Source organism: Nycticebus coucang, chromosome 18 (assembly GCF_027406575.1).
Source record: "Nycticebus coucang isolate mNycCou1 chromosome 18, mNycCou1.pri, whole genome shotgun sequence".
NCBI lineage: Eukaryota > Metazoa > Chordata > Mammalia > Primates > Lorisidae > Nycticebus > Nycticebus coucang.
Genome location: NC_069797.1, coordinates 38,101,829 through 38,246,007, shown reverse-complemented (window position 1 = coordinate 38,246,007; position 144,179 = coordinate 38,101,829). Strand labels below are relative to the sequence as shown.

At 42.4% G+C, this 144,179-nt stretch overlaps 3 protein-coding genes and 6 pseudogenes across 3 annotated transcripts; 6 read left to right on the top strand and 3 right to left on the bottom strand.

Annotated features, from left to right (window-relative positions):
• LOC128571084 (RING1 and YY1-binding protein-like) overlaps positions 1 to 49 on the top strand; it is a 1,402-nt pseudogene extending 1,353 nt beyond the window's left edge.
• A 12,998-nt stretch (positions 50 to 13,047) lies between these two features.
• On the top strand, positions 13,048 to 23,768 carry LOC128571083 (schlafen family member 13-like). Its single transcript, XM_053570745.1, has 8 exons — positions 13,048 to 13,059; positions 13,135 to 13,355; positions 13,763 to 13,856; positions 15,801 to 15,864; positions 16,531 to 16,626; positions 20,213 to 20,300; positions 20,694 to 20,936; positions 21,134 to 23,768. The coding sequence occupies exons 1-8, from the start codon at positions 13,048 to 13,050 to the stop codon at positions 21,915 to 21,917; spliced, it is 1,602 nt and encodes a 533-aa protein (XP_053426720.1). The 3' UTR covers positions 21,918 to 23,768.
• LOC128570568 (protein SET-like) lies at positions 17,254 to 19,647 on the top strand (annotated as a pseudogene).
• Positions 23,769 to 38,116: 14,348 nt separating the features above from the next.
• Positions 38,117 to 132,850, top strand: SLFN12L (schlafen family member 12 like). The gene is made up of 10 exons (XM_053570744.1): positions 38,117 to 38,317; positions 40,505 to 40,609; positions 42,149 to 42,262; positions 53,589 to 54,309; positions 125,379 to 126,472; positions 128,134 to 128,150; positions 128,387 to 128,416; positions 129,032 to 129,059; positions 131,883 to 132,328; positions 132,767 to 132,850. Exons 4-10 carry the CDS (start codon positions 54,209 to 54,211, stop codon positions 132,848 to 132,850), a joined length of 1,800 nt encoding a protein of 599 aa, XP_053426719.1. The 5' UTR covers positions 38,117 to 38,317; positions 40,505 to 40,609; positions 42,149 to 42,262; positions 53,589 to 54,208.
• Positions 53,035 to 53,763, bottom strand: LOC128571082 (required for drug-induced death protein 1-like; annotated as a pseudogene).
• LOC128570165 (ribosome biogenesis regulatory protein homolog) lies at positions 56,102 to 57,143 on the bottom strand (annotated as a pseudogene).
• LOC128570570 (RING1 and YY1-binding protein-like) lies at positions 57,628 to 58,278 on the top strand (annotated as a pseudogene).
• LOC128570571 (schlafen family member 13-like) lies at positions 75,684 to 83,808 on the top strand. The gene is made up of 4 exons (XM_053569871.1): positions 75,684 to 76,318; positions 76,706 to 76,769; positions 79,103 to 79,268; positions 80,007 to 83,808. The coding sequence occupies exons 1-4, from the start codon at positions 76,220 to 76,222 to the stop codon at positions 80,254 to 80,256; spliced, it is 579 nt and encodes a 192-aa protein (XP_053425846.1). The 5' UTR covers positions 75,684 to 76,219; the 3' UTR covers positions 80,257 to 83,808.
• LOC128570164 (28S ribosomal protein S31, mitochondrial-like) lies at positions 114,778 to 124,043 on the bottom strand (annotated as a pseudogene).
• Positions 132,851 to 144,179: the final 11,329 nt, after the last annotated feature.

Below are 144,179 nucleotides of genomic sequence, written 5' to 3'. Positions count from 1 at the left end.
TCCATTGTTTTATATGATTTTCCTAACAATCATTTATAATTGGACATGCTCCTGAATCTACTTTTTTTTTTTTTGCAGTTTTTGGCGGGGGCTGGATTTGAACCTGCCACCTTCAGTATATGGGGCCGGTGCCCTACTCCTTGAGCCACAGGCACCGCCCCTGAATCTACTTTTTATTAAAAAAATCTTCTGTGTACAATTTTCCATGTACATTACCACTGGTTTTTTGTTTTTGTTTTGTTGGGGGGGAAGGTTTGAGGAGGGGAGGGAACTTTTATTTATTGTGTTCACAAACTCCATTCTTTCAGTGTATCCTTTCAAAGTGTAGTTCTTCCTTCCAGTTATACTATGCAGTATCAGTTTTGATGTAACTATGTATATATAAATATAAAATTATACATAAAGGGTTATTTGAAACCAAACCATGGTAACACTAGTGCTTGATACACTGTGAACTGAACACAACATTGAACAGTTACGGATCTGGGACAGTCCCTTCTATGAAAGTGCTGAAATTGGGGGGCGCCTTTGACTCAGTCGGTAGGGCACCAGCCCCATATAGCGATGATGGTGGGTTCAAACCCGGCCCCGGCCAAACTGCAACCAAAAAATAGCCGGGCGTTGTGGCGGGCGCCAGTAGTCCCAGCTAGTTGGGAGGCTGAGGCAAGAGAATCGCTTAAGCCCAGGAGTTGGAGGTTGCTGTGAGCTGTGTGAGGCCACAGCACTCTACTGAGGGCCATAAAGTGACACTCTGTCTCTACAAAAAAAAAAAAAAAAAAGAAAGTGCTGAAATTAAATCAAAATCAGTCTTATGTGAAGTATGTTTCAACCTACATGGGAACTCGACTCTCATCTGTCTAAGGACTATTGGACAATATAAAAGAATATATATTTTAAACAACATGATTTCAAATTTAAAGACTGCTCCCGATAGCCTGCACTTGCAATGGAATAACTGACAAATCACAAGTGGTCTAGTTGGGGAGGGCTTTGATCATTGAAAAGTAACTAAAAGCTCAGCAGCCATAGCTCAGTGAGTAGGGCACCAGCCACATGCACCAAGGCTGGCGGCTGCAGCCGGCCCAGGCCTACTAAGCAACAATGACAATTACGACCAAAAAATAGCCAGACATTGTGGCAGGCGCCTGTAGTCCCAGTTACTTGGGAGGCTGAGGCAAGAGAATCGATTAAGCCCAAGAGTTTGAGGTTGCTGCGAGCTGTGACACCACAGCACTCTACCCAGGGCAATAACTTGAGAATCTGTCTCAAAAAGACAATAAATATATAAATAATAAATAAATAAAATAAAAGAGGACCAGAAATACCTGGTATTTTGTGGCACAGAAAGCAGGTTAAAAACAAAAACACAAAAAGCACAGTCTTATGCTTGCAAGTTTCCATTTGTTTTGTTTTTTTTTTTTTTTTTGGCCGGGCTGGGTTTGAACCCGCCACCTTGGCATATGGGACCGGCGCTCTACCACTTTGAGCCACAGGCGCCGCCCTCCATTTGTTTTAATACCACACAATCTTTCACCCCGTGTGTGCACATGGAACTTACCTGACCTGCTCTGCTTGAGTCAGTTAAAAAAAAAAAACAGTAAATACATTTGATACCCACAAAATATTCAAAACCTTTCAGTTTCAATCTGAATATTTGAGTGTTATGCTTGAGTCAGTCAGTCAAAAAAAAAAAAGAAAAAGTAAAGCCATTTAACACCCACAAAATATTCAAAACCTTTCAGTTTCAATCTGAATATTTAAAAACATTGGCAGAAGATTCTGTGAGTTTAGTTCTACTAAGATGTTTTACCTGCCTTATGAAGACCATTCTTAGTCTACTTTTTAAAAGCTACCATGTCTTAAATTATTGAAAATTTATGGGTGGCACCTGTGGCTGAAGGAGTAGGGCGCTGGCCCCATATGTCAGTGGTGGGTTCAAACCCAGCCCCAGCCAAAAACTGCAAAAGAAAAAAAAAGAAAAAGAAAGAAAATTTATTAATTGCTGAATATATAATAACCTTTGCTTGTATGTAACCGAAAATGGTTTAAGAGCCAACATTTAGAGTATCACAATGGACCTGAACAGTTTTTAATGCTCAAGCAGTTCTGTTCTTGTGCATGACTTGTAACTTAATTTACTGTGTAAAAATAGTTACATTATTTCCTTAGCTTTGTTTGTTGGATACAAATAGAATGCTTGTTAAGTATGTCAAAACATAATCTTGTGAATTGTTTTAATGTATTATACGAGCTATATTTTTCTTTTGCCCAGAAAGACGGCTTGTATATCGCTTTTGGAAGTTTCTGTTCTGTAATGTCTTTAGAGCTGACAGTGTGTTAGGTTTTTTTTTCTTCATGCTAAAGTGTCAGTTGGTGGTTTTGTGAATTGGTCAGAAATTCTCAGGTCTTAAATGTTTTGGAGAAATTTATATTGGACACTGTTCTTTGTCTAGCAAATAAAAGATGTTACTATATTCCTGTGTAAAAAAAAGAAAAGAAAAATACCAGAGAGCTTGCCTTCACTCATGGCGCCCTCAAACTAGAGGTCATGTGAGTGCACAGAGATACAGCAGCCATCTATAAGCCAAGAGAAGAGACATCAGAATAAAACTCCCCTCGTAGCACCTTGATCTTGGACTTCTCACTTCCAGAACTGTGAGACGTGAGTTTCATTGTTTAAATCAATGTGGGGCAGCTCCTGTAGCTCAGTGGGTCGGGCGCAAGTGTGCCGGGCCACATACACCCAGGCTGGGGGTTTCAAACCCAGCCTGGGCCTAATGACAAATGCAACAACAACAACAACACAAACCCAATACTGCTGCGATCCAGAAATTCGATAAGTCAAAATCGGAGAAAACAGAAACGCAAGTAAAATAATCCACTGTTTTCCAAAGGAAGGATCAAACAGGCCAGTGAGGCCAGCACTGCCAATACCACTGTACATTCCACAAGCTTCACTTTCTTATTCTCATCCCTTTGACTGTTTAACTTTGTAAGATGCAAAGAGACTGGATCACGTTTAAGTGACTATTGCCCCTTTCACATCAAAGGAAGTATGGAGAACTATTGAGAAGGAAGGTTGGGGTTGCAAAGGTTGAGTCCGCCTCTCCCATCTGCCTGTCTGACTGGTAGGGAAGGAAAAGAGCTTGCTTGTTGGTGAAGGAAAAAGTGGGGTGGGAGGACAGTGAAATCTAGAGTAAAACCAAGCTAGCCCAAGGTGTCCTGCAGGCTGTAAAATGAAGTTTAATCGGAGTGTCATTTTTTTCATGATTTTAATTGTTGGAATGCATTTTTAATATGCAAATGAAAATATTTAAAGCCTATAAAAATTATACATGTGGCTTACATTATATTTCTGTTGGGCAGTGCTGATGTATGGATTATTAAAATAGGTCTGGTTTTTGTTAAAATTAGTCTTTTCCCTGTTACACTAGAGCAATTGTTCTCAACAGAGTGGGGGAGGGAGGTTTTGTCCTTTAAGGGACATAATATCTGGAGAGATTTCTAGTTGTCATATCTTGAGGGGAATATATTGATAGTACCTAATGTTTAGAGGCTAGGGATACTGCTAAGCATCCCACATTGTACAGGATAGTGCCCCACAGCAAAGAATTTTCCAGCCCTAAATCTCGATAATACCAAGCTGACAAACTTTGAACTACAGGAAGAATGAATGTAGTAGCTCTAGCCTCCTTATTTTGTTTTTTGGTTTTTATTTTTTTGGAGACACAGTCTCACTTTGTCATCCTCGGTAGAGTGCCATGAAGTCCTAGCTCACAGCCACCTCAAACTCCTGGGCTTAAGCAATTCTCTTGCGTCAGCTCCCCTGGTGGCTGGGACTACAGGCACCCACCACAGAACCCAGCTATTTTTAGAGACAAGGTCTCACTCTGGCTCAGGCTGGTCTCAGAACCTGTGAGCTCCGACAATCCACCCTCCTTGGCCTCCCAAGTGCTGGGATTACAGATGTGAGCCACTGTACCCACCTGGCCTCTAGCCTCCTTAAATAAGTATTTTCAGGTCAGAAGGGTAGAATTGGTTAGAGTTTTAATCTGATCAAAGTTAGGGAGTGTTTTGCTTTATGATAATTAAGGCCCAATGGACTGAGTTTTCCTATATTGCTCATGAACTGGCAAATGGAATGAAGATTCCTGGAGGATTCAATGGTTGTAATAGAGACCTCAACCTTTAGAAGTCCAAGTAGTAGAGTGGCAAGAGCTGCTTGTTTCTACTGAAGTGATAATAATATGTCAACTCAAAGAAGTATTTCCTTTGAGAAATAGCCTATCTTCAGAGGATATTAGAAAATAAAGGCATTACTGTCTCTCAAATTCTAAGGTTCCATACTGATCATTGCAGCATGCTACTAAGTGCTTACATAAATCTAATAGAAGGGGTCTGTAAGGATCCCAGGGGGATAAAAAGGAAATTAAGCCAAAATCTTTCATCTTTACACATGCTACGTCTTCAAGAAACACTGGTGGAAGAAATAATACAAACTCAGCGGTAACCCTGTAGACATGATCTGTGAAACTTGTATACATATCTTGAATGCATTAAAGAATTTAATCTTCTGAACTTTGAATCTTATCTCTTCTACTTGAAAAACACTATACATAAGAAATAAAATCTGTTTTTTTTTGAGACAGAGTTTTACTTTGTCACCTTCGGTAGAGTGCTGTAGCATCATAGCTCACAGCAACCTCAAACTCTTGGGCTCAAGTGATTCTCTTGCCTCAGCCTCCATAGTAGCTGGGACTACAGGCACCTGTCACAACACCCGGCTATTTTTGTTGTTGTTGTTTGTTTGTTTAGCAGGCCCAGCCAGATTTGAGCCCACCAGCCCCAGTGCATGTGGCCGGTGCCCTAACTACTGAACTCCCGCACAGCCCAAGAAATAAAATCTTTAGTTGAATATAAATATTACAGTGAAAATAAAATAAACACGAAAATCAATGTAAAAACTATTCCATCTCTCTCATGTAAGTCATTTCTCTCTCTAAACATTTTGAATTGAAAAATAGGAAAACTTGACATCAGAACTGCAGCGACAGTGCTGATAAAGAAGCTAGACTTTCAAATTAATGTCAGGCCAGAAATTAGTCATAACTAACGAATTTAAGAATCCTTTTATTACTAAGACTTTGAATGACTATTTAGTGGGCTCTTGCAAAAAATGCAAGAGAATCAAAATTAATGCTTGTAATTCAGGAATCCCCTCTAGTTAAAATTGTTTCATGGATTCAAGGTATACAAAATGGGTGTGTATCTTCTCCCTGATTTTCCATGGTGTGAAATAAAGATGCAAAGAAGGCATTTTCAAAACATTTGGATGGCTTTGCAATTTCCAAAATGGGTATGACACTTAGCTACTAATTCAGACTGTAAACCTTCCCTCCTACTAAGTTGGTGATAATGGAAAGGGCTACCACCACGCTGGGTTTTGATAACTTCAGAAAACCCAGCAAATTATCTGCCCTCCCGGAGTTATTCCGTTTATGCCATCAGGGTAAAATGTTAAGCCGTCCTATTTCTCTTAGAAAACATTTTGAGCCCTCACTAACTTATTGCTGAATGAGTGTCGGCCTGCGCAGAATCACTCAGGGGGCTGACGGTCTGCAGAGGGTGCAGAGAGGAGGTCTGAAGGCCGACTCGCTTTTATGCACAAAAAGGGAAGGAAACACACGCAGGTGCTGACCGCTTTCAGTCCTGGTAAGGACAGGAAACACGATTACCGGCAGAGCCAGAGAAACTAATCGCAGACTCTTTGAATCCAGCCTGGGTATGGGGCAGAACTGGGACTCCATCTTCTGCCTGGAACCTTCCAGGGAGAAGGGCGGCAAGGCGGGTTGGTGGGGGATGGCAGGGGAGAAGGGTGGATGGGAGGGAAGGCTGAAGAGGGAAGAAGTGAGGCTGGGACGAATACACAGGACTCTTCATTGTAGTAGTTTTCATTTTCTAAGGTGGGTAGTGGATACGTGGGTGGTGGCATACTTTTTAATAAATTTGATCTTTTCTTTTGAGACGGAGTCTCACTATGCTGCCTTCAGTAGAGTGCTTGGTGTCACAGCTCACAGCAACCTAAACTCTTGGGTTCAAGCGATTTTCTTGCCTCAGCCTCCCAAGTGGCTGGGACTACAGGCGCCGACCACAACACCCGCCTAATTTTTTTTAGTTTTCAGAGAGGAGGTCTAGCTCTTACTCAGGCTGATCTGGAACACTAGATCTCAAGGGATCCACCCTCCCAGGCCTCCCACAGAGCCAGGATTGAACAGAGCGATTGTGCCCTGCATGTTAGTTTTTGCAAATGAGGTTTCTGGAGCCTCCGTCCCTAACATCGCCAAGTTCAGATTCTCCCCTCTTCCCAGCAGGTGTAGGGATAATAACCTTGACCTGTTAGTGGGCTAGAAGGCCAGCATCCTTCCCTGGGACAGATCCCAGAAATGGACGTTTGGGCAGCCATCTCCGCATTCAGCCAGCGGGGCTCCCGGCCTCCCCGCCTGCGGTGAGGAGGTGTCTCCCACCCATCCCTGGCCGAGCTAAGAGAGGGGCGGGCGAGAAAGTAAGTGCGGCCGGAGTCTCAGGTCCCCTGGGCAGGGGCGTGGCCTCGGGGAATTGTCTAGGCTTCTGTTGGTGAGGCGCAGAGGGGACACCTTCAGCAGGATGACCCGTCCACCAAGCCTGTGGTCTGTTTTTCTTATAGGTTTACTTTTTTACAAATAGCTGTATTGAGCTATAACTGACTCGCACCTCACTGCACGTGCTTAACGCGTGCGATGTGACGCATGTAACACACCACAGGGAAACTCTTGAAACCATCACCACAATTAAGCCAAAGAATCTATCTAGAGCAAAATTACATGGGGCACAAGAAAAACACCTTCCAATAACCAAAATAAACAATAGTTAAAAATGAAAATTAATAAAAAATGCGTGATGAATAAAACATTAAAAAAATTGCACAAAGACAGGATCCCACCCCACATTCGATCAATCTCCCCTCTCCCCTGTGCCAGCCCTCCTCCCACCTCCCAGGAGGCCTCCCCTTTCCAGCTGGCTCCCTTCCTGTGTGCTAAGTAGGTGACTATGAATTGTTTCTGGATTCTCCTCTGTTCCTTTGCCGTGATGGTCTAATTTGCACCCCTCACATTGCTGTCATGTTAGAGTTACTGGTTCTTCAGGCTTGTGGGGCTGGCCCTACCTCATTGCCATGACAGGCCTCCAGCACAGCAAGGACTAGAAGTGAAAATGGTCAACTTACCTCATTCCAGAACTCTGGGGAGACTTTTTGGTATTTCCTGACTGAGCGTGGTTTATGAATGTTTTTATTTTGTAAATAATCTTTATTGGATGAAAGATTTTTCTTTCTGCTCCTAATTTGCTGAGAGAGCTTTTGTAAAATCATGAGTGGTGGTTGAATTTTTGTCCCGCATTAGAGCAGGAGATGCTGTGGCAGATGTCACAATGTTCAACAGGTTGGGGCGTCTGCAGGAGAGCAGAGGGAACGTGCATTACTTCTGAGCATGATTTTCAGGAGTCAAATGCTTTTAGTACATCCACTAAAATGGTCATACGCTGTTCTCTTTTTCTGTTAATGTAGTGACCAGGCTGATTGATTTTCACATGTTAATCATTCTTGGATACCTGGAGTAAGCCTCTGTCCTGATGTAATATATTTTTATATATTGCTATATCCATTTTACTTGTATTTTCTTAAGTGATTTTAAAATTTATGTTTATGGCAGAGATTGTGCTATAGTTTTCCCTTCTCTTAATATTCTTATCAGAATTTGAAATCAAGGTTAGCTAGTCTCACAAAAGAGCTAGGAAGTGTGCTCTTGTTTATTTTCCAGAAGGGTTTTTGTAAGATTGGTGTTATTTTTTGTTTGGGGTTTTAAACTGTACTTTGTTACTGTAAGATCCTCCCTCTCTCTCTCTCTCTTTTTTTTTAACTTATGAACCTTAAGCATGCAAAGGTTTTCTAAATGGAACTGCTTCCTCAGTCTGCCCGCTGTATATCAATAGCTAAATAATAAAGATCATTCAACTTGGAGTTCTCTCTTTCATAGCACGTTTTTTTTTTTTTTTTTTTAGAGGCAGGGTCTCCAATTTTTTTTTCTTTTTCTTCTTCTTTTTTTTCTTTTTTTTTTTGCAGTTTTTGGCTGGGGCTGGGTTTGAACCCACCATCTCTGGCATATGGGGCCAGCGCCCTACTCCTTTGAGCCACAGGCGCCACCTGGGTCTCCATTTTTTATAGTTCTTCTAAGCAGTGTATGTGACACACACCCCAGAGGTAGGAAGGACCTCTTTATCAATTGTGTTACTTGATTTTTACAGGGTTTTATTTTTTTGGAGACAGTATCTTGCTCAGTCTCCCAGGCTAGAGTGCGGTGGTCTCTTCATAGCTCACTGACTTCTGGACTCAAGCCTTCCTTCTGCCTCAGCCTCCAGAGTAGCTGGGACTACCATTCTCTCTTCTCTGTTGTAGACAATTTCTAAAAATAAAACTGACAAAATGCTGAGCAATGCCTTGATGAGTCCCAAAGGACCACAGATCCATAGCCTCTTATTTGGAGAATTAATCCCTGGAGTGTAAGATTTATATATTACACCAAAACCAACAGAGGTTGACTCCAGGTATCTCAAGTGCATTATACAGTATGTGAAAGTCATGCCCCCTAATCTACCCGGGGTTAGAACCCCTGCACTAAGAAAGCCTCCTCCACTCTCATTTGCCCACATCTTTGGACCACACAGTCGTATTGGCAGAGAGGGCAGAGTGTGTCCTGTTTCACCCACAGGGCAATGCTTACATTTTCCCCAGATCACATCACAATCCTCTGTTTTTTTCCAGCTTGATATCTAAGTCAGGCAACCATGGACCCTACACATGGTGCGGGTACTGTACTCTATACTTCCAGGCTTCATGTGGCCACCCCTTCAACTTCAGAGAGCACATTCCGTTGCCCTCCAGAGTTGGAGCCAGAACTCCCACTCCCAGACTGAGTGCACAGGGTGCAGGGCTCCTGGTGTGATCTTCAGTGTTGGTCATGGGGACTGCACAGAGCAGGTGGCCAGACTGGGTTAGTGTTATTTGTTCAACAGTGTTTAGGCTAAATTCTCCCAGAGACAAACATTATTAGACTAACACACACAGGTGCACACGCACACACAGACTAGGTGTTTGGGGGAGTTTTTGGAGGGGAGGGAGGGATCCCCCAACTCCCCCCAAAATGAAATTCACAAACTGTATTTCCCATGCCTCTGAGCAATTAGATATGTCTTCTTCCCAAGGACTGGCCAAGGGGATGTGATTGGAAGTTAATATATGTAATTTTTCAGCATGCCCTTAAAACAAAGAGTGTGCCTTCTCTTCTCTTTTCCTCTGGCTGAAATGTGAACAAGATGCCAGAATCTGGTACAGCCTTCTTGGAGCAGAGGACGGTGTGATAAATTGTAATACTGTGTTAAATTGCAATATCGTTCATTTAGCTTGATGTCCCCACCCATAAGTACATCATATTCTCTGCCCTGTTGGTGTCAGGCAGGGCAATGTGACTTCTTGTGATTTGTGAAATATGCGTATAAGCAGATATAAGTGTGTTAGTTCTGAGCAGAATTTTTCAGAGCCCCTGAGGGGTTCTGCCATGTTCTGTTTTCCTTCTGATATAAGATGGGCAATGAGCTGCATTCAGCTGGGTCCTGCGGTGAAAATGATGAAAAGGAGAGCCAAATTGGCTCCACAATAGACACGTAGTTTAAGCAAGAAAGGAAGGTTTGTTGCTCAAATTATAGCCAACACCTGGCCCTACTTTTACCAAAACTTTGTGCAGTCTTGGTATTAGACGTCATGTGCCAGAGTCATTTGGGATTCTCTCACGTGGTCCCTGTACCGCCTTCTACTGCCGCCTTTTTCTGAACCATTTGCAAGTAAGTAGTGGATGATATTCATTTATCTCTAAATACTTCAGTGGGTGTTTCCTCCAAATAATGACATTTACAGGAGCATCATAAAAAATCAGGGTGTTAAACCACTGATACAATAGTCTTATCCAATCTATTAGACATTATTTGAATTTTATCGATTGTCCCACAAATGAGTTTATGGCAAAAGAAAACAAACTTCTGGGCTTAGCCCCTGCAGCTCAAGTGGCTACCTAGGCATTTTTTTTTTTTTTGCCGTTTTTGACGGGGGCCAGGTTTGAACCCACCACCAGCGGTATATGGGGCCGGTGCCCTACTCCTTTGTGCCACAGGCGCCACCCCTACAGGATGCATTTTAACTTATTATAAGAAATATACATGACTTCATGGATAATGAAAGAATCTTTTTTTTTTTAAACATTTTTTTCATTTTTTATTTATTTATTTATGGATTTTGGCCAGGGCTGGGTTTGAACCTGCCACCTCTGGCATATGGGACCAGCGCCCTACCCCTTTGAGCCACAGGCGCCACCCAATAATGAAAGAATCTTAAAGCAGTGTATACCCAGGTTTTCCCACTTATTCTTTGTGGTATAATTATCACGATTTTTATTTCTACATTATAACAGCACAATACATAGTTTTATTTTAAATAAAATTTTTTTTAGGCTGGAGTGCAATGATACGGTTATAGCTCACTGCGGCCTCCAACTCTTGGCTGAAAGAATCTTCCTGTCTCAGTTTCCCAAATAGTTAAGACTATAGATGTGGACCATCCTGCTGGCTAATTTTTTAATTGTTGAGCGGGGTCTGGCTATGTTGCGCATCATGGTCTCCAGCTCCTGGACCCAAGTGTTCCTCCTGCCTTGGCCTCCCAAAGTGTTGGGATTACAGGCATTTGACACCACACTTGGCCTAAATGATCATTTAAAAATGAATTTTCCATCAAGAAAGAGCATGTTTTATACTTTTATCTGCATATTTACTATCTTTGGTGCTTTTCATTTCTTTTGTAGATTTGAGTTTCAATCTGGTATCTTTTTGCTTCAACCTAAGGTGAGCTAGCATCTTTTTTTTTTCTTTTGTAAATGAAATTTATTGGCTGTTAAAAGTCAGTACAGACATTTCAATTTGTGCATAATTCTTAACATGCAAACACAAAATCTAAAAAGCCATTGATTCTAATTACTTTTTATTTTTATTTATTTATTTATTTATTTTTGAGACAGAGTCTCAAGCTGTCGCCCTGGGTAGAGTGCTGTGGCATCACAGTTCACAGCTCACAGCAAACTCAAACTCTTCGGCTCAAGCGATTCTCTTGCTTCAGCCTCCCAAGTAGCTGGGACTACAGGAGCCGGCCACAGCGCCGGGCTATTTTTTGGTTGTAGTTGTCATTGTTGTTTGGCCGGCAAGGGCTGGATTTCAACCCGGCAGCTCTGGTGTATGTGGCTGGCACCTTAGCCGCTTGAGCTAGAGGCGCCGAGCCTGTAATTACTTTTTAAACATTTATTCCAGTGACTTTCCAGCTTAACATTCGGAGACAAAATTTCCTTAAGAGGATATTAAGTACCAGTATCTTCAAATGCTGATAAGGTATTACCTAAGTCTCACTAACTCACACTTTATTACCATATCTGCTATATACTGAAATTTTCAATCTTTCACAGCATATTAACAAAGTTATTAGGAAAACAGGACACACAACCAAAGATGTTACAGAGTGCCTGCAATTCTGACAGGGAGAGCTGTGATCAAAAGAGTGTTTTCATTAGGAAACAATTCTAGTCAAAACACCATGGGAACAGAAGTGAGTTAAAATGTTCAGACATTAAATGCAGGACTTGGACTCCATATTGCCAGTCAGTATTATTTGTATTATAGGATATAAAAACTAACTCCCCATCTATGGACTATTAAGCTGCCACCCAGGACAGTCCAAGTGTCCCAGAATTCACCATCTCACACTATTTTCTGGTTGTGCCAAAACCCAAACAACCAGCGAATGATTTCACCTCTTAGAAACAGCATTTACACTTCAAAAATGGGATAATGTGGGATTCCTTTCTTCTTAAAAGTGTTTCCAGAGTTACTAAAAACTAGCATTTCCACACAGTTGAAGAAAATATTCGTCTGATTGTACAGGACGGGAGACAAGGACCGCGGAGGAGCCGGGGTATAGCATATTAATCAGGGCTGGCTTCTTTCTCTCCTGCTTCATTGGTGGCTGGACTCTCGTCATTTTTAGTCTGTCCATTTTCTGCGGGTAAACCTTTAGCTTCTTGGTTAGCCACATGGACCGTTTTCCCTTTGTGCCCTTTGGTTGCACTTTTTTTGGTCTGCAGACTGATCCTTTGCTGCTGCCCCTTTTGGCTTAGTTACCACTTTTGCAGCAGCGGGTGTGGCCGACCACCTTGCTGATCTCCTGTCGGGCTCTTCCTTTACCTCGCCTTTGGCAGAGCAGGCCTTGGTCTTGGGCGCCTTGGGGGCGGGCAGGGCGCGTGCGCCTGCGCTGGCGGGATGGAGCGCACAGAGAACCTTCTAGAAGCCATGAGGCCTTAGGGCTGCCGCTCCTCTCCTGTAGGAGAAGCTCAAGAGAACTTCCTTTAAGGCTTATTGGAAGACAGACCTGCTGAAAAAGTCACTATTTTGCCTACTTTTAGGAGAAACTGAAACACGATGACATGGAGATTTACTGAAATGGAGAGTGGAAGTAATTTTTAAAATCAGGTTATGAAACAGTATGTACATTATGATCGCATTTTAACAAAAATAGTCACATATGTTGCCTATGTGTAGGATTTATGCGTATGTGTACCTATGTATAGGCAATGATCTGGAAAGACTTTACAAATGGGTGTGAAGAGTGCTGGGCAGTAATCTCTGAAGGGGAGTACGCAAGACGGTTTATTTTCTCACTTTCACTTCCACTGGAGCCCGAGTTGGCTGCCCCATGTTACTGGCCGTAGTCGGTGCTGCTGGCCTTTGGCAGTGCATCCTCCCTACCGGCAGTGACAGGACCGAGCCCACGCATTGTTAGCGCTCAGACAAGAAAGGGAAGTTGGCAGCTCCAAGTAGTGGGACAGAAACTTGGTGGTGTGCTTAAAGTCTGTGTCGGGTCAGGAAATGAGAAAGCAGGTTGGTTTCTGGTAACACAAGCAGCCTCACGGTGTCGACCTGAGGACCGTTCTCTGTCGCCAAATTCCACTCTAGAGAGGGAGCTGCGCAGCCCCAACCCTGGCGCCCCGGCTGGATAAACCCAGCCACAAACCGATCACAGCCCGATCCGCGTACCCGCAGAAGGTTGGACAGACAGGGGCAGGGATCTGGGACAAAAGTGGAGGCTCAAATTCTTGCCCCGGTCTCCAAGACCCACTTTCTGGGGCGGTGGGAACAGAACCCCAGGTTCTGGGCAAGTGGAGCGGGCTGGAAGCGTAACGTCGGGGTGAGAGCTCAGACAGACCCTCCCAAGGATCCGGGGAAGGTGGGACAGCAGGCGCCCGCCGGGGGAGGAGGGGACGGAGGAAGGACCCGGCCAGCTGCGCCCGGGAGCGCAGGAGGAGGACGGCCGCGTGGGCCTGGGGAAGCTCGCTCTCAGTCTGAGTGATGTTTATTCCCGCTTTTACTGTAATTTACATGGATAGATGACACGGAGGAGCGAGGAGATGGGACAAGGGCGGGAAGGAGGGAGGAGGCGAAAACAAAAAAGAATAAAATAAAGGATCCCCCACCCCCCACCCTCCTATCCGGCAAGGAACCACTGCCACGTTGAAGGAGTCCTGTTCAGTTTACCCAGGCTGAGTGGCCACTCCCCCATCAGTCTTGGGCGGTGATTGTGCAGTTGGTGTGTTGCCAACACAGTTCTGGAAGGGAGTGGGACTGGCGCTTTCCGCGGATACGCGCGGGCGACCTCCACCGGGCTGGAACTTGAAAGGGTAAGAGAGGGTCCCAGCTCCTTTTTTCGGGTCCCCAGAGTTCCCGCTTCTCCCCAGGCCTCAGCGGTCAAGTACTACCTGACTCCCCAGAGGCCGGTGACCTGGGCAGGGACAGCGGATAGCCTCTGGCGACCCGGGGCGCCATCTGTGCGTTTCTCTTCTTCCTGCGAGGCCCAGCTAGTTTGCCCCAAAAATGTCCTAAAAGGCGGACGGTGGAGCACTGGGTGGTGGGGCGTGGGGGTGGATGAAGGGCTTGCGGGTGGGCCTCGCCTGTGCACCTGCTCCTGCGAGGAGGCAGGAAGAGCCCCTGTACACCAGCCTGGGTTTCTGGTTCGGGAGAATGGGATGGCCAGCCTGGGAGGCCGGAAGGCTCATGTGCCCTTTGGATACATCCCAGGGCGCTGAAGGCCCAGGGTTCCAGAGTTTGGGAATTGTAGCATTGAGAAAAAAAGTTCTGTAGGTGATTGTGATCAACAGTTACGCTGTGACTGCAGTGCCCAACCACTGTAAATTGTCCTTAATCTATGGAGTAAAAATCAGAATTAAAATTGGCATTACACTGAGGGGAAGTTGTAATGTAGAGACAAAGAAATGAGAATTAAAATGGCTGCCTCCCAAGGAGGTCTGTAAAATGGGCGCTATGGGAAAAGTGCAAAGGGCTCTATGATGTTAGGCCCCCTAGAGGTTGCTGCTATCACAGCCCATTCAGTTTCCGTTGGGTTTCTGCTTGAGGCCAGCCAATCCCCATGGTTGAGGCATTCTATTTCCTGAAGACCAAGAAAAAGATTCAAAATATGATCTGATTGCGGGGGCCTAGTGGCTCACGCCTGTAATCCCAGCACTCTGGGAGGCCGAGGCGGGTGGATTACTTGAGCTCAGGAGTTGGAGAACAGCCTGAGCCAGAGCCAGACCACGTGTCCAAAAATGCTTCAGAGTGATGACCTGTGCCTGTAGTCCCAGCCTCTCCGGAGGCCGAAGCGAGAGAATCTCTTGAGCCTGAGAGTTTTCTTTCTTCCTTCCTTCCTTTCTTCCTTCCTTCCTTCCTTCCTTCCTTCCTTCCTTCCTTCCTTCCTTCCTTCCTTCCTTCCTTCCTTTCTTTCTTTCTTTCTTTCTTTCTTTCAGACAGAGTCTCATGTCGCCCTCCGTAGAGTGCCGTGACGTCACAGCTCACAGCAGCCTCAAACTCGGGCTTAAGTGATTCTCTTGCCTCAGCCTCCCAAGTATCTGGAAATACAGGCGCCCACCACAACACCCGGCTATTTTTGGTTGTAGTTTTCGTTGTTTGGCAGGCCCAGGCTGGGTTCGAACCTGCCAGCTCCAGGGTATGTGGCTGGCGCCGTAGCCGCTGAACTACAGATGCCGCACCGCGCCTGGGAGTTTGAGGTTGCTGCGAGCTATGTCGCCAGAGGGCGACAGAAGGAGACAAAGTGAAACTGTCTCCAAAAAAAAAAAAAAAAAAAAGTATATGTAGTCTGATTAATGGAGGAAGATCGCTACCCAGTGCAATTCCCAAATCTGACAGGTGGAGCTCTCTTAATGAAATCCTGCGTACAAACATTTCCAAATGAACAGGCTTAAATATGGTGAAATCTTGCCTTTTCCTAAGTTTCAATCCATAGAGTTTAATCCAGTTCAATGCAAAAATGATTCAAGAATATGTAAAAAAACCCCTTAATTTTCTGATAAGTCTCTGCATTATCAAAAATCCATCTTTTTATTGGAGTGGATGATAAGAGTAAGAAAGTCCTGGGATGTAAAAAGAAAAAGTTGGAGGTGACATTTTGGAAAGCATAATAGCAAGAACTACTTCCAAGTTGCCTATGGTCCACTTTTGCTGTTCCAAACCACGGGTGGAGTATAGCACCAGACTCATGGAGGTGTTTAAGGGAGAAGAGTTGTATTTTAGTCTCTGTGTGATTAAAGTGCAGCCTTTCTTCTGTGCAGTGTTCTCCTGCTTCCCAAATCGTGGGGAAGGAACGAGTCAGCATGATGACAAATACAAATGAAGGTAAGAGGGAGCGAGCTCCTCCATCCCCTCCCCGTCCTCTCTGCCTCTTCACATCTCCACGACCTTCTTCATTCTCTGTAGCATTGAGCTCCTCACACCCGCTGAAATTTGCTTTAATTCTCCATACTTGTCATATAGGCAAAGGTTTTATTGGGTGAGAAAAAGCCCAAATCAGGTATTTTGGGCTTGTTACTTCTTTTACTACAAAAGAAGAAGAAAAGGGAAAATGTGGCAATGAATTCCTTTATTACAATCCTGTACTTGGAATTTGCTAGAGTCTCACTATAAAAATGACTTCGTGCCTCACTTTAGCATGAGATCAACTCTGGGAGTCAAGAGCCAGTGTTGGGTGAGGTTTGTTTGGGTTGGGGTTTTGCCTGTGCAGGAAGATAAAACATGATGATTTGAATTTAAAAGAGAGTGTTTTACATTTCACTACAACTCCAGGTACAACCTAGTCAAACATGGAAGAAGAATCATTATCCTGAATAGAAGAACATCATTCAAGATTCCAAAGAACGGCTTTAAATGAGTCAGGGAAGGGTGAAGTGTCTGACTTTGTGGCCTGAACTGTACCCTGTTAAGTGAAATTTAGGCACAGCCTTATATGGTCTTTTCCAGATGTGAGGAGTGAAATCAGAAAGGGTCAAATGTTCTTTCTTTCAGAGTTGGCTGAGGCATTTGCATCTAGGGGGAGCCTGTTCGAGAGGAATCGGCTTTACAACGCAGTATATTCTAAGAACGGTCTGGAACATAAAGCAGGTCTGTAACAACTTTTGTTTGCAGGTACTAACTGCCAGCTTTTACATTAGCAGAAGGAGAGATGTTTTAACATATTTGCTTAAAAACAAATCTGTGAATGATTGTGTTATGCAGATTCAAATGTGTAAAGTGATAATGCCCTAACCCTCTTGGGGATGAATTTCAGGTACAATTAGAGATCATCTAGTTTAGTGGTTGCCAAATCTGAGTGATTGTCAGAAATAGCACAGGAAGGCTCAGCACCAGCACGTCAGTGGTTAGGGCACCAGCCACATACACCAGGGTTGGAGGGTCGAACCAGGCCCTGGCCTGCTAAAAACAATGACAACTGCATCAACAACAACAAAAAATAGCTGGACATTGTGGTGGACACCTGTAGTCCCAGCTGCTGGTAGGCTGAGGCAGGAGAATTGCTTAAGCCCAAGAGTTTGAGGTTTCTGCGACCTGTGATACCAAGGCACTCTACCAAGGGTGACATAGTGAGACTCTGTCTCAAAAAGAAAGAAAGAAAGAAAGACAGACAGACTGCAGGAAGTAGTTAAACATGCAGATGTCCGGGTCCCCACCAATAACTTATAAACATGTAATTTTCAGGGATGAGGCCTGGGCACATGCATTTGAGCAGGCTTCTGCAATTATTCTGATGCTTTGCTGGGCGGGAAATCACACATCTAGTACAAGTGCAGGCAAAGAAGGGGGCTCTGTGGAATAATTGACCACTTCTGGTCAGCTTTTCAGAGATTCAGGAATTATAGCTGTAAAATTATTTTATCTTTTAAAGTGTTGACTTGGTAGAATTTAAAAACACAGAGAAATCACAAGTAATTTCTTCTGAGGAGGCTGGAGAGGACGGGTCGCAGCGTCTCAGACAAAATAAGAATTCAAGACAATGGACAGTACTTGGTAACTGGACTCACCACTGCCCAAATATATTTTAGCAAAGTTTCTTCTAGAAGTCCTACTTAGAAAAGGAAACCTAGTTTTCAGAGTCTTTCTGCCGAGGTAGGAGACCTGTGGTTAGGTTCTCAGAGTTTCCCGGCAGCATGGCCCCCAAACGCCAGTGTCCGCTCCCACCTCAGAAGAAGAAACCAAGACTGCCTACTGCTCCCAGACTGCAGGACACCTCAGGCTCTCAGGGATTGCCGAAAAAGAAAGAAAAAGAACAGCAGGAAGCAATTGAACATATTGATGAAGTACAGAATGAAATAGACAGACTTAATGAACAAGCCATGAGGAGATTTTGAAAGTACAACAGAAATATAAGAAACTCCGCCAACCATTTTTCCAGAAGAGGTCAGAATTGATCGCCAAAATCCAAAATTTGGGGGTAGTAACATTTATCAACCATCCACAAGTGTCCACCCTGCTTGGGGCACTGCATTATTTGACCAGAGTGGAAGTGACAGAATTTGAAGATATTAAATCAGCTTACAGAATAGATTTTTATTTTGATGAAAACCCTTACTTTGAAAATAAAGTTCTCTCCAAAGAATTTCTTTTCTTTTCTTTTCTTTTTTTTTTTTTTTTGTAGAGAGAGTGTCTCACTTTTATGGCCCTCGGTAGAGGGCTGTGGCCTCATACAGCTCACAGCAACCTCCAACTCCTGGGCTTAAGCGATTCTCCTGCCTCAGCCTCCCGAGCAGCTGGGACTACAGGCGCCCGCCACAACGCCCAGCTATTTTTTGGTTGCAGTTTGGCTGGGGTTGGGTTTGAACCCACCACCCTCGGTATATGGGGCCGGTACCTTACCGACTGAGCCACAGGCGCCGCCCTCTCCAAAGAATTTCATCTGAATGAGAGTGGTCATCCCATCTTTAAAGTCCACTGAAATCAAATGGAAATCTGGAAAGGATCTGACGAAACGTTCCAGTCAGACACAGAATAAAGCCAGCGGGAAGAGGCAGCAGGAGGAACCAGAGACTTTCTGTACCTGGTTACTGACCATTCTGATGCAGGTGCAGGTGGATTAGCGGAGGTCGTCAAAGATGTGTTTGGCCAAACCCATTACAGTACTACTTGGTTCCTGATATGGATGATGAAGAAGGAGGAGGAGGAGAAAAAAAGGACAATGATGATGATGAAGGTTTGGGAGATATTGATGAAGAAGGGGGTGAGGATGAAGGTGAAGGAGATGAGATGATGATGAGGGGGAGGAAGGAGGAGGATGAAGGAGAAGATGACTAACAGAACACGGATGGATTCCAACCTTTTAAAAAATTTTCTCCAGTCCTTGGGAGCAAGTTGCAGTCTTCCCCACCCTCCTTGTGCTCAGTCGCCCTGTTCTTGAGGTCTCTTCTCTCTACACCATGATTCTCAACTTATTTGGGAGGGAAATACCTTCAGCAGAATACAACGGGAAAAGAATCTCTATTCATTTCTGTTCCAAATTGATTTTTATCCCTTCCTGTCTCAACAAAATCTGTATGGAAGCAACACCACCGAGCTCTGTGGGAAAAAAGAAGAACCTGCTCCCTTCGCTCTGCTGGAAGCTGGAGGGCCAGGCCCCTGTGTAGCAGTGCATAGAATTCTAGCTGTTTTCCTCCTTTCTCTGTATATTGGGCTCAGAGAGTACACTGTGCCTCTATGTGAATATGGACAGTTAGCATTTACCAACATGTATCTGTCTACTTTCTCTTGCTTGAAAAAAGAAAAAAACTTTAAAAAATGGGGTATAGAAGGTCAGCAGAGGGTGGGTTTGAGACGTTTGGGTGGGTTAAGTGGCATTTTGACTACATGGCTTCTCCTTTGGCATGTTTAATTGTGATGTTTAATGGACATCCTTGCAGTTTAAGATGACACTTTTAAAATAGATTCTCCCCTAAAGATGACTTGATCCCTGCCACTCAAATGGGAGAATCAGAACCTGTAGGATCTTATTTGGAATTGACATTCTCTATTGTAATTTTGTCCTGTTTATTTTTAAATTTTCTTTTTGTTTCACTGGAAAGGAAAGATGATGCTCAGTTTTAAACGTTAAAAGTGTACAGTTGCTTTGTTACAATAAAACTAAATGTGTACACACACGCAAAGAAAAAAAAAAGAAAGAAAAGGAAAGGAAACCTAGATTTCTAGGAGAGAGAAGAAACGGCTGGCTTCACACATCAAACATGTTAAACGTGAAATCTACAGCAGAATGTATCATATAACTGTCCTATGTATGTCTAACCATTTATCAAGGGCCTGATAATTAATATATCAGGTCTGTTTGGACCCATTTTCAACCACCTAGTTTTCTTAGTTACCTAAGTTCTCTGTAGTCATTTTCTTATCAGAAAGTTTTCTTAATATTTCACAATAAGTATCTGAGATGCAAGAATAATTAAATGCATACATGGTGTTCGCTTTCTCAGGCTCAATTAATTCCGTTGGAGTTGACACCCTCTACTCTCCAAGAGATACACAGAAGGGCAACACGATTCAGTTCACCAGACTTGTAGGGTGTGGTCTAAAGAGAAGTGCCCCAGAAGGAACTTCTTTTAAATTGCACAATTATTTGGGGGTTTTACTTTCTCCTTTAAATGTAACGTGATTCATACAAAATAATACAAATACATCCTTAAAATCTTTTCTATTTTTCCACACCCAGTGCCATCAGATCATTTGACATACACTCCCGAAGAACTCTGGCAGGAGCTGGTCTCAGAGCATGAAGGACTGGAGGAGTTAATACACAGGTAAATGCGTCCTTTCTCCCAGGGAATTTTGATCTTCTCCAGAAGCTGGGCTGTCGACCTGAACTTGCAAGAGAAGGAGGGAGTCATCTGTGATGCTCTGCTGATAGCACAGAACAGCCCTCCCATTCTCTACACCATTCTCGGGGAGCAGGAGGCAGGGGGGCAGGGCTACTGCACAGAGACAGCCAGTTGTTCAGAGGAGAAGCTGAAGAGCAGGGGGGGCTACACTGGGAAGCTGTGTGTCAGGGCCAAGGTCCTCCACCTGAGTGCTGAGAGCAACACACAGAGCTTGGGGGGTGCAGTCTGTCCGATAGGTTACCCCAGGTCTTATTCCCTTGTGGACACCCAGCAAGAGGAAGCCTTGCTGCAGGCCCTGATGATCGTCCGCTTCAGCTTCAGGTCCCTCCTGAGTAACGAGCGTGGCTGTGAGGTTTTACATCTGCTCACAGCCCAACAGTGTGAGCTACTCTCTAAAAACCTGCGGAAGAACAGAGAATTGTTTGTCCATGGCTTGCCCGGCTCAGGGAAGACAACCATGGCCATAATGATCATGGAGAAGATCAGGAATGTGTTTCACTGTGAGACAGATGAAATTCTCTATGTCTGTGAGAATGAACCTCTCAGGAACGGTATCAGGTAAGCAGTGGACCTTATGTCTCTAAGGGTCATTAATTGGGGTTTAATTTTCTCGGCCAAGTCACCTTGTTCCTTGACAACTGAGTGATAAAGTGATCTATGGCACCAGACTGTGTTCAGGTGAGTGTAGTAGAGTACTTTTCTGCTTTTTTTCTTTAGTTAGAGAAAACCTGAGTGTGTCATTTTAATTTTTACAGTAACAAAAACATCTGCAAGGCAGTAACCTTGAAAACTTTCATGGAAAATGGCTTTGAATATATCCAACACATCATCATCGATGGAGCTCAGAATTTCAGCACTGAATTTGGGAAATGGTATGAGAAGGCAAAAACCATCACTCAGAGAGCACAGCCTTGCCCAGGAGTTTTCTGGATCTTTCTGGACTACTTCCAGGGCATCTCCATCTTTAATGAGACTGGCCTCCCCCCTTTCTCAGTCCAATATCCAAGAGCAAAGCTTACCAGAATGTTCCGCTATGCAGAACCAATAGCCAACTTCTTACAACGAGAAATGCAAATAATTAGAAGTAATCCTCCACGTAACGTCCCCCCTGAATCCCTGGAGATGATTCTTGAAGCTGAGTGGGCTTGGGGTAGTCAGGGATTCTTAAAAATCGAGACAGACTTGACTTTGCAGGAAATAGTGACCTATGTGGCAGACACCTGTAAGTCCCTCTTTGATAAGCGCTGTTGTTCTGAACAGGATGTTGCTGTGCTTGTCAGCACCACATTTGAAGTGGAGTGTTACAGGTATGAGCTCCTGAGAGCAATGAGGAGGAAAAGGATTTTGCAGCTTAGTAATGCATGTGACATATCGGGCAATTTCATTGTTTTTGACAGTATGCAGCAATTCTCAGGGCTGGAAAGGAGCGTGGTTTTTGTGATCCTTTGGAAAACTTCTAATATCTTACGCAATACTCTGCTCTGTCTGGCTTCCAGGGCAAAAGAACGACTATATATTCTGTGGTGTCGTGACCGTTAGGAAGAACTCCTAACCAAAATGAGATGAGGCAGTTGCCTTGTGGACATCTGCTATTGAAAGTCTATTTGGTATTGAAACCTCTTTTTAATTCATAAATTAGCACAGATTGGAACGGTTAGGATGTAGCGATATTTGTAGAATATACAAGCGAAGTATAAGGAGGAGAACAAGGACAACAAGAAACCATATATACTACTGTATATTATTGAAGTTTACGATTTGGGGGCTTTTGTCAAGTAAATAGAAGTCTGATATAGGTGATGGGCTGGCTGGTACAGGCCAGTGGATTTTCAGTGAGTTCAAGATGGTGGAAGTAGGTTCCCCTGGAGGATCAGTGGGTTTGAGTTGGAAGAGATGAAACCAGGATCGGATTTTTAGAAGCTTAGTTGTAGTGAGAGTAGTGCGAATTATTTGCAAAGGACTTTTTGCAGACGTTAGCGGGGCCACGTTTGTCTTGGGAGATCTTTAAGTAAAGCCCACACTCCAGGTTTTAAATGTTGAGTTCTCTTTAAATTAAGGGGGTTGAGGAAAGTGGGCATATGTATATTTTCAACGAGTTTGTCAAGTGATTTCAACCATTGGCAAGGAAGTTTTAGGTGAGGGTGGGGAAATTGAGGTCAAAGGGATAGGGGAGTTTAAAAGGGCTAAGAAATAAAGGCACTTCAGGATAGAAGTAGAATCTGTAAAGATCTACAAAGAGCATAGGGAAGGTTGTTTATCCAGTATTGTCATCGTTTTAAGGAAAGCTTTATAAGTTGTCGCTTAAAAGTTGAGTGAATCTCAGGTTAGGACGTTTGACGAAAGTACCTTTAGTCGTGAGAAGTCCCCGCTCTTTTCAAATTGCTACTTAGGACTGTAGGATATGACAGGTAGACTTAAAGTTCGTGTAAATGTTCAGTCGTTGTCTTTACCTAGTAAGGCCCTAATAACGGTGATTAGCTCTATCTTTGGGGGAAGGTCTCAGATGGTACAAGACCACTCTCAATTGTATGAGTCAACGTAAGATTGGTTATTCTGTTTTTCAGTGGCTATCTTTATGTAGTTATTTTTAACGATGTATTAATTATGATCTTAAAACATTTTACTTTTATCATAATACCAATTTTAGAACTAGTTTACTTACGAAACTTACCAAAGTCACGCAAACTAAAAGTCATAGGCGGTATTTTTGTTTTCGTCTTTGAGACAGAGTCTCACTGTGTTGTCCTAAGTAGAGTGCTATGGCGTCAATGCTCAAAGCAACCTCAGTCTCGTGAGCTCAAACCATCCTTTAGCCTCAGCCTCCCAAGTAGCTGGGACTACAGGTATCTGCCACAAGGCTCCACTAGTTTTCTATTTTTAGTAGAGAATGGGGTCTTGCCCTTGCTTAGGCTGATCTCGAACTCCTGAGCTCAAGCAATGTACCTGCCACCTCAGCCTCCCAGAGAGCTAGGATTACAGGCATGAGGTACTGCCCCAGCCTTGAGTTTTTTTCCTGTTTGTGATAAAATATTTGAAGGGGGGAAGGTTGGGAGAAGGGGCAGAAAGGAGTTGAGAGGGAGAGGGAGTGATGTGGGCACAGAGGGAGGCAGGAGCGGATTTATTATTACCTAATGGGTATAATGTAGGGGTGGATGGCACATCTTCTGGGTGAAGGCTCAACTACAACTTGGACTTTATCTAAAATATCCAAACAATGTAATGTAATCATTTGTGCCCCTATAGTGATCTGAAATTGTGATTCCCTAACTCCATCCATTTTGAGCAAGTGAACCAGACTTACTCCATTTGTTAAGAGCTTGCAGCCCTCCCCCCCGCCCACCGCCTTTGTAACCAGAATAGCCCCTTGAGCAAGCAGCGACCCTACAAAAACTGAAAGGAAAACCAAGAGATGAAACGAGTCTCTACTTGCCATCTGATCTTTGATAAACCAAACAGAAGCATACAGTGGGGAAAAGAATCCCTATTCAACAAATAGAACTGGATAACCACATGTAAAAGACTGAAACTCCACCCACACCATTCACCCTTTACAAAAATTGACTCAAGATGGATAAGAGACTTATATCTAAGATACGAAATGATAAAAATCTTAGAGGAAAGTGTGGGGAAAATTGTTACAAGTAAGGAAATCAGGCACATGTGCGTGGCCCGGAGCCACAGGAATGTCTCTTGGGGCTGACACTTCCACTCTATTTGTGGTGCCACTGTCCTTTTCCCAGTCCTCTTCACCTCCTTCTGACAATTGCAACAGATTCTAACTGGTCCCTTGGTCTCCAGCTTTCCTAGCTTAATCTAGCTGTCATCCTGTCAATGAGAGAGATCCTCCTCAGGGGACTGATTTTATGAAATGTCCTGCTAATGTCCCTTCAGTGAGTCCCCACAACTTTCAAACCAAATCAATTTTCAAGCTTTCACATGGTGCACCCAATTTAGTCTTCTAACCACATCCTTTATTATACCTCGGTCTCCCAGGGTTTTCAGAGCACTCCAGCCTCACTGGCCTATTTTTTGGGTGGTGGTAATGTGCCCTCCGGATGAGTTACCTTGAATGGACGTCTCAAGGGCAGCAGCTTACCTGGCAGCTCATACTGGTGATGGGTCTTTGAGCTTCACGGGGCCAGAGCTTGATTTCCTCTTTGCACGAAGTGCAGATCGGTCTCTTGAAGGACGCTTTATGCTAACCAGGCTCACAAAGGACCAAGGCATAAATGAAGGTGCTGCTCTGTTAATTTACAGTGAGGACTGTAGTGACAGGTGGGTCAGGTGCGTTTGCTATCCATGTGTTCGATGGTAACGTAGGAAGCCATACTGTATGAGCACAGCATTGCAGTAAGGAAAGCTGGAAGTCTGATCCACATTGTAGACATCTTCAGGCTATCTTAAATTATTACAATATCTATAATATCTATAAAACAAGGTTGTGATCATTTCTAAAATGAAGATATTTCCATCATCAGGACTGGACAGGTCAGGTTTTACAAGCTAAGGCAAATGTAGGAGGCTAAGGATGGTTAATTGTTCAATATTCTCTGCCTCTGATGAATTTCTTTTTCTCTCCTAGTTTCTAAACTTTCCAGGTTGGCCACCAACCTTCCCCTCACTCCCCTTTACACATATACACGTTGCTCACGTTTAATCTGTACATAGGTGACTATACTCAACTAGGCTAGACACGCCTTACACTTTGCGGGTGGCCCGGAAAGTAGTCTGTCTGGCAGGGCCCCTTGCACATCTCTGATCTCTTTCATTATGACTTGGTGTTAATTTTATAATCCAACTCTCAGAGTTTATGGGGACTGTGGTGGCAACTTTAACACCTACGTCACTCACACATGCCCGGCTCCTGGCCTGTACCTATGCCACTTCCTCAGCCTACTGACCCTCTGCCTTTGAGATCCATTCTACTAATCAAGTTTTTGTTCAAATGCCCACCTCCTCAATGAAACTTTCACCATTCCCCTAAGTTAAGCTTAGTCTCTCCTTTTCGGGCCATTCTATAGCTTGAAAAATGTATATTGATGATAGCACCAAACTCATTCCAAACTATGCCTGAGAAGTAGTAGTTACCTGTAGATGGGGGGTTATGGTACTCTTTATGGGTAGGAAAAATGAAGTTGAGCAATTAATTCGTTTTGCAAAAGATACCAGTGCATTGTGATTCTGATATAGGAAGACGTGTGAACTCTATAAAAATAGAGTCAAAACTGGATGGAGATATAAAAAGGACAGGACAAGGAATGCTATATTTTAGTTATAAGCCTCAATACCATTTGACCTTTTAAATTATATGCATGCAGTATATGTTTTTTTATTATTATTAATGTGAAATGATAGCTGTGTCCATTAATGTGATTTTTTTTTCTTTTTGAGATAGAGTCTCAAGCTGTTGCCCTGGGTAGAGAGGACTCTGGCATCACATCTCACAGCAACCTCAACCTGTTGGGCTTAACTGATTCTCTTGCCTCAGCCTCCCAAGTAGCTGGGACCCCAGGTGCCTGCCACAATAACTGGCTATTTTTTTGTTGTTTTTAGCTGGCCCAGGCCAGGTTCAAATCCACCAGCCTTGGCGTATGTGGCTGGCACCCTACCCACTGAGCTACAGGTGCCGCCAGTATATGATTTTTTTTTAAGATTGAATTTTGCTGAATTGCCTGGGCTAGAGTGGTGTGGCTTCATCATAGCTTATTGCAACCTCAAACTTCTGGGCTCAAGCAACCCTCCTGCCTCTGCCTCCCAGAGTGCTAGGATTACAGGCAAGAGCCACTGTGTCCTGACTTAATTATTTTTTTATTTCACTCACTACAGTTAAGGTAGAAAAGTTGAGTTTCATTATGTATATATTTCATCGTGGTGAGGTCTGAGCTTTTAAGGTACCCACCACCCAAATAGTGTACATGGTACTCAATAGATGATTTTTGCAGTCAACTTTATATGCTACCTGTGGGTTCTTCTATATAACTTTTTTGTGAGGTACTGTTGTAGATTGTTTTACTGTTCTCAATACTCATCCCTCTCTGTGCTAAAATGACTATACCTTTTGTAGTTCCGAACCTTAGAGCTAGAGATACCAATATTTTCCCATCCCTCCGATGTGGGCTTGTCCGTGTGACTGGAATGTTAGTAGCTGTGATGTGCACAGAGGCCGGGCATGTGCTTTCAGCATTAGGTCTGCTCTCTCGCGTTTCTGCTATGATCACATGAAGACCATTCCCTGGATGGCCCAGCAGTCACTGAAGAAGGAGAAACATGTGAAGCCAACCTGAACTCACTTCATAGCCTGGAACCACGTTCAATGAGTCCCAGCCAGATTGGCCAAAACCCAGCTGACCTGAAATTGTATGAATGAGAAATAAATGCTTATGATTTTATGACTGAGATTTCAAGGTTGTTTGATTTGTAGCTGTAGCTAACTAATACGTTTCCTCATGTTGTAGTGTTTTTAATGGTTACACAACATCGTAGCCAGATCCTAAAAATTTCCCTGATCATTCCCATATTATTTGTGTCACTAGAATTTCACACTAATAAGCCAAGCACATACTTAGGCATACAGTCTTTTGCTTTTCTGGCATTTTTATCAGTCCCCAGAGATAGGAATACTTGTCAAAAGGGTGGCCTGGATGAAAGAACTCATTTATTCATGTAAGTTCTGGTGAGAAGTGCATAGAAAACCCCAGTCCTAGTACCTGATAACACAACAGATTTATTGATAACTAAGAGAACAAAATTGTGACATTAGGTTCTGATGACAAAAGCGAGGCATTGATATCTTATAAACAGGTGCGTCTGCAAGGAAGCGTGGGAAGTAAATCCAAGGCTCATCGCCCTAACCCAGAATCTCAGAGGAAGAATTTAACTTGGAGAATTACGGATGGGAGTGTGAACCTTGACATTATATAGGGGGAAAAAGAAACAAACCAAATACCTCTGGTCGCTTGACACTGACATAAGGTTCTAACTCGGGGGGAGGAGGGGAAGGTATCTCTTTCTATGAACACGTCTTTTTGTGAAGAGAAACTCTAACACGGAGAAACCCATTAAAGAAAAGAGGAGATGTAAAGGTAAAGTAGATCTTCTATGAAGCTGAGCTGCCTCAGTTTCCCCAAGGTTTGGGGCAGGCTGAACGTAACATTATTTTCAAGAAACTTCAATTAGAAATAGGTATAAAATTTATAACAAACATATGTTACCATTGATTGAGATCTTACTACAGCCAGCTACTATTTGCTAAATGTTTTGCATACATCATCACAACTCTGTGAAATATATTCCATTTTTCTCCATTTTGTAGATGATGAGACAGGCCAGGCCCAGTTGCTCATACCTGTAATGCCAGAGCTTTGGAAGGCTGAGTTGGGGAGAATTCCTTGGAGCCAGGAGTTTGAGAACAGCTGGGCAACATGATGAGACCCCATCTCTGCAGAAAATTTTAAAAAATTAGCCAGGTGTGGAGGTGCTAACTTACAGTCCTAACTAATTGGGAGGCTGAGGCAGGAGGATTGCTTGAACCCAGGAACGACAGTGAGCTATGATGGTACAACTGCATTCCAGCCTGGGTTACATAGTGAGAGCCTGTCTGTAAAATAAATAAATAAATAAATAAATAAATAAATAAATAAAATAATAAATTAAATAATAAAAATAGATGATAAAAGATAAAAGTGAGGCACAGAGAATTGAACTTTCTCAAAGTGACATGTCCTCTAAGGCCACGCTTGTTAAATACATTGATTAAATAGAATTCTTGATTTGGTAATCCCAAGTCTGAGAATTTATAAATACTCTGAAAATACTCTCCAGAGTATCTCACAGTATCCAGAGTAAAGAAGAATATTCCTGTTTGTTATCAGTTCTCGTCTCTAGAAAGTATTAGCCTCCACTTTAGTGCACACAGCTGGCTAGACTACACAGTTCCCTGTAGTTAGCGCTGTCAGTCCTCACCGAGCTTCGTGATGATTTTAGATAAATCTGAATTTCTTTCTTTTCTAATTTCAGATTAATTTAAGTGTATATACGATCATGTTCCACTGTTCGCTAGGGAAAGTCTAAGCTGTAGTTGAGCCCTTCACCGAGGAGGTCTACCTTGTGCCCATTAGGTGAGGGCACACAATCCTCCTTCCTCCTCCTCACTTTCCTCCTCCCTGACCCCCTTCCCAAATTTAATTGTGTTTTTCTCTCTTGTGGGCCTGTAGTTGTTCATCTGCTAGTTGCATATTAGTATTGAGTACATTGAACAGAATCTGAATGTCTTGATCAGCAAAACTCTGTATCAGACTGTGGTGATATTTCTGAGCCACGTTCCTCCCGACATGAATGGTCAGATCCCCTCTAAGACGGCTTCACTTTAGGTTCTCCCACTGCAACCTTGGGGGCATTTCTCGGTGATTTAGAATACGATGCCTCACCTTCCTTCTTTAAAATGCCTTGGAAATACATGTACAATGTCAGAGTAGATGTTACTGGTTATGAGATGAAATGGGCATTTAAAAAGTTCTGGCATCACATTCTTAGTAAAGTATCACAAGAATGGAGAAGCATTGTCAGGCCCCATCTCCTCCTGCTAGATAGTGGCAGTCTGTGGGGGCCTGGCAGACTTCCTTGCGATTCAGGCAGGTGCAAACCCCTGGAGTGTCTGTTCACTGCAGGCAACTGGGTTAGCCATCCTCAGAGATACCAGTGACTGGGTCCGACGGAGGGGCAAAGTGGGGAAGGAGACGTCAACCTTCCCAGACTGCTCTGTTTGCTGGGTGGCTCCTCCTGACTCCACGCTGCACTGGGGTGAGCTGTGTCAGAGGAGTCACCAGGCCCCTGTGATCCAGCTCCCAGAGACCTCTTGAACCCTTCCACCCGAGACAAGTGCCGATTGAGACAGTTGATTCGGACCTTTTGAACTGGGCTAATAGACTGAGGACTTTTCAGGCAGTGCCCTGGGTGTGCGATTGTAGGAAGGTTTGATTCTCCTTTTCCAACTGGGGCCAGAGGTGGGCAGGCGGGGTGACTTAATTGCTGATTTTTCCACACAGCTGAGACTTCAAGCCAGAGTAGAAGTTGCAATAGGATCGAACAGAAACCAGCTGAAAACAAGGCAGAACCACTTTGCTCCACCACACCAGACAGGGCCCCAGTTTCTCAGGCCATAACACTGTACGGGCCCTCGATAAAACCCCAGGGGAAAAACCAAAGGGAATAAACCATGGGGCGGAATCAGCGGAAAAACTCTGGTAACATGAAAACCAGAATAGATCAACCCCCCCAAGAAAAGATATGGCAGATGTGATTGAAGATCCCATTCATAAACAACTGGCTGAGATGTCAGAAGTCGAATTCAGAATTTGGTTTGCAGACAAGATTAATAAAATGGAATTGGGAATTCGAGGAGAAATTCAAAAATTGTCTCAAGAATTTAACGAATTTAAAGACAAAACCACCAAAGACTTAGACACACTGAAACAAGAACTTACAGCCCTCAAAGATATGAAAAATACAGTAGAATCCCTCAGTAACAGAATGGAGCAAGCAGAAGAAAGGATTTCTGACATTGAAGATAAAGTCTTCGAACGCTCCCAATCTCTCAAAGAGGAAGAGAAATGGAGAGCAAAAACGGATCACTTACTCAGAGAACTCTCAGATAATTCGGAAAAAAACAACATAAGGGTTATAGGAATTTCGGAGAACGATGAAGTGGCTGCCAAGGGCACAGAGGCCCTTCTACATGAAATTATGAAAGAAAATTTTCCAGACATGCCTAGAGAATCTGAAATTCAGATAGCAGACAGCTTCAGAACCCCAGCACGATTCAACCCCAATAAGCCATCTCCCAGACATATCATAATTAGCTTCACTAAAGTTAACATGAAAGAGAAGATTCTCAAAGCAGCCCGGCGAAAGAAAACTATAACGTACAAAGGTAAGAATATTAGAATAACTGCAGATCTCTCTGCTGAAACTTTTCAAGCAAGAAGAGGCTGGTCATCAACTTTTAATCTCCTAAAGCAAAAAAACTTTCAACCCAGGATCTTGTATCCAGCTAAACTGAGTTTCATCTATGATGGAGAAATTAAATACTTCAATGACATTCATATGTTGAAAAAATTTGCCATAAGTAAACCAGCTCTTCAGGATGTTCTCAGACCTATCCTCCACAATGACCAACCCAATCCTATACCACAAAAGTAAACTCACTCAGAAACTTCGGATCAAACTCCAACTTCCACACTGGCGAAAGGATTAAAAATGTCCACTGGACCTTTGAAAAACTCGATACCCAAAATTCCACCAGACTTATCAATACTCTCCATCAATGTGAATGGCTTAAACTGTCCTCTAAAGAGGCATAGGTTAGCTGACTGGATACAAAAACTCAAGCCAGATATTTGTTGCATACAAGAGTCACATCTCAACTTAAAAGACAAATACAGACTCAGGGTGAAAGGATGGTCATCCATATTTCAAGCAAATGGTAATCAGAAAAAAGCAGGTGTTGCAATTTTATTTGCAGATACAGTAGGCTTTAAACCATCAAAAGTAAGGAAGGACAAGAATGGTCACTTCATATTTGTTAAGGGTAATACTCAATATGACGAGATCTCAATTATTAATATCTATGCACCCAACCAGAATGCACCTCAATTTATAAGAGAAACTCTAACAGACATGAGTAACTTGATTTCCTCCAGCTCCATAATCGTTGGAGATTTCAACACTCCCTTGGCAGTGTTGGATCGATCCTCCAGAAAGAAGCTGAGGAAAGAAATCTTAGATTTAAACCTAACCATCCAATATTTAGATTTAGCAGACATCTACAGAACATTTCATCCCAACAAAACTGAATACACATACTTCTCATCAGCCCACGGAACTTACTCCAAAATTGATCACATTTTAGGTCACAAGTCTAACCTCAGTAAATTTAAAGCAATAGAAATTATTCCATGCATCTTCTCAGACCATCATGGAATAAAACTTGAATTGAGTAACAACAGGAATCTGCATACCCATACAAAAACATGGAAGTTAAATAACCTTATGCTGAATGATAGCTGGGACAGAGATGAGATTAAGAAAGAAATCACCAATTTTTTGGAACAAAACGACAATGAAGACACAAACTATCAGAACCTCTGGGACACTGCAAAGGCAGTTCTAAGAGGGAAATTTATAGCACTGCAAGCCTTCCTCAAGAGAACGGAAAGAGAGGAAGTTAACAACTTAATGGGACATCTCACGCAACTGGAAAAGGAAGAACATTCCAACCCCAAACCCAGTAGAAGAAAAGAAATAACCAAAATTAGAGCAGAATTAAATGAAATTGAAAACAAAAGAATAATACAACAGATCAATAAATCAAAAAGCTGGTTTGTCGAAAAGGTCAATAAAATAGATAAACCTCTGGCCAACCTAATCAGGAAAAAAAGAGTAAAATCTCTAATATCATCAATCAGAAACAACAAAGACGAAATAACCACAGACTCATCAGAAATCCAAAAAATCCTTAATGAATATTACAAGAAACTTTATTCTCAGAAATATGAAAATCTGAAGGAAATAGACCGATACTTGGAAGCACGCCACCTTCCAAGACTTAACCAGAATCAAGTGGAAATGTTGAACAGACCCATATCAAGTTCAGAAATAGCATCAACTATACAAAACCTCCCTAAAAAGAAAAGCCCGGGACCAGATGGTTTCACGTCAGAATTCTACCAAACCTTTAAAGAGGAATTAGTACCTATATTACTCAACCTGTTCCAAAATGTAGAAAAAGAAGGAAGACTACCCAACACGTTCTATGAAGCAAACATCACCCTGATCCCCAAATCAGGAAAAGACCCAACAAGAAAAGAAAATTATAGACCAATATCACTAATGAATATAGATGCAAAAATATTCAATAAGATCCTAACAAACAGAATCCAGCAACACGTCAAACAAATTATACATCATGACCAAGTTGGTTTTATCCCAGGGTCTCAAGGCTGGTTCAATATACATAAATCTATAAATGTAATTCAGCACATAAACAAATTAAAAAACAAAGACCATATGATTCTCTCAATTGATGCAGAAAAAGCTTTTGATAATATCCAGCATCCCTTCATGATCAGAACACTCAAGAAAATTGGTCTAGAAGGGACTTTTCTTAAACTGATAGAGGCTATCTACAGCAAACCCACAGCCAATATCATATTGAATGCAGTTAAATTGGAATCATTTCCACTCAGATCAGGAACCAGACAAGGCTGCCCATTGTCTCCATTGCTTTTCAACATTGTAATGGAAGTTTTAGCCACCGCAATTAGGGAAGAAAAGGCGATCAAGGGTATCCATATAGGGTCAGAAGAGATCAAACTCTCGCTCTTCGCAGATGATATGATTGTGTATCTGGAAAACACTAGGGACTCTACTACAAAACTCCTAGAAGTGATCAAGGAATACAGCAGCGTCTCAGGTTACAAAATCAACATTCATAAATCGGTAGCCTTTATATACACCAACAACAGTCAAATTGAAAAAGCAGTTAAGGACTCTATCCCATTCACAGTAGTGCCAAAGAAGATGAAATATTTGGGAATTTACCTAACAAAAGACGTGAAAGATCTCTATAAAGAGAACTATGAAACTCTAAGAAAAGAAATAGCTGAAAATGTTAACAAATGGAAAAACATACCATGCTCATGGCTAGGAAGAATCAACATTATCAAAATGTCCATACTACCCAAAGCAATATATAATTTCAACGCACTCCCTATTAAAGCTCCACTGTCATATTTTAAAGATCTTGAAAAAACATTACTTCGTTTTATACGGAATCAGAAAAAACCTCTAATAGCCAAGACATTACTCAGAAATAAAAACAAAACAGGAGGAATCACACTACCAGACCTCAGACTTTACTACAAATCGATAGTGATCAAAACAGCATGGTATTGGCACAAAAACAGAGAAGTAGATATCTGGAACAGAATAGAGAACCAAGAGATGAATCCAGCTACTTACCGCTATTTGATTTTTGACAAGCCAATTAAAAACATTCAGTGGGGAAAAGATTCCCTATTTAACAAATGGTGCTGGGTGAACTGGCTGGCAACCTGCAGAAGACTGAAATTGGACCCACACCTTTCACCATTAACTAAGATAGACTCTCATTGGATTAAAGATTTAAACTTAAGACATGAAACTATAAAAATACTAGAGGAGAATGCAGGGAAAACCCTTGAAGAAATTGGTCTGGGTGAGTATTTCATGAGGAGAACCCCCCGGGCAATTGAAGCAGCTTCAAAAATACACTACTGGGACTTGATCAAACTAAAAAGCTTCTGCACAGCTAAGAACACAGTAAGCAGAGCAAGCAGACAGCCCTCAGAATGGGAGAAGATATTTGCAGGGTATATCTCTGACAAAGGTTTAATAACCAGAATCCACAGAGAACTCAAACGCATCAGCAAGAAAGAAACAAGGGATCCCATCGCAGGCTGGGCAAGGGATTTGAAGAGAAACTTCTCTGAAGAAGACAGGCGCACGGCCTTCAGACATGTGAAAAAATGCTCATCATCTTTAATCATCAGAGAAATGCAAATCAAAACTACTTTGAGATATCATCTAACTCCAATGAGACTAGCCTATATCACAAAATCTCAAGATCAGAGATGTTGGCGTGGATGCGGAGAAAAGGGAACACTTCTGCACTGTTGGTGGGAATGCAAATTAATACATTCCTTTTGGAAAGATATATGGAGAACACTCAGAGATCTAAAAATAGATCTGCCATTCAATCCTGTAATTCCTCTGCTGGGCATATACCCAGAAGACCAAAAATCACAACATAACAAAGATATTTGTATCAGAATGTTTATTGCAGCCCAATTCATAATAGCTAAGTCATGGAAAAAGCCCAAGTGCCCATCGATCCACGAATGGATTAATAAATTGTGGTATATGTATACCATGGAATACTATGCAGCCTTAAAGAAAGATGGAGACTTTACCTCTTTCATGTTTACATGGATGGAGCTGGAACATATTCTTCTTAGTAAAGTATCCCAAGAATGGAAGAAAAAATACCCAATGTACACAGCCCTACTATGAAACTAATTTGGGACTCTCACATGAAAGCTATAACCCAGCTACAACTTAACAATAGGGGGAAGTGGGAAAGGGGGTGGGTGGGTAGAGGGAGGGGAATCCGTGGGATCACACCTGTGGTGCATATTACAGGGGTATTTGCGAAACTTGGTAAATGTAGAATGTAAATGTTTTGGCACAGTAACTGAGATAACGCCAGAAAGGCAATGTTAACCACTGTGATAAAAATGTGTCAAATGGTTTATGAAGTGAGTGTATGATGCCCCATAATCAAATCATTGTATACAGTTATGATTTAATAAAAAAAAAAAAGAATGGAGAAGCAAGAATTCAATGTACTCAATAAAGCCAGTAGATGATAAAGCCACACCCACATAAGTGAAAAACTCAAGGCTTGGTGCCTGTAGCACAGCTGTTATGGTGCCAGCCACACACACTGAGGCTGGCAGGTTCGAACACGGCCCCAGACAGCTAAACAACAATGACAACTGCAACAAAAACAGCCAGTTGTTGTGACAGGTGCCTGTAGTCCCGGTTACACAGGAGGCTAAGGCAAGAGAATTGTTTAAGCCCGAAAGTTTGAGGTTGCTGTGAGCTGTGACGCCACTGTACTCTACAGAGGGAGATATAGTGACACTCTGTCTCAAAAAAAAAAAAGAGAGAAAACTCAAGTCGATTCAAGGTTGGGGGCAGGGGAACAAGGGAGGCGGGAGAGGGGAAGAGGAAGGAGGAGGGGTGTGTTTCCACTTAATGGACACCATGTTAGGGTATATGGCGCACGTCTTGAGGGTGGGGCACAATTATAAGAGGGACTTTACCTAACAAATGCAAACATTGTAACCTAATTCTCTGTCCCCTCAATTAACCTGGAACAATAAAAAAGAAAAAGCAAACTTCCAGCAATAGTATTTTTCTTTTCGTTTCTCTTCTTCTTCTTCTTTTTATTTATTTATTTGTGAGAGAATCTCACTTGGTCACCCTCAGTAGGGTGCTCTGGCGTCACAGCTCACAGCAACCTCAAACTCTTGGGCTCAAGTGATTCTCTTGCTTCAGTCTTCCAAGTAGCTGGGATTACAAGCACCAGTGACAACATCTGTTTCTAAACATTTGTTTTAAAGACCAGTCTCTGGTCTCACTCTCACTCAGGCTGAACTCCTGCACAGCCTCCCAGAGTGCCAGGATTACAGGTGTGAATCACCAAACCCAGCTTAGCAACAGTGTTTTTCCTCTGAATCTGCCTTACTCATGAGGGGAAGCAGGAAGGGCCTAAGTTGCCTCAATGTCTTCCATTAACAGAAGGTAAACATGATTTTGACATATTATACATGGAGTCAGTTTTCAATTTCTTTCTTTCTTTCTTTCTTTATATACTGTGGAAGTGAAAAATGAGAAATTTAGATATGCCCACTATGTGCTTTGCTTATTATTGGTTACTATTTTGGAATTATTTCATCTCATTTGCAGTTAAAGTCTTTTACCCTTGCTTTAATCAGGAAAGACTGTCTTTGCCCAGTTGTATGGCTTGGAAGAGTCATGTGGTACAGAAAGGGACAGTGACAGAAGCAGGTGCCTACTTCCCAGCCAGTGAGGTATGACAAATAAATCCCATCAGTCAATGGTTAAAACATCAGAATACCTCTCCTGCCCCACTCCTGTCTCCTCTGACATACCGGAGAACTCTCCAGTTGACCACCTCCCTACATTAACTACCTGTATGTTGACCAGTTCGTTACAGACCCTTGGGAGGTCAACTTACACAGGTTATACTTGAGTCTGAGGGTCAGAATGACACTGGCCTTGAGTTCCAACTCTATTCTTAATTGGCTGGATGACCTTGGGCAAGTTACCCCTTCAAGACTCAGTTTTCTCAAATCTGTAAAGCAGAGGTAAAATCCGTATCTATGCCTTGAGATAAAGATGAGGATTGAAATAAATACTTTAAATACTATTTAAATACAATTAAATAAAGCCTGGGAGGTGGAGAGCTCTCAAATTTTGACCCTTATTAGCTCCAATTTATAGCTGAGGAAACCATGACTTAAAAAATAAATACCTTACCCAGGATCACAAAACTAGTAAGTTCTGAACCCAGGAAACAGACCCTTGTTTGTCTGACTCCAAAATCCATGTTAGCTTCTACATTCCTCTGGCTCCCTGTACATCAAAGTTAAAGGCATGAGTCTCCATGTTAAAGGTAATTCATGTGATTTGATGCTGAGATTAGAACTGGATACACAATATTTACGGTATTAACCAACTTGGATATTCTTCGCTTCTAAAATGTTAACATAGAATCAATATCATTGCTTTAATAACTTAAGATATGGGAAATGTTCAGAGAACAGCATTTTCTACCTTGAGAAATTAAAAGGCATATACCCTCCATTACAAGCTCTATATAATATTACAGAAAGCTGAGAAAATAGAGAATCACCAAAGAAAGCTCATCCCTATTCTTACCACCACCTCACACAGTTGTCTCACTTCTGCTTACTCATTTCTGGTGTAGTCCACTGGCAGATATATTTCAGCAGACTTGTAATCACAGTGCACATTCCGTTTTGTATCCTGTTTGGGGGTGATAGTTCTGATGACCCTTTCCCATTCTGCAGACTCCCATATGGTGTGTTAGCCATTTTCCACACTGCAGTCTAGACAGAGATGGTTCTCTGAGCCTTTGAGCAGGGAGCCATGTCTCAGGGCAGTAGAGCCTTTCCTGTTCCATTGGTTTCTTGATGTAGCCTGGACTCATGTGCACAGAGAGGAAGAGGATGATGGCAAGTGAAAGATGAAAACCTCTTCATCTAACTCCACAGACACAGGGGGAGTGTGGGGTGTAACCCAGAGTAACACAGTGAGGAAGGGAGCAATCTTCCTCCTTCATTTCCCTCAAGTTTCTGTGGGAAGCTGGCGTGGGCAATTGTGCCAGTTTCCAGTTGCAGAACCCAGAAGGTCTATCCAGTGGTTCTCAACTTTCCTAAAGCCTCCTAAGGCCGTGACTCTTTAATACAGTTCCTCATGTTGTGGTGACCCCCAACCATAAAATTATTTTTGTTGCTACTTCATAACTGTAATTTTGCTCCTGTTATGAATCATAATGTAAATATCTGATATGCAGGATATATTTTCATTGCTACAAAGGGGTTGTGACCCACAGGTTGAGAACTGTTGGATAAAACAGCCCCTGTTTGCTCAAAGGCACAGAACAATGGCAGAATATGCCACCACCAAACAGAACAAGGATTATTTTGAGCTAAATGCAATTGAAAATAACAGGTGGAAGAAGGGCATTCTAATCTTTTGTCTTCCTGAAAACAAGGGACAAAAATCCCATATGGATTTCTCCCTGTACCAGGAGAAAAGACATTTTCTTTGACAGGAGTCATAGTCAAGAGGATTCTGTACGAGCCCACTGTGTTAAAATAATTCTCATCTTCCTTTGCCTCACACATAATTTAATTTTTCTCTCCAGCTGCCACTCTGTGTCCAACCTACTGTATGAGCATTGGGGTTTTGCCATGTATTAAGGTGTTCATTTTCCCACAGGGGCTCCCATATATACATGGTAACATTTATACGCTTTTCTCTTGTTAATATTTCATGTGTCAATTTAATTCTCAGGCCCAGACAGAATTCTAAGAGAGTAAAGGTAAAATTTTGCCTCCTGTGCACTTTCTGACAATAAACATGGGATCCTAAAAGGCTGGGATGCCCACTCACTCAGAGCCTGTGAATGGGATCCTGGAACAGCCAAAAGAAGTGAGCGGAAGGTGGGAATTCTTGTCAAAGCCAGTTCTCCCATATCTTGGTCTGTAGTTTCCAGTAGAGAAAGTAAGGTAAGATATTTTCCTTGTCCCTTCTTTTCTGCATTCAGATTGTCAGTATAAAAATGTTTGTAAGAAAGAGTTCTTTGGAATGTGATCCATGACTTCCGTATGACCCACGGCCTCCCAGGAAGACTGCCTGTTTCCTCGTCTCTTGTCTTCTGTGTTGTTTGCTATAAGGAGGAAAATCCTAAGAAGAGATTTGTCTATCATCTTGTTTTATGTCATGAGAGCTTGGCATTGTGACCAGAGAGAATATTCTGTGGGTCTCCACCCAGCAGGGGCAGCAAATATTGGCTCAAATCAATCAGGTAGCCCGCCAGACAGGCCAGGAACCCAAGATACAAAATGACAGGCAGCATTGTCTTTGTCGAACCATGCCATCTCTGAGGGAAATTCATCTTAATAAGAGGTCCCAGTCCATAAGGGCCCTCTATTGTTTCAATTTCCATTATCTTGACAGTGCTAGAAACTCTTGCTATTGCCCACCTGACGCCTCCGATTAGTGGGTCTGTGCCTGGAGGCACCCCACATTCCTATGGGAGAGATTGATTTTACAAACATATTCTCACCACCCAGGCACCTGGGACAAGAAGGGTCTTTGCTTTCTTAGGCTGATCTGAGAATACATTTTCTGTATCTTGGAAGGGTTATACCTTTTGCACCCTTTTTGGCAGGGGTCCTCAAACTGCAGCCCACAGGCCACATGAGACGGTGTGATTATATTTGTTCCTGTTTTGTTTTTTTACTTCAAAATAAGTATGTGCAGTGTGCATAGGAATTTGTTCATAGTTTTTTTTTTTTTTTTAACCATAGTCTAGCCCTCCAACGGTCTGAAGGACAGTGAATTGGCCCCCTGCTTAAAAAGTTTGAGGACGCCTGATTTTTGGGGATAAGTCTTGGCATCCATGGTTAAGCCATGAAAGCCTTATTGGGTTCGGCGCCTGTGGTTCAAGTGACTAAGGCGCTGGCCACATACACCTGAGCTGGCACGTTTGAATCCAGCCCAGGCCCGCCAAACAACAATGACAACTGCAAGCAAAAAATAGCTGGGCGTTGTGGCGGGCGCCTATAGTCCCAGCTACTTGGGAGGCGGAGGCAAGAGAATCACTTGAACCCAGGAGTTTGACGTTGCTGTGAGCTGTGATGCCACAACACTCTACCCAGGGTGACAGCTTGAGGCTCTGCCTCAAAAAAAAAAAAAAAAGCCTTATTGGTTTTAAGTCAGAAAAAGAGTATTAGTTTTGAAACACATTAAGGTAAGCATACCTTTAAAGATTTGGACTTTTAAATCCAGTATGAGTTTTTGTTTTTTAGAAACCTTCCAGCTTAAGCAAATGTCCGGTTGTTACCTATGGAAAGATCAGATTGAAAGAAACAAATTAATAAGGCAAAGATGATAATCAACTTTTATAGACATTAGTAAATTTTATTTCTGTATTTATACCTAACTCATGGCTAAAATTTTAAATTAAAACTATAAGATCTCTGTGCTGGGCATGCTCTCTTACCTCTGGAATCCCAGCACCCTGGGAGTCCAAGGTGGCTGGATTGCTTGAAACCAGGAGTTCAAGACCAGCCTAGGCAACATAGTGAGACCCCCCCTACCAAAACCCCCTTTTTTGTTAATTTACAAAAGATCTGTGTATGTTTATGGCTATATATGTATGTTATGTATATGCGACATTTCTCTATTCCTGATGATATTGCACTGACATTTTTTTTTTTTTTGAGACTTGGTATCAGCCTAGCTTTCAGCAGCTCAAATTCGTGAGTTCAAGCAAACCTCCTGCATCAGCCTCATGATTAACCGGGACTACAGGCTCCTAGCACAACTGCCCAGCTAATTTTTCTATTTTTAGTAGAGACAGGGTCTCACTCTTGCTCAGGCTGGTCTTGAACTCCTGAGTTCAGGGGATCTTCCCTCCTCAGCCTGCCAGAGGGCTGGGATTATAGACATGAGCCACCACCCCAGCTACACCAGACCCTTGACAGTCTGATTCAGCATGCCTGGGGAAGGGCCCTAGAATCTACATTTTTAAAAAGTGTGCCAAAAGATTCTGGCAAGCAGCTAAGATTGGAAATGAACTATCCAGTACATGATATCTCTAATTTAATTTCCTCTAGCGCATCACTGCTTTTCTCATAGCTAAACATGATTGCTAAATCCACGCTATAATTATTCTTGCAATCCTTTAGGATGGGCATCCAAATGAAATGGAGGAAGAAATCAAACAAGAACTCAGGGGAATTGTGACTTGTGTGGCCTGTGTGGACAGGGGTGGGATGCAGCAGATCATAATGGTAAGTGACAGAAACTTCATCAGAATTATAGGTCAGATCAGCCAAATCAGTAACAGGGAATCCAGCAAGAATTTCAACTGGGCTCCAACTCTAACTGTTGGGATCTTAAAGAGAAATTAAGTGAGAGAAAGTCAGGGAGATGCACTGCTTAACTCCTTATCTGGATCTCCCACTGTTTCACCCCCTCCTGCTTTTATTGATTTATTTAATTTTTAAATTTCATTAATTTATTTTGAAACAGTCTCACTATGTCACCCTGAGTAGAGTGCCTTGGAGTCATAGGTCACAGTGTTGTACCCGCCACGAGTGGAATTATAGAGAAACACCAGCACACCCAATTCAAATTAATTTATTGGGCCGGCCAGTCAAGAGCAGGCTTGTGCCACAGTCTCTTGATTCCCTTGAAGTGGGATGCAAGGTTTTTATATGGCACTTCCAGCAGGGGATGGGAAGCCTTAAAGTAAGCAGAATTTTACAGAAGCTAATATCTGCAAGATTAGGGCTATGGAGAAGGGTCTTACAGAGGGTCTGAAAACTGCACACAGACAGACCAGACAGACTTCTGACAGGACTGTGGTTTCCACAAGATTTGTTTCAGTTGTCACAGGATTTTGCGCCTCTTAGCTGAATTTCCTTCCTGTTTTTGTATGGTCGCTGGTTGCTTAAGGGGCTATTTTGGTTACAAAAGGGAGGGCTGCAAGCTCTTAACAAAATGAAGTGAGTCTAGTTCACTTGCTCAAAATGGACAGAATTAGGGCATCACAACAGAAACCTCAAACTCTTGGGCTCAAGTGATCCTCTTGCCTGAGCCTCCCAAGTAGATGGAACTACAGGCGCCTGCCACAACACCTGGCTTTTTTTTTTTTTTTTTTTTTTGAGAGAGAGATTTCAGCAGCTCAAATTCATGAGTTCAAGCAATCCTCCTGCATCAGCCTCCTGAGTAACTGGGACTACAGATGTCTACCACAACTGCCCAGCTAATTTTTGTATTGTTAGTAGAGATGGGGTCTCACTCTTGCTCAGGCTTGTCTCAGACTCCTGAGCTCAAGCAATCCACCAGCCTAGGACTCCCAGAGTGCTTGGATTACAGGCAGTGAGCCAAGCAGCTGGCCTTCCCCCCTTCCTTCTTTACAAAAATATTATTTGGTAACTCAGGTGTATTGTATAAAATGACAATTCCTCCCTCCAGCTCCCTCTTTTTCCTCCCCAGTTCGACTCCCCGGAGAGTAATCCTTAATAGCAGTTTGGTGTGCATAAAAAAATATCGTATTTTGTTCTCCAAAGTATTTTAAAGTGTTTCTTCTGATAAACAGCTTCTTTGGTCTCAAGCCACAACTATCTAGCCTTTCACCCGTTTATTTTTAGTGATGAATTCCTGTTGATAAAGAGGAAATACCACACCTTCTCTCCACAAGCCAGAAAGAATAAAGGGGGAGGAAGTATTGTAATTTGCCACTATTTTTTGAAAAATCAAAAGGCGGAAACAATTTAGTTTCATTTTTAGAAGAAAAACGAAAACTGGCATTACTTTTCCCACAGAGCTCAAATTCAAAAGTCATTTCTTCAAGCAGTGGATCCTGAATAGATCAAGGCTCCTGGAGTTTTCTCCTGTTTTTCAGCATCCTGATCCTGTGGCATTGTTTAATTCCCAAGGTAAGTACAGCTTGCCTGCAGAGACCCAAGGTATGCCTGTTGAACAGAACAGATGTCTCAGAAAGAGATCACAGAACTCTGTGGTTATAGGCCGTTCCACATATACCCACTGTAGGCAAGAGAGACTGAGGTGGACGTGTTAGGGCCACACTCTTTAAAAGCGAATGAAACAGTGAGAGAGCTGGCTCTTAGAGGGACTCACCTTCTAGATGAGGCCAGGGATTCAGGATTCCAGCCCAATGGTCAGAAACCTCTAGAAAGATGTGTGGAGACTTCTCAGAGTTCTGGGTCAACAGACCTTCAGACAGGACAGACTGCCCAGGAAGGGTCTTTATCAGTTATCCAATTGGTTCATTTCTGTGAAAAGTGTTTTCTTGTTTTTCAATATGTATACAGAGTTTTGTTTTCAGGAGAAACTTAAAGCTATCCTAACTGTGAAGCTATAATCTAGTGGGATTTTTGAGGTTATTAGTGCAAGTGTTTCCAAGTTACATTTGGGGGCGGCACCTGTGGCTCAGGGAGTAGGGCTCCAGCGCCAGCCGAACTGGAAAAAAAAAAAAAGTTACATTTGGTTATTATGTTTACCAACTTTAATTTTGTTACCAACTTGTGAAAGCCCTGGGAAGTGAACTTGCTCCCTTTAAACTGACTCAGTTTAATGAGTTGCTTCCTGGAATCCTCTTGGAGATGGGGTATATGAATATAATAATATAAGAACATGAATATAAGATTATGAATAATCCAGCAGGTGGATAGAGAAAAGTTTGGCACTCCGTAATGTGAAACATAGGTATCTATTTTCCTAAGAAACCTAAAGACAGAGGCAACACCTCGACATTTTCTCTCAGCATCATTTGAAATGCTCATTTTAACAGCATCACACATATTTATTGATTACTTTGGGCAGAAATGTAAGGCGCAATCAAATTATCTGCCCGATCTGTGTGAGTAACTAAGCGCCGGAGGTGGGGAGGGTGGGGAAGAAGTGAGTCCCGAAGAGGGCATCGACTCCCTATTCCGGGACCGGGTTCCTCGCTCGGCGCGCGTGATGGTGAGTTGCGGGCGGACCAGAAGCTTGGGGTCCGCAGCGCCAGCTCTGAGGACGTGGGCCTCCCCGCTGGAGTTCCTTTGTGGATTGTTTTTGTCACAGCCCTACTCCTCTATTCTGTTCTTCCCCTTCCGCCCTTGGCCCAGGCTCCCGGCGCCCGGACGCTCCTGGCGCGCACAGAACGGACACACACGTACACGCGCACACACGCGCCCCCACCTCCGGAGCCCTGCGCTCGAGTGGTGCGTAGGGGCGGGGAGCGGCTCCTGCGACGCGGGGAGTGGCCGCCGCTAGGGCTCCGCTACGTGGGAGGAAGAGGCGGAGGAGGAGGGATGGGCGGGCGGGCGGACAGCAGGCGGGACGCCGGGAGAGGGCGCTTCAGGGCTGTGCAGGCGCGCGTGCGTGTGGCCTGCGCGGTGCGTGCAGTGTACGTGTGTGATGGGCACGCACATGGTGCATGCGAGTTGTGAGTATGTGCGTGAGGTGCACGAAGTGTGTGTGGTGTTTGAGATGTGTATGTGAAGTTTACCCACCTCCTAAGGCCGCATTTAAAGTGGGTCTCTAACTGCCCCGCCCACCCACGCTGAAGCGCACTGTCTTAGCGCTGCCTGGGCGAGTCGCTGTTTGCTTCCAGTAAACCTGACCTAAACTTCTCGGCTCCCTCCCCGTCCCATCTCTGGAAGCTGCTGCTTACCTACTCCCTGACACACACCAATGTATATTATCTCTCTGTAATTTTGTCATTTCAAGAATGTTATAGAAATAGAATCATACAGTAGGCGGCGTGTAGCTGCAACTACAGGTGCAGGCCACCACATCCAGCTAATTTTTCCATTTTTGGTAGAGATGTCTCCCCCTTGCTCAAGCTGCTCTTGAACTCTTGGCCTCAAGCAGTTCTTCTGCGTCAGCCTCCCAAAGTTCTAGGATTGCAGGCCACCGCACCTGGCCCCAAAACTTTCAATCAGGGAATTGTGCCTAGAAACCCTTGCACTAAGCAATAAACTACTAATGGTAATTATTTCTTACCAGTCAGAATAACTAATTTATAGATGGGCAGATTGTACTAAGTTCATTACTTTCCCTTTAAAAATATACCCAGAAAATCGCCCGACAGGACGGAATTCTAAACGCTCCCAGAATCTGTGCTCCTCAAATTGCAATTTTAAGACCACCAATAAACCTTGTGCTTGAGAGTCCAGATCCTGTGATTCTTAGCCATCCAGCTGTGTGTATTAATAGTTTGCTCTTTTTAATTTCTGGATGGCATTCCATAATACAGATGTACCGCAGTTTATTTCACTATTTACTCATTGTAAAAATGTTATAATTTTACATTTAAATCTGTGGTCCTGGGGCTGTACTGTAGCTCAGTGGATAGGGCGCCGGCCACATACATCCAGGCTGGCGGATTCCAACTGGCCTGGGCCAGCTGGACCACAATGACAACTGCAACAAAAAAAGTAGCGGAGGTTGTGGCAGGCCATTGTGGTCCCAGCTGTTTGGTAGGCTGAGGGTAAAGACTCGCTTGAACCCAAGAGTTTGAGGTTAGTGTGAGCCTTGACGCTAGGGCACTCTACCGAGGGCGACAGAGTGAGACTCTGTCTCAAAATAAATAAATAAATAAATGCATAAGTAAATAAATAAATCTGTGATCCATTTTCAGTTTAATTTTTGTAGAGGTGCGAGGTTTAGTTTTAGGTGGTTTTTGTTGTTGTTTCTTTCGTTTTTTCCTTATACACATCTAATTGCTCTGACACACATTCGTGAAAATACTATCCATCCTTTCCTGACTTGTTTTTGTACCTTTGTCAAAAATCAGTTGGCTGTGCATGTGTGGAGCTCTTTCTGGGTTCTTTATTCTGTTCCATTGATCCATTTCCGTGATCATCCTGTCTAGATCACTGTAGTGATCTATTAAGTCTTAACATCAAGTAGAGTGATTCCTTCCACTTTATTCTTCTTTTTAAAGAAATTGTGTTAGCTGTTTCAGTTCCTCTGCCTTTCCATTACATATTTCAGAACAATTTTGTTTATATGTATTAATGAAGACCCAAGAGAGTTTTCTCTGTTCCTTGCTGCACAGAAGGCCAATTATTGAGAAAATGAGGATTGTTAAGGAAGAAAGGAGAATTACTGTGGAGGATGTGGCAACCAGGGGGTGGGAGGAATGGAGAGGCTCAAATCTGCCTCTCTGACCTGTGGGGTCAAGGATTGTTCCGGAGGTGAAATGAATAACGCATGAAGTGAGCAACCATCACTTTATGTCTGGGGTGGAGTGTAGAGCACAGTGAGAAATAATGTTAAAAACAGCGGATAAGTCCGTTCCAGGGCTAAGATTTTGCTAGTAGAATGAGATAGGGGTTGAGTTTGGTTGTTCTTTCAGTCTTGTGCACCAGTGGGACTCAGGGAGTAGGTCGTTTAGGTGGTCCTTGGGCAGGATTTGTGATGTCTGTGATGGGGTTTTGCTTTATCTTTTCTTCCTTGGACAAATAGATGTAAGGCTTTGTAGTTACCTGGTGGCTGCAAGAAAGTTCCACAGTTTCTGGGGGAAAAAATTCAAAAGGGGCCCAGTGTTGTGCCCAGATCTCGAAATCCCTCACAAAGACCTCCAGGGAGCCGAGTCTAATGCAAAAGCAAAAGGGCCTTTTATTGCAAGTTGGAACTTGGGCTCCTGGGGACTCAGTTGCAATGGATCCAAGCCAGGAGCCCCGAGCTCTGGAGCAGGGTGTTCTTATGGTCCCGCGGAGCAGGTGGGCGTGCACAGCTTGAAACAAAGGGGACGCTTCTGGATTGGTTAGGTGGAGGTCGCTGATTGGTGAGCGGTTGTCTCATGATTTCCAGGAATTGCCTGGGGTTGTCTGGAAAGTGGAACTTACTGAGTGAAATGGCAGGAAAGCTCAACTTAACTCTTAAGATGGCGCTGGTCTGGTTCTTTCACCCATCACGGTGGCTCATGCTATAATCCTAACACTCTGGGAGTCTGAGGCAGGAGGATTGCTTGAGCTCAGGGGTTCAACACCAGTGTGAGCAAGAGTGAGATGCCTGTCTCTACTAAAAATAGGAAAAAAATAGCTGGGTGTTGAGGTACACACCTGTAGCCCCAGCTACTGGGGAAACTGAGGCAGGAGGCTCTCTTGAACGCAGGAGTCTGAGGTTGCTGTGAGCTAGGCTGACCCCATAGCACTCTAGCTTTGGCAACAGAGTGAGACTCTTTTTCAAAAATAAAACAAAACACAAAACAAAAACTCAAAAGGGAAGTTGTCAGTGCAAAGAGAAAGTTACAAAGTTCTGGTCAGCAAATGTTATTGGTCTCAGAACTTGAAACTTGAGAACTATAAAAAGTTTTTTTCCTTATGCAGCCAGTCATCTATGTACAAAGAGGCTTGCAGGGACTTGATAGGCGTTGTGTCAAAACCACATTATTAATTTGGGGAGAATTGACAGCTTTTTATCTTGAGTGTTCAAATTCATGTACACAGATGTCTCTCTATTTATTTAAGTCACCTTTGATTTCTTTTGTTAGCATTTTGGAATTTTCAACATCTGAGACTTATATGTTGTTTGTTACATTATGCCTAAGTTTTTTTTGAATGATTATAAATGATATTATAATTTTAATTTTGTTTTCCATATGTTTATTGCTACTATATAGAAACCCAATTGATCTTTGTATGTTGGTCTTGTATCTGAGACCTCATGAAACTCATTTGTTAGTTCTATGAGTTTAAAAACTGATCCCTTGAATTTTCTAGTCTTACCATTACTTTATCTGCAAATAGGGACATTTTTATTTTTACTTTAAGCTTGTCTTTTTAACATTTTATGGTATCATTTATTAGATGGAAACTGTAAGATCTTGATTCAGGAAACCTCTATTTCCATCATGCTTTATAATTTTTCTATCTTATTTAGGAACACTCTCTTTGCTGGGTCTAAAGATGTTTTGAATAAGCTCAGGTGTGCTGCCGGTGCGATTTTTTTTTTTTTTTTTTTTTGCAGTTTTTGGCCTGAGCTGGGTTTGAACCCATCACCTCTGACATATGGGGCCGGCGCCCTACTCCTTTGAGCCACAGGCACGGCCTGTGACAGTGCCATTTTTACATATGTCTTTTGCTTCCCTGTTTGTTTGTTTTTTATAGAAATTGACACTGCTATGATTTAATAATAAAAAAAAAGAAAGAAAGAAATTGACCCGTGTTTTCTTGGGTGAAATTTGGTTTTTGTTCGTTTGTGTTCGAGACACTCACTCAGTCACCTTGGGTAGAGTGCCCTGGCATCACAGCTCACAGCCACCTCAACCTCTTGGGCTTAAGCCATTCTCTTGCCTCAGCCTTCCAAGTACCTGGTACTACAGGCGCCCATCACAACACCCGGCTATTTTTTCTAGAGACAAGGTCTTGCCATGGCTCAGGCTGGTCTCTGAACTCCTAAGTGAGGCAAACCCCCTGCCTTGGCCTCCTAGACTGCTAGGATTACAGGCATGAGCCCCTGCGTCCTGGCTCAAATTTATTTTATAAAATAAATCTTATCAATATGAGGGAGATTATTGCAGAACGGTTATACTTACTAGAATCATGAAAACTCTGCTCGCTTCTGGGAGTTCTAATAATTCAGGAGACAAGTTTGTATGGTGCTTAAGCATCTTGGTTTCGATTAGGACCATTAGGGTTTAAAATGAAATACCCTTGGCTTTGAGCAAATTTCCGTACAGTAAAATTAACTCTTCTGTTGTACAGTTTTTTGAGTTTTAACATGCAAGTCAGTAGATTTTTATCATCACCACCATAACCCAATTGGTGTGAGTTTTAACACACAAGTAGATTCTTATCATCGCCACAGAACAGTTTCATCACTCTGTCCTTTGTGCAACCCCTTTGTTATCATGCCCTCTCCCTTCCCATAACTTTTGACAACCACAGATCTGTTTTTCATCGGTAAAGTGTCTTTTTTTTTTTTTTTTTTGAGACGGTGTCTCACTTTTCACCCTTGGTAGAGTGCTATGCTATGGCATCATAGCTCATAGCAATCTCAGACTCCTGGATTTAAGCGATTCTCTTGCCTCAACCTGCCAAGTGGCTGGGAATAAAGGCACCCACCACAATGCCCGGCTAGTTTTAGAGACGAGGTCTCACTCTGGCTCAGGCTGGTCTCGAACCTGTGCGCTCTGGCAATCCACCCACCTCAGCCTCCCAAGTACTGGGATTACAGATGTGAGCCACTGAACCCAGCCCAGTAAGGTGTCTTTTAAAATGGCTGTCCGATCATATCGCGCCAGTCCTTAAAACCCTTTGTTGACATCTTACCGTCGTGAGCAGTGGCCTTTTCTGTAGCCTCTCCTTTCACCACTCTCTCCTCACTGCCCATGCAACTGTCACTCTTGAGACCTTGCAACACTGAACATCTCCCTGCTGCTTTAATACACAATTTTCTTTTCCGATTTTAGGCTTTCTCATATACTATTCGCTCTGGTGATAACGCTTTAATTGTTTCATCCAACCTCTCATTCCTTTCCTGGGCTCATTTGGATCTTAGCTTGGATGGCTTTTCCTCTAGAAAGGCTTCCATATTCATACTAGGTTGAGTGTTCCCTTTAAGTGCTTCTGCTGTCAGAGTGCTTATCACTCGTTCCTGCGGTTGTATCAGAGGGTAAGCTCCGGTTGTATCGGAGGGTAAGCTCCGAGAGGCAGGGGCTTTGCCCATCCTTGATTTACACGCCATGGGCACCTAGCAGGAAACGTGAGAAATTATTTTTGACTAAATTAATGAATGCATTTGGCGTGTACTTGCAGTCTACTTCTTCATCTGCATGTTTTAGTGGTTTTGGTTGGAGAGTGAACATGGAAGAATGAAATTCATCTCTGGTGGCAGAATCATCTTACCCGGACTTGGTCATCAAAGTAGGAGAAGTGACTCTTGGAGAAGGAAACAGAAATAAGCTGCAGAAAACTCAGAAAGATCAAGGGAAGGACACAGTTCCCCAGACTGTGTGTGCCTTCTTAAACTCAGGGGGAGTGATGAAAATGACCAGGAGGATGGGCATCTGGGGAGAACTGTCTTTGAGAGAGCTTGTTTGGTCTTCAGATTTGCAGGCTTTCTTTGAGGCCAAGCAACAAGGGAGGAGTTCTTACATTTTTCTTAGTAAGTTCTGGGACAGTGACCCTTTCCCTGAAGACAGTTCTGTCAAGCCCCCCATTTGCAGCCCGAGTCCTTCCCTGTACTGTCGATCTGGCACCTCCGTGCTTGCCATGGATTCCAGAGAGGCATTCTGTTTCCTAGAGAGGAATGCAGAAATGTTGAGGAAAGACTCTTCTGGTGAAATTCTCAACAACTCAGATCCTGCTGACTTAGTTTTCCGAAAAGATCATCTCGAACATCCTGAAATTCTGCCTTTTCCTGAGTCTCAATCTGTGGAGTTTAAATACTTCATTATAAAACACACCTCAGACTACTGGGAGGCTGAGACAAGAGAATCAGTTAAGCCCAAGAGCTGGAGGTTGTTGTGAGCTGTGATGCCACGGCACCTCGGAGGGTGACAAAGTGAGACTGTCTAAAAAAAAAAAAAAAAAAAAGCTCAGAATATGTAAAACAAAAGCCACAATTCCACAGTAAATCTCTGCTTTTGCTAACACTGCAGGAGGCAATCTTTTTATTAGTGTGGATAATAAGAGAAAGTCCTGGGATGTGCAAAAGAGAAAGTTAATCACTACTCTTTGGAAAAGGTAATCAAAATCATAGATGTGTTTAAAGGAGAAGAGTTGTATGATTATCTCTGTGTGATTAAAGTAGAGCCATCCTACTGTGGAATGTTCTCAAAAGACCCCAAATCTTGGATGGTGAATGACAAGCACATCTGCGACGTGACAGCCTAGGAATGGGTCGGCAGGGCGGTAGATACAGACCCAGGTAAGAGGGAGCAAGCTCCTCCCTCCCTATCCTCTCTGCCTGTTGGGCATTTCTAGGTCCTTCTTTTATTTTTTTTTGTAGAGACAGAGTCTCACTTTATGGCCCTCGGTAGAGTGCCGTGGTATCTCACAGCTCACAGCAACCTCCAATTCCTGGGCTTAAGCGATTCTCCTGCCTCAGCCTCCTGATTAGCTGGGACTACAGGCGCCTGCCACAACGCCCAGCTATTTTTTGGTTGCAGTTCAGCCGGGGCCGGGTTTGAACCCGCCGCCCTCCGTATGTGGGGCCGGTGCCTTACCGAGTGAGCCACAGGCGCCGCCCTCTAGGTCCTTCTTAATTCTCTGTAACATTCAGCTCCTCACACCTGCTGAAATTTACCTTCTTCAATTCTTCCTAATTTCCATATAGGGGAAGGTTTTACTGAGTGAGAAAATGTGAAAATCAGGTATCTTGTGAATGGTGATTTCCCACCAAAGAAGCAGTAAAGGGAAAAATTGGAAATGGATTCCTTTATTACAATCCTCTACATGGAATTTTCTAGAACCTCATAACAATGACCTTGTTCTTCACTTTAGCATGAGATCAACTCTGAGAGTCAAGAGCCACTGTTGGTTGAGGTTTGTTTTGGTTGGGATGAGTGCAGCTGCCTGTGCAGGAAGATAAAACACAGGATTAGAATTTTGAAAGAGAGGGCTTTACGTTTCACTAAAACTCCAGGAAAGACCTAGTCAAACATGGAAGAGGAAGCATTATCCTGAATAGAAGAGCATCAGTCAAGATCCCCAACAAGAGCTTTAAATGGTGGATCTTCAGGAACCTTGACATAGAATCAAGGAAGGGTGAAGTGTCTGTTCAGTGAAATTTAGGCACAGCCTTAGATAGCCTATTCAAATGTGAGGGGTGAAATCCAAAAGGATCAAACGTTCTTTCTCTCAGAGTTAATTTCAGAGTTGGCTGAGGCATTTGCATCTCAGCTGAGTCTATCCCATAAGCCCTTACTTTACAGATAAGCATATTCTAACAATGGTCTGGAACATAAAGCAGATCTCCAACAATGTTTGATTTTCTTTTTTTGTTGCTGTTGTTGCAGTTTGGCTGGGGTCGGGTTCGAGCCCGCCACCCTCAGTTTATGGAGCCGGTGCCCTATTCACTGAGCCACGGACGCCACCCAACAATGTTTGTTTCTAGGTTCACACTGCCAGTTTCTATTTTAAGAGAAAGGGAGATGATTTAATACACTTGGTTAAAAACAAATCTGTGAGAGATCGTGTTATGCAAATTCAAGTATGTAAAGTGAAAATGCCACAAGCCTCTTGGGAATGAGTTTCAGGTACCCTAGAGAGCATCTAGCTTAGTGGTTGCAAATCTGACTGATTGTCAGAAATACTGCAGGAAGTAGTTAAACATGCAGATGTCCATGTTCCTGCCAAGAACTTACAGACATGTAGTTTTCAGGGATGAGGCCTGGGCACATGCATTTCAGCAGGATTCTCAAATTATTCCGATGCTCTGCTGGGTTGGAAATCACTACACTCATATAAGTGTAGGCAAGGGAGGGGGCACTGTGGAGTAATTGGTCACTTACGGTCAGCTTCCGAGATGCAGGAATTGTGTCTGTAAAAAGAAATAAGAATTCAAGATGATGGACAATATTTGTTAAACCTGTCTCCCCACTGCCCAAATATTTTTTTTAGCAAGGTTTTGTCCAGGAGTGCCTACTTGGCAAAGGAAACTGAGATTTCTAGAGGAGGAAAGTGGCAGGTTTAACTTCACACAGTGAACATATTAAATGTGAGATCTGTCAGTAGAACATTATATACAAATGTCCTAAGTGTGTCTCAGTAGTTGTCAAGGAACTGATAATTACTATATTGGGTCTGCCTTTGGCCCATTTCAACCAGATACTGTAGTTTTCTTACTTATCTGAGATCTTTGTAGTTATTAGCTTATCCAAAGATTTTTTGACATTCCACAGTAGGAATCTGAGATACAAGAATAATTTAATACATATATGGTTTTCTTTTTCTAAGGTCCATAAATTCCATAGACACACTCCACTGTCCATGAGATACACAGAAGGGCAACTGATTCAGTTCATCAGATTTGTAGGGTGTGGGTTAAAGAGAGGTGCACCAGACGGACTTTTCCTAAATTGGACAATTCTTTGTGAGGGGACATTATGCCCCCTTTTATTTTGGGGGGGGGTGAGAAATGACAAGCTTTATCTACTTTACACCGTCATGACACATGTCAACACGGTTATCAAAGCATCATAGCCTTCAAAGAGGTTTTCTCTCCCTTCCTTCTTCTCAAGCCTGTAATTAAACTCCTGGTGACAGAGTGGCAGAGGAGTAGGACAGGGGAGGACAAGTGGGTAAATAAACAACTCCTGGGCTGCCCTCAGAACAGAGACCCATGACCTTTCCAGGAGAATATAGCAGAGTATTTGAGGTCAACACCCTTTCTTCCCGGTGGAAATCACCACTCTGTTTCCCGCCCACACCGCTCAAATCTGTCAAGTGTCAGCACCTGCCACCTTCACCCGAAGGCTCAGGCTTTAGCGGACCAGCTCAAATCCCAAACCTAACCACGTCATCCTCTGCAGGGACTGATCATCAGATCCACATGTGTCTGAGAGTCACTAAAAGCTCAGCAGATAGGTAGGGATGACTCATTCCTAACCCTCATCCGATTCAACAAACACATTTTTTTTCTCTTCTAAGTGTCCTATGAGTTCTAGTCTGAATTGCTCCTGGGTTTGTTGTTCCCAGGGCAGAGGCTCCATTCATTCCGCTGTGCCTGCCCAAGCAGCTCCGGATCTTTAGCGCACAAAGGAAACCGCGCTGGTAGCGACTCCAAAAGGGGGCAGCAGAGGCCGCGGCGAATCCCTGCAGGCCGATGACCACCTAGCGGCGTCCTTTGGTGATGACCTTCTCGACATTCTTGCCGTACTTCTGCTTCTGCCGGGATCTCTTGGGCTTCTCGCCCGCGGCCGGCTCCTCCAGCGGCTCGTATCGCTCCAGCAGGGTGGCGAGGTGCCCTCTCCGCGCGCTCCGGGGCCCGGGGCGCAGCCCGCTCTCCGCCGCCCCCGCCGCCTCCGTCCCCCGCCGTCCGCCGGCGCCCTCGGGTCAGCGCGGGTGGCCGCTCGCCGCCTTTCTCAGGAGCCGGGCTCCATGGTCAGGATGCCGGGCCCCTAAGGCGAAGGTCTGAGCGCGGAAACGCCAACCTTTGCTCTCTGCCCGCTCCTCCGCCGGGCCGGCAGCCCCAGCCCAGACGGGGCAGAGGACCTATGCTTCCTTTCAGATGTAAGATGTGATCTATACATAATAATGCAAATACCTTTTAAAAAATCTTTTCTATTTTTTCCACATCTAGTGCCATCGGATCATTTGAGACATACCCCCGAATCCCTCTGGCAGGAGCTGGTCTCAGAGCATGAAGGACTGGAGGAGTTAATACACAGGGAAAGGCGTCCTTTCTCCCAGGGAATTTTGATCTTCTCCAGAAGCTGGGCTGTCAACCTGAACTTGCAAGAGAAGGAGGGAGTCATCTGTGATGCTCTGCTGATAGCACAGAACAGCCCCTCATTCTCTACACCATTCTCGGGGAGCAGGAGGCTGGGGGCAGGGCTACTGCACCTTCATAGCCTTTACTTTGAAGCAGAAGCTGGTGAACATGGGGGGCTACACTGGGAAGCTGTACATCATGGTGAAGGTCCTCTGCCTGCGTGCTGAGAGCAACACAGAGAGCTTGGGGGGTGCAGTCTGTCCGATAGGTTACCCCAGGTCCTATTCCCTTGTGGACACCCAGCAAGAGGAAGCCTTGCTGCAGGCCCTGGTGATCGTCCTCCTCAGCTTCAGGTCCCTCCTGAGTGACCAGCTCAGCTGTGAGGTTTTAAATCTGCTCACAGCCCAACAGTATGAGCTATTTTTCAAAAACCTGTGCAAGGACAGAGAATTGTTTGTCCATGGCTTGCCCGCTCAGGGAAGACTGTCATGACCAGGAAGATCATGGAGAAAATCAGGATTGTGTTTCACTGTGGGGAAGATGGAATTCTCTACATTTGTGAGAACCAGACTCTGAGGAGCTTTATCAGGTAAGCAGTGGACCTTATGTCTCTAAGCATTATTTAACTTGGGTTTAATTTTCTCTGCAAGTCACCTTGTTTCTTGAGATTTAAGTGGTAAAGGGGTCTATGGCAACATGTTCAGGGAGCATGATCGAGTAATTTTCTTCCTTCTTTTAGTTAAAGAAAACCTGAATGTGTCATTTTAAGTTTTACAGTAAAAAAATCATCTCTGAGGCAGTGGCCTGGAAAACTTTCATGAAAAATGACTTTAAACAGCAGTGTACGGTGGCTCCCACCTGTAATCCTAGCTCTTTAGAAGGCTAAGGGGGTGCAATGCCTGAGCTCAGGAGTTTGAGGCTAGCCTGAGCAAGAATAAGACCCCATCTCTACTAAAAATAGAAAAACAGGCTGGGTGCTGTGGCACATGCTTGTAATCCCAGCTACTCAGGTGGCTAAGGCAGGAGGATCATTTGAGTCTAAGAGTTTGAGGTTGCTGTGAGCCACAGCACTCTACCCAGGGTGACACAGTGAGACTCTGTCTCAGAAAGAAAGAAAGAAAAAGACTTTAAATATAGTCAGCATTCAACATATCATCATTGATGAAGCTCAGAATTTCTGCACTGAAGATAGGGACTGGTATATGAAGGCAAAAACCATTACTCAGAGGGTAAACATTAGTAGTCACTGAACAGATGAATTATAGGTCCAGAGAAAACCAACATTAACCTGTTTTCTATGGCTTTCAGTGGGAAATATTATTGGAGACCAAAATCTGGTTCTAAAGGTGTTTATCGGCCCTAAGGGGGAGGGAACTAGGAAAGGTATTGTTTTTAAAAATCAGTGAGTTTATTTTTGTTTTTTTCCGAGCATTTGCATTTTTATTAACCTGTTGTTATGAAATCTGAATCTTTTTGAGATATTTTTAGAGATGATTTTACTGGGCTAAAACTGGAAGATTGATGGACAGGAAAGAGACACAGGGCAACTATAAATATTTCACCCCCTAATCAAACCAGTTCAGATCAATGTGACAAATGCATCCAAAGATAATGTTTTAATTAAGGATTTTTCGAGTTTCTCTCTTTTCCCAAAACAGACTCTACCTGAAGTCAAGCTTTAAAAAAACTGGGGCTTTAACTGTTAATAAAGATCTAGGTATTTTCTGTTTTAATAAGAATTACCATTATATAATGAGGCCTAAATTTATCATTTATAGCAAATCAATGTGTTCAGTGTTGAAAATCGTCAAATCCTTTTCAAAAGACTTCAGTTGCAGTACACTTGCGATATATTTGATTTCAAAAGAAAACAATTTTTCTAATAAAAATGGTCTTGCTGAAACCATTATAATCTAATTGTGTTTTTAAAAAAGTAAACAAACAGGTATCTAGGTTAACTGACTTCCCTTAACAATTTCTACCAATAGTTAAAAAGTTAAAAGCAGCACTAGATACACACATTTATTAAGTAACTTTTAGAAATTTCTTGTCAGTCTCATTTTGAAAATGGTTGTAGTCTTTCCCTTCTCCCTTTGATAAATATACAAGTTTGTTATAAAAATAATCCAGAAGTCTATACGTCAACCTATTGTAAATCTCTGAAACATTACCAACTCTCCCTTCTCCCATATCCAAAGTTAAAAAGAAAGAAAAATGGCTGTTTAAGAATGGAACTCATTCCCAGGCTCAATCACATTATTTCCTGGCATCTTCTGCCAAAGTCCCAGTTGTGGGAAAGCCTGATTTGAGCAACACTTAAATGTTGCTCAAATCAGGTTTGAGCAACACTCAACTCTCTTGAGCAATCTGCCCCTTCAAGCTCAGTGGAGGCAGCGGCCACTTCCTCCCGCATCCTCCCACAGTTCCTGGAGCTTAACGTTCAGCATACATACAGGTTTTGCTTTATTGTTACCGGTGAAACTATTACTTGCTCCTTTTTCCTCCCTCTTGCCACCCAAGACAGGCGGCCTGGAATTCATCTTACGTCCCAAGCACCCTTTCCTCTTCCCTCCCTGGCTGGGTGGGCCCCTTGCCCCTTCCCTGCAGACCCTCCGTCCCTCTCCCCTTCCTTTTGTCCTTCTGGCTCTTTTTCCTCCTCCCTCATCCGCTTCCCGGTGGCCCTCGTCACATCCAGCCGAGGTTTTTTGCAGTTCATAAGTCGAAGCAGTTCCAGCTGGTTCTCCCTCAGCTGCAAAGTCCCCCAGAGGGGTTTCTCTTCTCCTTGGGCAGGCGCTCCTGGAGACCTTGGCCACCTGCACGGCGCCGCCCAGCTCCTCCTTACTCTGGTGTCGGGTAGGTGTGCGGGACTGGGCTGCTGCGGCTTACGCGCACGGGCCTGGTTCCGCAGCGGGTTCAGCTGGTTCTCGGCCACCTGTTGCTTCTGGGCTTGAATCCGCTTGGCGAACTGGTCCTTCAAGGGGTCGACACTGTCTGGCACTTCAATCAGCCATTCGTTGGTGTCCTTCCGGGCGCGCTGGCCGCTCACCTCGTCCCACAGCACAGTGGTCTTTCTTCGGACAGATGCCCTTGCCGCGCGCGAACTGCTGCCAGCGAATAAGTGGTCACAGCCGGGAACCGGCTTCTCCCGCGGGAGGCGCGGAGTGGGCTCAGGCAGCCGCGCCACCAGAGCCTCCTCCCTGCGCTCCCAGGGCAGCTGCCACAGCTGGTTGAGTAGAGGCTGCGTGTTGTCCGGCGCCAGGGCCCGCAGCTCGGCCTCCGGCGTGGGTCGTAGCCCGGTTGGGGGGTTCCGGTCAGAAGCCAGCAGGTTGCCTAGAAGGAGCTCAGCTCTTGCTGCAGCTTCTCTGCCTCGTCCGGCTCTGCGCCCGGAGCTCTTCCACGCTGTGACCCTCCATGGCTCCGTTTCGGTTAGCTTGCTTTGGGGCGGCCGACCAAGTTCCAAAACTGAGTTTACATCGCAATTTCCAAGCTCGGTTCTGCTTATTGTTCTATAAAACAGCTCCTGAAGGTTCAAATCATTCTTGAACTGTAATTATTTTTTGATTTTCATAGTTTGGTGGGTCATTGTTAAAGACTGAATAGGTGTGCCCCACCCCCACGTCCAAATCCCAATGTTGGAGTCCTAGCCCCCAGTGTGGGCATAGGGCTGCTGAGCAAGGAATTAAAGCCACTGGACGTCATAAGGGTGGGGTGCGGATTTGACGGGATGATGTCCCTGTAAGAAAAGATACCGGAGAGTCTGATCCGGAGACTGGCAGCGGCCAGAGTTCGAGCCCTAGAGGCCGGGCGCGAGGGAGGGAAGGGGGACGGTCCGCGACGACTCCCGGCGTTCCTCCTCTGAGCCACGGGGGTTTCAGCTGCGGGAGGGGGATACAGCCCAATCCTGACCATGGGCGACAAGAAGAGCCCGACCAGGCCAAAAAGACAAGCGGAACCTGCTGCAGATGAAGGCTTTTGGGATTGCAGGGTCTGCACCTTCAGAAACAGTGCGGCAGCCTTTAAGCGCAGCATCTGTGATGTAGGAAAGGCGCCTCCACCCGAAAACCTCGGATCAATTCTCAGCGGGTGGCCCCGCAAGTGGCACAGCAATAGGCCACTCCACCACCCACTAAAAAGGAAGAGAAAGTTGAAAAGCAAGACAAAGAGAAACCTGAGAAAGATAAGGAAATTAGCCCTAGTGTTACCAAGAAAAATACCAACAAAAAAGCAAAACCAAAGTCTGATATTCTGAAAGATCCTCGCAGCGAAGCAAACACTATCCAGTCTGCAAATGGTACAACAAAGACCAGCGAAACGAATCACAGCGCCAGGCCCCGGCTGAAAAACGTGGACAGGAGCACTGCAGGCAACGTCCCCGTCATTATCATAGACTTTAAGGAAAAGACTGGCTCCTCCTCGCCGTCCTCATCCACAGTGACCTCCAGTGCAGGGTCAGAACAGCAGAACCTGAGCAGCTGGGGGCAGAGAGCAGAGACAAGGGCTCCTCACCCTCCTCCACGCCAAGGGAGACACGTCCGCAGTAAATGACGAATCTTTCTGAAATTGCACAAGGAATTGTGAAAACTATGAATTAGGGTATAAAATTCAAATCCTCCACCTGCCCATGCTGCTTGCACCCCTGGAGAATCTTCCGTGGACATCGACCTCTTAATGATGCTGCCAGGATGATTCCTGCTTACCATGGGCATCTGGCCACCAAGGAATTTCACACCCTGACGATTACTCTTGACACTTTTATGTATTCCATTGTTTTATATGATTTTCCTAACAATCGTTTATAATTGGACATGCTCCTGAATCTACTTTTTTTTTTTTTTTGTAGTTTTTGGCCAGGGCTGGATTTGAACGCACCATCTTTGGTATTTGGGGCCACTACCCTACTCCTTGAGCCACAGGCACCGCCCCTGAATCCACTTTTTAGAAAAAAAAAATCTTCTGTGCACAATTTTCCATGTACATTACCACTGGTTTTTTGTTTTTGTTTTGTTGGGGCAGAGGTTTGAGGAGGGGAGGGAACTTTTATTTATTGTGTTCACAAACTCCATCCTTTCAGTGTATCCTTTAAAAGTTTAGTTCTTTCTTCCAGTTATACTATGCAGTATCAGTTTTGATGTAACTATGTATATATAAATATAAAATTATATATAAAGGGTTATTTGAAACCAAACCATGGTAACACTAGTGCTTGATACACTGTGAACTGAACACAACATTGAACAGTTACGGATCTGGGACAGTCCCTTCTATGAAAGTGCTGAAATTAAATTAAAATCAGTCTTATGTGAAGTATGTTCCAACCTCCATGGGAACTCGACTCTCATCTGTCTAAGGACTACTGGACAATATAAAAGAATATATTGTTTAAACAACATGATCTCAAATTTAAAGACTACTCCCGACAGCCTGCACTTGCAATGGAATAACTGACAAATCACAAGTGGTCTAGTTGGGGAGGGCTTTGATCATTCAAAAGTAACTAAAAGTTCAGCAGCCGTAGCTCAGTGAGTAGGGCACCAGCCACTAAGCAACAATGACAATTATGACCAAAAAATAGCCAGGCATTATGGCAGGCACCTGTAGTCCCAGCTACTTGGGAGGCTGAGGCAAGAGAATCGATTAAGCCCAAGAGTTTGAGGTTGCTGTGAACTGTGACACCACGGCACTCTACCCAGGGCGATACCTTTTCTTTCTCAAAAAGAAAATAAATAAATAAATAATAAATAAAATCAAAGAGGACCAGAAATACTTGGTATTTTGTGGCACAGAAAGCAGGTTAAAAACAAAAACATAAAAAGCACAGTGTTATGCTTGCAAGTTTCCATTTGTTTTAATACCACACAATCTTTCACCCCGTGTGTGCATGTGTGCGTGTGCACATGGAGCTTACCTGACTTGCTCTGCTTGAGTCAGTTAAAAAAAAAAGTAAATACATTTGATCCCCACAAAATATTCAAAACCTTTCGGTTTCAATCTGAATATTTCAGTGTTATGCTTGAGTAAGTCAGTCAAAAAAAAAAGTAAAGCCATCTGATAACCCACAAAATATTCAAAACCTTTCGGTTTCAATCTATTTGAGTATTATGCTTGAGTCAGTCAGTCAAAAAAAAAAAATAAAGCCGTTTAACACCCACAAAATATTCAAAACCTTTCAGTTTCAATCTGAATATTTAAAAATATTGGCAGAAGATTCTGTGAGTTTAGTTCTACTAAGATGTTTTACCTGCCTTATCAAGACCATTCTTAGTCTACTTTTTTAAAGCTACCATGTCTTAAATTATTGAAAATTTATGGGGGGCACCTGTGGCTGAAGGAGTAGGGCGCTGGCCCCATATGTCAGTGGCGGGTTCAAACCCAGCCCCGGCCAAAAACTGCAAAAAAAAAAAAAAAAAAATCCCAAAAAAGAAAGAAAGAAAATTTATTAACTGCTGACTATATAATAATCTTTGCCTGTATGTAGCCAAAAATGGTTTAAGAGCCAACATTTAGAGTATGACAATGGACCTGAACAGTTTTGTTTTTTTTTTTTTATTGTTGGGGATTCATTGAGGGTACAATGAGCCAGTTACACTGATTGCAATTGTTAGGTAAAGTCCCTCTTACAATCATGTCTTGCCCCCATAAAGTGTGACACACACTAAGGCCCCACCCCCCTCCCTCCATCCCTCTTTCTGCTTCCCCCCCCATAACCTTAATTGTCATTAATTGTCCTCATATCAAGATTGAGTACATAGGATTCATGCTTCTCCATTCTTGTGATGCTTTACTAAGAATAATGTTTTCCACTTCCATCCAGGTTAATACGAAGGATGTAAAGTCTCCATTTTTTTTAATGGCTGAATAGTATTCCATGGTATACATATACCACAGCTTGTTAATCCATTCCTGGGTTGGTGGGCATTTAGGCTGTTACCACATTTTGGCGATTGTAAATTGAGCTGCAATAAACAGTCTAGTACCAGTGTCCTTATGATAAAAGGATTTTTTTCCTTCTGGGTAGATGCCCAGTAATGGGATTGCAGGATCGAATGGGAGGTCTAGGTTGAGTGCTTTGAGGTTTCTCCATACTTCCTTCCAGAAAGGATGTACTAGTTTGCAGTCCCACCAGCAGTGTAAAAGTGTTCCCTTCTCTCCACATCCACGCCAACATCTGCAGTTTTGAGATTTTGTGATGTAGGCCATTCTCACTGGGGTTAGATGATATCTCAGGGATGTTTTGATTTGCATTTCTCTAATATATAGAGATGATGAACATTTTTTCATGTGTTTGTTAGCCATTCGTCTGTCGTCTTTAGAGAAAGTTCTGTTCATGTCTCTTGCCCATTGATATAAGGGATTGTTGGTTTTTTTCATGTGGATTAATTTGAGTTCTCTATAGATTCTGGTTATCAAGCTTTTGTCTGATTGAAAATATGCAAATATCCTTTCCCATTGTGTGGGTTGTCTCTTTGCTTTGGTTATTGTCTCCTTAGCTGTACAGAAGCTTTTCAGTTTAATGAAGTCCCATTTGTTTATTTTTGTTGTTGTTGCCATTGCCATGGCAGTCTTCTTCATGAAGTCTTCCCCCAGGCCAATATCTTCCAGTGTTTTTCCTATGCTTTCTTTGAGGATTTTTATTGTTTCATGCCTTAAATTTAAGTCCTTTATCCATCTTGAATCAATTTTTGTGAGTGGGGAAAGGTGTGGGTCCAGTTTCAGTCTTTTACATGTAGACATCCAGTTCTCCCAACACCATTTATTGAATAGGGAGTCTTTCCCCCAAGGTAAGTTCTTGTTTGGTTTATCGAAGATTAGGTGGTTGTAAGATGTTAGTTTCATTTCTTGCTGTTCAATTCGATTCCAAGTGTCTATGTCTCTGTTTTTGTGCCAGTACCATGCTGTCTTGACCACTATGGCTTTGTAGTACTGACTAAAATCTGGTATGCTGATGCCCCCGGCTTTATTTTTGTTATTAAGAACTGCTTTAGCTATACGGGGTTTTTGCCGGTTCCATACAAAACGCAGAATCATTTTTTCCAAATCTTGAAAGTACGATGTAGGTACTTTGATAGGAATGGCATTGAATAGGTAGATTGCTTTGGGAAGTATAGACATTTTAACAATGTTGATTCTTCCCATCCATGAGCATGGTATGTTCTTCCATTTGTTAATATCCTCTGCTATTTCTTTTCTGAGGAGTTCATAGTTTTCTTTATAGAGGTCCTTCACCTCCTTCGTTAGGTATATTCCTAGGTATTTCATTTTCTTTGAAACTATGGTGAAGGGAGTTGTGTCCTTAATTAGCTTCTCATCTTGACTGTTATTGGTGTATACAAAGGCTACTGACTTGTGGACATTGATTTTATATCCTGAAACATTACTGTATTTTTTGATGACTTCTAGGAGTCTTGTGGTTGAGTCTTTGGGGTTCTCTAAGTATAAGATCATGTCGTCAGCAAAGAGGGAGAGTTTGACCTCCTCTGCTCCCATTTAGATTCCCTTGATTTCTTTGTCTTGCCTAATTGTATTGGCTAGAACTTCCAGCACTATGTTGAATAGTAAAGGTGACAGAGGACAACCTTGTCTGGTTCCAGTTCTAAGAGGAAAAGCTTTCAGTTTTACTCCATTCAGTAAAATATTGGTTGTGGGTTTGTCATAGATAGCTTCAATCAGTTTTAGAAATGTGCCACCTATGCCTATAATCTTCAGTGTTCTAATTAGAAAAGGATGCTGGATTTTATCAAATGCTTTTTCTGCATCTATTGAGAGGATCATGTGATCTTTATTTTTGCCTCTGTGAATGTGGTGGATAACGTTTATGGACTTGCGTATGTTAAACCAGCCTTGCATCCCTGGGATGAAGCCTACTTGATCATGATGAATGACTTTTTTGATGATAAGCTGTAATCTATTGGCTAGGATTTTGTTGAGAATTTTTGCATCTATATTCATGAGTGAGATTGGTCTGAAATTCTCCTTTTTGTTTGGGTCTTTTCCTGGTTTTGGTATCAGGGTGATGTTTGCTTTATAGAATGTGTTGGGGAAGATTCCTTCTTCCTCAGTTTTTTGGAATAATTTCTGCAGTACAGGAATAAGCTCTTCCTTGAAGGTTTGATAGAATTCTGGAGTGAAGCCATCTGGACCAGGGCATTTTTTAGTTGGAAGCTTTTTTATTGTTTCTTTGATCTCAGTGCTTGAAATTGGTCTGTTCAGGAGCTCTATTTCTTCCTGGCTAAGTCTAGGGAGAGGGTGTGATTCCAAATATTGATCCATTTCCTTCACATTGTCACATTTCTGGGCATAGAGTTTCTGGTAGTATTCAGAGATGATCTCTTGTATCTCTGTGGGATCAGTTGTTATTTCCCCTTTATCGTTTCTGATTGAGGTTACTAGAGATTTTACTTTTCTATTTCTAGTTAGTCTGGCCAATGGTTTATCTATTTTATTTATTTTTTCAAAAAACCAACTCCTTGTTTCATTAATTTTCTGAATGATTCTTTTGTTTTCAATTTCATTGATCTCTGATTTGATTTTGGATATTTCTTTTCTTCTACTGAGTTTAGGCTTAGATTGTTCTTCTTTTTCCAAATCCATAAGATCTCTTGTGAGATTGTTGATGTGCTCTCTTTCTGTTTTTCGAATGTAGGCATCTAAAGCGATGAATTTTCCTCTCAAAACTGCTTTTGCAGTATCCTACAGGTTTTGGTAGCTTGTGTCTTCATTGTTGTTATGCTCAAGGAAGTTAATGATTTCCTGTTTTATTTCTTCCTGCACCCATCTGTTATTCAACAGAAGATTGTTTAATTTCCATGCCTTTGGGTGGGGTCGAGCATTTTTGTTAGAGTTGAGTTCCACCTTTAGTGCCTTATGGTCTGAAAAGATACAAGGTAAAATTTCAATTCTTTTGATTCTGTTGATATTTGCTTTGTGTCCCAGGATATGATCAATTTTGGAGAATGTTCCATGGGGTGATGAGAAGAATGTATATTCTTTATCTTTGGGGTGGAGTGTTCTATATGCGCCTATCAAGCATAGTTGTTCTAGGGTCTCATTTAAATCTCTTATATCTTTGTTTAATTTCTGTTTAGAGGATCTGTCCAGCTCTGTAAGAGGTGTGTTAAAGTCCCCTGTTATGATGGTTTTATCAGATATCATATTGCTCAGACTGAATAAGATCTGCTTCAAGAATCTGGGAGCATTTAAATTGGGTGCATAAATATTTAGAATTGAAATGTCTTCTTGTTGTAGTTTTCCCTTGACCAATATAAAGTGACCATCTTTGTCTTTTTTGACTTTAGTTGCTTTAAATCCACATGTATCTGAAAATAATATTGCAACTCCTCTTTTCTTCTGAATTCCATTTGCCTGAAAAATTGTCTTCCAACCCTTGACTCGGAGCTTTAATTTGTCTTTTGAAGCCAGGTGTGTTTCTTGCAGACAGCAAATGGATGGCTTGTGTTTTTTAATCCAGTCAGCCAATCTATGTCTCTTCAGTGGGGAATTCAAGCCATTAACATTTATGGAGATAATTGATAAGTGTGGTAGTATTCTATTCGTCTTATTTGGTGAGAGTCCATTGCTTAGTTTTATCTTTTGCATCAGTGTGGGGGTTAGGTTCTGTCCTTTGATTTCTGAGTTCTTACTTTGCTGCTGATCCATTGTGGTGGTCAGTGTGAAGAACAGGTTGAAGTATTTCCCGTAGAGCTGGTCTTGTTGTGGCGAATTTCCTCAATGTTTGTATATCCGTAAATGATTTGATTTCTCTGTCAATTTTGAAGCTTAGCTTAGCAGGGTACAGAATTCTGGGCTGAAAATTGTTCTGTTTAAGTAGATTAAAGGTAGATGACCATTGTCTTCTTGCTTGGAAAGTTTCATTAGAGAAGTCTGCGGTCACTCTGATGGATTTGCCCCTGTAGGTCAACTGGCGCTTACTCCTGGCAGCTTGCAGAATCTTTTCTTTTGTCTTGACTTTGGACAGGTTCATCACAATGTGTCTTGGAGAAGTTCTGTTAGAGTTGAGGCAACCTGGGGTCCGATATCCCTCTGAAAGCAGTGTGTCAGAATCTTTGGTGATGTTTGGGAAATTTTCTTTTATAATATTCTCTAGTATGGCTTCCATTCCTCTGGGGCATTCTTCTTCCCCTTCTGGAATTCCTATAACTCGTATGTTGGAACGCTTCATAAAGTCCCATAATTCTGACAGTGAACGTTCTGCTTTCTCTCTCTTCTTTTCTGCCTCTTTTACTATCTGAGTTATCTCAAGAACTTTGTCTTCTACCTCTGAAATTCTTTCTTCTGTGTGGTCTAACCTGTTGCTGATACTTTCCATTGCATCTTTAAGTTCCCTGATTGACTGTTTCATTTCCTTCAGCTCTGCTATATCCTTTTTATATTCTTCATATCGTTCATCTCTGATTTGATTCTGTTTTTGGATTTCCTTTTGGTTATTTTCCACTTTATTAGCAGTTTCCTTCATTGTTTCCATCATTTCTTTCATTGTTTTCAACATGTGTATTCTAAATTCCCTTTCTGTCATTCCTAACATTTCTGTATAGGTGGAATCCTCTGCAGTAGCTACCTCATGGTCCCTTGGCGGGGTTGTTCTGGACTGGTTCTTCATGTTGCCTGGAGTTTTCTGCTGATTCTTCCTTATGAGTGATTTCTTTTATCTGTTTCCTTGCCCTAATTTTCCTTTCACTTCCTCTTGCTCTTTAAATTCTTGTGCCTGTGGACTAAGGGTTACAGGACCAGATGGGTGAGAAGGTTGAAGAGCAAAAAAGGGATGAAAGAAAGGAGGGCCGAGTGATAAGAAAAAAAAGAAAGATAGAGAAAGGAGCGGGGGTGGGGATAAGGAATATTGACAAAAAGAAGAGAGGCACAGAAAGAGGGAGACAGGGTAATATAGGTGTACAGTAGGGTACTTTGACACAACCTTAAAAAACCCCACCTTCTGGGGGTGGCCAGTGGGGTGGTTCCCTTGAGGTCAGCAGGTCTTTGCTAACCTGATCAGACACAGTACCCCACCTCCACCAAGTAGAGAGGAAAGACAAAAATGCTATAAATCAAACCAAAACAAGCAAACAGAAAACTTTACGGGGATAAAATTGGGTGAAAAACCAAATGATAGTGGTAGAAACACTAGCAAAAATGAAGTTGTAGTTATTAAAAAAGGCAGCAATAGGAAATTATAATTAAACTAGAAAAATTGAGAAAGAAAAAGGGATCTGTATGGAAAAGATTGAAATTAAAAAACAAAAGAACATCAACAACGTCAAAATAAACAAACAAACAAAAAAAACAACCAAACAAAAAAAAAAAAAGAAAAAAATACACAACCAAAAACAAAGCAGTTTGTATATGTTATTGAATATTGTCTGGGCAACACGTGGTCTTCTGGGGTATGAGATGTTAGTCACAGTTCTGATACGACTGGAGGCTGCTGATTTCTCCAACCCCAGCAGGTAGACACCCTAAATCTCTCTTCAGCCCTCTTAAAAGGCACTTTGAACTTGTAAACTTGCTGAGCAGAAGCTTTCCCAGCTTTCTCGCTGGAATCACTGCTGAAGTGGCTATCCATTTACCCAGTGTGCCAAAACCGGTCTCACTCTGCCCCTGAGGGTTAGGGCTGCAAGGCGGCTCAGACCCCACCCTTAGGCTACTTGGTTGCTGGGTTACCAGCTCACACCCGTTTCTAGCTCTGTGACCCTGAGGGCGGAGCTTGCCGGGGCAGATCACTGACAATGGCTCTGTGTGACCCACCGCCAAACACTTTTAGCTCTGTCTGGCTCAGCGGCTCAGACTGGGGCCCTAGATAACGCCAAAGTTCTCCGCACTCCCGCTCAGGCCTTCCCCAAGGCAGTTCAACTCAGTGCCAAGTCCAAGGACATCAAAACAGTTCACAGGTAAGGCCTTTCTGGTTTGCAGTCTCCTGCTACTGAACTTACAGTTGTGGGCGGGTTTAGACGGATTGAACACACGCGACGACTTGCCGGTTTTCCACTGTTTTAGTCCTCCTCTTGGGGTCCAGAAGTCTCTCGCTGACTCCCTGTAGCCTCATAGGAGTGATGATAGGCAGTTCCCACCAGCCAGAGATGCCTGGAGTCCTATCTCCCCCGACTCACGGTGCCCAGATGCAAGGAAGCTGTTACTCGGCTGCCATCTTGCTCCCACCCGATGGGACCTGAACAGTTTTTAATGCTCAAGCAGTTCTGTTCTTGTGCATGACTTGTAACTTAATTTACTGTGTAAAAATGCTTACATTATTTCCTTAGCTTTGTTTGTTGCATATAAATAGAATGCTTGTTAAGTATGTCAAAACATAATCTTGTGAATTTTTGTTAATGTATTATATGAGCTATATTTTTCTTTTGCCCAGAAAGACGGCTTGTATATCGCTTTTGGAAGTTTCTGTTCTGTAATGTCTTTAGAGCTGACAGTGTGTTAGGTTTTTTTTTCTTCATGCTAAAGTGTCAGTTGGTGGTTTTGTGAACTGGTCAGAAATTCACAGGTCTTAAATGTTTTGGAGAAATTTATATTGGACACTGCTCTTTGTCTAGCCAATGAAAGATGTTAATATAAACATCTTTTTAATATAAAAAGAAAAGATACCAGGGAGTTTGCCTTCTCTTGCGGCGCCCTCAAACTAGAGGTCATGTGAGTGCACAGAGAGACAGCAGCCATCTATAAGCCAAGAGAAGAGACATCAGACTAAAACTCCCCTCCTAACACCTTGATCTTGGACTTCTGCTTCCAGAACTGTGAGACATGAGTTTCATTGTTTAAACCAATGTGGGGCAGCTCCTGTAGCTTAGTGGGTCGGGCGCAGTGCGCTGGCCCACATACACCCAGGCTGGGGGGTTCAAACCCAGCCTGGGCCTAATGACAACTGCAACAACAACAACACAAACCCAATACAGCTGCGATCCAGAAATTCGATAAGTCAAAATCGGAGAAAACAGAAACGCAAGTAAAAAAATCCATTGTTTTCCAAAGGAAGGATCAAACAGGCCAGTGAGACCAGCACTGCCAATACCACAGTACATTCCACAAGCTTCGCTTTCTTATTCTCCTGCCTTTGACTGTTTAACTGTAAGATGCAAAGAGACTGGATCACGTTTAAGTGACTGCTGCCATTTCACATCAAAGAACTATTGAGAAGGAAGTTTGGGGTCGTAAAGGTTGAGTCCGCCTCTCCCATCTGCCTGTCTGACTGGTAGGGAAGGAAAAGAGCTTGCTTGTTGATGAAGGAAAAAGTGGGGTGGGAGGACAGTGAAATCTAGAGTAAAACCAAGCTAGCCCAAGGTATCCTGCAGGCTGTAAAATGAAGTTTAATCGGAGTGTCATTTTTTTCATGATTTTAATTATTGGAATGCATTTTTAATATGCAAATGAAAATATTTAAAGCCTAAAAAAAAATCAGACATGTGGCTAACATTATATTTCTGTTGGGCAGTGCTGATGTATGAATTATTAAAATAGGTCTGTTTTTTGTTAAAATTAGTCTGTCCCCTGTTACACTAGAGCAATTGTTCTCAACAGAGTGGGGGAGGGAAGTTTTGTCCTTTAAGGGACATAATATCTGGAGAGATTTCTGGTTGTCATATCTTGAGGGGAGTATATTTATAGTACCTAATGTTTAGAGGCTAGGGATACTGCTAAGCATCCCACATTGTACAGGATAGTGCCCCACAGCAAAGAATTTTCCACCCCTAAATCTCGATAATACCAAGCTGACGAACTTTGAACTACAGGAAGAATGAATGTAGCTCTAGCCTCCTTATTTTGTTTTTTGGTTTTTATTTTTTTATTTTTTTGGAGGCACAGTCTCACTTTGTCATCCTCGGTAGAGTGCCATGGAGTCCTAGCTCACAGCCACCTCAAAATCCTGGGCTTAAGCAATTCTCTTGTGTCAGCTCCCCCAGTAGCTGGGACTACAGGCGCCCACCACAACACCCAGCTATTTTTAGAGACAAGGTCTCACTCTGGCTCAGGCTGGTCTCAGGACCTGTGAGCTCCGACAATCCACCCTCCTTGGCCTCCCAAGTGCTGGGATTACAGATGTGAGCCACTGTGCCCACCTGGCCTCTAGCCTCCTTAAATAAGTATTTTCAGGTCAGAAGAGTAGAACTGGTTAGAGTTTTAATCTGATCAAAGTGAGGGAGTGTTTTGCTTTATGATAATTAAGGCCCAATGGATTGAGTTTTCCTACATTGCTCGTGAACTGGTAAATGGAATGAAGATTCCTGGAGGATTCAATGGTCCTAATAGAGACCTCAACCTTTAGAAGTCCAAGTAGTAGAGTGGCAAGAGCTGCTTGTTTCTACTGAAGTGGTAATAATATGTCAACTCAGGGAAGTAGTTTCCTTTGAGAAATAGCCTATCTTCAGAGGATATTAGAAAATAAAGGCATTACTGTCTCTCAAATTCTAAGGTTCCTTATTGATCATTGCAGCATCCTACTTAAGTGCTTACATAAATCTAGTAGAAGGGGTCTCTAAGGATCCCAGGGAGATAAAAATGAAATTAAGCCAAAATCTTTGATCTTTACACATGCTAAGTCTTCAAGAAACACTCCTGGAAGAAATAATACAAACTCAGCGGTAATCCTGTAGACATGAGTCTGTGAAACGTGTATACATTTCTTGAATGCACTAAAGAATTTAATCTTCTGAACTTTGAATCTTATCTCTTCTACTTGAAAAACACTATATACATAAGAAATAAAATCTGTTTTTTTTGAGACAGAGTTTTACTTTGTCACCCTCGGTAGAGTGCTGTGACATCATAGCTCACAGCAACCTCAAACTCTTGGGCTCAAGTGATTCTCTTGCCTCAGCCTCCATAGTAGCTGGGACTACAGGCACCTGCCACAACACCCGGCTATTTTTTTGTTGTTGTTGTTGTTGTTGTTTGTTTAGCAGGCCCAGCCAGGTTTGAGCCCACCAGCCCCCGTGCATGTGGCCGGTGCCCTAACTACTGAACCACGGGTGCAGCCCAGGAAATAAAATCTTTAGATGAATGTAAATATTACAGTCAAAATAAAATAAACATGAAATCAATTCCATCTTTCTCACATAAGTCATTTCTCTCTCTAAACATTTTGAGTTGAAAAATAGGAAAACTTGACATCAGAACTACGGTGACAGTGCTGATAAAGAAGCTAGACCTTGAAATTAATGTCAGGCCAGAAATTAGTCGTAACTAACGAATTTAAGAATCCTTTCATTACTAAGACTTTGAATGAATATTTAGTGGGCTTTAGTATTATTTGTCAAAAAATGCAAGAGAATCAAAATTGATGCTTGTAATTAAGGAATCCCCTCTTGTTAAAATTGTTTCATGGATTCAAGGTATACAAAATGGGTGTGTGTCTTCTCCCTGATTTTCCATGGTGTGAAATAAAGATGCAAAGAAGGCATTTTCAAAACATTTGGATGGCTTTGCAATTTCCAAAATGGGTTTACACTTAGCTACTAATTCAGACTGTAAACCTGCCCTCCTACTAAGTTGGTGATAATGGAAAGGGCTACCACCACGCTGGGTTTTGATAACTTCAGAAAACCCAGCAAATTATCTGCCCTCCCAGAGTTATTCCGTTTATGCCATCAGGGTAAAATGTAAAGCCATCCTATTTCTCTTGGAAAACATTTTGAGCCCTCACTTACTTATTGCTGAATGAGTGTCGGCCTGCGCAGAATCACTCAGGGGGCTGAGGGTCTGCAGAGGGTGCAGAGAGGAGGTCTGAAGGCTGACTTGCTTTTATGCACAAAAAGGGAAGGAAACACACACAGGTGCTGACCGCTTTCAGTCCTGGTAAGGACAGGAAACATGATTACCGGCAGAGCCAGAGAAACTAATCTCACACTCTTTAAACCCAGCCTGGGTATGGGGCAGAACTGGGACTCCATCTTCTGCCTGGAACCTTCCAGGGAGAAGGGCGGCAAGGCGGGTTGGTGGGGGTTGGCAGGGGAGAAGGGTGGATGGGAGGGAAGGCTGAAGAGGGAAGAAGTGAGGCTGGGAGGAATACACAGGACTCTGCATTGTAGTAGTTTTCATTTTCTAAGGTGGGTAGTGGATACGTGGGTGGTGGCATACTTTTTATAAATTTGATCTTTTCTTTTGAGACGGAGTCTCACTATGCTGCCTTCAGTAGAGTGCTTGGCATCACAGCTCACAGCAACCTCAAACTCTTGGGTTCAAGCAATTCTCTTGGCTCAGCCTCCCAAGTAGCGCCCAGTACAGGCACCCACTACACCCCCCAGCTATTTTTGTTGTCGTTGTCATTGTTGTTTAGCAGGCCTGGGCCGGGTTTGAACCTGCCAGCCTTGGTGTATGTGGCTGGTGCCCTACCCGCTGAGCTATGGGTGCTGCCAAAATTTGAAATATTTCTGAATAATTTAACTTAAGAGACAGGTAAGGATCTCCCTCTGTTGCTCAAGCTGGAACGCTGTGGTGTCGTCATAACTCACTGCAACCTCAAACTCTTGGGTTCAAGCGATCCTATCTATAGGGTCTTAGAAAGTGCTGGGGCTACAGGCATGAGTCACCACACTGGCCCCATAAAATGTAAGGAATTAGTTTTAACCTTATTCCTGCAGGGATAACCAAGTCTAGCGTTTCCTGGACCTTTCCTCATACCTGGAAGAGTTCTTAGTTCCCAGGGTGGCTCCCCTTTCCTCTGTGGGACAGCCACTTCTGGGGTGACCTCACTCCCTGTCTGGGAACTGGAAGGACCTGAGGTCTCAGCTTGCTTTCCTGGGGGAAAGTGAAAAGTGCACAGCCAGACTGTGGCTGCAGTTTGTTTGTTTGTAAAATATAGTGTAATCTCTCGCCCAGCCTAGAGTGCCATGGCATCATCATAGCTCACAGCAAACTCTTGGGCTGAAGTGATCTTCCTGCCTCAGCCTCCCAAGTAGCTGGAACAACAGGAGCCCGCCACAGCACCCTGCTAATTTTTTTAATTTTCGGAGAGGAGGTCTAGCTCTTACTCAGGCTGACCTGGAACACTGGAGCTCAAGGGATCCGCCCTCCCGGGCCTCCCACAGAGCCAGGATTATACAGAGCTATTATGCCCCGCCTGTTTGTTTTGCAAATGAGGTTTCTGGAGCCTCTGTCCCTAACATCGCCAAGTTCAGAATCTCCCCTCTTCCCAGCAGGTGTAGGGATAATAACCTTGACCTGTCAGTGGGCTAGAAGGCCAGCATCCTTCCCTGGGACAGATCCCAGAAATGGACGTTTGGGCAGCCATCTCGCATCCCGCCAGCGGGGCTCCCGGCCTCCCCACCTGCGGTGAGGAGGTGTCTCCCACCCATCCCTGGCCGAGCTAAGAGAGGGGCGGGGGAGAAAGTAAGTGCGGCCGGAGTCTCAGGTCCCCTGGGCAGGGGCGTCGCGTCGGGGAATTGTCCAGGCCTCTGTCGGTGAGGCGCAGAGGGGACACCTTCAGCAGGATGACCCGTCCACCAAGCCTGTGGTCTGTTTTTCTTATAGGTTTACTTTTTTACAAATAGCTGTATTGAGCTATAATTGACTCGCACCTCACTGCACGTGCTTAACGCGTGCGATGTGACGCATGTAACACACCAGAGGGAAACTCTTGAAACCATCACCACAATTAAGCCAAAGAATCTATCTGGAGCAAAATTACATGGGGCCCAAGAAAAACACCTTCCAATAACCAAAATAAACAATAGTTAAAGATCAAAATTAATAAAAAAATGCGTAATGAATAAAACATAAAAAAAATTGCACAAAGACAGGATCCCACCCCACATTCGATCAGTCTCCCATCTCCCCTGTGCCAGCCCTCCTCCCACCTCCCAGGAGGCCTCCCCTTTCCAGCTGGCTCCCTTCCTGTGTGCTAAGTAGGTGACTATGAATTGTTTCTGGATTCTCCTCTGTTCCTTTGCTGTGATGGTCTAATTTGCACCCCTCACATTGCTGTCATGTTAGAGTTACTGGTTCTTCAGGCTTGTGGGGCTGGCCTTACCTCATTGCCCTGACAGGCCTCCAGCACAGCAAGGACTAGAAGTGAAAATGGTCAACTTACCTCATTCCAGAACTCTGAGGAGACTTTCTGATATTTCCTCACCGAGTGTGGTTTATGAATGTTTTTATTTTGTAAATAATCTTTATTAGATGAAAGATTTTTCTTTCTGCTCCTAATTTGCTGAGAGATCTTTTGTAAAACCATGAGTGGTGGTTGAATTTTTGTCCCACATTAGAGCATGAGATGCTGTGGCAGATGTCACAATGTTCAACAGGTTGGGGCGTCTGCAGGAGAGCAGAGGGAACGTGCATTACTTCTGAGCATAATTTTCAGGAGTCAAATGCTTTTTGTGCATCCACTGAAGTGGTTACATACTGTTCTCCTTTTCTGTTAATGTACTGACCAGGTTGATTGATTTTCACATGTTAATCATTCTTGGATACCTGGAGTAAGCCTCTGTCCTGATGTAATATATTTTTATATATTGCTATATCCATTTTACTTATATTTTCTTAAGTGATTTTAAAATTTATGTTTATGGCAGAGATTGTGCTATAGTTTTCCCTTCTCTTAATATTCTTATCAGAATTTGAAATCAAGGTTAGCTAGTCTCATAAAAGAGCTAGGAAGTGTGTTCTTGTTTATTTTCCAGAAGGGTTTTTGTAAGATTGGTGTTATTTTTTGTTTGGGGTTTTAAACTGTACTTTGTTACTGTAAGATCCTCCCTCTCTCTCTCTCTCTTTTTTTTTAACTTATGAACCTTAAGCATGCAAAGGTTTTCTAAATGGAACTGCTTCCACAGTCTGCCCGCTGTATATCAATAGCTAAATAATAAAGATCATTCAACTTGGAGTTCTCTCTTTCATAGTACTTTTTTTTTTTTTTTTTTAGAGGCAGGGTCTCCATTTCTTTTTCTTTTTCTTTTTTTGCAGTTTTTGGCTGGGGCTGGGTTTGAACCCACCATCTCTGCCATATGGGGCCAGCACCCTACCCCTTTGAGCCACAGTCACCACCTGGATCTCCATTTTTTATAGTTCTTCTAAGCAGTGTATGTGACACACACCCCAGAGGTAGGAAGGACCTCTTTAATCAATTGTGTTACTTGATTTTACAGGGTTTTATTTTTTTGGAGACAGTATCTTGCTCAGTCTCCCAGGCTAGAGTGCGGTGGTCTCTTCATAGCTCACTGACTTCTGTACTCAAGTCTTCCTTCTGCCTCAGCCTCCTGAGTAGCTGGGACTACCATTCTCTCTTCTCTGTTGTAGACAATTTCTAAAAATAAAACTGACAAAATGCTGAGCAATGCCTTGATGAGTCCCAAAGGACCACAGATCCATAGCCTCTTATTTGGAGAATTAATCCCTGGAGTGTAAGATTTATATATTACACCAAAACCAACAGAGGTTGACTCCAGGTATCTCAAGTGCATTATACAGTATGTGAAAGTCATGCGTCCTAATCTACCCGGGGTTAGAACACCTGCACTAAGAAAGCCTCCTCCCCTCTCATTTGCCCACATCTTTGGACCACACAGTCGTATTGGCAGAGAGGGCAGAGTGTGTCCTGTTTCACCCACAGGGCAATGCTTACATTTTCCCCAGATCACATCACAATCCTCTGTTTTTTCCAGCTTGATATCTAAGTCAGGCAACCATGGACCCTACACATGGTGCGGGTACTGTACTCTATACTTCCAGGCTTCATGTGGCCACCCCTTCAACTTCAGAGAGCACATTCCGTTGTCCTCCAGAGTTGGAGCCAGAACTCCCACTCCCGGACTGAGTGCACAGGGTGCAGGGCTCCTGGTGTGATCTTCAGTGTTGGTCATGGGGACTGCACAGAGCAGGTGGCCAGACTGGGTTAGTGTTATTTGTTCAACAGTGTTTAGGCTAAATTCTCCCAGAGACAAACATTATTAGACTAACACACACAGGTGCCCACACACACACAGACTAGGTGTTTGGGGGAGTTTTTGGAGGGCAGGGAGGGAACCCCCTAACTCCCCCCAAAATGAAACTCACAAACTGTATTTCCCATGCCTCTGAGCAATTAGATATGTCTTGTTCCCAAGGACTGGCCAAGGGGATGTGATTGGAAGTTAATATATGTAATTTTTCCATCATGCCCTTAAAACAAAGAGTGTGCCTTCTCTTCTCTTTTCCTCTGGCTGAAATGTGAACAAGATGCCAGAATCTGGTACAGCCTTCTTGGAGCAGAGGACGGTGTGATAAATTGTAATATTGTGTTAAATTGCAATATCATTCAGTTAGCTTAATATCCCCACCCAGAAGTACATCATATTCTCTGCCCCGTTGGTGTCAGGCTTGGCAATGTGACTTCTTGTGATTTGTGAAATATTTGTATAAGCAGATATAAAGTGTGTTAGTTCTGAGCAGAATTTTTCAGAGCCCCTGAGGGGTTCTGCCATGTTCTGTTTTCCTTCTGATATAAGATGGGCAATGAGATGCATTCAGCTGGGTCCTGCAGTGAAAATGATGAAAAGGAGAGCCAAATTGGCTCCACAATAGACACGTAGTTTAAGCAAGAAATGAACGTTTGTTGCCCAAATTATAGCCAACACCTGGCCCTACTTTTACCAAAACTTTGTGCAGTCTTGGTATTAGACGTCATGTCCCAGAGTCATTTGGGATTCTCTCACGTGGTCCCTGTACCGCCTTCTACTGCCGCCTTTTTCTGAACCATTTGCAAGCAAGTAGTGGATGATATACATTTATCTCTAAATACTTCAGTGGGTGTTTCCTCCAAATAATAACATTTACAGGAGCATCATAAAAAATCAGGGTGTGACCACTGATACAATAGTCTTATCCAATCTATTAGACATTATTTGAATTTTATCAATTGTCCTACAAATGAGTTTATGGCAAAAGAAAACAAACTTCTGGGCTTAGCCTCTGTAGCTCAAGCAGCTATATAGGCTTTTTTTTTTCCCCTTTTTTTGGTCATTTTTGACCGGGGCCAGGTTTGATCCCACCACCAGCGGTATATGGGGCCGGTGCCCTACTCCTTTGAGCCACAGGCATCGCCCGTACAGGATGCATTTTAACTTATTATAAGAAATATACATGACTTCATGGATAATGAAAGAATCTTAAAGCAGTGTATACCCAGGTTTTCCCACTTATTCTTTGTGGTGTAACTATCATGATTTTTATTTCTACATTGTAACAGCACAATACATAGTTTTATTTTAAATAAAATTTTTTTTAGGCTGGAGTGCAATGATACGGTTATAGCTCACTGCAGCCTCCAACTCTTGGCTGAAAGAATCTTTCTGTCTCAGTTTCCCAAATAGTTAAGACTATAGACGTGGACCATCCCGCTGGCTAATTTTTTAATTGTTGAGCGGGGTCTGGCTATGTTGCGCATCCTGGTCTCCAGCTCCTAGACCCAAGTGTTCCTCCTGCCTTGGCCTCCCAAAGTGTTGGGATTACAGGCATTCGTCACCACACTTAGCCTAAATGATCATTTAAAAATTAATTTTCCATCAAGAAAGAGCATGTTTTATACTTTTATCTGCATATTTACTATCTTTGGTGCTTTTCATTTCTTTTGTAGATTTGAGTTTCAATCTGGTATCTTTTTGCTTCAACCTAAGGTGAGCTAGCATCTTCTTTTTTCTTTTGTAAATGAAATTTATTGGCTGTTAAAGGTCAGTACAGACATTTCAATTTGTGCATAATTCTTAACATGCAAACACAAAATCTAAAAAGCCATTGATTGTAATTACTTTTTATTTTTATTTATTTATTTATTTTTGAGACAGAGTCTCAAGCTGTCGCCCTGGGTAGAGTGCTGTGGTATCACAGCTCACAGCTCACAGCAATCTCAAACTCTTGGGCTCAAGCAATTCTCTTGCCTATGGTCGACTTTTGCTGTTCCAAACCAAGGGTGGAGTATAGCACCAAACTCATGGAGGTGTTTAAGGGAGAAGAGTTGTATGGTAGTCTGTGTGTGATTAAAGTGCAGCATTTCTTCTGTGCAGTGTTCGCCTGCTTCCCAAATCGTGGGTAAGGAACGAGTCAGCATGATGACAAATACAAATGAAGGTAAGAGGGAGCGAGCTCCTCCATCCCCTCCCCGTCCTCTCTGCCTCTTCACATCTCCACGACCTTCTTCATTCTCTGTAGCATTGAGCTCCTCACACCCGCTGAAATTTACTTTAATTCTCCATACTTGTCATATAGGCAAAGGTTTTATTGGGTGAGAAAAAGCCCAAATCAGGTATTTTGGGCTTGTTACTTCTTTTACTACAAAAGAAGAAGAAAAGGGAAAATGTGGCAATGAATTCCTTTATTACAATCCTGTAATTGGAATTTGCTAGAGTCTCACTATAAAAATGACCTCGTGCCTCACTTTAGCATGAGATCAACCCTGGGAGTCTAGAGCCAGTGTTGGGTGAAGTTTGTTTGGGTTGGGGTTAGTGCCTGTGCAGGAAGATAAAACATGATGATTTGAATTTAAAAGAGAGTGTTTTACATTTCACTACAACTCCAGGTACAACCTAGTCAAACATGGAAGAAGAATCATTATCCTGAATAGAAGAACATCATTCAAGATTCCAAAGAATGGCTTTAAATGAGTCAGGGAAGGGTGAAGTATCTGACTTTGTGGCCTGAACTGTACCCTGTTAAGTGAAATTTAGGCACAGCCTTATATGGTCTTTTCCAGATGTGAGGAGTGAAATCAGAAAGGGTCAAATGTTCTTTCTTTCAGAGTTGGCTGAGGCATTTGCATCTAAGGGGAGCCTGTTGGAGAGGTATCCGCTTTATGAAGCAGTATATCCTAAGAATGGTCTGGAACATAAAGCAGGTCTCCAACAACATTTCTTAGCATATACTAACTGCCAGGTTTTACATTAGCAGAAGGAGTGATGTTTTAACATATTTGTTTAAAAACAAATCTGTGAATGATTGTGTTATGCAGATCCAAATGTGTAAAGTGATAATGCCCTAACCCTCTTGGGGATGAATTTCAGGTACAATTAGAGATCATCTAGTTTAGTGGTTGCCAAATCTGACTGATTGTCAGAAATACTACAGGAAGGCTCGGCACCATTAGGTCAGTGGTTAGGGCACCAACCACGTACACCAGGGTTGGAGGGTTCGAACCAGGCCCTGGCCTGCTAAAAACAATGACAACTGCATCAACAACAAAAAAATAGCTGGACATTGTGGTGGGCACCTGTAGTCCCAGCTGCTGGTAGGCTGAGGCAAGAGAATTGCTTAAGCCCAAGAGTTTGAGGTTTCTGTGACCTGTGATACCATGGCACTCTACCAAGGGCGACATAGTGAGACTCTGTCAGAAAGAAAGAGAGAGAGAGAGAGAGAGAGAGAGAGAAAGAAAGAAAGAAAGAAAGAAAGAAAGAAAGAAAGAAAGAAGAAAGACAGACTGCAGGAAGTAGTTAAACATGCATATGTCCAGGTCCCCACCAATAACTTATAAACATGTAGTTTTCGGGGATGAGGCCTGGGCACACGCATTTGAGCAGGCTTCTCCAATTATTCTGATGCTCTGCTAGGCAGGAAATCACACATCTAGTAGAAGTGCAGGCAAAGAAGGGGGCGCTGTGGAATAATTGACCACTTCTGGTCAGCTTTTCAGAGATGCCAGAATTCTATCTGTGAAAAGAATAAAAATGTTCACCAGGTAGAATATAATGACACAGAGAAAGCACAGGTAATTTCTCTTGAAGAAGCCAGAGGGAATGAGCCTCCAGTGTCCCAGACACAGCACAAAATAAGAATGAAAGATTATGGACAATGTTCAGTAACTGTTTTCCTCACTGCCCCAATTTTTTTTTTTTTTTTTTTAGCAAAGTTTTGTCTAGGAGTTCCTACTTAGAAAGGGAAACCTAGATTTCTAGAGGAGGAAAGTTGGCAGGTTTAACTTCACAACTGAACATATTAAACGTGAGATCTGACGGTAGAACATTATATACAAATGTCCTATGTGTGTCTAATTATTTATCACAGGCCTGATACCTAATTGGTCTGCTTTAGGCCTGTTTTCAACCAAATAGTTTTCTTACTTACCTGAGATGTTTGTAGTTATTTGCTTATCAGAAAGGTTTTTTAACATTTGGCAAGAGGAATCCGAGATTTCAGAGTAATTGGAGACACACATGGTTTTCAGTTTCTCAGGCTCCATAAATCCTTTATAGCTGACAAATTCTACTGTCCATGAGATACACAGAAGGGCAACATGATTCAGTTCACCGGATTTGTAGGGTGTGGGCTAAAGAGAGGTGCACCAGAAGGAACTTCTCCTAAATTGGACAAATATTTGAGGGCTTTCCTTTCCCCTTTTTAATGTAAGATGTGGCTTATACAAAATAATACAAACACAATTTTAAAGTCTTATCTATTTTTTTCATACCTAGTGCCATCAGATCATTTGAGATGCATTATCAAATCCGTCTCGCAGAAGCTGGTCTCAGAGCATGAAGGACCGAAGGAGTTAATAGACACTCAAATGTATCCTTTCTCTCAGGGAATTTTGATCTTCTCCAGCAGTCGGCCAGTGGATCTGAACTTGCAAGAGAAGAAGTGAGTCATCTGTGACGGTCTGCTGATAGCACGGAACAATCCCCCCATTCTCTACACCATTCTCGGGGAGCAGGAGGCAGGGGGGGCAGGGTGACTACACAGAGACAGCCAATTGTTTGGAGGAGAAGCTGAAGAGCAGGGAGGGCTACACTGGGAAGGTCACACTCAGGGTCATCTGCATTAGTCCTGAGAACTTAGAGTGCTTGGGGGTGCAGTCTTTCCCATAGGTTTCCCCATGTCCTCTACCCTTACAGATGACCAGCAAGTGGAAGCCTTGCTTCAGGCCCTGGTGGTTGTCCTGCTTGGCTTCAGGCCTTTTCTGGGTGACCAAGGGTATTTAAAACTGCTCGTACTCCAACAGTATGAGCTATTTTCTAAAAACCTCCCTGAGGACAGAGAATTGTTTGTCCATGGCTTGCCCGGCTCAGGGAAGGCAACCATACCCATAAAGATCATGGAGAAGATCAGGAATGTGTCTTACTGTAAGCCAAATAGAATTCTCTGTGTTTGTGAGAACGAGCCTTTCAGGAAATTTATCAGGTAAGCAGTTAGACCTGTGTCTCTAAGCACTATTTAATTTGGGTTTAATTTTCTCGGCTAAGTCACCTTGTTCCTTGACAACTGAGTGATAAAGTGATCTATGGCAACAGACTGTGTTCAGGGGAGTATGGCAGAGTACTTTTCTGCTTTTTTTGTTTACTTAGAGAAAACCTGAGTGTGTCATTTTAATTTTTACAGTAACAAAAACATCTGCAAGGCAGTAACCTTGAAAACTTTCATGGAAAATGGCTTTGAATATATCCAACGCATCATCATCAATGGAGCTCAGAATTTCAGCACTGAAGTTGGGGAATGGTATAAGAAGGCAAAAACCATCACTCAGAGAGCACAGCCTCGCCCAGGAGTTTTCTGGATCTTTCTAGACTACTTCAAGGGCATCTCCATCTTATTTTTCTTTTTTTTTTTAACAACTTATTGTTGGGGATAATTCATTGAGGGTACTATAAGCCAGGTTACACTGATTGCATTTGTTAGGTAAAGTCCCTCTTGAAATTGTGTCTTGCCCCCAGAGCATCTCCATCTTGAATGAGACTGGTCTCCCCCTTTTCTCAGGCCAGTATCCAAAAGCAAAGCTGACTGCAGAAACAATAGTCAACTTCTTACAACGAGAAATGCAAGTAATTAGAAGTAATCCCCCATGTAATGTCCCCCCTGAATCCCTAAAAATGATTCTTGGAGCTGAGTGGGCTCAGGGTAGTCAGGGATTCTTACAAATCGAGACAGACTTGACTTTTCAGGAAATAGTGACCTATGTGGCAGACACCTGCAGTTCTCTCTATGAGAAGGGCTGTTGTATTTATCAGGATGTTGCTGTGCTTGCCAGCACCACAATGGAAGTGGAGTTTTACAGGCGTGAGATCCAGAGAGCAATGGAGAGCAAAAGCGTTGGGCAGCTTAGTGATGCAGGTAACAGGCTCCTGACACTGAGGAAGAAGATTGCGCAGATTAGAAAGGAATGTAAAGGGATTGAGTTCCTGAAAGTGATGAGAAAGAAAGGGGTTAAGCGGCTTAGTAGTAATGCACGTAACAGGCATGAGCTCCAGACAGCGAGGAAGAAGGAAAGGGATGAGCAGTTTAGAAAGGCACGTAACATAACCGCTGATCTCATTGTTTTTGACAGTATCCAGCAATTCTCAGGGCTGGAAAGGAGCGTGGTTTTTGTGATCCTTCCGCAACATCTAATATCTTATGCGATATTCGGCTCTGTCTGGCTTCGAGGGCAAAACAACAACTACATATTCTGAGGTGTCGGTCGTCACTATTAGGAAGAACTCCTAACGAAAAGGAGATGAGATGCGGGCACAGACGGGAACTGTCCTCCTCCCTTCTTGCTCTCCTTTCAGGGGTTCCTCCCTCAACTCTTTTTAGCAGCTCTGGTTGCCCCACATTCTGTCCCCCTGATTTTTCCAGATAGAAAGATGGTGATTTTCTGTGGGAGCTTTGGCAGACTTGTGCCCGGCACTCTGGGTACAAGCCATGAAAACAAGAATCTCATTCTGTGACTTTTCAGTGAGAGCGGAACTTGTAGAAGAGTTTAGAGAGAATCTCAACACGTAGATAACTACAGGTTTGGAAAAGCGGTTTATTTTCCTTTTTAAGGGAGGAAAGAGTCCTGGATGCAAAAGGAAGTGAGAAGTGTTCCCCCAGGGGAAAGGAGTTTGGGATTTTTATTGGCATAAAGGGAAAAAATTAGTTATTGTTGTCAGCTGATAGCAAAAGGCAGCTGTGAAGTGGCTGTGCGAGGTTTTCCTTTTTTCGCCTCTTCTCTGTCAGGCGGACTTATCAGTTTCTCAAGAACACGGTCTGATGGCATGTGGGGGAGGGCCATTCTCCGTGAGATAGTTTATTAGCAACGCCGGTTTTCATCCCCCGCTTCTATTAGAATTGATATTCTTATCAATGGATTCGAGAGTAGTTTCGGCTGGGCTGAAACAATAAGGGCTCTAATTTGGTTTCGTACTAACGTTATAATATGGCGGAGAATATAGGGTCCGAAAATGAGTATTAAATGAGAGTTGTTAGTTCTAAGAGAGACGTTAACTAAGAAATATGGCCACGCATGATGAGGAGAGTCCACGATTTTGACGAGTTGGAAGGATTTTTGCACTGCGAGGAAAGAGGGATGTTACAGAATGCGTGCAGGGGTGTTACTGAACGGGTGTTATCAGAGTTGTGAGTATTGGCAACAACGGACCGGCCTGATAGGTAAGTTAGGATGTGGCGATATTTGTAGAATGACAAGAGAAGTATAAGGAGGAGAACAAGGACAAGCAACCGTATATACTAGAGTATACTATTGAAGTTTACGATTTGGGGGCTTTTGTCAAGTAAATAGAAGTCTGGTATGGATGATGGGCTGGCTGGTACAGGCCAGTGGATTTTCAGTGAGTTCAAGGTGGTGGAAGTAGGTTCCTCTGGAGGATCAGTGGGTTTGTGTTGGGAGAGATGAAACCAGGATCGGATTTTTAGAAGCTTAGTTGTAGTGAGAGTAGTGCGAATTATTTGCAAGGGACCTTTTTGCAAACGGTAGAAGGGCCACATTTGTCTTGTGACATCTTTAAGTAAAGCCCACACTCCAGGTTTTAAATGTTGAGTTCTCTTTAAATTAAGGGGTTGAGGGAGGTGGGCATATGTATATTTTGAAAGAGTTGTCAAGTGATCTCAACCATTGGCAAGGAAGTTTTAGGTGAGGGTGGGGAAATTGAGGTCAAAGGGACAGGCGAGTTTAAAAGGGCTAAGAAGTAAAGGCACTTTAGGGCAGATGTGGCGTCTGTAAAGATCTAGAAAGAGCGTAGGGAAGGTTGTTTATCCAGTGTTGTCATCGTTTGAAGGAAAGCTTTATAAGTTGTCGTTTAAGAGTTGTGTGAATCTCAGGTTAGGACCTTTGACAGAAGTACCATGAGTCGCGAGAAGTCCCTCCTCTTTTCAAATCGCCATGGAAGAGTATAGGACACGATACGTAGACTTAAAATCAGTCTAATGTTCTGTCGTTGATCTTTACCTAATGGTAAGGCCCTAATAAGGGTGATTAGCTCTATCTCAGATGGTTCAAGACCACTCTCAATTGTATGAGTCAATGTAACATTGGTTATTCTGGTTTTTCAGTGGCCATCTTGTATGTATTTTTAACGGTGTATTAATTACGATCTTAAATTTATCTTGAAATTTTATTATAATAACAATTTAAAAACAAGTTTAATTATGAAAATTATCAAAGTCAATTGAATGAAAAGTTTAGGCGGTTTTTTTTTGTTTTTTTTTTTGAGACAGAGTCTTACTCTGTTGCCCTAGGTAGAGTGCTGTGGAATCATAGCTCAAAGCAACCTTAGTCTCCCGGGCTCAAACAATCCTTTCACTTCAGCCTACCAAGTAGCTGGGACTACAGGTGTCTGCCACAAGGCCCCACTAGGTTTTCTATTTTTAGTAGAGAATGGGGTCTTGCTCTTGCTCAGACTGAACTCGAACTCCTGAGCTCAAGCAATCCACCTGCCACCTCAGCCTCCCAGAGTGCTAGGATTACAGGCATGACCCACTGCCCCAGCCTTGAGGTTTTTTTCCTGTTTGTGATAAAATATTTGAAGGGGGGAAGGTTGGGAGAAGGGGCAGAAGGAGTTGAGAGGGAGAAGGGAGTGGGGAGAAGGGAGGCAGGAGGGGATTTGGTAAACTCCCACCTAGTGGGTATAATGTAGGGGTATATGGCACGTCTTCTGGGTGAAGGGCTCAACTACAACTTGGACTTTATCTAAAATATCCAAACAATGTAACGTAATCATTTGTGCCCATATAGTGATCTGAAATTGTGATTCCCTAACTCCATCTGTTTTGAGCAAGTGAACCAGACTTACTCCATTTGTTAAGAGCTTGCAGCTCCCCCCCCATGCCCCATAACCAAAATAGCCCCTTGAGCAAGCAAGTTTACTTATGAACTACAATCAGTGTAACCATGTCTTTGTATCCTCAAATAATCCTAAACAATAAAAAAATTTAAAGTCAATGAACTTGAGTTTTTAAATGTGCTTTGGTACTAAACATTACATGCGCATGGCGTATATATATTTTACATACACACAAACATACTGATGGACAGACAGAAGTAGATTGTTTTAGAGAAAACAAGGCAGGAAATTTATATTTTGAAAGCACAGAGTTAGGACTTTAGGTCTAAATATTGTGTCTTTATGTGTTTATATCCAGGGAAGGAAAAAATTTGTATATGAAGTTTTAGTTAAGCCTTTTTTCAGAGTCTGAGAAAGGAAGTCTGTGCTTTTAAAGGAGTTAGTTGTCTAACCTAAACATAAGATTTGCTTCCCAGTAGGGAATAGCGCAATTGAGTAGTACTAGGAGAGAATCGGTGAAGACCTGATCTCCCAGCAAGCAGAGGCACTGTAGCGTACACAGGGGGGCCGTATTTCCCCCTTTACTCTGATGATGGAGATAGGGGAGGGAAGTAGAGGTTCCAAAAAATTTAGGAAGAGTAGTAGAGTAAGTGGCTCTGATGTTAATCAGAAAATCAACCTGTTTACCTGTGACAGTGACAGTGACCCAAGGGCCAGCCATCTTGATAATGTGACATGGAGTCAGTTTTGAAGCCAGTGTCCATCAATCAGACTGAAGTAGTCCCAGAAGATCCATGAGTATGAAAGATGCCAGCTCAGGGGGCCACTAGTCCCCAAGGCGTGTAGGGTCTCCTGTCTCAAGGAGGGGGCATTCCTGCTTCCAGTGCCTAACTCTGTTGTAGAGAGGACCTGGTCCTGATGGAGCCTGCTTTCGGGGGCATGTCTTATTTCAGTGATCCAGTTGGTTGTAGGGGAACCAGGGCTTAGTTCTGGGGAAGAATATGTTCCTGGTGTCTTCTTGTCTGCCCCTCCATGGTAATCCTATTGTCTCTAGAAAGTCCCTCCTATAATGGTAGCCAGCATTTGGAAAACTTTTTTATTCCCGGGTCCACTGTCAGCCCCATTTCCTCTTGTTTTCTCTCCTCTCATCTCAGTTATTAAGGACCTCAAAGGCCAGGCTTACAAGTTCTGCTTGTGGAGTTTCAGGCCTCTTTTTATGCTTTGGAATGTGTGCCAAATATCAGGGCTGACGGAGAGGTGAAGTGCATGGTTTATGCCTCCCTGCTGCCAGGATCTAAGTCAGTAAAGAGGTGACTGGTTTGAGACAATCATGAAAGAAAAAGACTTGATCGTTTTTCATCCTGGCTCTGAGTAATTTATAATGCCTTCCGACCCAGCAAGCTCCCCAAGAGGGAGCTGGTGTACAGGCAGGGAGGGATTTGAGGCGGTTAGCTGGAGCAAGGCTGTGGCCTGGCAATAGCGGTGGAAAAAAGGGAAAGGAAGAAGGGGAGGGAGAAGTGCACCAAAGGAGAGCACTGATATGGGCGGGGGGCGGGGAGGGGACAGGCAGGGCCAGCCAAAAGAGACAGCATCCGAAAGGAAAGACAGTGAGAGAGATGCAGGGTGAGAAGTCACATGTGGCAGGTGGAGTGAAGATCGGGATGTGTAACAAGTCCAAAGAAAGCCTGCACATAAGGAACTTCAGAGCACTTCCCAAGGGTAACAAAAGGTCCAGCTGCAGAAGGGTATTATGATTCAGAGATCCATTCTTGGGCTAAATCTTCTGATCATCTGATTTATATTATGGCCAGGCTGTATTGCAATAGGAAACTAAATGTTTGTTTCAGGAGGTGGTAAGTCCCCAAATTTTCAAATTCTTTTTTTTTTTTTCAGACAGAGTTTTACTTTGTCACCCTCAGTAGAGTGCAGTGGAGTCATAGCTCACAGCAATCTCAAACTCTTGGGCTCAAGTGATTCTCTTGCCTCAGCCTCCTGAGTAGCTGGGACTACTGGCGCCTGCCACAAGAGATGAGGTCTTGCTCTGGCTCAGGCTGGTCTCAAACCTATGAACTCAGGCAATCCACCCACCTCAGCCTCCCAAATGCTGGGATTACAGGCATGAGCCACTGCGCCCAGCCCAAAAATTTCAAATTCTTAAGAAGATATCCCAATGGGGAATTTTCGTGTGGGGCTCACTGGACATTGTCCATGACAATACCTAGGAGAAAGGAAAGGAAAGGACTTTTGGGGATTGTCATACATCAAAATGCTGAGAATCTGAAAGGGACGTCCCTCACTAGACTGACTACCTTTGGGGTGTTCTTTTTTCCTCAAAAAATTTCCAAATTTTATTCAGACTACAAACCTTTGGATTGAAGAATTTCAGCGAACCCCAAATAGAATAAACATAAAGTTCAAAACTATATGAAACCAAGAACTGTAATATTCAGGAAAAAATAAATGTGTGGCAAAAACAAAGAGCAAAGGCAAGGTTAACCAAAATTCAGGATAGCGGCTACCTCCTGTGTAGCAAGGTAGAGTCCTTGGGCTTCCTCACCTGCAGTTCCACCAGAAGGCACAATGTTTTCCTTCTTTAGCTGCAGATGCCATGTTCATATGACTATGGTAGATGTCATGTTCATACAACTACTGTTCCCCTTGGATATCTAAGTGGACGGGACCTTCTGCGTGTGCAGACCTCCCATCCTGGCTCGTCGGCCACCATGAGCTGAATAAAGCACTCCATACCTACCCTCAGAATCCAAGTTCCTCTCTGGCCTGTCCAGATCAGAATACTTACATTGCACCTCTGGAGAGAAAAATGGACGACCAACCCAAAGGCTTTAAATGCATTCACAAATTCTTTTCTCAAGTGACTTAAGAGGTAAATAAATGTTTGTTTTCATTATTCATCAAATACACACAAAGTAGTTTTTGCATTCATGAATGATACTACAATGAATAGAAAACAAATTCATGCCTTCTTCTTCTGTGTTACTTGTAATAACACAAGCCAGAAACCTGGCCCTCATCATCACATTCTGTTAATTATCACTTTCTACCCTGGCTCAAGCCACCTTTGACCCACCTGACACACTCAGATCCTGTCCTCTCCCTTGAATCCCTGCTCTAACTCAATTTCCATCCTGTAGCCAAAGAAGACACCTTAAAGTGGAATCAATCTTGTTTCTCTTCAACTTGAGGATCTTATCAACTCCCTTGCTATAAGAAGCAACAGAAAGAGCGGTGACTGTGTCTCAAGGAGTAGGGTGCTGAGGGGTGGCGGGTTCAAGTCCAGCCCCAGCAAAACTGGAAAAAGAAAAAAAAAAGCAACAGAAAGACAAGTAAATTGCCCAAGGCCACACTGGTGGGAAATTGCAGAAGCAGGATGCATAATCAACTAGTCCTAGGAAAAATCTGCTAGCCTTACTTGAGAGTCCACGTGTCTTGTCCACCCACTATCCCACCTTGGGTGATCCTGGGAAAGGCGCAGCACTGCTTAGCATAGGGTCATCTGGATAGTGACAGATTCATTTCTCTTCTAACCACTGCCTCTCCCTTTTATATTCCTAACTTTTAGCTTTTACTCAGGCCCTGACTCTGAGCTCCAAGGAATGCCTTCCTGACACGAATGCTTTATGACAGCATTGGAGGCAGTAGCTCACACCAGGCTCAGGCAGTGACTTCATGAACTGTAGCCCTACTTCATTCAAATTCTGCCTTGTTGCCTCAGCAGACACTGAGGAGGTCCCTGATTATCTCTCTTCCCTGAGGAAAGTGTTGAATGTCTGGTACACTGTGGTTCCAAGAGGAGTGCACTCCCCTGGACATGAACTTCCCATTACTCTGGGGTTACCCCAGCTACTGGTAAGCTGAGGATGGAGGATAGCTGGAGTCCGCGAGTTCGAGGTTGCAGTGAGCTATGTTGATGCTACTACACTCCTGCCTGGACAATAGAGTGAGCCCCTGCGTTGGGCTGGAGCACCCCTGGCCACTGGCTCAGCTCTTTAGCCTCCTGCTCTATCTCAGTCTGAGGTAACCTGCATCATCAGGGCAGGTTCCAAGCCAACTTCACACAAGATGGGAGACAGGTGTCTGAAGCACGGTGTCTCTGCACTGCCTGACCCTTGCGGTATTGATCAAACATAGAGCACCTCTGAGTCTGAGTCAGACTGAAACCTAGAGGGCTTCCCCAAAGCCAGGCTTCTCTGACTAAGCGGGGGTGATTAGGAGGCTTCCCTCCAAGGCACCCTACAAGAGTGACAGACCTGGCACTGGGGTTTCCGTATCATGAAGATGCCACTCTTTCTTGAGTATATGACCATCTCCAAAGCCCTAGAGACTTTTCAAATTCCGAATGACAGTGTGGGTATCAAGAAGGATGTACTGGTATACATATCTTAAATGCATTAAAGAATTTAATCTTCAGAACTCTGAATCTTATCTCTGCTATTTGAAAAACACTATAAATAAGAAATAAAATCTTCAGTTAAATGTAAATATTACAGTCAGATAGAATAAAATAAACACAAAAATCAATGTAAAAACAAGTAATAAAGTTTAAAAACATTCGATCTTTCTCAACACAAGCCATTTCTCTCTCTAAACCAGCGGTTCTCAACCTGTGGGATGCGACCCCTTTGTAACAATGAAAATATATTGCCTCATTAGGAAGATTGAGAACCACTGCTCTAAACATTTTGAGTTGAAAAATAGGAAAACCTGACATAGACCTATGGTGACAGGGCTGATAAAGAAGCTAGTCTTCCAAATTAGCTTTAGTCCATAAATGATTATTAACTAAAGAATTTAAGAATCCTTTCTTTTCTAAGACTTTGAATGAATATTTAGTGGGCTTGAATATTATTTATCAAAAATTGCAAGAGAATCAAAATTAATGCTTGTAATTAAGGAATCCCCTTTGTTAAAATTGTTTCATGAATGCAAGGTATACAAAATAGGTACGTATCTTCTTCCCAATTTGCGATGGTGTGAAATAAAGATGCAAAGAAGGCATCTTCAAGACGTTTGGATGGTTTTGCAACTTCCAAAATAAGTATTACTCTTAGCCACTAGTTCAGACTGTAAATCTGCCCTCCTGCTAAGTTGGTTATAATGGAAATGCCTACTATCATCACACTGGGCTTTTTTTTTTTTTTTTTAGTCTCTCTATGTCACCCTCCGTAGAGAGGGTAGAGTGCCGTGGTGTCACAGCTCACAGCAACCTGTAACTCTTGGGCTTAAGCGATTCTCTTGCCTCAGCCTCCCGAGCAGCTGGGACTACAGGTGCTCACCACAACGCCCGGCTATTTTTTTGTTGCAGTTGTCATTGTTGTTTAGCAGGCCCTGGCCAGGTTTGAACCCACCAGCCCCTGGTGCATCTGGCTGGCACCCTAACTACTGAGCTACGGTGCTGAGCCTTCATCACGCTGGGTTTTGATAACCTCAGAAAACCCAGCAAATTATGTGCACTCACAGAGTTATTTCGTTTATACCATCAGGGTAAAATGTTAAGCCATCCTATTTCTCTTTGAAAACATTTTGAGCCCTCGCTAACTTACTGCTGACTGAGCGTTGGCCTGCATAGGATCACACAGAATCACTCAGAGGGCTGACGGTCTGCAGAGGGTGCAGAGAGGAGGTCTGAGGGGAGACTCGCTTTTATACACAAGAAAAGGGCTGGAGGGCTGGGAGCACTGAACACTTTCAGTCCTGGTGAGGACAGGAAACACAATTGGGACACCAACTGACACCAACCCCAGACCCTTTAAAACGTCCTTCCTGGGTGTGGGGCAGAACTGAGACCCCATCTTCTGCCTGGAACCTTCCTGATGGGGGTTGGCAGGGGAGAAGGGTGGATGGGAGGGAAGGCTGAAGAGGGAAGAAGTGAGGCTGGGAGGAATACACAGGACTCTTCAATTGTAGTGATTTTCATTTTCTAAGGTGGGTAGTGGATACATGGGTGGTGGGATCCTTTTTTGTAAGTTTGAAATATTTCCTAATCATTTTCTTTTATGAGACAGGCATGGTCTCCCTGTGTTGCCTGGGCTAGAGTGCAGTGATGTCATCCTAGCTCACTGCAACCTCCAATTCCCACGCTCAAGCAATCCTTTCCACAGGGTCTTCCAAAGTGCTGGGGCTACAGATACCAGCCACAGCGCTGACTAGTAATAAAAACGTAAGGAATTATGCTTCCCTCATCCCCCAAGGATGACGAAGCCTGGACGTTTCTCTGTAACTGGAGGAGTCCTTAGTTCCCAGGGTTGCTCTCTTTCCCCCAGGTGGCAGCTGCTTCTGAGATGACCTTGCTGGCGTCTAGGAATTGGCAGGACCTCAGGTCTCACCTTGGTTTCCTGGAGGGAAAGTTCAAAGTGCTCCAGCCAGAATGTTTGGCAGACACTGCAGTTTGCTTGTTTTTGAGACAGAGTCTCACTCTGCCACCCAGGCTAGAGTGCTGTGAGCGTCAGCCTAGCCCGCAGCAACCTCAATCTCCTGAAGTCAAGAGATCCTCCTGTCTCAGCCTTCCAAGTGGCTGGGACTACAGGCGCCGGCCAGGACACCCTGCTAATTTTTTCTAGTTTTTAGAGAAGAGGTCTCGCTCTTACCCAGGCTGATCTCGAATACTTGAGCTCAAGGGATCCGCCCTCCTGGGCCTCCCACAGAGCCAGGATTATACAGAGCTATTGTGCCCGCCTGTTTGTTTTTGCAAATGAGCTTTCTGTAGCCTCTGTAGCCAACGGAGCCAGGTTCAGTTTCTCCCCTCCTCCCGGCAGGTGTGAGGGCACTAAACCAGACAAGTTAGTGGGCTAGACAGCCGGCGTTCCCTGGGGACAGATTCGGGTCTAGTCCTCGTCCGTCTGGAAATGGGCGGTTGGGCACCAATCTCCGCAGCCCGCCGGCGGAGCTCCCAGCCTCCGGGCCTGCAGGGAGGAGGTGGATTCGGCCGCAGCTTTTCTGCGTCTCGCATCCACCCCAGGCCGAGCTAAGAAAGGGGCGGGGGAGAAGGTAAGTGTGGCCGGAGTCTCAGGTCCCCGCGCCGGGGGCCTTGGGTTGGGGAATTGTCTTGCCTCTGTGTTGGTGAGGCGCAGAGAGAGCACCTTCAGCAGATATGACCCGTCCACCAAGCCTGTGGGCTGTTTTACTTACAGGTTTACTTTTTTGAAAATAGCTGTAATGGACGCGCACCTCACGGCACGTGCTTCACGTGTAGGATATGATGCGCGTCATGCACCACAGGGACACTCCTGAAACCATCACCACAATTAGGACAATGGATGTATCAGGGCTGAAGAGGGGTAGGAGAGCGACACACTACTATCTCGTGCTGAGTTCTATGGGGCACCGAAAACACCTTCAAGTAATCAAAATCAAAATGAATACAAAAATGCACGATGAATAAAATATAAAAAATTTGCACAGAGACAGGATCCAACCCTGCACCCCTCTCCCCTGTGCCGGTCCTCCTCCCACCTCCCGGAGGCCTCCCCTTTCCCCCTGGCTCCCTTCCTGTGTGCTAAGTAGGCGACTATAAATCGTCTGTTTCTGGGTTCCCTTCTGTTCCCTTGGTCTGATGGTCTGTTCTTATGCCCATCACATTGCTGTCAAGCTACGGTTTTGCTGTTCTTCAAGCTTGTTGGGCTAGCCTGACCTTAGTGCACTGACAGGCACAACATGGAATAGAAATAAAAATAGTGAACTTGCCTCATTCCAGAACTCCGGGGGAGACTTGTTGATATTTTTTCATTGGCTGTGGTTTGTAAAAGTTTTTCTTTTGTAAACAATCTTTATCAGGATATTTCCTTCTATTCCCCATTTGCTGAGAGATCTTTTGGAAACTCATGAGTGGTGTTTGAATTTTTGTCCCACTTTAGAGCACGAGATGCTGTGGCAGATGTCATAATGTTCAACAGGTCGGGGCTGCAGAAGAGGAGCAGAGTTCCCTGCCCCCCCCACCCACCGGGTGCTAGGCTTGGCAAGGTAACTCATTTTGACCAGTGACGTAAGAACAGAGGCAACGTGTATTACTTCTGAACATAATTTTCAGGAGTCAAATGCTTTTCACGCATCTACTGAAATGGTCATATGCTGTTCTCTTCTCCTATTAATGTAGTGAACAAGCTGATTGATTTTCACGTGTTAATCATTCTTGGATAACTGGAGTAAACCTCTGTTTTGATGTAATACATTTTGATATATTGCTGTATCCACTTTACTTATATTTGATTAAGAGTTTTAAAACTTATGTTTATGGCAGAGATTGGTCTATAGTTTTTTCCCTTCTCTCTCTCTCTCTTTTCTCTTTTTAGTTTTCCCTTCTCTTAATATTTTTATCAGGTTTTGAAATCAGGTCAACTAGTGTCATAGAAGAGCTAGGAAGTGTTTTTTTTTATTTTCTGGAAGAGTTTTTATAAGATTGGTGGTTTTTTTTTTTTTGGATTTTAAATTGCACTTTGTTGCTATATTCACAGATCCTGGCGGTCTGGCACACAGACAGGGTACAGGGGGAAGCCTTGTTTCTGCTCCATTCACCTTCATTTGCCATGGCTTGAAGGCTGGGGCTGGGACCCTATGAAGGCTCTCTTACTCACATGACTGCTACGAGGTGGGAAGACATCTCCCCCTTCACATGACTGCTACCAGGTGGGAAGACATCTCCCCCTTCCCCTACACCTCTCCCCTCTCCATTCTGTCTCTCCAGGATGGCAGTTTCAGGGCAGCCAGACTTCTAATACAGGGGCTCAGGACCTAAGAGACAGGGCCATGTGGAATTTGTGTTATCTTTACAAATATACCCTGGCAAGTCACACAGCATCATTTATGCTGTATTCCATTGGTTAGGATCAAGTTGGGGAATTAGAAGTGGCTTTTTATAAGAGGGGTGTCAGAGAATGTGACAACAAATGTTTTACAGAAAGTATGACTCCATTCATGTTTACTGTAGTTTAACAACACGCAAAACCAATCTCTTGTTACATGTTTAAAAACATGGTAAACCTGTAAAGAATAGCAAGGAAATAAAATTTGATAGGTGGGGGCGGTGCCTGTGGCTCAAAGGGGTAGGGCGCCAGCCTCATATACGGAGGTGGTGGGTTCAAACCTGGCCCCGGCCAAAAACTGCAAAAACAAAACAAAACAAAGATTAATAAAATTTGATAGGTGTGAACGTCTGAGAGGAGAAGGAATAGAGGGTTATGGAGTAGCACCCAAGTGCCTTTGATATCATGGATAACAGTCTTTAACAGGGAAAGGGGGTACACAGGGGTTCATACTTTTTTCATTACATTATATGTATTCTATAAATGTTATCTTGTAGCTACTTAGTAGTCAATAAAAACGTAATTTAAAAGTTGTGTGAATTTTTCATCTGCTTACTTTTGGGGGGCCATTTGAGAGATGCATGTTTGATTCTGAGTAGATTTGCCTTGCCTTGCCTCTCGCATACTTTCCTGTGGGAACTTCTTAACCAGTCTTTCTTCTTCTTTTTCTTTTCTTCTTTTCTTTTTTTTGCTTACCTTTTGGAGGATATCTTGGTGCTCTGGGAAAATCCCTACACTTCCATTTTCTAAGTCAGCGTCTGAGAAAGACTTTCTTTTTTTCTCTTTCTCTCTCCCTCCTTCTCTCTCCTCTCTCCCCACCCTCTCTTTTGGTAGAGTCTCACTCTGTTAGCCAGGCTGGAGAGCCATGGCGTTAGCCGAGCTCACAACCTCAAACTCCTGGGTTCCAGCTATCCTCCTGCCTCAGCCGCCCTGTCATACCACCAGGCTAGGTCTCACTCTTGCTCAAGCTGTCCTGGAACACTTGAGTTCAAGCGGTCCTCCCTCCTCCTCCGTGAGCCGCGGTGCCTAAAGAAGTGAAACTGTTTTTGTAGAGCTGGCGTGAGGATCACAGGATAGGGGGAAAAGCACAGGTATGTGCTTTCACTGTATGTGCTCATTCAGCGTGAATAAATACTCTTTTTCTCTTCCTAGGTGCCTTAAGATTCTAGAAGGGACTTCCCACAAAAGGCAGTTAAAGGAGGTGGGGTGGGGGTGGGGGAGCTCAGGAGAATGCAAAGACTTGCAGACTCCCCATTGAGTAAATCATTTTGGCCACTGGGCATTTCTTTATTTCTTTTTTTTGTAGAGACAGAGTCTCACTGTACCGCCCTCGGGTAGAGTGCCGTGGCGTCACACGGTTCACAGCAACCTCTAACTCTTGGGCTTACGCGATTCTCTTGCCTCAGCCTCCCAAGCAGCTGGGACTACAGGCGCCCGCCACAACGCCCGGCTATTTTTTGTTGCAGTTTGGCCGGGGTTGGGCCTGAACCCGCTACCCTTGGCATATGGGGCCGGCGCCCTACTCACTGAGCCACAGGCGCCGCCCCGGCCACTGTGCATTTCAAAAGCTGTGCGGTCTGGCAGAAAAATCCTAGGTGTGGCAAGCTGAGAAACGTGTATTTATCATAATCAGCATAATAAGGAGTCCCAAGAAAAGCAAAGTGACAGGAGGGCTGTATCCCTCTAGAGGAGCCATCTGAGCGTCTGAACTAAATAAAATGGTGTCCCCGGATGGCTTCAAAATGCCAGGGGTAGGCGTCGGAATCTGTCTCTTTGCACCTTCTCTCCAGGGCATTAACAGCTGCTCTCGCCGGGTTCCTGGTGGCAATTGAGCTTTTAAGCAAGGAGACAGCAGTGCCACTCGGGAATGAGAATAAAACTGGAAAGGTTGAGCTACTACTGCCCTAAAAGCCTGGCATTTCTTCAATTCCGGTGAGTCACAATGCAGGACAACCATGCCCAGGCTCGGAAACCAAAATCACCGGCTGCCATGTTAGGAGCGGCCAATAGAACGTAGGCGGGTGGGGCGTCTGCGTCGCCCAATGGACGCAGACCGCGGGAAGGTATGACAAGTGCTAGTCTCCCTGCCTGCGACGTGGCAGAGACAGGCCGGAGCCTGGACCTGCCCTATTCTTTTCTCGTTTTGTTTAAACGGCCCTTTAAATTTTTGTCGGAACATAAAGATAGGCAAAAACAAAAGGAGCGATCCCTCGCGGTCACTCAGAGGCACTCGAAGTGGGCTTTTAAGGTCGTGTCGCGTAAAGAAAACTAAAGGTCGAAGATCCCCAGCGGCGGCGTCACCTGCCCAGCCTGGCCGGAGCGCAAAGTCGCGCAGCCGCTGCGCAACGGCCGGGGCTGTCAGCTGCTGGACAGCTGAGAGGAATCCTGCTTCCTGGTAAGCGCGCCCCGCTCCATTGACAGATCCTCCAACTTCAATTTCTTCCTTCTCAGAGGTGTAGTGTGCCTGCTCCAGAAAGACATGGATCGCTACCAGCATAAGCCCCCCTTTCCCAGAGAGACCCTGGGCTGGTTTCCCTTCTGGGAATGTTAGCTCCTTGGTTCTTTCTTGGGCTTGTAGCAACTTCTATCAAAACTAGATGCTGTTGAGGACTTGGGAGGGGCGCACTTGAGAGCTTGGGGTCCGGGCAGGCCTTCCTGGTTGGGGAGAACTTTCGAGAGCTATGGGAGGAGCCCGCTGGGATCTGCGGTGTTGGAAGAGGGGCCAGATAGGCAGGAAGCGCAGAGTGCTGTGTGGACAAGCCAGGCTTGTGCCGGTGTGCAGAGTTCCTTGCGAGCTCCCCAGACTGCTGGAGTCACCATCGTGCGTGGACCTGGGGAATAGCTCATTTAGGTGAAATGTGACCAGGCACTGATTTCTAGATCCGGAAAGAGATCTAGAAACTGCATTGCTAGATCCGGAAAGAGAAACAAGCCCCTTAGCGCCCTGCTAAAGTTTATGATCCAGAAGAGGGGACCGGTGAGAACAACGCTTTACCAAACTAAATGCAAAGGGGCTTCTGAGTAGGGCAAAGAATACTATGTGATTTTTTGCTACCCAGGTAGTAGCTCTTATCACTGCTGTCCCAACTTCCTGCGCAGTTCCTACCAACCTGCTTTCTGGCATCTCATCTTTGTAGAGACCCTTCACCTCTTTTGTTAGGTATATTCCTAGGTATTCATAGGTATACAAAAGATCCAAATGCTGCCCCCTTTCCCATTAAAGACAGCTAACAACCCAGCCCAAATCCCTAGTTCAGGTCTGATAAAAGTTTCCCCACAGTCAAAAATATAAAGGATTTCTGGGGAAACGTCTAACCTGTAAACCTAGACCAACATTTAAGGGAAGTCAGTGAGTTTTAGGTCCTAAAGATTTAATTGATAAGCTCCAGTCCCTAGCATATTTCTTAAGGAGTGTGTTCCAGATGTATGCTGAAGGTAGTGGTTTTGAATGACAGAAAGTTTTACATAGCCACAGGTATTGGACTAGCTGGCCAGTATCCCAGGCTAGTCCACAAGTGCTGGGTCCTCTAAGGTGGCTCAACTGCAGCTGCCAGGGGTCCCAAGTTTCTGATAGGTATGGGCATCCTCGTTAAGCACTTTAGGGATGAGATGGGATTCCTGTCCCCTTTTGCATATAGTTGGTGAACCAAAGGGGTTCATCTACAGCAGCTCTTGATGCAGAGGGTGCTGGACCATGAGCTTCGAGGAAAGGTGACAGGATTTCAGTTACAGAGGCTGCAAGAAGAATGGGGGAGGGCTCCTTGGTAAGGCATTATAAAGCTGTGTGGTTGGGCAGAAGTAAAAGTGATTATCTTTCAGCCTTTGAGGCAGGAAGGGAGACTCTCTTCTGTCAAATCAACAGGCAAAGTGCACTTGCATTTAATATAACCCCACATATAAGAAATATGAAGAAACTAGGTCACTAATTGTGCTACAGTACTATGAAGAAAGCCTACTATGGCAGGAAAATACATCCCCTTCTGTTTTTTATGGTGTGTGTGTGTGTGTGTGTGTGTAACTATGCCACATCGAGACTATTACTATGTTTTCCATTTAAATTTAACTGATTAGGGTTATGTGGCATCATTGTTGTTTTATGCCCATACATGTTGTTTTGATCACTCTGGATTTGTAATATAACCTGAAGTCTAGTAAAGTGATGTCTCCGGCTTTGTTTTTATTACGAAGAAAAAAGCCTTGGCTATATGGACTTTTTTCTGTTTCTATACAAAATGAAGAACTATTTTTTCCAGTTCTTCAAAATACATTAGTATTTTATGGAGATTGCATTAAACCTTCCCTATACTTTGGGAAGTATAGACACTTCAATAATGTTGATTCTTCCCAACTAAGATCACAGTATGTTCTTCCATTTGTTAATATCTTCTGCTATTTCTTTTCTTAGGGTTTCATAATTCTCTTTGTAGAGGTCCTTCACCTCTTTTGCTAAGTATATTCCTAGGTATTTTATTTTCTTTGAAGCTACTGTGAAAGGAATTGTGTCCTTGATTTGCTTCTCAACTTGTCTGTTATTTACATATACAAAAGCTACTGATTTTATACCCTGAAATGTTACTTTATTTCTTGATCACATCCAGGAGTCTTGTGGTTGAGTCTCTGGGGTTCTCTAAGTATAAGATCTTATCATCAGTAAAGAGTGAGAGTTAAACCTCCTCTGCCTCAATTTGGATTCCCCTACTATCCTTCTCTGGCTTGATTGCATTGGCTAGAACTTCTAGCATTATGCTGCATAGTAGCGATAGAGGACATCCTTGTTTGGTTCCAGTTCTAAGTGGAAAAGCTTTCAGTTTTACTCCATTCAGTATGATGTTAGCTAAGAGTTTGTCATAGATGGCTTCAATCAGTTTAAGAAATGTGCCATCTATGCATACTTTCTTAAGTGTTTTTGTTAGGAAAGAATGCTGAATTTTGTCAAATGGTTTTTCCAAATCTATTGAGAGGATCATATGGTCTTTGTTTTAGTTTCTATTGATATGGTAAATTACATTTATGGATTTGTGTGTGTTAAACCAACCTTGCATCCCTGGGATGAAGCCTACTTGATTGTGATGTATCATTTTTTAAATGTGTAGCTGTAATCTATTTGCTAGGGTTTTATTGAGTATTTTTGCATTGATGTTCATCCGTGAAATTGATCTGTAGTTCTCTTTTTCAGTTTGGTCCTTTCCTGGTTTGGTATGGGGTGATGTTTGCTTCATTCAACATGTTGGGGGAAGGTTCCTTCCTTCTCAATGTTTCAGAATAAGTTCCTCAGTATAGGTACAAGCTCCTACTTGAAGGTTTGATAGAATTCTGGTGTGAAGCTTCTGGTCCAAGGCATTTTTTTTATTGGAAGCTTTTTTATTATTTCTTCAATTTCAGTGCTTGATTGGCCTGCTCAAGAGATCTGTTTCTTCCTAGTTAAGTCTAGGGTGATGGTGCAATTCCAGGTATTGGTCACAAATTTCTGGGCATAGAATTTTTTGTAATAGTCAGAGATAATCTCTTGTGTTTCTGTGTATCTGTTTTTATTTCCACTTTTTCATTTCTAATTGAGATTATTAGAGATCTTGATATTCTGTTTCTTATTAATCTGGTGAATGATTTATCAATTTTATTTATCTTTTCAAAAACTAACTTTTTGTTTCATTAATTTTCTGATTTTTTTGTTTTCAATTTCATTTATTTCTGATTTAATTTTGTTTTTTTATTAATATTAAATCATAGCTGTGTATATCAATGCGATCATGGGGCACCATACACTGGTTTTATAAACAGTTTGACACATTTTCATCACACTGGTTAACATAGTCTTCCTGGCCTTTTCTTAGTTATTGTGTTGAGACAATTATATTCTAATTCTATGTACTAAGTTTCACATGTACCCTTGTAAGATGCAGTGCAGGTGTAATCCCACCAATCACCCTCCTTCTGCCCATCCTCCGCCCCTTCCCCATATTCTTAGGTTATAACTGGGTTATAGCTTTCATATGAAAGCCATAAATTAGTTTCATAGTAGGGCTGAGTACATTGGATATCTGATTTAATTTTGGTTATTTCTTTTCTTCTGCTAGGTTTGGGATTGGATGGCTCTTCCTTTTTCATTCCTTGACGTACTTCATTAGGTTGTAAATATGCTCTTTTTACGTTTTTCAGATGTAGGCATCTAATGGAAGAAATTTTCCTTTTAGGACTGCTTCTGCAGTATCCCATAGGTTTTGATAGCTGCTGGCTTCATTGTTGTTATGTTCAAGGAATTTAATAATTTCTTCCTTTATCTCCTTGACCCAACTGTCATTCAGCATAAAGTGGTTTAGTTTTCATGCCTTTGTATATGGATGAAAAGTTTTGTTGGAATTGAGTTCCACCTTCATTTCCTGGTGATCTAAAAAGATACAAGGTATAATTTCAATTCTTTTAATGTTGTTGTGGTTTGATTTGTGTCCTAGGATATGATCTATTTTGAAGTATGTTTCAAGAGATGATGAGAAGAACATATATATTCCTTAGCTTTGGGATGATAAGTTCTGTGCATCTCTATTAAACCCAATTGTTCTAGGGTCGCATTTATGTTCCTTGTTTTTCATTTTTCTTTCTTTCTTTCTTTCTTTTGTAGTTTTTGGTTGTGGCTAGGTTTGAACCCACCACCTCTGGCATATGGGGCCGGTGCCCTCCTCCTTTGAGCCACAGATGCCTCCCTAAGTCCCTTGTTTCTTTGTTTAGTTTCTGTTTAGAAGATCATATAGTTCTGTCAGAGGGGTGTTAAAGTCCCCAGCTATTATGGGGTTATAGGATACCACATTGTTCAGACCAATCAAGGTCCATTTTATAAATCTGGGACCAGTTAAGATGGGTGCATAAATATTTATGATTGAAATGTCTTCTTGTTTTGTTGTCCCCTTGACTAGTGTGAAGTGTCTATCTTTGTCTTTCTTAGTTTTCATTGTTTTAAATCCACGTGTATGTGAAAATAAAGTTGCAACCCCTCCTTTCTTCTGATTTCCACTTGCCTGACATATTGTTTTCCAACCCTTCACCCTGAGTCTTATTTTGTCCTTCAAAGTTAGATGTGTTTCCTGGATACAACATATAGCTGGCTTGTGCTTTTTTATCCAATCAGCCAGTCTGTTCCCCTTCAATGGGGGAATTCAAGCCATTAACATTTATTTGGAGAATTGATAAGTGTGGCGGAGTTCTATTCATCTTATTTTGTGAAATTCTGTTGCTTAGTTTTGTGGAAGCTAGGTTTTGTCCTTTAGTTTCTGGGTGTTTACTTTGGTGGTGGTCCATTGTGATGGTCAGTGTGGAGAACAAGTCTGTGTATTTCCTGGAGAGCTGGACTTGTGAATTTCCTCAATGGTTGCATGTCAGTAAAAGATTTGATTTATCTGTTGCTTTTGAAGCTTAGGTTAGCAGGGTACAGAATTCTGGGATGAACATTATTTTATTTAAGAAGATTAAATGATGGCACCCATAGCTCAGTGAATAGGGTGCTGCCCACATACACTGAGGCTGGCAGGTTTGAACCTGGCCTGGGCCAGCTAAAACAACGACATCTGCGACAAAAACACAACAATAACCAGGCATTGTGGCAGGTGCCTGTAGTCCCAGCTATTGGGGAGGCTGAGGTAAGAGAATAGCTTAAGCCCAGGAGTTTGAGGATGCTCTGAGCTGTGATACCACAGCACTTTACTGAGGACACCATAGCAAGATGCTGTCTTGAAAAGAAGGAGAAGAAGAAGAAGAATATTAAAATTAGATGACCATTCTCTTTTGGCTTGAAAAAAACATTTCAGCTGAAAAGTCCCCTGTCACCCTGATGGATCTGCCCCTGTAGGTCAATTAGCACTTACTTTTAGCAGCTTGCAGAATTTTCTCTTTCACTTTGACTTTGTAGAGGTTCATTACAATGTGCGTTGGAGATGTTCTATTTGAGTTGAGATGATCCAGGATTTGATATCCCTCTAAAAGGAGTGTGTTTGGCTTGGCACCTGTAGCTCAGCGGCTAGGGCGCTAGCTACATACCCCAGAGATGGCGGGTTCAAATCAGGCCCAGGCTGGCCAAACAACAATGACAGCTACAACAACAACAACAAAAAATAGTTGGGCACTATGGCAGGTGCCTGTAGTCCCAGCTACTTGGGGGGTGAGGCAGGAGAATAGCTTAAGCCCAAGAGTTTGAGGTTGCTGGTTGCTATGAGCTGTGACAGCACAGCACTCTACTAAGGGCAACAAAGTGAGACTCTGTCTAAATAAATAAATAAATAAATAAATAAAGTGTGTTGGTATCTTTGGTGATGCTTGAGAAATTTTCATTTATGATGTCCTCCAGTACAGCTTCCATTCCTTTGAGCCATTCTTCTTCCCTTTCATGGATACTTATAATTCATATGTTTGAAAGCTTCATGAAGACCCAATAAATGTCTAAGCAATTGCTTGATGTTTCTCTCTTCTTTCCTGCCTCTTTAAATGCCTGGATTAGCTAAAGAGCCTTATCCTATATATCTGAGATTCTTTCTTCTCCATGATCTAATCTGTTATTGATACTTTCTACTACATCTTTAAGTTCCCTGATAGATTCCTTCAATTCTATAAGCTCTGATATATCCTTTCTCATTTCTTCATGTATTTCACTCACCATTTGGGTCAGTTTTTGGATTTCATTTTGTTAAATTTCCTTCAATTTCCTTCATTGCTTTTGCCTTCCATATTTTAAATTCCCTCCTGTCATTTCCACAATTTCTTTTATGGACTCTTCTGTATTAGCTATCTCATGATCCCTTGGGGGAGGGGTTCTGGTTTTTAATGTTGCCAGAATTTTTCTGTTGGTTCCTCCTCATATATGTTTTCTTTTGTTTACTTCCTTCCCCTACTTTTTCCTCTTACTTCATTCTTGTTTCTGTGCTTAGGTATTGAAGAGGCCTTTTGGTATAGGGCCAAAAGAAAGAAAAGAGTAAAGAGTGAAAAGAGATAAAAGCAACAAAAAGATGAACAAATAGAAAAAGGGGGGGAGTAAAAGGAAAAAGTTGAAAAAAGGAGAGAAGGACAAAAAGAAAGAGACAGGAGAAATAGTGGTGTTCTGCAGAGTACTTTGACCCACACCCACAATTCTAGGATGCTGGGGGCCAGGCTTGGTGGGTCCCTCTAGGTCAAGAGGTCCTTACCAGAATGAGCAAAAACAAGACCCCACCTCTGCCAAATGTAGAAAAAATCAGTAGTATGTTACAGTGGGTACCTACCAATATCATCTTTTCAAAGGCCAAAGCTAGCAGTATACCTTTGGGCAAGGGCTCTAGACCTGCTTGAGCCAGGCCAATAGCATGACACCCCAGCCTAGGCCTCAAAGTAAGGCTTCGTTCCATAAATAGAATATAGAATGAAATAGAATAAAGAAAATAATAATCATAATAGATAAATAAAACTATATTAAGTTGTAAAAAAAAAAAGGGGATATCTTAGTTGTGTAAGAAATTTATGTAGGAAAGATGAAAAAGATAGAAAAACCTCTCTCAAGAGAGAAAAAAGGAGAGAAATAGAAAAGACAGACAAAATAAAAGGGGCAAAAAACTGTAGCAAAACTAGAGTCCTTGGTATTAAAGAAAGTAAAAATGAAAAAATAAAAATACAACTAAACAGGTAGGGCAAGATGGCTGACTGGAGCCAGTTTTCCACAGAGTCTCCCATCCAGAAGGAGAGTTAAAGGACAGAAGTTTAGCAAGTAAGCCAGCGGAATGGAACTGAGCCAAGAGAGAAGGTTGAAGAACGGACATCAGCCCTGCTAAGGTGAGCTGTGACTGGAAGGATAAAAACAAAAGGTGCAAAATCCATCACCAAGCAGATGAGAGTCCCATCCCCCATGAGAATGGCTCACAGTACTCCATACAAACAAGTGAGCACAGTTCAAAAGTCCTCCCATTTTATCCCACAGGAGAGACCCTCCAAAAACCAGACCTCCTTCCCCTACTAGGGTGCCACGGCACTCTCCTGCCAGGCATAAAACTGTATATATTCTCTACCTGCAATTCTGAACTCCCTGAACTCCCCTCCACTCTCACCCCATAGTTCGGAAGCCTGTCCCTCATGGAGTCCACATTCTTGGGTATTTACTTGAGAGGTGTGGACAGAGCATGGACTGCTGCTTGTCAGTGCTGATCCTGTGGCATGGGAGTAAGGAGAGGACAGTCAGCTGAGCAGGAACCATACAGGAGGGGTGGTGCCCTGAGGCACAGAGCAGCAGCCACAGTGGCAACAATAGGGCTCACACCCCTGGATATTCCAAAGTCACACCTCCATCTCTCTGGGCACCAGAGGCGGCCAGGCATCTTCTCTGGTGGCGGCCACTGGCGGAACAGATCTGGGACAGAAATGCAGGCCCTGTGAGTAAAGGGTATGCCTAAGTTGGTACTGGCCTAGGTGGGGCACAGGGACTAGTATACTCACATGCAGAGCCGGCAGACTCCCAGGGTGGGGCTGACCCAGAGGACCACTTTACTGAGCCTAAGACACACCCGGCCCTCAGGGGATCGTAGCTGAGACAAAGGCAGGCTGGCGGAGGCTGGAACTGACAGCTAACTGTGCAGCCCCAATACAAACTGCTGCCGAGATCGGGCAGCGGGATAGACCAGGACTGAGTCACAGTTTCTGTGAATTCAAACAGCGTCTGATCCATAGGGGAATATAGCCAGGACAGAAACAAATTCTGCGAAGTTGTTCTGTTCTGTCAGCAACATCAATCAGGGCTGGGGCTGGAACTGAGTGAACTGCCCCAGCCTCCATTAAGCACCCGAGGTTGTCAGGCCTCACCTCCCCCTGCCGGATAGTGGCAGAGAGCAGCAGTCTGGCTGAGGAGACATCAATTTCCCTGTGACTGACGCAGGTGCAAACCCCTGGAGCATCTGCTCATTGGAGGGAACTGGGTCACAGCCCTGCAGGGTTACCAGTGACTGGGTGTGACAGACGTGCAAGGTGGGGAAGGAGGCATGAACCTTCCCAGACTAATTTATTTCCTGGGTGGTTCCTTCTGACTTCATGGAGCACCAGAGCAAGTTTACTTGAGCTGCCAGCAGACACCTGCTATCTAGTTGCCAGAGAACTTTTGAACTCTCCCACCTGAGACCAGCACTGACTGAGACAATTGATTAGGACTTCTTGAACTGGGCCAATCACCTGAGGACTATCCAAGTGGTACCTTGGGTGTGTGGTTGTGGGAAGGTTTGATTTTCCTTTTCCAATTGTTGTCTGTGGGGGGTGGGGTGACTTAATTGCTGGTATTTCTCCACAGCTGAGACTTCAACGCAGAGTAACTGATTCACTAGGGTAGGACAGAGACGAGCTGAAAACAAGACAGAGGCATTTAGCCCCACCACACCAAGCAGGTCCCCAATTTCTCAGGCCGTAACACTGTCCAGGTCCTTGGCAAAGCTCTGGGGAAAAGGTACAGACACCAGTCCCAGGTTTTGGCAAAGGGCTGGTTAATCACTGCTCCTGGAGCCCCCAACCCAACTTCTCTTTATCTACTCATCTAGTCAAACTATGTAAAATAATCATGGGGCGGAATCAGTGGAAAAAATCCAGTAACATGAATAACCAGAGTATTAACTGAAGTTAATATGAAGGAGAAAATTCTCAAAGCAGCCAGACATAAGAAAACCATAAGAAAACCTACAAGGGGAAGAATATTAGAATGACTGCAGATCTCTCTGCTGAAACCTTTCAAGCTAGAAGAGGGTGGTCATCAACTTTTAATCACCTAAAACAAAATAACTTTCAACCCAGAATCCTGTATCCAGCTAAACTGAGTTTCATTTATGATGGAGAAATTAAATACTTTAATGACATTCACATGTTGAAGAAATTTGCCATAACTAACCCAGCTCTCCAGGATATTCTCAGACCTATCCTCCATAATGACCAGCACAATCCTCCACCGCAAAAGTAAACTCACTCAGAAACTTTTGATCAAATTCCAACTTCCACAGTGGAGAAAGGATTAAAACTGTCCACTGGACTTTTGAGAAGCTCAATACCCAAAATTCTACTAGGCTTATCAATATTCTCAATTAATGTAAATGGCTTAGATTGTCCTCTAAAGAGGCACAGGTTGTCTGATGGGATACAAAAACTCAGGACAGATATCTGCTCCATACAAGAATCTCATCTTACCTTAAAAGATAAATATAGACTCAGGGTGAAGGGATGGTCATCTATATTCAAAGCAAATGGAAATCAGAAAAAAGCAGGGGTTGCAATTGTATTTGCAGATACAATAGGCTTTAAACCAACAAAAGTAAGGAAGGATAAGGATGTTCATTTCATACTTGTTAAGGGTAATACTCAATATGATGAGATTTCAATTATTAATATTTATAAGAATGTGCCTCAATTTATAAGAGAAACTCTAACAGACATAAGCAACTTGATTTCCTCCAGCTCCATAGCAGTTGCAGATTTTAATACTCCTTTGGAAGTGTTGTATAGATCCTTCTTACAGGAAAGAAGCCGAGCAAAGAAATTTTAGATTTAAACTTAATCATTCAACATTTGGATTTAACAGATATCTACAGAACATTTTATCAAAAAAAAAAAAAAACCTGAATGCACATTCTTCTCATCAGCCCACGGAACATACTCCACAATCGATCACATCTTAGGTGACAAGTCTAACCTCAGTAAATTTAAAAGAATAGAAATTCCTTGCATGATCTCAGACCACCATAGAATAAAAGTTAAACTCAGCAACAACAGGAATCTGCATACTCATACAAAAAACATGGAAACTAAGTAACCTTTTTTTTTTTTTATTGTTGGGGATTCATTGAGGGTACAATAAGCCAGGTTACACTGATTGCAGTTGAAACTAAATAACCTTATGTTGAATGATAGCTGGGTCATAGATGAGATTAAGAAGGAAATTGCCAAATTTTGGAACAAAACGACAATGAAGACACAAATTCTCAGAACCTCTAGGATGCCGCAAAGGCAGTCCTAAGAGGGAAATTTATAGCACTGCAAGCCTTCCTCAAGAGAATGGAAACAGAGGAAGTTGACAACTTAAGGAAAAGGAAGGAAAGGAAGACCATTCCAACCCCAAACCCAGAAGAAGAAAAGAAATAACCAAAATTAGAGCAGAATTAAATGAAATTGAAAACAAAAGGATTATACAACAGGTCAATAAATCAAAAGGTGGTTTTTTGAAAAGGTCAATAAAATAGATAAACCTTCGGTTAACGTAACCAGGAAAAAAAGAGTAAAATCTCTAATTTCATCAATCAGAAATGACAAAGATGAAATAACAAGAGACGCCTCAGAAATTCAAAACATTTGTAATGAATATTACAAGAAACTTTATTCTCAGAAATATGAAAATCTGAAGGAAATTGACCAATACTTGGAAGCACGCCACCTTCCAAGACTTAGCCAGAATCAAGTGGAAATTTTGAACAGGTCTGTATCAAGTTCTGAAATAGCATCAACCATACAAAATCTCCCTAAAAAGAAAAGTCTGGGACTAGATGGCTTCACATCAGAATTCTATCAATTCTCCTCTTCCTTTAAAAAGGAACTAGTGCCTATATTACTTAACCTTTTCCAAAACATAGAAAAAGAAGGAATCCTACCCAACAAATTCTATGAAGCAAACATCACTTTGATTCCCAAACCAGGAAAAGACCCAACAATAAACGAAAATTATAGACCAATATTACTAATGAATGTTGATGCAAAAATATTCAACAAGATCCTAAGAAACAGAATCCAGCAACACATCAAACAAATTATACCCCGTGACCAAGTGGGTTTTATCCCAGGGTCTCAAGGCTGGTTCAATATACATAAATCTGTGAATATAATTCAGTACATAAACTAATTAAAAAACAAAGGCCATATGATTCTCTCAATTGATGCAGAAAAAGCTTTTGATAATATCCAGCATCCCTTCATGATCAGAACACTTAAGAAAATTGGTATAGGAGAGGCGGAGCAAGATGGCAGCCAAGTAACAGCTTCCTTGCATCTGGGCACCGTGAGTCTGGGGAGATAGGACTCCAGGCATCTCTGGCTGGTGGGAACTGCCTATCATCACTCCTATGAGGATACAGGGAGTCAGCGAGAGACTTCTGGATCCCAAGAGGAGGACTAAAACAGTGGAAAACCGGCAAGTGGTCGCGTGTGTTCAATCCGTCTAAACCCGCCCACAACTTCCACAGGCACAAGAACTTAAAGAGCAAGAGGAAGTGAAAGGAAAATTAGGGCAAGGAAACAGATAAAAGAAATCACTCATAAGGAAGAATCAGCAGAAAACTCCAGGCAACATGAAGAACCAGTCCAGAACAACCCCGCCAAGGGACCATGAGGTAGCTACTGCAGAGGATTCCACCTATACAGAAATGTTAGGAATGACAGAAAGGGAATTTAGAATACACATGTTGAAAACAATGAAAGAAATGATGGAAACAATGAAGGAAACTGCTAATAAAGTGGAAAAGAACCAAAAGGAAATCCAAAAACAGAATCAAATCAGAGATGAATGATATGAAGAATATAAAAAGGATATAGCAGAGCTGAAGGAAATGAAACAGTCAATTAGGGAACTTAAAGATGCAATGGAAAGTATCAGCAACAGGTTAGACCATGCAGAAGAAAGAATTTCAGAGGTAGAAGACAAAGTTTTTGAGATAACTCAGATAGTAAAAGAGGCAGAAAAGAAGAGAGAGAAAGCAGAACGTTCACTGTCAGAATTATGGGACTTTATGAAGCGTTCCAACATACGAGTTATAGGAATTCCAGAAGGGGAAGAAGAATGCCCCAGAGGAATGGAAGCCATACTAGAGAATATTATAAAAGAAAATTTCCCAAACATCACCAAAGATTCTGACACACTGCTTTCAGAGGGATATCGGACCCCAGGTCGCCTCAACTCTAACCGAGCTTCTCCAAGACACATTGTGATGAACCTGTCCAAAGTCAAGACAAAAGAAAAGATTCTGCAAGCTGCCAGGAGTAAGTGCCAGTTGACCTACAGGGGCAAATCCATCAGAGTGACCGCAGACTTCTCTAATGAAACTTTCCAAGCAAGAAGACAATGGTCATCTACCTTTAATCTACTTAAACAGAACAATTTTCAGCCCAGAATTCTGTACCCTGCTAAGCTAAGCTTCAAAATTGACGGAGAAATCAAATCATTTACAGATATACAAACATTGAGGAAATTTGCCACAACAAGACCAGCTCTACAGGAAATACTTCAACCTGTTCTGCACACTGACCACCACAATGGATCAGCAGCAAAGTAAGAACTCAGAAATCAAAGGACAGAACCTAACCTCCACACTGATGCAAAAGATAGAACTAAGCAATGGACTCTCACCAGATAAGATGAATAGAATACTACCACACTTATCAATTATCTCCGTAAATGTTAATGGCTTGCATTCCCCCTGAAGAGACATAGATTGGCTGACTGGATTAAAAAACACAAGCCATCCATTTGCTGTCTGCAAGAAACACACCTGGCTTCAAAAGACAAATTAAAGGTCCGAGTCAAGGGTTGGAAGACAATTTTTCAGGCAAATGGAATTCAGAAGAAAAGAGGAGTTGCAATCTTATTTTCAGATACATGTGGATTTAAAGCAACTAAAGTCAAAAAAGACAAAGATGGTCACTTTATATTGGTCAAGGGGAAACTACAACAAGAAGACATTTCCATTCTAAATATTTATGCACCCAATTTAAATGCTCCCAGATTCTTGAAGCAGACCTTACTCAGTCTGAGCAATATGATATCTGATAACACCATCATAACAGGGGACTTTAACACACCTCTTACAGAGCTGGACAGATCCTCTAAACAGAAATTAAACAAAGATATAAGAGATTTAAATGAGACCCTAGAACAACTATGCTTGATAGGCGCATATAGAACACTCCACCCCAAAGATAAAGAATATACATTCTTCTCATCACCCCATGGAACATTCTCCAAAATTGATCATATTGGGACACAAATACAAATATCAACAGAATCAAAAGAATTGAAATTTTACCTTGTATCTTTTCAGACCATAAGGCACTAAAGGTGGAACTCAACTCTAACAAAAATGCTCGACCCCACCCAAAGGCATGGACTTTAAACAATCTTCTGTTGAATAACAGATGGGTGCAGGAAGAAATAAAACAGGAAATCATTAACTTCCTTGAGCATAACAACAATGAAGACACAAGCTACCAAAACCTGTGGGATACTGCAAAAGCAGTTTTGAGAGGAAAATTCATCGCTTTAGATGCCTACATTCGAAAAACAGAAAGAGAGCACATCAACAATCTCACAAGAGATCTTATGGAATTGCAAAAAGAAGAACAATCTAAGCCTAAACTCAGTAGAAGAAAAGAAATATCCAAAATCAAATCAGAGATCAATGAAATTGAAAACAAAAGAATCATTCAGAAAATTAATGAAACAAGGAGTTGGTTTTTTGAAAAAATAAATAAAATAGATAAACCATTGGCCAGACTAACTAGAAATAGAAAAGTAAAATCTCTAGTAACCTCAATCAGAAACGATAAAGGGGAAATAACAACTGATCCCACAGAGATACAAGAGATCATCTCTGAACACTACCAGAAACTCTATGCCCAGAAATTTGACAATGGGAAGGAAATGGATCAACATTTGGAATCACATCCTCTCTCTAGACTCAGCCAAGAAGAAATAGAGCTCCTGAACAGACCAATTTCAAGCACTGAGATCAAAGAAACAATAAAAAATCTTCCAACCAAAAAATGCCCTGGTCCAGATGGCTTCACTCCAGAATTCTATCAAACCTTCAAGGAAGAGCTTATTCCTGTACCGCAGAAATTATTCCAAAAAACTGAGGAAGAAGGAATCTTCCCCAACACATTCTATGAAGCAAACATCACCCTGATACCAAAACCAGGAAAAGACCCAAACAAAAAGGAGAATTTCAGACCAATCTCACTCATGAATATAGATGGAAAAATTCTCAACAAAATCCTAGCCAATAGATTACAGCTTATCATCAAAAAAGTCATTCATCATGATCAAGTAGGCTTCATCCCAGGGATGCAAGGCTGGTTTAACATACGTAAGTCCATAAACGTTATCCACCATATTAACAGAGGCAAAAAAAAAAAGATCACATGATCCTCTCAATAGATGCAGAAAAAGCATTTGATAAAATCCAGCATCCTTTTCTAATTAGAACACTGAAGAGTATAGGCATAGGTGGCACATTTCTAAAACTGATTGAAGCTATCTATGACAAACCCACAGCCAATATTTTACTGAGTGGAGTAAAACTGGAAAGCTTTTCCTCTTAGAACTGGAACCAGACAAGGTTGTCCTCTGTCACCTTTACTATTCAACATAGTGCTGGAAGTTCTAGCCAATACAATTAGGCAAGACAAGGAAATCAAGGGAATCCAAATGGGAGCAGAGGAGGTCAAACTCTCCCTCTTTGCTGACGACATGATCTTATACTTAGAGAACCCCAAAGACTCAACCACAAGACTCCTAGAAGTCATCAAAAAATACAGTAATGTTTCAGGATATAAAATCAATGTCCACAAGTCAGTAGCCTTTGTATACACCAATAACAGTCAAGATGAGAAGCTAATTAAGGACACAACTCCCTTCACCATAGTTTCAAAGAAAATGAAATACCTAGGAGTATACCTAACGAAGGAGGTGAAGGACCTCTATAAAGAAAACTATGAACTCCTCAGAAAGGAAATAGCAGAGGATATTAACAAATGGAAGAACATACCATGCTCCTGGATGGGAAGAATCAACATTGTTAAAATGTCTATACTTCCCAAAGCAATCTACCTATTCAATGCCATTCCTATCAAAGTACCTACATCGTACTTTCAAGATTTGGAAAAAATGATTCTGCGTTTTGTATGGAACCAGAGAAAAACCCGTATAGCTAAGGCAGTTCTTAGTAACAAAAATAAAGCCGGGGGCATCAGCATACCAGATTTTAGTCTGTACTACAAAGCCATAGTGGTCAAGACAGCATGGTACTGGCACAAAAACAGAGACATAGACACTTGGAATCGAATTGAACACCAAGAAATGAAACTAACATCTTACAACCACCTTATCTTCGATAAACCAAACAAGAACTTACCTTGGGGGAAAGACTCCCTATTCAATAAATGGTGTTCGGAGAACTGGATGTCTACATGTAAAAGACTGAAACTGGACCCACACCTTTCCCCACTCACAAAAATTGATTCAAGATGGATAAAGGACTTAAATTTAAGGCATGAAACAATAAAAATCCTCAAAGAAAGCATAGGTAAAACACTGGAAGATATTGGCCTGGGGGAAGACTTCATGAAGGACTGCCATGGCAATTGCAACAACAACAAAAATAAACAAATGGGACTTCATTAAACTGAAAAGCTTCTGTACAGCTAAGGAGACAATAACCAAAGCAAAGAGACAACCCACACAATGGGAAAGGATATTTGCATATTTTCAATCAGACAAAAGCTTGATAACCAGGATCTATATAGAACTCAAATTAATCCACATGAAAAACCAACAATCCCTTATATCAATGGGCAAGAGACATGAATAGAACTTTCTCTAAAGACGACAGATGAATGGCTAACAAACACATGAAAAAATGTTCATCATCTCTATATATTAGAGAAATGCAAATCAAAACATCCCTGAGATATCATCTAACCCCAGTGAGAATGGCTCACATCACAAAATCTCAAAACTGCAGTTGCTGGCGTGGATGTGGAGAGAAGGGAACACTTTTACACTGCTGGTGGGACTGCAAACTAGTACATCCTTTCTGGAAGGAAGTATGGAGAAACCTCAAAGCACTCAACCTAGACCTCCCATTTGATCGTGCAATCCCATTACTGGGCATCTACCCAGAAGGAAAAAATCCTTTTATCATAAGGACACTTGTACTAGACTGTTTATTGCAGTTCAATTTACAATCGCCAAAATGTGGAAACAGCCTAAATGCCCACCAACCCAGGAATGGATTAACAAGCTGTGGTATATGTATACCATGGAATACTATTCAGCTATTTAAAAAAATGGAGACTTTACATCCTTCGTATTAACCTGGATGGAAGTGGAAGACATTATTCTTAGTAAAGCATCACAAGAATGGAGAAGCATGAATCCTATGTACTCAATCTTGATATGAGGACAATTAATGACAATTAAGGTTACGGGGTGGGAAGCAGAAAGAGGGATGGAGGGAGGGGGGTGGGGCCTTAGTGTGTGTCACACTTTATGGGGGCAAGACATGACTGCAAGAGGGTCTTTACCTAACAATTGTAATCAGTGTAACTGGCTTATTGTACCCTCAATGAATCCCCAACAATAAAAAAAGAAAAAAAAAAAAAAAGAAAATTGGTATAGAAGGGACATTTCTTTTTTTTGGCTGGGGCTGTGTTTGAACCCAACACCTCCAGCACATGGGACTGGCGCCCTACTCCTTGAGCCACAGGCGCCGCCCAAGAAGGGACATTTCTTTTTTTTTTTTTTAATTTATTGGTATAGCATTCTTGGTTGACAAGTTTCTTTTCTTTCAGTACTTTGAATATTTTGTCACCATCCTTTCTGGTCTGTAAGATGTCTTCTTTTTGTGGCCGGGGCTGGGTTTGAACCCGCCACCTCCGGCATATGGGACCGGCGCCCTACTCCTTGAGCCACAGGCACCACCCAAGAAGGGACATTTCTTAAACTGATAGAGGCCATCTACAGCAAACCCACAGCCAATATTGTATTGAATGGACTTAAATCAAAGTCATTTCCATTCAGATTAGGACCCATGCATGGTTGCCCATTGTCTCCACTACTCTTTAACATTGTGATGGACATTTTAGCCACCACAATTAGGGAAGAAAAGAAGATCAAGGGTATCCATATATGATCAGAAGAGATCAAACTTTCACTCTTCGCAGATGACATGATTGTATATCTGGAAAACACCAGAGATTCTACTACAAAACTCTTAGAAGTGATCAAGGAATACAGCAGCATTTCAGGTTAGAAAATCAACACTCATAAATCGGTAGCCTTTATATATACCAACAATAGTCAAGCTGAAAAAATAGTCAAGGACTCTATTCCATTCACAGTAGTGCCAAAGAAGATGAAATATTTGGGAGTTTATCTAACAAAGGATGTGAAAGATCTCTATAAAGAGAACTATGAAACTCTAAGAAAAGAAATAGCTGAAGATGTTAACAAATGGAAAAACATACCATGCTCATGGCTGGGAAGAATCAACATTGTTAAAATATGCATACTACCCCAAGTGATATACAATTTTAGTGCAATCCCTATTAAAGCTCCACTGTCATACTTTAAAGATCTCAAAAAAAAATAATACTTTGTTTTATATGGAATCAGAAAAAACTCAAATAGCCAAGACATTACTCAAAAATAAAAACAAAGCAGGAGGAATCATGCTACCAGACCTCAGATTATACTATAAATCGATAGTGATCAAAACAGCATGGTACTGGCACAAAAACAGAGAGGTAGATGTATGGAACAGAAAAGAGAACCAACAGATGAATCCAGCGAGTTACTGTTATTTGATCTTTGACAATCTGATTAAAAACATTCAGTGGGAAAAAGATTCCCTATTTAACAAATGGTGCTGGGTGAACTGGCTGGCGACCTGTAGAATACTGAAACTGCACCCACACCTTTCACCATTAACTAAGATAGACTCTCACTGGATTAAAGATTTAAACATAAGACATGAAACTGTAAAAGTACTAGAAGAAAGTGCAGGAAAACTCTTGAAGAAATCAGCCTGGGAGAATATTTTATGAGGAGGACATTCCACCAAACCGGGCAATTGAGGTAGCATCAAAAATACACTACTGGGACCTGATTAAACTAAAAAGCTTCTGCACAGCCAACAACACAGTAAGTAAAGCAAGAAGACAGCCCTCTGAATGGGAGAAGATATTTGTAGGTATGTTTGCAACAAAGGTTTAATAACCAGAATCCACAGAGAATTCAAACGCATTAGCAAGAAAAGAACAAGTGATCCCATCTCAGGCTGGGCAAGGGACTCAAAGAGAAACTTCTCTGAAGAAGACAGGCACACAGCCTACAGACATGAAAAAATGCTCATCATCCTTAATCATCAGAGAAATGCAAATCAAAACCACTTTGAGATATCATCTAACCCAGGAAGTTTAGCCCATATCACAAAATCCCAAGACCAGAGATGTTGGCATGGATGTGGAGAAAAGGGAACACTTTTACACTGCTGGTGGGAATGCAAATTAATACATTCCTTTTGGAAAGATGTTTGGAGAACACATGGAGATCTAAAAATAGACCTGCCATTCGATCCTACAATTCCTCTACTAGGTATGTATCTAGAAGACCAAAAATCACACTATAACAAATATATTTGTACCAGAATGTTTATTGCAGCCCAATTCATAATTGCTAAGTCATGGATGAAGACCAATTGCCCATCAACCCACGAATGGATCAATAAATTGTGGCATATGTACACCATGGAATATTATGCAGCCTTAAAGAAAGATGGAGACCTTAACTGTTTCATGTTTACATAGATGGAGCTGGAACATAGTCTTCTTAGCAAAGTATCTCAAGAATGGAAGAAAAAGTATCCAATGTGGTCATCCCTACTATGAAACTAATTTATAGCTTTCATATGAAAGCTATAACCCAATTATAGCCTAAGAATATGGGGAAAGGGGAGAGGGAAGAGGGGGGGAGAATGGGTGGAGGGAGGGTAATTGATGGGACCAGTTATACCTAGGTGCATCTTACAAGGGTACACGTGAAACTTGCTAAATGTAGAATATAAATGTTTTAACACAATAACTAAGAAAAAGCCAGAAAGGCTATGTTAACCAGTGTGATGAAAATATTTCAAATTGTGTATAAAACCAGTGCATGGTACCCCATGATTGCATTAATGTACACAGCTATGATTTAATAAAAAAAAATACAACAAAACAAAACAAACAACAACAACAAAAACTCTAGGGAAGAAATTTCGAGTAAAGAGAAGGAAAAAAAAAAGAAAAAGATATGTATTTCCATATATTACCTGGACACCAGCTGGGGCTCCAAGACGATAAGCAAAAGGAAAGAGGTATATAATGCAATATATTGCCTAGACACCAGGTGGCGCTGTGGTATTAGGCGACACAAAACACCCACGCTGATTTTTTTTTAACTTTAATAAAATTATTTTATTTAGTTATATCCATTTCTAATAGCTTGCAATAAAAATTTCCATTTTAATTGAACTGTATGCTACTTTATTTTAAAATGTCCCTTTTCTCATTAGAACAATGTCTAAACCACTCTATGCGCTCAACCTTCTGTGTAACACTCACATATGGGTTTCTGGAAAGGCCACATGTCACCATCTCCATGAAGTGGCGAACTGGTACTTGTTTTGGGAAATCCTCCAGGTATTTATCCAGAAATATATGTTCATGAAATTCTGAGCCATCATCATCAAAACCTGCTTCATCGTTAATAGGGAATTCCCGCAGCTTCCCTTAGGTAGTCCACTGGATCATCTCTTCAAACCCATTCTGAAAGGGCTGTGCAGTTATTGTGGCTAACTGCTTAGCAAATTCCACATCCTGAAGTGAAGGTGATATGTCTGTCTCAGGTGCTTCTTCAGTACATGACTTAATGTCAAAAATATTAAGTCTCTTCCCCTTGAACAAATCTCTCTTTTTTCTAAGATTAGTAATCTTCTCTTGGCCAATATAACTGTCAAGTCCTTCATCAAATTGCATCTGATGCTCTGGTCTTGTATTAACTCCAGCTGTAGCTGATCTGGCAACTTTCGTATCTGATACTATGTTACTAAAATTAATTTTAGGTCTCTCTCCATCTTTCTGTGCCTTTGAGTCTTCCTCATGCTGTTGGAGCTGCCTAAGCAGTTCTGACTTAGTCATCTGCTTGTCAACAGCAGATGCAGCTGCCACCAGCTCAGGACCCAGGGTCTCATTTCTCTTCTTGGCATGTTCTGTAGTTCTTTGAAGCCTGCCAATTATAGTCCCCAAACTTTTAAGTGGTCCTCTCTTGGGTGACTTTGTGGTCTATACACTTACTGTGCTTAATTCAACTTTTGTGCTTTTAATAATATCTAACAAGTCTTTTCTTCGTATTTTCCTTTATACTGTCTTGGCTTTCTGAAGTCTCCTTGGAATCTCACTGCTTGAAGCAGACTGCTCATCTTTCTTGCTATGGATCACACTGCTAGTGCCAAAATATCTTTGAATATTATATTTTGTCCTGATTCTGTGATTGGGCTCAGCTGGGTCTACTCATGTAGAGCACCATCCTTATGACCTAATCACCACCCAAAGACCCCATCACCTTGGGGGTTTGGAGGGACACAAACACTCTAACTATAGCACTAGTCATTTGTATGTAAGAATTTTCCGGGGGGGAGGAGACAAGATGGCTGACTGAAGCCAGCTTTCCATAGAGGCTCCCATTCAGAAGGAGAGTTAAAGGACAAAAATTCAGCAAGTAACCTGGTGGATTTGAGCTGCACTAAGAGAGAAGGTTGTAGAACGCACGTCAACCCCACTGAGGCGAGCTGCGACCACGAGGATACAAACAAAAGGTACAAAATCCATCACCAAGCAGACGGGAGTCCCCTCCCCCATGAGAACGGCTCAGAGTGCCCCACAAACAACTGGTCAGAGTTCAAAGGTCCTCCCACTACACTCCCAGGAGAGACCCTCTAAAAACTGGACCTACCTCCCCTACTAGGGTGCCACAGCGTCCTCCTGCCAGGCATAAAACTGTGTAAACTGTATATAGTCTCTACCTGGAATTCTGAGCTCCCAGCGCTCCCCTTCGCTCACACTGGGGTCTGGAGGCCAATCCCGGTCGGTCGGTGGAGAGGGGACTGCACCAGAGTGGCTGTTCCCTGAGGCACAGTGCGACAGCCATCTTTTGGTGACAATACGGCCAGGCATAAAACTGTGTAAAGCTGTGTGTGTTCTCTGCCCTCAACCCCAGGCTTCCAGCGCTCCCCGCGCTCCCCTCTGCTCTCGCTCCAAGGTCTGGAGGCCTGTCCCCCAGGGGTCCAGACTCTTGGGCAATTGCTGGAGGGGTGTAGACAGTGCTGGGCTGCAGCCGGTCAGTGCAGACTCTGGGATATGGGAGCGGAGAGAGGACGGTTGCCCGGAGGGGAGCTACACCGGAGCAACGGTTGCCTGAGCCATAAGGCAGCAGCCCTCTTTTGCCAGCAATATGGCTCACTACCGAATATTCTGAAGCCACACCCCCTGTCTCCCTGGGCAACCAGAGACGCTGAGTTTGCCTGAGGCAACTCCGACTTGACTTGCAAACCAGGGAAACTCCCAGGGCGGGGCTGACCCAGAGGTCCGCTTTACTAAACCTAAGACGCACCTGGCCCTCAGGGGATCGTCAGCCTATAGACAATACAAGAGCAAAGACAAGCTGATTTGAACTCAATTCAGTTTCTCTTCAATAGGGGAACTGCAGAGTTGTTCTGTTCTGTTCTGTCAGTAACATTAATCAGGGGCGAGACTGGACCTGAGTGAAAACCCCTCAACCTTCATCTAGCGCCCGAGGTTGTCAGGTCTCACCTCGTCCTGCTGGAGAGAGGCAGAGTGCAGCAGCCTGGCAGACTTCCTTGTGATTCAGGCAGGTACAAACTCCTGGAGTACCGATTCACTACAGGCAACTGGGTCAGCCAACTGCAGGGCTATCAGTGACTGGGCGTGAAGTGGTGCAAGGTGGGGAAGGAGGCAGCAACCTTCCCAGACTGATTTATAGGCTGGGTGGCTTCTCCTGACTCCACGCAGCACTGGAACAAGCCACACCAGAGTAGTCACCAGACCCCTGTGATCCAGTTCTCAGAGACCTCTTAAACTCTCTCACCCGAGACAGGTGCAGACTGAGACAATTGATTTGGACATTTTTGAACTGAACCAATCACCTGAGGACAAATCAGGTGGTGCCCTAGGTGCACGGTGGTAGGAAGGTTTGATTTTTCTTTTCCAATTTTTTGCCAGTGGGGGGCAGGGTGACTTAATTGCTGATATTTCTCCACAGCTGAGACTTCAGTACAAAGTATCTGTTTCACTAGGGTGGAACAGAAACCAGCTGAAAACAAGGCAGAACCATTTAGCCCCACCACACCAGACAGGGCCCCAGTTTCTCAGGCCACAACACTGTACGGGCCCTCAACAAAGCTACGGGCCCTCGACAAAGCCCCAGGGGAAAAAATCAGAGGGAGTAAAACAACCATGGGGCGGAATCAGCAGAAAAACTCTGGTAACATGACTAACCAGAATAGATCAACCCCCCATGGAAAGATATGGCAGATGCAATTGAAGATCCCATTCATAAACAACTAGCTGAGATGTCAGAAATTGAATTCAGAATTTGGATTGCAGACAAGATTAACAAAGTGGAATTAGGAATTCGAGGAGAAATTCAAAAGTTGTCTCAAGAATTTAACGAATTTAAAGACAAAACCACCAAAGACTTAGACACACTGAAGCAAGAATTTGCAGCCCTCAAAGATATGATAAATACAGTAGAATCACTCAGTAACAGAATGGAGCAAGCAGAAGAAAGGATTTCTGACATCGAAGATAAAGCCTTTGAATGCTCCCAAACTCTCAAAGAGAAAGAGAAATGGAGAGCAAAAATGGATCACTCTCTCAGAGAGCTCTGGGATAATTCGAAGAAGGTGAATATCCGAATCACAGGAGTTCCAGAAACAGATGAAGTGGCCTCGCTGGGCACAGAGGCCCTTCTGCATGAAATTATGAAAGAGAATTTTCCAGACATGCCTAGAGATTCTGAAATTCAGATAGCGGACAGCTTCAGAACCCCAGCATGACTCAACCCCAATAAGACATCCCCAAGGCATATCATAATTAACTTCACTAAAGTTAATATGAAGGAGAAAATCCTCACAGCTGCCAGGAGAAAGAAAACCATTACCTTCAAAGGGAAGAATATTAGAATGACTGCAGATCTCTCTGCTGAAACTTTTTAAGCCAGAAGAGGGTGGTCATCGACTTTTAATCTCCTAAAGCAAAATAACTTTCAACCCCGGATCTTGTATCCAGCTAAACTGAGTTTCATTTTTGATGGATAAATTAAATACTTTAATGACATTCTTATGTTGAAGAAATTTGCCATAAGTAAACCAGCTCTTCAGGACATTCTCAGACCTATCCTCCATAATGACCGACCCAATCCTATACCACAAAAGTAAACTCACTCAGAAACTTCGGATCAAACTCCGATTTCCACACTGGCGAAAGGATTAAAAATGCCCACTGGACTTTTGAAAAACTCAATACCCAAAACTTCACCACACTTATCAATATTCTCCATTAATGTGAACGGCTTAAACTGTCCTCTAAAGAGGCATAGGTTAGCTGACTGGATACAAAAACTCAGGCCAGATATCTGTTGCATACAAGAGTCACATCTTAACCTAAAAGAGAAATACAGACTCAGGGTGAAAGGATGGTTGTCCATATTTCAGGCAAATGGTAATCAGAAAAAAGCAGGTGTTGCAATTTTATTTGCAGATACAATAGGCTTTAAACCAACAAAAGTAAGGAAGGACAAGAATGGTCACTTCATATTTGTTAAGGGTAATACTCACTATGATGAGATCTCAATTATTAATATCTATGCACCCAACCAGAATGCACCTCAATTTATAAGAGAAATTCTAACGGACATGAGCAACTTGATTTCCTCCAGCTCCATAATTGTTGGAGATTTCAACACTCCTTTGGCAGTGTTGGATCGATCCTCCAACAAGAAGCTGAGCAAAGAAATCTTAGATTTAAACCTAACCATCCCACGTTTGGATTTAGCAGACATCTACAGAACATTTCATCCCAACAAAACTGAATACACATACTTCTCATCAGCCCATGGAACTTACTCCAAAATCGATCACATCTTAGGTCACAAGTCTAACCTCAGTAAATTTAAAGGAATAGAAATTATTCCATGCATCTTCTCGGACCACCATGGAATAAAACTTGAGCTGAGTAACAACAGGAATCTGCATACTCATACAAAAACATGGAAGTTAAATAACCTTATGCTGATTGATAGCTGGGTCAGAGATGAGATTAAGAAAGAAATCGCCAGTTTTTTGGAACAAAACAACAATGAAGACACAAACTATCAGAACCTCTGGGACACCGCAAAGGCAGTTCTAAGAGGGAAATTTATAGCACTGCAAGCCTTCCTCAGGAGAACGGAAAGAGAGGAAGCTAACAACTGAATGGGACATCTCAAGCAACTGGAAAAGGAAGAATATTCCAACCCCAAACCCAGTAGAAGAAAAGAAATAACCAAAATTAGAGCAGAATTAAATGACATTGAAAACAAAAGAATAATACAAGAGATCAATAAATCAAAAAGCTGGTTTTTCGAAAAGGTCAATAAAATAGATAAACCTTTGGCCAACCTAATCAGGAAAAAAAGAGTGAAATCTCTAATCTCATCAATCAGAAACAAGAAAGATGAAATAACAACAGACTCCTCAGAAATCCAAAAAATCCTTAATGAATATTACAAGAAACTTTATTCTCAGAAATATGAAAATCTGAAGGAAATTGACCAATACTTGGAAGCACGTCATCTTCCAAGACTTAGCCAGAATCAAGTGGAAATGTTGAACAGGCCCATATCAAGTTCAGAAATAGCATCAACCATACAAAACCTCCCTAAAAAGAAAAGCCCGGGACCAGATGGTTTCACGTCTGAATTCTACCAAACCTTTAAAGAGGAATTAGTACCTATATTACTTAACCTGTTCCAAAAGGCAGAAAAAGAAGGAAGACTACCCAACACGCTCTATGAAGCAAATATCACCCTGATCCCCAAACCAGGGAAAGACCCAACAAGAAAAGAAAATTATAGACCGATATCACTAATGACTATAGATGCAAAAATATTCAACAAGATCCTAACAAACAGAATCCAGCAACACATCAAACAAATTATGCATCATGACCAAGTCGGTTTTATCCCAGGATCTCAAGGCTGATTCAATATACATAAATCTATAAGTGTAATCCAGCACATAAACAAATTAAAAAACAAAGACCATATGATTCTCTCAATCGATGCAGAAAAAGCTTTTGATAATATCCAGCATCCCTTCATGATCAGAACACTTAAGAAAATCGATATAGAGGGGACATTTCTTAAACTGATAGACACCATCTACAGCAAACCCACAGCCAATATCATATTGAATGGAGTTAAATTGGAATCGTTTCCACTCAGATCAGGAGCCAGACAAGGCTGCCCATTGTCTCCATTGCTTTTTAACATTGTAATGGAAGTTTTAGCCACTGCAATTAGGGAAGAAAAGGCGATCAAGGGTATCCACATAGGGTCAGAAGAGATCAAACTTTCACTCTTCACGGATGATATGATAGTATATCTGGAAAACACTAGGGACTCTACTACAAAACTCTTAGAAGTGATCAAGGAATACAGCAGCGTCTCAGGTTACAAAATCAACATTCATAAATCGGTAGCCTTTATATATACCAACAACAGTCAAGTTGAAAAAACAGTTAAGGACTCTATGCCATTCACAGTAGTGCCAAAGAAGATGAAATATTTGGGAATTTATCTAACAAAGGACATGAAAGATCTCTATAAAGAGAACTATGAAACTCTAAGAAAAGAAATAGCTGAAAATATTAACAAATGGAAAAACATACCATGCTCATGGCTGGGAAGAATCAATATTGTTAAAATGTCTACACTACCCAAAGCAATATATAATTTCAATGCAATCCCTATTAAAGTTCCACTGTCATACTTTAAAGATCTGGAAAAAACAATACTTCATTTTATATGGAATCAGAAAAAACCTCGAATAGCCAAGACATTACTCAGAAATAAAAACAAAGCAGGAGGAATTACGCTACCAGACCTCAGACTATACTACAAATCAATAGTGATCAAAACAGCATGGTATTGGCACAAAAACACAGAAGTAGATGTCTGGAACAGAATAGAGAACCAAGCGATGAATCCAGCTACTTACCGTTATTTAATCTTTGACAAGCCAATTAAAAACATTCAGTGGGGAAAAGATTCCCTATTTAACAAATGGTGCTGGGTGAACTGGCTGGAAACCTGTAGAAGACTGAAAGTGGACCCACACCTTTCACCATTAACTAAGATAGACTCTCACTGGATCAAAGATTTAAACTTAAGACATGAAACTATAAAAATACTAGAGGAGAGTGCAGAGAAAACCCTTGAAGAAATCGGGATGGGCGAGTATTTTATGAGGAGGACCCCCCCGGGCAATTGAAGCAGCTTCAAAAATACACTACTGGGACTTGATCAAACTAAAAAGCTTCTGCACAGCCCAGAACACAGTAAGTAAAGCAAGCAAACAGCCCTCAGAATGGGAGAAGATATTTGTAGGTTATGTCTCCAACAAAAGTTTAATAACCAGAATCCACAGAGAACTCAAACACATTAGCAAGAATAGAACAAGGGATCCCATCGCAGGCTGGGCAAGGGATTTGAAGAGAAACTTCTCTGAAGAAGACAGGTGTGCAGCCTTCAGACATATGAAAAAATGCTCATCCTCTTTAATCATCAGAGAAATGCAAATCAAAACTACTTTGAGATACCATCTAACTCCAGTGAGACTAGCCTATATCACAAAATCCCAAGACCAGAGATGTTGGCGCGGATGTGGAGAAAAGGGAACACTTTTGCACTGCTGGTGGGAATGCAAATTAATACATTCCTTTTGGAAAGAGATATGGAGAACACTTAGAGATCTGAAAATAGATCTACCATTCAATCCTGTAATTCCTCTACTGGGCATATACCCAGAAGACCAAAAATCACATCATAACAAAGATATTGGTACCAGAATGTTTATTGCAGCCCAATTCATAATTTCTAAGTCATGGAAGAAGCCCAGGTGCCCATCGATCCATGAATGGATTAATAAATTGTGGTATAAAAAAAATAAAAAAATAAATTGTGGTATATGTACACCATGGAATATTATGCAGCCTTAAAGAAAGATGGAGACTTTACCTCTTTCATGTTTACATGGATGGAGCTGGAACATATTCTTCTTAGTAAAGTATCTCAAGAATGGAAGAGAAAGTACCCAATGTACTCAGCCCTACTATGAGACTAATTTAGGGTTTTCACATGAAAGCTATAACCCAGTTACAACCTAAGAATAGGGGGAAGGGGGAAAGGGAGGGGGATGGGTAGAGGGAAGGAGATTGGTGGGATTACACCAGCGGTGTATCTTACAAGGGTATATGTGAAACTTGGTAAACGGTCTGTGAAGCTAGTGAATGATGCCCCATGATCATATCAATGTACACAGCTATGATTTAATAAGAAAAAAAAAGAAAGAAAATTATTCAGCCACCAAAAAAAAAAAAAAAATTTTTCCTGGCAGGAGTTTTTCCTGTCTTTCTTTGGGGTGCTGCCATTCTTTCACTCCTTTCCTCCCTCCCCACCACCCACTTCCCTTTCCTCAGTTCCTGCTCTCTGCTCTCTTCTCTTTCTGTCTCATTTCTTCCTCTCCAACTCTCGTCCCTCTCTCTAATATAAAATAAACTTACACTTTTATATCCTAATCTTAGCCTAGAGAAATTCTTTTCTCATCCTGCATTGAGCACCAACTGAACCACTGAGCATTTCCACACCTGTCAGCGCCCCCACCAAAATTAAAAAAAAAAGAATTTTACTTTGTTAAAAATATGTAGATATTTGAGAGGAAATGAGCAAACTAACTTGCCCCAACTTTCTTAAGACAAATGGCCAAAATTTGTGAATCTAGTCTTATAAGAAGGAAAAATAATTAACATTGCATATTTCTGGATGTCCTAGGAACCCAACTGGAAAATTTCCAGAATTGCCCATAAAAGTAGATAATTAATGAACATAAAAGCTGAAATTATTATTGTTATAATTATTTTTTGAGACAGAGTTTTACTAAGTCACCTTGGTAGAGTGTCGTGGCATCACAGCTCACAGCAAATTCAAACTCTTGATCTTAAGTGATTCTCTTGCCTCAGCCTCCCAAGTAGCTGGGTCTCCAGGCACCCTCCACAACGCCCAGCTATTTTTGCGTTGCAGTTGTTACTGTTGTTTAGCTGGCCCGGGCCAGGTTTGAACCCGCCAGCCTGGGTATATGTAGCTGGCGCCCAACTCCCTGAGATATGGGTGCCGCCAAAAGCTGAAATTATTGAGATAAAAAGAAAAGAAAAGTAGACATATATCTAACTTAAGAAAACCTAGTTCACTGACAAAACCAAAAACATAGACTCTCTTCAAAGGATTTATTTAAGGAAAGGAGAAAGAAAACAATTTGGGGGTTAGAAAAAAGATAAAGGACAGGTAAAGGTGAGATGAAAATAATTAGAAAAGGAACATGTAAAACTATAGTGACACATTTTAAAAGTAAGTAGGAGTGCCTTAGCTCAAAATTTGGCCCCCAAAGCTACCTCATACCTGCATATTTAGCAGGACAGTGAGTGGGATATATACAGCAAAGCGTTTTGCAATGTTTGCTTCCCAGTATGGGATTTGCTGCCTTTCCTGCTGAGGTCCTGTTCTTTTTTTTTCCTTTAGAAATTGAATTCTTTTTTTTATTATTATTTTTTTTACTCTAAATGAGAAGGCAAGTTTAATGTTATTTGCAGATATTCTTAAAAATTCAAAATAATCAACTGAAAAACTATTACAAATAATAAGCAATTTCAATAAAGTGATCAATTACAAAATAAATGCATAAAATCAGTAAGTTTCTTATATACTGAGAATACAAATCTAATTCCCTTAGAAAATGTGATGCAAAACCAGCTCCCACTTGCATTATGTTACATAAGGAAAATTCAATAAACATGTATGTGACTCTGAGACAAAACTGTAAAAGTGTATGCTAAGTGATCTAAAAGAATGTCAGAATTTACGGATGGGAATGCCATGCTCTCAAACAGGAAAGGTAAAAGATGTCATTTCTTCCTAAATTTTTTTTATTATTATTTATTTATTTATTTTTTATTTCTTTATTAAATCATAGCTGTGTACATTAGTATGATCATGGGGCACCATACACTTGGTTCATAGACCGTTTGACACATTTTCATCACACTAGTTAACATAGCCTTCGTGGCATTTTCTTAGTTATTTTGCTAAGACCTTTACATTCCACTTTTACTAGGATTCACATATTCCCTTGTAAGATGCACTGCAGGTGTAATCCCATTAATCCCCCTCCCTCCACCTACCTCCCCCCTCCCACCCCTCCCTTTCCCCCTTCTCCCTATTCTTAGGTTGTAACTGGGTTATAGCTTTCATGTGAAGGTCCTACATTAGTTTCATAGTAGGGCTGAGTACATTGGGTACTTTTTCTTCCATTCTTGAGACACTTTACTAAGAAGAATATGTTCCAGCTCCATCCATGTAAACATGAAAGAGGTAAAGTCTCCATCTTTTTTTAAAGCTGCATAATATTCCATGGTGTACATATACCACAATTGATTAATCCATTCGTGGATTGATGGGCACTTGGGCTTTTTCCATGACTTAGCAATTATGAATAGGGCTGCAATAAATATTCTAATACAAATATCTTTGTTATGATGTGATTTTTGGTCTTCTGGGTATATGCCCAGTAGAGGGATTACAGGATTGAATGGCAGATCCCGGCGTGGATGTGGAGAAAAGGGAACACTTTTGCACTGCTGGTGGGAATGCAAATTAATACATTCCTTTTGGAAAGATATATGGAGAACACTCAGAGATCTGAGGTCCTGTTCTAATGGCTCTGTTTATTTTATAGGAAAGAATTTCTGCTTGTAAACTGCATAACCACTGGGAAAATGGACATCAGCATTGATGTGGAAACTGAATATGCTGAGCTGCTTCTATATGTGGGAACAGTCGTTCTTGGAGAGAAAAATAGAAAAAAAATGAAAAATTGTCAACTGAGAAAGAAGCAGAATGATAATGTCTTACACGCTACGTGTGCTCTGCTCAACTCTGGAGGGGGAGTGATCAAGGCTGAAATTGAAAATAAAGACTATAATTATTGCCAAGATGGAGTAGGACTAGATTTGGAAAATTCTTTTAGACACATTCCATCATTTGTATCTGAATACCTAGATATGGTACAAAAGGGAGACAACTTTCTGATTTTTGTGAAATCATGGAGCTCGGAAACATCTGGTCTGCGGATCATCACCTTGAACACCAATTTGTACAAAAGAGATGTAACAACTACAGAGACCCTGGATGCAACTGCTGCACTGGAATTCCTCAAAGACATGAAAAAAACTCAAGGGAGATCGGATGTAAGACCACGATTGCCTGCAAAGAGGCCTTGTATAGATGGTGTACAAGAAGAAAGTCACATAGAGGCTTTGGCTGATGACTTTTTCAACCGTACAGAACTTGAGCATAGAGAAAAAGTAAACTTTACTGAATCCACACATGTTGAAATGAAAGACTTCTCAACAGGAAAATTGTTACAACGAATTAAAGAGATTCTCCCTCGATATGTTTCTGCATTTGCAAATACTGATGGAGGATATTTGTTCATTGGTTTGAATGAGAATAAGGAAATAATTGGCTTTAAAGCAGAAACGAGTGATCTTCATAAATTAGAAAATGAAATAAAAGAGTGCATTAAGAAACTGCCCATCCATCACTTCTGTATGAAACCGAGTGAGATAAAATACTCATGCAAATTCCTTCAAGTCTGGGAATTTTCTGAGGGAAAGAAAAGTCTTTGTGGATATGTTTGTGCACTCAGAGTGGAGCGATTCTGCTGTGCAGTGTTTGCGGAAAACCCTGATTCCTGGTGTGTCGAAGATAACCAACTGAGGCAGTTCACCACGATGGAATGGATCCAGCTCATGGTGGAGGATAAACCAGGTTGAAGAATGGGGACTAGCAATAAAAGATGAATTTGGTGGGGTGGCAGGAAGGTTTTTTCATTGGGATTTGGGGAAAGTTCAATGGTCCCCAAAGTATCAACACCTAATTTACTCATTTCTGGTGAACACAATCAATAATTCACTGTTTCTTGCTTTCTTCTACCCACTTAGAAGAAGATAGATATTCCATACAGCAAGCACATTATCTACTTTCAGTAGCCATACCTGGTGCAAAAATCCAATTAACCCTGGATGTTTCTTTCCACCACCGCTTTACTTTCTTGAAGGAAGGCCTAATTATTCAGCCCTTCTCCTTATCTTTCTGAATCAATTTCAGCAACTGGTCATTTCTTTCTCTCAGGAACACCTGTATCTTTTTCTTACTTGCTCCGACATCTTTTCTTACCCCCTTTCCATTTATTTCCTGTAAAACCTCTTCCCTCTTCCTTTCACATTTGTAGACCAAAATGTAAGATAAAAGAATAATGCTGGTGTTTTATCTGGTTTTGGAAAAGGAAAACCTCGAATGGAATTGGACCAGCACTAGCAACTTACAAAATCTTTAAAATGCAAGCTTCTTCCTCAGAATCTGACAAAACACGACTTTACTTTTCTAGTCATCACTTCTAGTTTTAACTGCTTTTAAAATAAATCCCATCATACAATGTATTAAACTACTACTAACACATTTTTAGTGTAATATAGTCATTTGAAATATAGAGTGTTTCAGCAGCAACTGTTGTGCCCAGGAGTTCCACAAAGACCACATGCCAAGCAGGCCAAATTTACAGCAGGGTCCTTTTATTGAAGAGCTGGCCAGCGACTGCCTCAGTGTCCCAACCTGGGGTTTCTGAGAGCAGCCCCAAGTGCTTAAGAAGTTGGGATTTTAAGGCTTGGTCTGCATCCTTGTTGGCACACAGGCTGTCCAGGTGCATTTGGGTGGGATAGCAAGCAGGCATTGTACAGAAGCAGATTTTTTTTTTTTTTTTTTTGCAGTTTTTGGCTGGGGCCTCCAGTATATGGGGTTGGTGCCTTAGTACTTGAGCCACAGGCACCACCCCAGAAGCAGAATTTTGCAGTTAGTTAGCTATATGTCATACATCTTTGTTCTAATATCTACCCCCCCACCCCCCCTGGTATTTCTTAAAGGTCAGTTTGAGGACAGTTGGTACTTCCCGGTCTGTTTCTCAGGGAAGTTAGTCAAGCAAGAAGTTAGTGTGATGAAAATATGTCAAATGGTCCATAAAACCAGCGTATGGTGCCCCATGATCGTATTGTACACAGCTATGATTTAATAATAAAATAAAAAAATTTTAAAAAGTTACTGAATACTTTTTTATCTTTACCTGGGGAGTGAACGAGACTTCCTCCATTTTCTTGAGGTCTTGCAGTCCAGAAATTTGCCAGGAGTTAACTGGTATTTTTCTATTATAGCCTAGGCCTAACACAACAAGGGTTCATTTTACAATTTTATCTAACTTAGGAATATAGCCACAATATCTAACAATGTTTTATCAGGAAAACGGGGTCAATTCCAAGTAGACTTTGGATGTACTTTGAGTTAGTAAGTTGGGAGTCTGCCTTGTGCCAAATTAAAAATGTGATTTTTATTTTCTAAGATTTTCCCAGGTGGCTAAATGAAGAGCTGGCCTCTCAAAGACATGTGCCACCAACTGGTGTTCCGTATATGTTACCTCCTGGTAAACACTCCTTGGAAAGTCCCTGGCCAGGTAATTTAACTCTAACTTCTTTTGTACTTGGTGTAAGTATGTTCCAGACTTCTCTTCAAATCCACTCTATCTTGAAATCTGTTATCAGAGTGCATGCTTGTGTTTATAGGAATTTTTTGGCATTTAAAAAATACTTTTAATTTATTATTTATTTATTTATTTATTTATTTTCCAGTTTTTAGCCAGGGCCAAGTTTGAACTCGCCACCTCTGGTATATGTGGCTGGCGCCCTACTCCTTGAGCCACAGGTGTCACCCATTTCTTGGTATTTTTAATCATTGAGTCTGTAAAATTTTAATTTTTTAGATTTGGATTAAAATGTTCTTGGCATAGGGCGGCGCCTGTGGCTCAGTGAGCAGGGCGCCGGCCCCATGTACCGAGGGTGGCGGGTTCAAACCCAGCCCCAGCAAACTGCAACAAAAAAAAAGAAAAAGCCGGGCGCTGTGGCGGGCGCCTGTAGTCCCAGCTACTCGGGAGGCTGAGGCAGGAGAATCGCCTAAGCCCAGGAGTTGGAAGTTGCTGTGAGCTGTGTGACACCACGGCACTCTACCGAGGGCAATAAAGTGAAACTCTGTTGCTACAAAAAAAAAAAAAAAAAAAATGTTCTTGGCATAAAAGGAACTCCTTTATTTGAAAGTAAGAGCAATCCAACTGAGTTTAATTTTTTTGTGGTGGGGACCAAGTCTCACTTTGTCATGCTTGGTAGAGTGCCATGGCGTCATAGTTCACAGCAACCTCAAACTCTTGGGCACAGGGGATCCTTTTGCCTCAGTCTCTCGAGGAACTGGGACTACAGGTGCCTGCCACCCTGCCTTGCTGTTTTTTAGAGACAGAGTTTCACTCTAGCTCAGGTTGGTCTTAAAATCCTGAGCTCAGGGAATCCACCTGCCTTGGGCTCCGCAGAGTGCTAGAATTACAGGCATGAGCCACCATGCCCAGCCCAACTAAATTTAATTTAAACCAAGAAAGAAGTATTCATATGATGTCACTGGGAAGTCTAGAGTGAGACCCAGCTTCAGGCATGGCCGTATTCAGTTACTGAAGAAACACCGTCAATATTCCGCATCTCTGATTTATCTGTCTGTTTTTGTTGTTGTTTATGGGCAATTGACTTATTTCCCATTTAGTGGTATATGAACAGTAACCTTGAATATTCTGTCTTCCTGTGCATATGTGCAAGATTTCTCTTGAGTGCACACCTAGGAGTAGAATGTTTAGTTCAGGAGTTGTAAGAATCTTCAAGTAATAAGTCATTTTCCAAAGTAGATGGATCACTTTACTCACATCAACAATCCATTAAAAATGCCACATCTTCTCCACTTGTCAAACTTCTCTTCATATTTCTGCAGCTTCTCTTGATTTCCTTTCCAGTCGAATGGGCGCAAAATGATCTCTCTTTGTGGAATGCATTTCCCTGATTATTAATTCAGTTGATCATCTGTCCATATACTTATTGTCAAATGTACTTCATCTTGTATGGAGTGCCTTTTCTGTGTATTGCCCATTTTCTGATAGGCTTTGTCTTTTTCTTATCAATTTGTGGGAGTAATGCCTAGATTCTAGAATAAAATCCTCTTTTAATCATAGATCGTATTACAGATTACAGATGTCTTCTCCAAGTTGGTGGCTTGCATTTTCTTTTTTCTTAAGGCATATCCTCATAAGTAGTAGTTTAAAATATTAATATAGTTAAATGTATCATTTTTAAGTTATCTTGCAGTTTATTTATTTTTATTTTTTTGAGACAGAGTCTCACTTTGTCACACTTGGTAGAGTGCTGTGGCCTCATCGCTTATAGCAACCTCAAACTCCTGGGCTTAAGAGATACTCTTGCCTCAGCCTTCCCAGTAGCTGGGACTATAGGTGCCACAACCCCTGGCTATTTTTAGAGACGGTGGTCTCGCTCTTGCTCAGGCTGGTCTTGAACCCATGAGCTCAATCCACCCGCCTCGGTCTCCCAAGTGCTGGGATTACAGGTGTGAGCCACTGTGCCCAGCCCAAATGTATCATTTTTAGATTTTATAATTTAGTGCTCTTTGTACCTGTGTAAGAGGTCCTTCTCTACCCAAGGGAGAGAAGTTTAAAGTCTTGCATGTAACGTTTAACATTTAAAAACTGCAATACAACTCCATGGACAGTGATGTAGCATGCTATTTCATTTTATTCTATATGGATAACCACTTTCTCAGCTCCAAATGCTGAAAGTTCCCACTTCCTCTTACTGATCTACCTTGTCCCCGCCAGCACATTACTAAGTACAGCTGTCCCTTGAATAAACCAGTGGTTGGGGCACTGACCTCTGTGCTGTCAAAAATCTGTGTATATTGGCTTGGTGCCTGTAGCTCACGCTGCTGGGGCCCCCAGACACACACACTGGATCTGGGGGGTTTAAATCCAGCCCAGGCCTGCCAAACATCAATGACAACTATAACCAAAACATCACTGGGCATTGTGGTGGGTGCCTGTAGTCCCAGCTACTTGGGAGGCTGAGGCAAGGGGATCGCTTGAGCCCAAGAGTTTGAGGTTGCTGTGGGCTGTGACTCCACAGCACTGTACCAAGGGCAATGTAGTGAGACGCTGTCTCAAAAAAAAAAAAAAATCTGTGTATAACTTTTTTTTATTTTTAGAGATGAAATTTTGTTTCATCACTCAGGCTGGAGTGCAGTGACCTAGTCATAGCTCATTTTTAGCTTTGAACTCCTAGGCTTGGACCTCAGATTCTCTCCAAGTAGCTGGGACTACAAGCACACACCACAACACCCAGCTAATTTTTAAATTTTTTTATAGACAGGGTCTCCCTATGTAGTCAATTAACACATACTGTATATGTTCTATGTATTAGATGCTGTATTCTTACAATAAAGTAAGCTAGAGGAAAGAAAAAGTTGTTAAGAAAATCCTAAGGAAGAGAAGATCTATTCAGTATTCATTAAGTGGAAGTGGATCATCATAAAGGTCTTCATCCTGATCATCTTCACGTTGAGTAGACTAAGGAAGAGGAGGGTCAGTCTTTCTGGCTCAGGGGTGACAGAGGTAGAAAAAGATTGGCATATAAGTGAACCCATGCAGCTCAAACTCATGTTGTTCCAGGGTAAACTCTGTATCTAGGTTGAACGTTGGATCTCTAGCCTTAAGGTCAGGGATATTTAGGCAAAGGCCCTTCTACTTTGCGAGGACTTGAATTCCAATCTGTATGTCTGCAGCACCATCATGGGCTGATAAAACTTATGTTCAGCTCTTTGGTCTCCCATTTGATCTTTTCTTCTGTTTTTCCAGCATCTCACCTGTGTTAGCCAATTGAGTTGAGGGAAATTTGTATGTAGATTTTGATTTCTTCTGTGATGTTTCATCTTCTCTGAGATTTTACTTCTCAAATTCCAGCTCTTTGGGCAGCCCTGAATTCTGGCCACTTTTTCCCCTTAGTTCAGTAAAACTGCTGGTTTCTGCTTGGGCTTTATTTATCCATACCGTGTTTTAGAAAATCTCCTTAGGAAGAAAGCAGAGGTGAATGTGAAGCTACTTTTGTGCTTCCTGTCTATCAAACATTGATCCTGCTTGAATTGGTTGCTCTACAGTTCCTTATTGTTTGATGTATTTTTACAGCTTTTATAGTTATTTATGGTGGGAGGGTTGGTCTGATACAAGCTACTTTTTACCACTTAAATTGGAAGTTTGCAGTGTTTTATAATTTATTATCATTGTTTCCTTATCTAGGACTGTCAGAAGAGAAAATATCTACTCCAGACGTCCATTACATGAAATTGTCCTCAGAAATAATATGGAAAGAAATGGACTTTGACAGTCAAGATTCATGGATCTTCTTCTCCAGGAGCTGGTCTTTGTGTCTGGGCTTGGAAAAGAACCAGAAAGTCACCTGTGATGCTCTTCTGATTTCCCAGAGAAATCCCCCAGTCCTACTCACCTTCTGTGGGTCACTAGACGAAGAGTTAAAAGGCTATTCTAAACAGATTGCCCTAACTTTAAAGCAGAAGCTAGTAGAACTTGGTGGCTACACTGGAAAACTTTGTGTCAGGAGAAAGATCTTCTGCTTGAGTCCTAAAGGCAAGGAAAGCTGCTGTTATGATTCAGAAAGGGAAGCATTTTACCCAAAACCCTACTACTGTGTAACCATTAATACAAGGAAAGCCTTGCTGGTGGCACTTTATGAAGTCTCAAAGAGGCAGCGCCTGTGGCTCAAGGAGTAGGGCACTGGTCCCACATGCCAGAGGTGGTGGGTTCAAACCCAGCCCCTGCCAAAAACCACACAAAAAAATAAAGTCTCAAAGATACTCAACTCTTTGGGACTCAGCTTTGTCTTTTGGAGTCCCAGTGTCCCTCACTGGAATCAATATGTTGTTGTTGTTGTTGTTGTTATTATTGTAATTTTTCTTTTGGTAGTTTTTGGCCAGGGCTGGGTTTGAACCCACCACCTCTGGTACATGGGGCCAGTGCCCCACCCCTTTGAGCCACAGGCGCTCAAACAACTTCGACTTTACCTACAAATGTAGCCAAATTAACAGGGTCCTATGAAACTGCTGTGTCTGCTCCTTCTGTCTTCTTAGCGGCAGATCAGGACAGAAGTGGTGACAATCTTATCCCTGATGACTGTGATTCTGTCATACCCTCCAGATATGGCTGAGGCCTGAAGCTTATACCTTGTGGGTAATTTTACACACCAAGCCTGTAAAACAGGTTCTCAGAAGTAGTTTTAAAGGAACATTTCACATTTCCTTTCTATTTAGCTTTGTTCAGATGTTGTGAAAGCAAAGCTTCACAGGGTACCTGCTAAGAAGAGAGGGAGAAAGCATGTTCTCCTATGATGGGTTTTAGCCCTTTCTGAAAAACTATGAGTTAATAATTGTATTTATTTATTAGTTTTGAGACGGAGTCTCACTTTGTCACTCTTGGTAGACGCCATGCCATCATAGTTCACAGCAACCTCAAACTCTTGGGCTCAAGCGATGCCCTGGCCTCAGCCTCCCGAGTAGCTGGGACTACAGGCGTCCACCATGAAGCCTGGCTATTTTTTAGAGATGGGGTCTGGCTCTTGCTCAGGCTGGTCTCAAACCTGTGACCTCAGTCCATCCGCCTGCTTCAGCCGCCCAGAATGCTAGGATTACAGTGAGCCACCGCACCCAGCAGTTAATAGTTTTTATATCATTTTGCTATCAAGACACCAGGGTTTAATGTTTTGCACTCATCTAAGATGAGCTGAGGGACAAAGATGAAGCTCAACAGAGCAGCATACATCCTTGGCTGAGTGTCCTGAATCCATATCTAGGACACTGAGTGGGGTCTTGGAACAAAGATTAGAGACCAGCATGACCTCAGCCTTTTCCATTGCTGTGTCTAGTGCCAGAAGTGGAATAATGCATTCGGAATTCTGAAGAAAAGTAAGTTCTACACAGGCATATTTTACCAAGCAAATGTGTCATTTGAATATAGAGAAAACAGGCTGATATTCAAATCTCAGGGAACATAGTTCTCTAATATCTTCTTGAAAAACTACTTAGCAGTGAAATCAAGCCAATGAACAGATGAATTCAGGAAAATGGGAGCATTCTTGCACTCCCAGACTCTCTCTCTCTAGCCTTGAACCGTGGCCATTACTGTGTCCCAGCCTGTACCAAACGCTGGTGGGCGGTGACCTGGGAATCATCAGGCACTGTGTGCACCAGTCAAGAAAATAGATCTGAGGCTGGGCACAGCAGCTCACACCCATAATCCCAGCACTTTGGTAGGCTGAGGTGGGAGGATCACTTGAGCTTAGGCCAAGACCAGCCTGAACAACATAGCAAGATCTCGTCTACAAAACAAACAAACAAACAAAAACTTAGCCAGGTGTGGTGGTGTGTACCTGTAGTCCTAGCTACTCAGGAGGCTAAGTGCAAAAATCACTTCAAATCAGGAGTTTGAGTTGAAGTGAACTAAGATCACGCCACTGCACTCTAGCCCAGGCTACCGAGCAAGACTTTGCCTCAAAACAAACAAACAAAAAAAACAAACAAACAAAAAAAAAATCCAGAATGTTGGGGGTTTTTAATATCATGTAGTTGCAAAATGTGTTAAATGTGTGCATGACATATATATGAGATATGTCTATATATCTACATGTGCATTATATATATATGAGATATGTCTATATATCTACATGCACATTATATATATATGAGATATGTCTATATATCTACATGCGCATTATATATATGAGATAAGTCTATATATCTACATGCGCATTATATATATGTGAGATATGTCTATATATCTACATGCGCATTATATATATATGAGATATGTCTATATATCTACATGCGCATTATATATATATGAGATATGACTCTCTCTATATATATATATCAACATGGCAGATATGGCGGTTATGTCGCAGGGTATTAAGCAATTTGTTAATAAGTTCGTATGTATTCTGTTATTATGTTTAAAATGTTCGATCTCCTTAAGTACTAAGTTTGACAGTTAATATCTGCGACATTTCACTTTGACAACTCTAGTTTTATCTGGTTGGGAAAGTACATCCTCATTCTTTCAAATGCGTGTTTTGGCTTGTGATTATCTTTCAGAGTTCTTTAGAGCAATTTTTGTGAAACCATGGACAAGTCAAAAATTAGTGTTATTCCAGAATAAGAGTTCCAGTATGGAACCAACATAGCGCAGACACCTTGAAGTATCAACAACAAAGCGTTTGGGAAAGATGTGGAGGGATTTTGCTAATGAACCCACACTATATTGATGGCTTCAGAAGTTCAGTTCTGTTGATTTCAATTTTGAAAATGAGGTTTAGAAGTGACCTGAGACTACAGTGTTTAATGATGAGATGAAAGCTATAGTGGAAGCAAATCCATCTCATCTTACGCATGAATAGGTTTGCCATTACTATTCCAAAAATATTGGACCATTACAAACAAATAAGAAAGTAAAGAAGCTGGATAGATGAGTACGGCATGAATTAAATGAGTGGATTAAAAGAGAAATTATCTCCAAGCTTGCTGCTGTCACGATGTAATGACATGAAATGGTGAACCATTTCTATGTCATATTGTTATATGTGATGAAAAATGGATTGTTTTTGACAATCTCAAGCATTTGTCGCAATGGTTGGGTAAAGATAAAGTGCTGAAACGCAGTCCAAAACCAAATATTTATCAACAAAAAGCTAAGGATGTCTGTTTGGTGGTCTGGCTCTAGTATTATCCATTAGAGCTTCATGATAGCTGGTTGGTTGATTACAGTGGACGTGTATTGCTGGAATAGGGTAGGAGTTTTGTATCTATTGAGAAAAAATGATTGCATCTTGCAATGTTAGAATGATACAAGTTTTGTGGGACCAGGAGAAGAATATAAATTTTGGATTTCCAATTGGGTCAAATTGTGGGCCTTTGTTTTAGTTTAGTTAAAAATTGTATATCTAGCCGGGCACGGTGGCTCACGCCTGTAATCCCAGCACTGTGGGAGGCTGAGGAGGGAGAATCGCTTGAGCTCAGGAGTTTGAGACTCGCCTGAGCGACAGTGAGGCCCCGACTCGTGAAAAAAATGGAAAAACCCAGCCGGGCGCCGTGGCGAGCGCCTGTAATCCCAGCGGCTTCCGGAGGCTGAGGCAGCGGGGTGCCCGCAGCCCGAGTCTGAGGTTGTGGTGAGCTACCACGCCCACTGCACTCTGCTCAGGGGCATAGGGTGGGACCCTGTCTCAACAACAACAAAAAAAAAAGTAAAGAAATAAAAAATAAGCAACGAAATAAAATAAAAAAAAATAAAATAATTGTATATCTATATTGTATTATGTGGTCTACCATTATATCTATATTAAAATATTTTATCTCTATATATAATTTAGGTGTTTATTTTTATTTTCTCTCCCTTTGCTGTAGTTTGGATGTTTATGTCCTCCAAATCTCATAGTGAAATTCAATCCCCAGTATGGGAGTGGAGTGGTATTTAGGACATAAGGATGGATCCCCCGTGAATAGATGAATGCCCTGGGAGAGCGGTGAGTGAGTTCTCCTTCTGTTAGCTCCCTGAGAGGTGGTTGTTAATAAGGGCTTTGTCCCTCTCCCCTCCTCTTTCTTCCTCTCTCCCAGTGTGATCTCTGCACATGCTGCCTTCTCTTTGCCTTCCACCATGAGTGGAATTAGCCTGATCTCCTTACCGCATACAGAGATACTCAGTCTTGAACTTTTGCAGACATCTGAACCATAAGCCAAATAAACCTTTTTCCCCTGTATGAATTGCCCAGCCTCAAGTATTCCTTTATAGGAACACAAAACAGACTAAGATATTCTGTATTTGGTTTTTTTCCCGTCTTCTTCTTTTCTTTTTTTTTGTAGAGACAGAGTCTCACCTTATCACCCTCGGTACAGTGCCGTGGCATCACACAGCTCACAGCAACCTCCAAATCCTTGGGCTTAGGTGATTCTCTTGACTCAGCCTCCCAAGTAGCTGGGACTACAGGCTCCTGCCACAACGCCCGGCTATTTCTTGGTTGAAGTTTGGCCGGGGCTGGGTTTGAACCCGCCACCCTCGGCATATGGGGCAAGCGCCCTACCTGCTGAGCCACAGGCGCCACCCCCGTCTTCTTCTTTTTTTACCCATCTCTTTTGGGCTATTTTACCTTCTTTCTCTGGCTAATAAGAGGGATTAGAGAGAGGGGAATAGGGCCAAGTGTCTCTAGGCAGATCCTCAGTCCCTTTCTCCCCTTTTGTAATTAAGCAGAATCTTTTAAAATGGCTTGTATCTCTAGAACAAAAATGTTTCCTCCTTCTCTTTCTCTTTTTGGTGTCCTCTGCCCAAACCATTTCTTCCTTTTTCTTTTTTTATTCTTTTGGACATTTACCTGATGTGTCAGGTAAACAACTTTAAGAAGCTACTCAATTCTCAAGCAAGGTAAACCTAAAGAAATCCATACAAAGACAAATCATAATTAAATTTCTGAAAACTAAAGACAAAAAATCTTGAAAGAGGAAAAAAAATGACACCTTCTTTATAGGGAAGACAATTTGAATGGCAGTAGAACCCATGGAGACCAGAAGGAAGTGGCACATTTTCAAGTGCTGAAAAACAAAAAGTTCACCACCCAGTACTCTACATAAAAAATACACTGATTTTGGATTTCTAATTTCCAGGATGGTACAATAATGAATTCACATTCTTTCAAGTTGCTAAATTTGCATTAAATTGGTATAGCAAGAATAGAAAACTAATGCAATTATTAATAGAAGACATGAAAAGTCTCTAAGTTCTCACCTTAAGATGATAGAAAACATAGAACGAAATAAATCCAAAGCAAGCTGAAAGTAGGAAATAAAGAGTAAAAATCAATGCAACTAAGGAGAGAAAAACAACAGAAAATTCAATAAAACAAAGAGTTGGTTCTTAGAAAAGATCAATAAAATTGGCCAACCTCTAGCGCGATTGAGAAAGAAAGAAAAGAGAGAATATACAAACTACCAATATCAGGAATAAAACAGGGAGTATCAATACAGACTGTCCAGACCTCCAAAGGATATGGGACTACTACACACACTTCTGCATACATAAATATGACAAGTTACCTGAAATGAACCAAATCCTCAAAAAACACAAACAACCACAACTCACACAATATAAAACAGGTAATTTGCATAGCCTTGTAACTATTGGGGAAACGAAATGTGTCATCCAAAAACTTGCAGTTATCAGGCCCAGATGATTTCACTAGAAAAGTCTACCAAACACTTTTAAAAAATTAACACCAATTCTACACATTCTTTCTAAAAATTAGAAAAGAGAACACTTGTCAATTCATCTGATGGACTCATTCGTAGAATTAATTTCTAGTAATACCTGATAACTGAGAGGTTGGCCAGAGGAACTCCAAAAACAGAGCACAGGCCTCTCCATTTTGAGCATGAGGCACTCCATCTTGGCTGTTCAGTGACATATGCTGAAACCACCCGCTGGGACCCAGCCAGGAGGAATGAGAAACTAGCTAACGCAATGCCTCCAGGGGGGCTAAGACACAAACAAAAAGAACAGTCTCAGCGGGAAGCCAGTTGGAACCTTACCTGGCAAGCCAGTAGCACACCACTCTCCCCCTCCTACCCTACCTAAAACCTCTAGCAGGGGTCCTCAAACTTTTTAAACAGGGGGCCAGTTCACTGTCCCTCAGATAGCTGGAGGGCCAGACTATAGTTTAAAAAAAAACAACTATGAACAAATTCCTACGCACACTGCACATATCTTATTTTGAAGTAAAAAAACAAAAGGGGAACAAATACAATATTTAAAACGAAGAACAAGTAAAGTTAAATCAACAAACTTACCAGTATTTCTTTTTTTTTTTTTGGTTTTTGGCCGGGGCTAGGTTTGAACCCGCCACCTCCAGCATATGGGACCGGCACCCTACTCCTTGAGCCACAGGTGCCACCCAACTTACCAGTATTTCAATGGGACCTATGGGCCTGCTTTTGGCTAATGAGATGGTCAATGTCCGGTTCCATATTTGTCACTGCTAGTCGTAACAAGTGATGCAAGTGTGCATCTGTTAGTCTAGATCTGGTTGGAGATTTCATATGTTTCAATCTGGAAAAAGTCTGTTCACAGACATAAGTGCTGCCAAAGATGGTTGCCATTTTAAGTGCACGGTTCCTGAGATTAGGATATGTCTCAGAGAGGAGAGATGCATAGAAATTAGGAAGGCTGCTTGACTTGAATGCATCTTTCAGAGAGTCACAATTCTGCAGTTCAGCCAGTTCCATTTGGTAAATTGTATCCACATTTTCAATGTCAATAGAAAATGGGTTACGGAAAAGCTGTATGTCCTGTTCATGGAGATGAAGCTCTTTAAATCTAAATTGGAACTCCTTTTGCAGTTTTTCCAGTGAATCCACACATGTTTTATTTTGGAATGCAACCAATGGATTTTCCACTAACAGATTTTGAGCTGTGGGAAGATGGCAGAAATTTTCCTCCTTCACTTGTTCGATGAGGAGGCCTAATTTTACTTCAAATGCTTTCACATGTGATTGCGTATCACAGATGAGCGTCCCCTTTCCTTGAAGTTGCACATTGAAAGGCTTGAGTAGCTCTGTTACATCTGTCAGAAAGGCAAGGTGCCATTTCCATTCTGCATCATTGAGCTCTGGTACTTCTTTGTTTTTTGAAATCAGAAAAGCTGTAATCTGTGGAAATAAGTCATAGAAATGTTTCAAAACTCTCCCTCGACTCAGCCAATGGACTTCTGTGTGGTATGGAACATCTTTACAGGCAACATTTAGCTCAGACAGAAATTCCTGAAATTGTCTGTGGTTTAATGCATTACCTCTAATGAAGTTAACAAAAGATATCACAGTTTTCATAACAGAGTCCCACTTCAGGGGTTTACTACACAACACTTGTTGGTGGATGAAGCAGTATATGGCTATTGGATGAGAATGTTTATGTTTGTCCATCTCTTGGTTAATGCAAGCAATTACTCCTTTCTTAGACCCCCACCATGCTAGGAGCACCATCAGTTGTCACACTGGCTAGTTTTGCCCAGTCCAGCTCCAACCTATTCACAGTTTGGCAAACCTTTTCATAAATATCCTCTTCTGTAGTTGTTCCTTTGATGCTTTGCAGTGCAGCAAGCTCTTCTGTGACTTCAAAATAGTCATTCATATCATGAATAAAAATTAGAAGTTGTGCAGAATCACGAACATCATTACTTGTATCGAGAGCCAAGGAAAAATAGGAAAGATTTTTTGCAGAGTTTTGCAAATGCTGATGCAAATTGTCTCCCATTTCTTCAATCCTTCATGTATTTGAGGGTCCTGAAAGATTCACTGTACTAAATAAATCAGCCTTCTCTGGACACATCTCTTTGGCAACACAAAGAAGGCATTCTTTAACAAATTCTTCCTACACGAATGATCTGCCAGTGCATGCTATTAGCTTGGCAACTTGAAAACTTGCTCACAGTGATGAAGTATTTAGCATTTTCTGCTTCACAAAAGTATTTTGCTGAGTTGTCAATGTATATTTCAGTTTTAATATTTTATCTTTTCTCACTTCTCTGACCAAACAATCATATTTATCTTTATGTTGAGTTTGATAGTGTCAACACAAATTGTATTCTTTGAATGCAGACACTATATTCTGGCATGTCAAACACACAGCTCTTTCCTTGTACTGCATGAAAAAGTAATCGTAAGTCCACTGTTATTTGAATATCCTACACTCTGAGTCACTTTTTCTCTTTCTTGATATCATTGTTTCCTAGGGATTCCAAATTGCTATTAGTAAAAAGTGCTCCAAAACAACATACCAGCAGTAACTTTGCCCACACAGAGACATATAGTCTGCACTGCCCATCAGTGCAGTCTGATCAGTGTCCATCAATGCAGCCTTGCCAGTCCACATCAGCCTCACGAGTGCCCATATGGTGAAACTCCACTTTTACCTCAGGCTCACACTGGTGTGGTGTGGGAACAGGCACGATTACACAGCCGGTTCCTCCACAACCTTTCCAGTTCACACTACCCTGTGCGAACTGCACTGCAATCTGTGAACTTGCACAGGAATCTGATCACATGGGTCTTCTCAGGAATAAAGAAGGCACGTATGCCTTTTTTCTTCTGAATCTAATGCAAGTTCAGCCATACAAGCATCTGGGTGAACTCGCACTGCTCAGAGATTGCAACAGTGTGGACCGGGCTTACACAGCACACAACATACAACATCATACACAACTGAATAGCAATCAGAATATAAATGTACTTACTGTCAATTAAATTGGATTCCCTACTCCTTGGCTGTCTACAGAATCGGATTAAGTTCCCGTGGGGCCCAAGGCAGAACCAGTTTGGGGCCCCCATGCGATAACACTGAGCACTGACCATTTGCATTAACACTGACTGCTGACCATTTGTGATAACACTGACTGCTGACAATTTGCATTAATACTGAGTGCTAACAATTTGCATTAACACGGAGCACTTACACTTATCATTACCAGTGAGCACTGACTATTTGCATTAGCACTGAGCACTGACTATTTGCATTACCACTGTGATGCAACCCCCCTAAAAACCACCCACAACCAACTAACCCACTTCAAAAAAAAGGCTCTTCTATCTTCAAAAAAAAAAAGGCACCCCCTATCTGGGAAAAAAAAAAGACCTCCTAACTTCAGGGAAAAAAAGGCCCTACTAACTGCAAACAAACAAACAAACAAAAAAAAGACCTCCTAACTTCAAAAAAAAAAAAAAATCCTAACTTGTTCTTACCTTGGTCCTTGGGCAGCAGCAGGCTCTGCATAAGCAACCTGGTGACTCCTCTGATTACACCAGAGACTGAGAGGAGGAGTCAAGAGACAGAGAGAAGGAGGGGAATCAGAGAGTAGGAGGGGAGTCGGAGAGTGTGGTGCACATTCCACACATGTGCATTGTGGGCCGGGACAAGTGGGCTGCTAAGCAGGATGGCAAAAACACCCATTAGGGAGAGACGGAGAGAAGGAGGGGCAGGGAGAAACAGAGAGAAGGAGTGGAGTCAGAGAGTTGGCGCACATTCCACACATGCTCACTGCAGCCCGGGGCCAGTCAGCTCTTAATCAGGACAGGCAGGGTGGCAAAAATACCTGGCAGGCCAGGACGAGTAGGCTGCTAAGCAGGAGAGGCAGCTGTGGCAAAAACACCCAGCGGGATGGATAAATGTCTTCGGGGGGCCGCATGCAGCCCACGGTCTGTAGTTTCAGGACCCCTGGTCTATGCTATTATGTTATTGATGATATTAACCTTGTTTGGCTGACTGGGGTAGTGTTCACCAGCTTTCTTCACTGTGAAATACTTTCCCTGGCCTCCCATGTCACTAAGTACAGCTCACACCCAAAGGGAGGGGATTGTAGGGCCACCTTTGTGGGGAGGTATCTACGCAAATTATTTGGAATTCTGTTGTATAGGAGACATGTCTCTTCCACATCATTTACTTATTCATTCAGCCCTTTACTTGTATTTATTTATTTGTGTTCATCCATTCCTTTGTTTGTGTATACTTATTCAATACTTTGGGCTATATTCCAATACTCCCGTACTTATTTTGTGGATCCAATTGTTCTAGTGTTAGCCTTTGGGAGCTCGAGTTGACTCCTGTGTCCCTTTAACATGCCCCCATTGTTTGTCTGTTTGTTCTTTTTTTTTTATTGTTGGGGATTCATTGAGGGTACAATAAGCCAGGTTACACTCATTGCAATTGTTAGGTAAAGTCTCTCTTGCAATCATGTCTTGCCCCCATAAAGTATGACACACACCAAGGCCTCATCCCCATCCCTTTGTTTGTTTTTTTAACTTTCTAGCACAATGAGATGCTCCAGACCCATCTTGTATAGTTTCTGCACAGACCTAGAATCAGCTGTGTCTCCAAGGAGCTCTGGTTCCTTTTCATGGAGAGTGGTATTAGAAACCAAGATGTTTGATATTTGTTTAATTTGTTGATATTGCCTGTTGTGGCTTTTCCCAGAAGTCATTGTATATTTTGGCACTGCCATGTAACAAATGAGTACTTTCTATGAGGCCAGTCCAAACTGAGATGGGATGGAAGTGTAAAATATACACTAGGGTTCAAAGACGTGTGAAAAAAGAATAGAAATATTACATTAATCATTTTATATTGATTACATATGAAAGTGATAATATTTTGGACTCTTGTATTGAATAAAATATTTTGATAAAAGTAATTTTGCCTCTTTATTTTTACTTTTAAAATGTGCTTACTGAGGCCAGAGTGGTGGCTCACGCCTGTTATCCTAGCACTTTGGGAGGCTGAGGTGGTTGGATTGCCTGAGCTCAGGAGTGGAGGCTAGCCTGAGCTAGAGGGAGACATGGTCCCTAAAAATAGCCGGGCATTTTGGAGGGTGCCTGTAGTCCCAACAACTCTGAAAAGCTGAGGCAAGAGGATCGCTTGAACCCAAGTTTTGAGGTTACTGTGAGCTATGACTCCATAGCACTGTACTGAGGGAGGCGAAGTGAGACTGTTTAAAAAAAAAAGTGCTTCCTGTGAAATTGAAAATGACACATGGAGATGCTGGGGGTTGGCCACTACGCAGATCAGATCCTGCTCATGCACTAGCGTCACTCGGCTTCCTCCCCAACCATGTCTCACAAACCCAATACAGCTGCCATCCAGAAATTCGATAAGTCAAAATTAGAGAAAACAGAAATACAAGTAAAAAAATCCACTGTTTTCCAAAGGAACGATCAAACAGGCCAGTGAGGCCAGCACTGCCAATACCACTGTACATTCCACAAGCATCGCTTTCTTATTCTCCTGCCTTTGACTGTTTAACTTTGTAAGATGCAAAGAGACTGGATCACGTTTAAGTGACTGTTGCCCTTTCACATCAAAGGAAGTATGGAGAACTATTGAGAAGGAAGGTTGGGGTTGCAAAGGTTGAGTCCACCTCTCCCATCTGCTTGTCTGACTGGTAGGGAAGGAAAAGAGCTTGCTTGTTGATGAAGGAAAAAGTGGGGTGGGAGGACAGTGAAATCTGGAGTAAAACCAAGCTAGCCCAAGGTGTCCTGCAGGCTGTAAAATGAAGTTTAATCAGAGAGTCATTTTTTTCATAATTTTAATCATTGGAATGCATTTTAATATGCAAATGAAAATATTTAAAGCCTAAAAAAAATAAAATTACACATGTGACTTGCATTATATTTCTGTTGGGCAGTGCTGATGTATGGATTATTAAAATAGGTCTGGTTTTTATTAAAATTAGTTTGTTCACTGTTATACTAGAGCAATGGTTCTCAACAGAGTGGGGGAGGGAGGTTTTGCCCTTTAAGGGACATAATATCTGGAGAGATTTCTGGTTGTCATATCTTGAGGGGAGTATATTTATAGTACCTAATGCTTAGGGGCTAAGGATACTGCTAAACATCCCACATTGTACAGGATAGTGCCCCACAGCAAAGAATTTTCCAGCCCTAAATCTTGATAATGCCAAGATGACAA

Excerpts from the sequence above, each read along its gene's own strand:
- LOC128570571 (XM_053569871.1), top strand. The coding sequence starts at position 76,220 with ATGTTTTATACTTTTATCTGCATATTTACTATCTTTGGTGCTTTTCAT. Across the intron at positions 76,319-76,705 it reads TCTTTTTGCTTCAACCTAAG|TGTTCGCCTGCTTCCCAAAT; the intron begins GTGAGCTAGCAT and ends TCTTCTGTGCAG. Across the intron at positions 76,770-79,102 it reads GATGACAAATACAAATGAAG|TGCCATCAGATCATTTGAGA; the intron begins GTAAGAGGGAGC and ends TTTCATACCTAG.
- SLFN12L (XM_053570744.1), top strand. The coding sequence starts at position 54,209 with ATGACCAGGAAGATCATGGAGAAAATCAGGATTGTGTTTCACTGTGGG. Across the intron at positions 128,417-129,031 it reads GTTTGAACTCGCCACCTCTG|AGACAGAGTTTCACTCTAGC; the intron begins GTATATGTGGCT and ends GCTGTTTTTTAG. Across the intron at positions 132,329-132,766 it reads ACCCAAAACCCTACTACTGT|CGGCAGATCAGGACAGAAGT; the intron begins GTAACCATTAAT and ends CTGTCTTCTTAG.
- LOC128571083 (XM_053570745.1), top strand. Across the intron at positions 16,627-20,212 it reads CGGTCTGGAACATAAAGCAG|TGCCATCAGATCATTTGACA; the intron begins GTCTGTAACAAC and ends TTCCACACCCAG. Across the intron at positions 20,937-21,133 it reads CCTCTCAGGAACGGTATCAG|TAACAAAAACATCTGCAAGG; the intron begins GTAAGCAGTGGA and ends TAATTTTTACAG.